The sequence below is a fragment of the Pseudophryne corroboree genome, chromosome 11 (genome assembly GCF_028390025.1).
Source record: "Pseudophryne corroboree isolate aPseCor3 chromosome 11, aPseCor3.hap2, whole genome shotgun sequence".
Classification (NCBI taxonomy): domain Eukaryota; kingdom Metazoa; phylum Chordata; class Amphibia; order Anura; family Myobatrachidae; genus Pseudophryne; species Pseudophryne corroboree.
Genome location: NC_086454.1, coordinates 343,541,950 through 343,682,459, shown reverse-complemented (window position 1 = coordinate 343,682,459; position 140,510 = coordinate 343,541,950). Strand labels below are relative to the sequence as shown.

Below are 140,510 nucleotides of genomic sequence, written 5' to 3'. Positions count from 1 at the left end.
GAGGTAGCAGAGGTGTCAGAAAGCATCGGAACCACAATAGGTTGGTTGATCTGAAACGCAGACACCACCTTAGGAAGAAATTGCTGACGAGTTCTGAGTTCAGCCCTATCTTCATGAAAAATTAAATAGGGGCTTTTGTGAGATAACGCCTCCAGCTCCGACACACACCTTGCAGAAGCCAAGGCCAACAGTGTGTCGGCCTTCCACGCAAGAAACTTTACGTCAACGTCCTATAAAGGCTCAAACCATTCCGATTGTAGGAACTGCAACACCTCGTTGAGATCCCAAGGTGCCATAGGAGGCACAAAGGGCGGTTGGATGTGCAGAAACCCCTACAAAAATGTCTGAACCTCAGGGAGAGAAGCCAATTGTTTCTGGAAGAAAATGGATAAGGCCGAAATCTGGACCTTCAAGGAGACCAAACGTAGGCCCACATCCACATCCGACTGTAGAAAAAGGAAAAAACGTCCCAGTTGAAATTCCACTGCAGGAAATTTCCTGTTTTCATACCACGAGACATTTTTTCCAAATACGGTGGTAATGTCTAGACGCTACCCCTTTTCCAGCTTGGATCAGGGTTGGAATAACCTTGTTCGGAATGCCTTTCCTGGCTAATATTTGAGCTCAACTTCCATGCTGTCAAACGTAGCCGTGGTAAGTCTTGATAGACGAACGGCCCCTGTTGTAGAAGATCCTCTCGAAGAGGTAGAGGCCACAGGTCCTCTAGGAGCATCTCCAGTAGATCCGCGTACCAGGTCCTTCTTGGTTGGCCAATCCGGAGCAATGAGTATTGCTTGAACCTTTTCCCTTTTTATTCTTTTGAGAATTCTCGGGATCAGTGGAAGAGGTGGAAACACGTAAACCATTTGGTAGACCCATGGAGTCACCAGAGAGTCCACCGCCACTGCTTGTCGGTCCCTCGACCTGGAACAATACCGATTTAGCTTCTTGTTGAGACGAGAGGCCTTCATGTCTGTCTGTGGAATTCCCCACCGACATGTTAAGGACTCGAACACCTGCGGGTGAAGGCCCCACTCTCCCGGGTGGAGGTCGTGTCTGCTGAGGAAGTCCGCTTCCCAGTTGTCTACTCCCGGAATGAAGATTGCCGACAGCGCTACCGCGTGTCTTTCTGCGCAGAGAATTCTTGTTACCTCTGACATTGCTGCTCTGCTCTTCGTTCCGCCCTGTCGGTTTATGTACGTTACTGCCGTCACATTGTCCAACTGAACCTGAATGCCATGATTTTGAAGAAGATGCGATGCAAGTAGCAGGGCGTTGTATATGGCCCTTAGTTCCAGAATGTTGATCGGAAGAATGGTTTCCTGACTTGACCATTTTCCTTGGAACTGTTCCCCCTGGGTGACTGCTCCCCAACCTCTGAGGCTTGCATCTGTGGTTAGCAGAACCCAATTTTGAATCCCGAACCTTCGACTCTCGGTCAGGTGAGAAGTCTGAAGCCACCACAGAAGAGAAATCCTGGCTTTTGGTGACAGACGTATCCTCTGGTGCATGTGAAGATGCGATCCAGACCATTTGTCCAGCAGATCCAGCTGGAAGGGCCTCGCATGAAATTTTCTGTACTGCAGAGCCTCGTAAGAGCCGACCATCTTCCCCAGAAGGCGAATGCATAGATGCACAGATATCCGGGCTGGTTTTAGGACATCCCGCACCATCGACTGGATTACCAATACCTTTTCCAACAGAAGGAATACCTTCTGTTCCTCTGTATCCAGTATCATCCCCAGAAACGGAAGCCACTGTGTTGGCTCAAGGTGGGATTTTGGTAGGTTCAGAATCCATCCGTGATCCTGAAGTAGTTGGGTTGAGAGGACAATGCTGTCCAACAACCTCTCCCTGGAAGGAACTTTTATTAGCAGGTCGTCCAGGTACAGTATTATGTTCACTCCCTGCTTGTGAAGGAGAAACATCATCTCTGCCATTACCTTGGTGAACATCCTTGGTGCCGTGGAGAGGCCAAATGGCAGGGCCTGAAACGGGTAGTGACAGTCCTGTAGTGCAAACCTTAGATAAGCCTAATGAGACGGCCAAATTGGAATATGAGGGTACACATCCCTGATGTCCAAAAACACCAGGAATTCCCCCTCCTCCAGTCCTGAGATCACCGCTCTCAGAGACTCCATCTTTGAACCTGACACCCTTAAAAACGGGTTCAGTGATTTGAGGTTTAAAATGGGCCTTACCGTACCGTCCTGTTTCGGTCCCACAAAACAGGTTGGAGTAATAACCCTTGTTTTGTAGTTGAAGTGGAACTGGGACAATAACCTGAGTCTGTATCAGTTTTTGAATTGCTGCCTGTAAAGTCATACTTGCTACCGGAGAAGCTGGTAAGCCTGTTTTGAAGACTCTGTGAGGTGGGAGTTCCTGAAACTCCAGTCTGTATCCCTGGGTGATAAGGTCTGTGACCCAGGGATCCTGGCAAGATGTTGCCCAAACGTGACTGAAATAACGTAACCGAGCTCCCACCTGCCTGTCTTCCAGGCAGTACGGACAACCGTCATGCTGAAAGCTTTGAGGAAGCAGACCCGGAAGTCTGTTCCTGAGAACCTGCAGCTGCTGGTTTTCTGGGTTTACCTCTATTACCTTTGAAGGCTGTAGAGGAGCCTTTGGATTTGCCTTTGAATTTCACTGTCCGAAAGGACTGCATAGTTGGAGCAGAGTAGGTTTTCCTAGCTGGGGGTGCTGTGGAAGGAAGGTATGTAGACTTACCCGCCGTAGCCTTGGATATCCACTTATCCAGTTCATCTACAAAAAGGGCCTCACCTGTGAATGGTAGGTTTTCCACGCCTTTCCTGGAATCCGCAGTCCACTGGCGTAGCCACAAGCCCCTGTGTGCTGACACTGCCATGGCAGTGGTGCGTGCATTGAGCAAACCAATTTCTTTTATGGCCTCCACCATAAAGTTAGCAGAGTCCTGGATATGCTGCAGGACTAAAACTATCTCCCCCCTGGGTAAGGTATCCAATCCGTCAATTAGGTTACCTGACCACTTTGCAATGGCTTTAGTGATCCACGCACAAGCAATAGTGGGCCTCTGGGCCACCCCAGCAGCAGTGTGTAATGATTTGAGAGTGTTCTCAATCTCGCGGTCAGCTGTGTCCTTTAAGGAAGCTGCCCCAGGAACAGGTAAGACTATCTTACGTGACAACCTAGATAGCGATGCATCGACAATCGTCGGGTTTTCCCATTTCTTTCTATCTTCCAGAGGAAAGGGAAAGGATGTAATTAATCTTTTCGGGATCTGAAATTTCTTGTCAGGGTTAGCCCAAGTTTCTTCAAACAGAGCATTCATTTCCTTCGATGCCGGAAAAGTAGCTGAGGATTTATTTTTTACATTAAAATAAGATTCCTCTTCTACCTCTGCCGTCTTGTCAGGAATGTGCAGGACATTTCTGATAGCCTCTATCAGGGCCTGTATTCCTTGTGACAGGACCGAATCCCCCCCACTCGCATCCACTTCACCCTCTGTGTCTGATGTATCGTCATCAGTATCATCCTGCATGAGCTGGGCCAGAGAACGCTTTTGTGGGCAAATGGCGGCGGTTTGAGACGCTGGAATGGGAACTGAATCTCTATTCATCAGGTCATCCAGAGACTGTCTTAAAATCTGCGTCTCTTTCTCATTATGGGATAATTTAGTAGAAATATTAGATATCATCCCTTTGTCAGGTCCCTGCCGCGGCCGCCGGGCTTGTCCCTCCGAGGCTGCCGGCTGCCCGGGCGGCCGTCCCCGCTGGCGGTTTCTGTCGCCCGGCGCTCCGTCCGGCGTCCATAGGGTGGACGTCGCGGGCACGTCCGACGTCTCCGGGGACGGGTGACGTCATCAGCGCCTCTCCAATCAGGGGCTGGCGGGTAGTACAAATCCAGACGCCGGGCAGAGCTCCGGCGCCTGAGTATCATCGCTACTACCGTACCTGTGATCTCCAGAGCTCCTGTGCTTCCAGCATTCCGTGCTTCCAGCATCCTGTGCTTCCAGCATCCTGTGCTTCCAGCGTCCTGTGCTTCCAACATTCCTGTGCTTCCAGCGTCCCGTGCTTCCAGCGTCCCGTGCTTCCAGCATCCCATGTCTCTGTGCCTCAGCGTCTCCGTGCCTCAGCGTCTCCGTGCCTCAGCGTCTCCGTGCCTCCAGCACCTCCGTGCCTCCAGCACCTCCGTGCCTCAGCACTCAGCACCTCCGTGCCTCCAGCACCTCCGTGCCTCCAGCACCTCCGTGCCCCAGCACCTCCGTGCCTCAGCACTCAGCACCTCCGTGCCTCAGCACTCAGCACCTCCGTGCCTCAGCACCTCCGTGCCTCCAGCACCTCCGTGTCTCAGCACCTCCGTGCCTCAGCACCTCCGTGCCTCCAGCACCATCGTGCCTCCAAGCACCTCAACGTCTCTAAGCGCCTCAGCGCCTTCAAACACCTCAGTACCTCTAGCATTTCAGTGCCTCTAGTACCTCAGTACCTCCAGCACCTCAACATCGTTTACAGTAAGCTTTTGGTACTCTCCACCAATTCACCAGCACCTTTACAAGTCTTGTTTTTCAGGAAACCTTCAAGCATCCACCCGTGCCTCCTGCCTACCGTCCTAATCCTGTATGAGGAAGACCTACATCCGGCCATCTCTACTGCGACCCAGTAGCGGTTCCTCTTCCCGGTCACCGGAAGAAACCCCAAGTCCACAACACTTCCAAACCAGGTCAGTGATAGTATACTCAGGCGACATGGACCCGGGGGATCGGAACACAGAGTCGAGTGCCATCCAAAGTTTGGCTTCCCGAGTTCAGTCTCAAGAGGCGACACAGGGTCAGGTGATGCAATATCTCCAGGAATTGTCCGGCCGATTGGATCAAATTCAAGCATCCTTAGCCTCCGCAATTCCGACTCCAGTTCCCGTAACTGCTCCAGCTGCTGTTTCCAGTAATGTCCAGCCTCCGGCTGGTGCCAGGTCACGTCTTCAGCTTCCTACTCCTTCCCGTTATAATGGGAATCCAAAGAATTGCCGTGGTTTTCTAAATCAGTGCGAGGTGCACTTCGAGCTGCTCTCTCATAACTTCCCTACGGATCGCTCTAAGGTAGCGTATATCATTTCCCTGCTTGAAGGGTCAGCGTTGGATTGGGTGTCTCCGTTATGGGAACGATCTGATCCCGTGGTTTCCAACTACACCAACTTCATCACGTCCTTTCGAAGAATCTTCGATGAGCCCGGCAGGATGACCACTGCTTCTTCCGACTTGCTCCGTGTTCGTCAGGGCTCCCGTTCCGTGGGTCAGTACGTGGTTCATTTCCAGACCATTGCCTCTGAATTGCGCTGGAATAATGACGCTCTGAGGGCTGCCTTCTGGAACGGTCTCTCCGACCGGCTGAAAGATGAGTTGGTCACAAGGGATCTGCCGGATCCATTAGAAGAGTTGATTTCCCTTTTGCGTCAAGGTGGATCTTCGGATGCAGGAGCGTGGAAGAGAACGTAGCCGTTCAGATCGTTCCAGGTTCCGGAATCCTACTCCTAGACCGGTGGCTGTGCCTAGTTTGGACGAACCCATGCAAATTAACCGATCCCGACTGTCTCCGGAAGAACGACAGCGTCGTCGTGAGGGTAAACTTTGCCTTTACTGTGGAGCCGCAGATCATTTCCTCAAGTTTTGTAAATCCCGTCCGGGAAATGGGCAGGCCTAGCTTGTTCCGGAGGAGTCAAGCTGGGGGTCACGACTAAATCTTCTCCAATTTTGGACTGTTTGCTTCCTGTAACTTTAATCACCAATTCAGTCTCCAAGTCTTGTGAAGCCCTCTTGGATTCCGGAGCTGCGGGGAACTTCGTTTCTTCCTCCTGTGTCCAAAGCATGGATTTAAAGTTACGGCCTATCGAGCGGCCTATTTCGTTGACGGCTATCAACGGTACTAGGATTTCCAAGGGTCTCATAATGTGGCGCACGGAGCCAGTTAAGCTGCAGGTCGGGGCTCTACATCAAGAAAGTCTGGAACTCTTGGTGATTCCAGAAATGCATCACGATCTGGTCCTTGGAATGCCTTGGCTTAAAATTCATAATCCCCACATTGACTGGAAGTCTTCTCAAATTCTGTCTTGGAGTTCCTTTTGTCACACTAACTGTCTCACTCCCGTTTGTCCGCTCCGTGTCTCTTCTAAGACGGATGAAGAGCATATTCCGGAGGCGTATCAAGGGTTCAAAGATGTGTTTTCGGAACAGGCAGCTGATCTGTTACCACCTCATAGGCCTTGGGACTGCCCTATTGACCTTGTCCCAGGGAAGACGCCACCTCGTGGTCGCACATATCCCCTGTCACTTCCCGAGACTCAAGCTATGTCGGACTATATTAAGTCCAATCTGCTCAAGGGATTCATTCGCTCCTCTTCCTCCCCTGCTGGAGCGGGCTTCTTTTTCGTGAAGAAGAAGGACGGGGGGTTGAGACCATGTATCGACTACCGCGGCTTAAACTATATCACCATCAAGAATAAATACCCCTTGCCACTAATCACAGAGTTATTTGATAGGGTTCGTGGCGCCCGTGTTTTCTCCAAACTCGACTTGAGGGGAGCTTATAATCTTATACGCATCCGAGAAGGGGATGAATGGAAGACCGCCTTCAATACCCGGGATGGGCATTACGAATACCTGGTGATGCCATTCGGCCTTAGTAATGCTCCTGCTGTTTTCCAGGGATTCGTCAACGAAATCTTCCGAGACATGTTATATCAGAGTGTTGTGGTATATTTGGACGACATACTAATTTTTTCCAAAAATGTTGTTGAACACAGGACTCAAGTCAAAGAAGTGCTCCACCGTTTACGAAAGAATCATCTCTATGCTAAGCTCTCCAAATGTACCTTCGAAGTAACATCAATTCCGTTCCTCGGTTATATCATCTCGGGGACGGAGCTTCGCATGGATCCGGAGAAGCTCTCTGCCATTCGTGACTGGACTCAGCCTCTCTCTTTAAAAGCAATACAAAGATTCCTGGGCTTTGCGAATTACTACAGGAAATTCGTTAGAGGTTTCTCCACCATTGTCGCACCCATTTCTGCCTTGACGAGAAAGGGCTCTAATCCGAGTTTGTGGCCTCCCGAAGCCATTGAGGCCTTTTCCCACTTGAAGTTAGCTTTCATGTCCGCTCCAGTTCTCCAACAACCAAATTTCGATGAACCTTTCTTCCTAGAGGTTGACGCATCTTCAGTTGGAGTTGGGGCCGTTCTCTCTCAGTACTCCTCTGATAAGAAATTACATCCGTGTGGCTTCCACTCTCGGAAATTCTCTCCGGCCGAACGAAATTACACTATTGGAGACCAGGAACTTTTGGCAATTAAATCCGCCTTGGAAGAGTGGAGATATCTCTTGGAGGGGGCTAAACATGTGTTTACCATTTACACGGATCACAAAAATTTGTTGTATATCATCCGCACAATGCTTGAATCCTCGCCAAGCGAGATGAGCACTTTTCTTTACTCGATTTTCTTTTGTTATCAAGTACCGGGCCGGGACTCTCAATACTAAAGCGGATGCGTTGTCCCGTTCACAGATTTCCACAGACGAGGATGAATCTTCGAGCGGAGTTTAATTCTAAATCCAATTTCTGTCTCCGCTGCTTTAACTACTCCAGCTCCTCCTCCTGGAAGAATGTCCGTACCAGCTAGATTTTGGCCAAGAATTCTACAGTGGGCCCATAACTCCAAGTTTTCCGGTCATCCTGGTGCCCAGAAGATGTACAAGTTTCTGCAAAGGTCTTACTGGTGGGACACCATGAGGAAAGATGTACAGGATTACGTTAATTCTTGTCCACAGTGTACACAACATAAATCTCCTCGCCTGCCTCCTGCTGGGTTGCTTCGTCCTCTACCTATCCCTGTGAGACCCTGGACTCACATTTTCATGGATTTCATCACTGACTTGCCCTGTTCCAAAGGTTGCAACACCGTCTGGGTGATCGTCGACCGTTTTTCGAAGATGGCACACTTCGTTCCATTGACTGGTCTACCGACAGCTCTGAAACTAGCTCTACTATTCATCCGAGAACATTTTCGGTTGCACGGGTTGCCTCAGGAAATAGTCTCTGATCGTGGGGTACAGTTTACCGCGAGGTTTTGGAAAACCCTCTGCTCGGCCTTACAGATTTAACTTAAGTTTTCATCCGCTTATCATCCCCAAACGAATGGACAAACGGAACGAGTCAATCAAGATCTAGAGACTTTCCTTCGTCTTTATCTCTCCCCTTCACAGGACAGCTGGGTGGAGTTGTTACCTTGGGCGGAGTTTGCCCATAACCATTCATTTCATTCTTCTACTGGTGAATCTCCATTCTTCGTCAACTATGGGTTCCATCCACGTGTTCCGGAATTACCAAGCCTTCCGATAGAAGAGGTTCCAGCTGTAACGTCCACTCTACTACACTTCGGACGAATTTGGCGTGGGATACATGCTAGTCTTAAAAAAGTCTCTGTCCGATACAAGTTCTACGCCGATAAGAAACGACGAGCCGCTCCTCAGTACAAGGTTGGTGATAGGGTATGGCTGTCCACACGTAATCTCCGCTTAAAGGTGCCCACTATGAAGTTTGCTCCAAGATTCATCGGTCCTTACCATGTGCTACAAGTCCTGAATCCTATGGTCTGTAAGTTGGGTTTACCTTCTCACCTGCGTATTCCAAATGCCTTCCATGTTTCTCTTCTTCGCCCTCTTGTCCTTAATCGTTTTCAATCGTTTTCTAGTCCCACCTCGGTGGAAGCTGAAACAGGAACAGACTTCAAGATCAAAACAATTCTGGACTCTCGTTACCTTCACAAGAATCTGCAATATCTGGTGGAATGGAAAGGGTACGGTCCGGAGGAGAGAAGTTGGATAAAGGCTTCTGAGGTCTCGGCTCCTCGACTAGTCCGGATTTTCCATTCTAGACATCCTACAAAACCGGGGAAGTGTCCAGGGGCCACTCCTAGAGGAGGGGGTACTGTCAGGTCCCCGCCGCGGCCGCCGGGCTTGTCCCTCCGAGGCTGCTGGCTGTCCGGGCGGCCGTCCCTGCTGGCGGTTTCTGTCGCCCAGCGCTCCGTCCGGCGTCCATAGGGTGGATGTCGCGGGCGCGTCCGACGTCTCCGGGGACGGGTGACGTTATCAGCGCCTCTCCAATCCGGGGCTGGCGGGAAGTACAAATCCAGACGCCGGGCAGAGCTCCGGCGCCTGAGTATCATCGCTACTACCGTACCTGTGATCTCCAGAGCTCCTGTGCTTCCAGCATTCCTGTGCTTCCAGCGTCCCGTGCTTCCAGCGTCCCGTGTCTCCGTGCCTCAGCGTCTCCGTGCCTCAGCGTCTCCGTGCCTCCAGCATCTCCGTGCCTCCAGCACCTCCCTGCCTCAGCACCTCCGTGCCCCAGCACCTCCGTGCCTCAGCACTCAGCACCTCCGTGCCTCAACACCTCCGTGCCTCCAGCACCTCCGTGCCTCCAGCACCTCCGTGCCCCAGCACCTCCGTGCCTCAGCACTCAGCACCTCCGTGCCTCAGCACTCAGCACCTCCGTGCCTCCAGCACCTCCGTGTCTCAGCACTCAGCACCTCCGTGCCTCAGCACCTCCGTGCCTCCAGCACCATCGTGCCTCCAAGCACCTCAACGTCTCTAAGCGCCTCAGCGCCTTCAAACACCTCAGTACCTCTAGCATTTCAGTGCCTCTAGCACCTCAGTACCTCCAGCACCTCAACATCGTTCACAGTAAGCTTTTGGTACTCTCCACCAATTCACCAGCACCTTTACAAGTCTTGTTTTTCAGGAAACCTTCAAGCATCCACCCGTGCCTCCTGCCTACCGTCCTAATCCTGTATGAGGAAGACCTACATCCGGCCATCTCTACTGCGACCCAGTAGCGGTTCCTCTTCCCGGTCCCTGGAAGAAACCCCAAGTCCACAACACTTCCAAACCAGGTCAGTGATACCCTTTTGGAATCTAACCATGGAGGTTCTGCCCCACTAGCCTGAGAATGTGCACTATCCTGGGTACAGGGTAGTGAGTCTCCGGAGGGAGGAAAGACATCTGCTGTGCAGGAAACACAGTCCCTGGACATGGTAACATGAAGGGACACACACACCCACAGACAAAAGGTGAAAACACAGTTTAACCCACACGGAGCCCTCAGGGAGACACAAAAATTGGAGCCAGCCACACACAGCGCCCCTGTAACCAAGTAAAACTTAGCTGGGTCACCACACTAAGTCCCTTAATAGGGCTTACTATACTACAACACTCCCCCCCCCCCCCCCTCCCCAATTCCCTTCTAAGACCCCCTGGTACCGCTGAGGAGATGTGGAGTCTTTTTGGAGGAGCTGCGCTTCCCTGTGATTCCTGTCAGTGTAAGCTGCAGAGGGAAAATGGCGTTGGTGAGCTGCTGGTTCCGCTCATAGTGAAGCCCCGCCCCCTTAATGGCGCTCGGCTTCCCACTTTTTTTATACTCGCCTGAGGTAATTTTTATGCCTAACAGAGGGTTAAAACCCTTGTTAGGTATGTAGCCAGTGTGGGTATGCATTGGTGGCTCAGCGCGCCCCTTACAGCGGAACACACGTCTGTGTATGTCCTCTGAGTCCCCTGGAGCGCAGCCTGCACTCAGAGCTGCGCTACTACCCCTGTGCTGCCATTCCCGCCGGCGACCCGCTAACCGGGACACCGGCGCTGTACTCACCACTCTTCTATCTTCTGGCTCTGTTAGGGGTGGCGGCGTGCTGCGGGAGGGTACGCTCGCCGTTTTGGGGCTTACGAATGACTCCCTCAGGAGCTCTGTGTCCTGTCAGCGGAGAAACGGGACCATTAACTCTTTAGAAAGTTGGCCCGTTCTCCCCTTAAGTCCCACGAAACAGGTAGGCTGGTGCCAGCCAGTCCTGCCTGAAAACAACTAACTGAAAATAAATGCATAAAACTCTTCAGGAGCTTCCCTAAGCGTGACCGGCTCCTCCGGGCACATTTCCTAGACTGAGTCTGGTGGGAGGGGCATAGAGGGAGGAGCCAGTGCACACTATTGATTTCTTAAAGTGCCTAAGGCTCCTAGTGGACCCGTCTATACCCCATGGTACTAATGTGGACCCCAGTATCCTCTAGGATGTAAGAGAAATTCCCCTTACTGCTGCTAGTCTCGTCTTCTGGGAGTCTCGACTTACTGAAATGAAGGAGCTCGTGCTGGACAGCTGAGGACTTGTATGAGAAGACCGGAGACTGGTTGATCCGAGCAGAGGCTTTTGCCTTATCAGGAATGTAAGAGGTGACTGTTCCTATAACTTACACTTCTGTACGGTCTGCCATATAATAGTGTCCCTCAGGTGTTACTCTATGGTAGGTGCCTTTGTGGGACATCACAGAGTGAGCCTGTAACATGAATATCATCTGTGGAACAGGTTACTTATCGGTCTAAGGGGGTCATTCCGAGTTGATCGCTCGCTAGCAGTTTTTAGCAGCCGTGCAAATGCTATGCTGTCGCCCACTGGGAGTGTATTTTGGCTTAGAAGTGCCAACAAAAGGATCACAGAGCAGCTACAAAAATTTTTTGGGTAGTTTCAGAGTAGCTCAAAACCTACTCAGTGCTTGCAATCACTTCAGACTGTTCAGTTCCGGATTTGACGTCACAAACACGCCCTGCGTTCGCCCAGCCACGCCTGCGTTTTTCCTGGCACGCCTGCGTTTTTTTCAACACTCCCTGAAAACGGTCAGTTGCCACCCAGAAACGCCCTCTTCATGTCAATCACTCTGCGGCAACCAGAGCGACTGAAACGCATCGCTAGACCCTGTGCAAAACTACATCGTTCGTTGTGCCCGTACGCCGCGTGTGCGCATTGCACCGCATGCGCAGAACAGCCGATTTTTAGCCTGATCGCTGCGCTACGAACAAATGCAGCTAGCGATCAACTCGGAATGACCACCTATGTACTAAGCCTTGGATGAAGATAAAGTGGACTGAAATAAAGTATCAGCCAATCAGCTCCTAACTGTCATTTTTCAAAAACACCCTGTAGCATGACAGGAGCTGGTTGGCTGGTACTTTATCTCCATCCAAGGCTTGGTAAATAGACCCCACAGTATGTCACTGGGTGATGTACTGGAGTGCGTGCCGCGCAGATACACGGTATGCTAGCAGGCTGGATACAGGGCATGATTCAGCGACGGACGCACACGCCGTCACAGCTGTGATCCTTTACGCAGCGGCTGTGCAATAATATGTAAATGTCGCAGCCACCGGGATCTGTACTGAGGCGCACGCCGGCGGCGTCTCAGATCTGCCACTTCTGTAGGAAGACGCCACCAGCGCACGCACATCATTGCGAGTGACCCCACGGCCGCCGGACGTAAGACGTCGGAACTGTTGTAACCTCATACGGGAAGATATGCTAGACTAAAAGGGACAGTTTGTCAACTTCTGTCTTGTCGACATTTCAACATGCTAAGCACGTCGACATTCTGACATTATGAATTTTATGCTGATGAATGTATACTACACCCCCTTTATACTACCCCACATTCAGACCCGATTTATTCCCCAGTTTGATTTATTCCTCTAATGATGTGATCTTCCCCCGTTTATAGCCATTTATCATTCTCATACTGCCACCTGTAGGGTTATGGGAGGTACTGCACATGGACAAACCCCGTGGAAGCCAGCCTGCGTACCCATGACACTCCTGTGATCAGTTCCAGGTGCTCGTATGGTATCTACCTGGTTACCACCAGTCCAGGACACACCCATTTCACGGAGAGAGTGACGCGTCCGCACTTTCAGTGTGCATGGGCCCTCATTCCGAGTTGTTCGCTCGCAAGCTGCTTTTAGCAGCTTTGCACACGCTAAGCCGCCGCCTACTGGGAGTGAATCTTAGCTTATCAAAATTGCGAACGAAAGATTAGCAGAATTGCGAATAGACACTTCTTAGCAGTTTCTGAGTAGCTCCAGACTTACTCTGCCAGTGCGATCAGTTCAGTGCTTGTCGTTCCTGGTTTGACGTCACAAACACACCCAGCGTTCGCCCAGACACTCCCCCGTTTCTCCAGCCACTCCCGCGTTTATCCCAGAAACGGCAGCGTTTTTTCGCACACACCCATAAAACGGCCAGTTTCCGCCCAGAAACACCCACTTCCTGTCAATCACATTACGATCACCAGAACGAAGAAAAAACCTCGTAATGCCGTGAGTAAAATTCCTAACTGCATAGCAAATTTACTTGGCGCAGTCGCACTGCGGACATTGCGCATGCGCATTAGCGACTAATCGCTCCGTTGCGAGAAAAAAATAACGAGCGAACAACTCGGAATGACCACCCTGGTGCGGTGTATGCCCGGTCTACCATTGCTTTCTGCAGCGCAGATATCCGCGGCACCCCTCTGCATTTGCACTGCAGGGTATATCTGCTTTGGGATAGTACTTTCTATTAAGACCCATTGTCCTAGTAATATGACATTTGTGCACAACAAAATGGGGGTAATTCAGACCTGATCACTAGGCAGCAATTTATGCACTGCTGCGATCAGATAGTCGCCGCCCATAGGGAAGTGTATTTTAGCTGTGCAAGTGTGCGATCGCATGTGTAGCAGAGCTGTAGAAACAGATCTTGTGCAGTCTCTGCGCAGCCCAGGACTTACTCAGCCGCTGCGATCACTTCAGCCTGTCCGGTACCGGAATTGACGTCAGACACCCGCCCTGCAAACGCCTGGACACGCCTGCATTTTTCCAACCACTCCCTGAAAACGGTCAGTTGACACCCACAAACGCCTTCTTCCTGTCAATCTCCTTGCGATCGCCCGTGCAAATGCATTCTTTGCAAAAAAGCCATCGCTAAGCGGCGATCCGCTTTGTACCAGTGCGTGCATACGCATTAAGTACCTGATTGCCCGCTGGGCGAAAACCCACAGCAGCGATCAGATCTGAATCAAACCCATAGTCATGCTGCATATTATCACGTATTTTTAAAGCGGCAATCCTTTACAAAGTAAAAACAGACACATTTTTTCAAAAAGCAGCAGTGTGGTGCTCCATTAAAGGTCCAATTACCCATCAATATAGAACATTATTAGATAGGCACTCACTATCAAAAAATGACATTTGAAAAATAGAAGCAAAAGTCTCTTTAATTACTTACAGACCATAAGAGAAAAGCGCAAAATGTGCATATTTGATAAATATGCACATTTTGCAATTTTCTCTTATGGTCTGTAAGTAAATTAAAGAGACTTTTGCTTCTATTTTTCAAATGTCATTTTTTGATAGTGAGTGCCTATCTAATAATGGTGGTCATTCCGAGTTGTTCGCTCGCTAGCAGATTTTAGCAGCCATGCAAACGCTATGCCGCCTCCCACTGGGAGTGTATTGTAGCTTAGCAGAAGTGCGATCGCTTGTATCGCAGAGCGGATACAAAGTTTTTTTGTGCAGTTTCAGAGTAGCTCAAAACCTACTCAGCGCTTGCGATCACTTCAGACTATTCAGTTCCTGTTTTGACGTCACGAACACGCCCTGCGTTCGCCCAGCCACGCCTGCATTTTTCCTAGAACGCCTGCGTTTTTTCGAACACTCCCTGAAAACGGTCAGTTGACACCCAGAAACACCCGCTTCATGTCAATGACTCTGTGGCTAGCAGTGCCACTGAAAAGCTTCACTAGACCCTGTGTGAAACTACATCGTTCGTTGTAATAGTACGACGCGCGTGCGCATTGCGCTGCATATGCAAGCGCAGATGTGCCAATTTTTAGCCTGATCGCTGCGCAGCGAACGAAAGCAGCTAGCGATCAGGAATGACCACCAATGTTCTATAAATATACTGTATACACATAGGTCACTTAGTGGTGTATGAAATTAGCGGTGAAATTATGGTAATTTACCATGATTGCCATCCGCATCTTTTTTTGCCACAAAAATACCGCATACGTGCTCCTGCGATTTGCATATTCAATTACAAAATCGCGAAAAAGGGATGCCCGTGAAAATTGTAGCCGGAAGTGAAAAAGTAAAGAAATTGTAAATTTGCCTGTACCCCCCTTCCCCCGAAAAAACAAAACTAACATCGGATAACAGCACAGAAGTTTATCATTGGTTAAAATAAAAGTATTTCTGGTACTTATATTGGGTCAAATGGGGGTTATATGCATTTTTTTTGTTTGTTTTAAATGTAGAAAAAAAATGATAGAAAGAAAATTTTTTCAGAAAAATAAGTTCTCATTAAATTTGGGGTACATAAAAATGGGTGTAAGTATATATTTGGTTCATTTTAGGGGACTTAAAAAAAAACAAATCAGTTGCGATACATCCACATTTAGACGTTGTTTATTTCCACTCCATAGTAAAGCGTTCTCCTTCTGCATAGACAGGTAAGGCATAACGGGCCGAGTCCTGGGCCACAGGCGTAACGGGCCGAGTCCTAGGCCACAGGCGTAACAAGCCGAGTCCCGGGCCACAGGCGTAACGGGCCGAGTCCCGGGCCACAGGCTTAACGGGCCGAGTCCCGAGCCGCAGGCATAACGGGCCGAGTCCTGGGCAACAGGCATAACGGGCCGAGTCCCGGGCCACAGGCATAACGGGCCGAGTCCCGGGCCACAGGCATAACGGGCCGAGTCCCGGGCCACAGGCATAACGGGCCGAGTCCCGGGCCACAGGCATAACGGGCCGAGTCCCGGGCTACAGGCATAACGGGCCGAGTCCTGGGCCACACGCGATGCAGATGGTGGCGGAATATGCCGAGTATCTGCTGCTGCCCGTGCGCAAAAATCCCTAGCAACTCGTATGGCGCTTGCGTTACACGGTGTGCACTTACAGAGGGGCGGCGACTGCGCACGGATTCAAGCATGTACTGGAAATGTGCTGCGCGTTTCTGGGCGGTGACTGGGAGGTGGACGTTCAGACGCACGGAGATGGTCAGTCTTCTGCACCCTGCCGCTGACCTGGCTGCATACACAGACACATTGGAGGCCACACTTTGACGGAGAATCAGCGCCTAGCATGGGACTGGCGCATCCGATGGTTGTACTTAAAGATGCGTAGTGTGGTTATACGGTATATTATACGGGATACATTTATGTGACCGGCACGCCACGCAGCAGGCTCGGTGGATTAATGCGCTCGCCACAGGTTCTATTCCCACTCCATGGGTGTCATGGACACCTACGAGTGGGAATAGAGCCTGTGTGTCAGCATTTCATCATGTGGCATTGTGATGCAGATGTGGGTGGAGGGAGCATCACGCAGCAGTGATGCACAGATATGGTAATGCAACAGGGGGTGTCATGCTGGGTGTAGTATGGTATGCCGGCGGTCGGGCTCCCGGCGACCAGCATACCGGCGCCGGGAGCCTGACCGCCGGCATACCGACAGTGTGGCGAGCGCAAATGAGCCCCTTACGGGCTCGCTGCGCTAGCCATGCTGCGGGCACGGTGGCGCGCTACGCGATTTTATTCTCCCTCCAGGGGGGTCATGGACCCCCACGAGGGAGAATAAGTGTCGGTATGCCGGCTGTCAGGATTCCGGCACCGGTATGCTGGTCGCCGGGAGCCCGACCGCCGGCATACTGAAGACCACCCGTCATGCTTACATAGAAGCAGCAGCGATGTACAGATATGGTAATGCAGCAGGGGGTGTCACACTAACATGGAAGCAGCAGCGATGTACAGATATGGTAATGCAGCAGGGGGCGTCACACTTACATGGAAGCAGCAGCGATGTACAGATATGGTAATGCAGCAGGGGGTGTCACACTTACATTGAAGCAGCAGTGATGCACAGATATGGTAATGCAGCAGGGGGTGTCACACTTACATGGAAGCAGCAGCGATGTACAGATATGGTAATGCAGCAGGGGGTGTCACACTTACATAGAAGCAGCAGTGATGCACAGATAAGGTAATGCAGCAGGAGGCGTCATGCTTACATAGAAGCAGCAGCGATGTACAGATATGGTAATGCAGCAGGGGGAGTCACGCTTACATGGAAGCAGCAGCGATGCTCAGATATGGTAATGCAGCAGGGGGCGTCACGCTTACATGGAAGCATCAGTAATGCTCAGATATGGTAATGCAGCAGTGGGCGTCACGCTTACATAGAAGTAGCGATGCACAGATATGGTAATGCAGCATGGGGCGTCACGCTTACATGGAAGCAGCAGCGATGCTCAGATATGGTAATGCAGCAGTGGGCGTCACGCTTACATGGAAGCAGCAGCAGCAATAGCACAGATATGGTAATGCAGCAGGGGGTGTCCCGCTTACATGAAAGCAGCAGTGATGCACAGATATGGTAATGTAGCAGGGGGTGTCACGATTACATAGAAGAAGCAGCAGCAACGATGCACAGAGATAGTAATGCAGCAGGGGGTGTCACGCTTACATAGAAGCAGCAGTGATGCACAGATATGGTAATGCAGCAGTAGGCATCACGCTTACATAGAAGCAGCAGCGATGCACAGATATGGTAATGCAGCAGGGGGTGTCACGCTTACATGAAAGCAGCAGTGATGCACAGATATGGTAATGTAGCAGGGGGTGTCACGATTACATAGAAGAAGCAGCAGCAACGATGCACAGAGATGGTAATGCAGCAGGGGGTGTCACGCTTACATAGAAGCAGCAGTGATGCACAGATATGGTAATGCAGCAGTAGGCATCACGCTTACATAGAAGCAGCAGCGATGCACAGATATGGTAATGCAGAAGGGGGTGTCACGCTTACATAAAAGCAGCAGCGATGCACAGATATGGTAATGCAGTTGGGGGTGTCACGCTTACATAGAAGCAGCAGCGATGTACAGATATGGTAATGCAGCAGGGGTGTCATGCTTACATAGAAGCAGCAGTGATAGCACTAATATGGTAATGCAGCAGTAGGCATCACGCTTACATAGAAGCAGCAGCGATGCACAGATACGGTAATGCAGTAGGGGGTGTCACGCTAACAGCAGCGATGCACAGATATGGTAATGCAGCAGGGGCCATCACACTTACGTAGAAGCACCAGCGATGCACAGATATGGTAATGCAGCAGGAGGCGTCACTCTTACATAGAAGCAGCAGCGATGCACAGATATCGTAATGCAGCAGTGGGCGTCACACTTACATAGAAGCAGCATCGATGTACAGATATAGTAATGCAACAGGGGTGTCACGCTTACATGGAAACAGCAGCAATAGCACAGATATGGTAATGCAGCAGGAGGCGTCATGCTTACTTAGAAGCAGCAGTGATAGCACTAATATGGCAATGCAGCAGGGGGCGTCACGCTTACATAGAAGCAGCAGCGACGCTCAGATATAGGGGGCGTCACACTTACATAGAATCAGCAGCAATAAACAGATATGGTAATGCAGCAGGGAGTGTCACGGTTACATAGAAGCAGCATTGATGCACAGATATGGCAATGCAGCAGGAGGCATCACGCTTACATAGAAGCAGCAGTGATGCACAGATATGGCAATGCAGCAGGGTTCTTCTGATATAAGCAGATGCCTCCTGCTGAATTAATGATCCGTGCTACATCCTGGGATGCAGCAGGGGGTGTCACACTTACATAGAAGCAGCATCGGTGTACAGATATGGTAATGCAGCAGGGGGTGTCACACTTACATAGAAGCAGCATCGATGTATAGATATGATAATGCAGCAGGGGGCGTAACACTTACATGGAAACAGCAGCAATAGCATAGATATGGTAATGCAGTAGGGGGTGTCATGCTTACATAGAAGTAGCAGCAATAGCACAGATATGGTAATGCAGTAGGGGATGTCACGCTTACATAGAAGCAGCAGTGATAGCACTAATATGGCAATGTAGCATGGGGCGTCATGCTTACATAGAAGCAGCAGCGATGCACAGATAAGGTAATGCAGTAGCGGGCGTCACGCTTACATAGAAGCAGCAGCGATGCACAGATATGGTAATGCAGTAGGTGGTGTCACACTAGCAGCAGCGATGTACAGATATGGTAATACAGCGGGGCGTCACGCTTACATAGAAGCAGCAGCGATGCACAGATATGGTAATACAGCAGGGGGCGTCACACTTACATAGAAGCAGCAGCGATGCACAGATATGGTAATGCAGCAGGGGGCGTCACACTTACATAGAAGCAGCAGCGATGCACAGATATGGTAATGCAGTAGGTGGTGTCACACTAGCAGCAGCGATGTACAGATATGGTAATACAGCGGGGCGTCACGCTTACATAGAAGCAGCAGCGATGCACAGATATGGTAATCCAGCAGTGGGCGTCACTCTTACATAGAAGCAGCAGTGATGCACAGATATGGTAATACAGCAGGGGGAGTCACACATTAAAGCAGCAGCGATGTACAGATATGGTAATGCAGCAGGGGGAGTCACACTTACATAGAAGAAGCAGTGATGTACAGATATGGTAATGCAGCAGGGGCATCACACTTACATAGAAGCGGCAGTGATGCACAGATATGGCAATGCAGCAGGGGCGTCACGCTTACATAGAAGCAGCAGTGATGCACAGATATGGCAATGCAGCAGGGGGCGTCACACTTACATAGAAGCAGCAGAGAAGCACAGATATGGTAATGCAGCAGGGGGCGTCACACTTACATAGAAGCAGCAGTGATGCACAGATATGGCAATGCAGCAGGGGGCGTCACACTTACATAGAAGCAGCAGCGATGCACAGATATGGTAATGCAGCAGGGGGCGTCACACTTACATAGAGGCAGCAGTGATGCACAGATATGGTAATGCAGCAGGGGGCGTCACGCTTACATAGAAGCAGCAGCGATGCACAGATATGGCAATGCAGCAGGGTTCTTCTGATATAAGTAGACGCCTCCTGCTGAATTAATGATCCGTGCTACATCCTGTGATGCAGCATCAGATCACCTGCAACACCATCGACCGGCTGTGTAACCCATGGGGTTATACAAGCCGGCCACTGCGGCTCCTATAAAATGGCCATATTCTCCACATTCCGCCCCTTTCCACCCCCAGATGGCATCCACTCACTGGTCATTTCCAGACTGGACTACTGTAATCTCCTCCTATGTGGAATCCCTGACAAACGCCTCTCTCCACTCTACTCTATCCTCAATGCTGCAGCCCGGATCATCTTCCTCACCAAACGTACTACGTCCACCTCTCCTCTCTTTCTAGCCCTTCACTGGCTCCCCTTCCCTTTCAGAATCCATTTGAAGCTTCTCACACTCACAAAGTCCTCACTCACTCCTCTCCCATTTACATCTCTGACCTCATCTCTCTCTACACTCCCACCCGTCCTCTTCTCCGCTAATACACACCGTCTCTCCTGCTGACTGGTTACCTCCTCCCACTCTTACCTTCAATATTTTGTACTTGTTACTCCCTACCTCTGGAATTCCCTACCTCTTCCGCTCAGACTCTCCACTTCTCTACAAAACTTCTAATGGGCTCTCAAGACCCACTTCTTCACCAAACCCAGCAAACTCTCATCCTAAGCCGTCTGTGGCCCACGTTCACTTTCTACCCCATCTGTGTCAACCCAGTCTGTTTGATGTGTGTGTGTTCACCATCGATGACAAAACTGAGTGGCCATTGATGGTCACCAACTATGCTATGTGAGACCATCAATGGTTTCACTCATCGATGGTCATCCCTGTTGTTTCAGTGACTGACCTGCGGGCCAATTACAGCCTGGGGGCGGGGCTTCGAAGGTGTCAGGGGCAGGTCTATGCTCCGAGTCCCGGGACATTGCAAAAATATTTTAAACATATTTGTTTATACTGTGCCATTGGGTATCCAGTCTCTAGGTCAACAGTAACTACGACAGGTCAAAAGGTCGACATGAGTTTTTCACATTTTTAAAAAAAAACTTTTTTATACTTAATGATCCACGCGGACTACGATTGGGAATAGTAACCTCTACCGAGCGCAGAAACCCTGTCGACCTAGAATCCTTGTCGACCTAGTTACTGTCAACCTAAGTATGGTTGATCCTCCATACCACACCCGTGCCATTGATTAAGGGAAACCATCTGGTTCTCTTCCACCGAACTGACTTTCTATGTTTTCTGTCTAAGAGGCACAGGAAGCCCTTCACAACCACCGATGGTGAGAAATACCTGGACTCTATATCAGAACCCTCAGTACTCCTACATAATACTCCAGCAAAAATTGTCACTCAACAGAGCTGTCTACATTATACTAAACGCATTCTTATTTACAGGTATGAGCGTTCAAACATATTTTAGTTACAAGCGCTCCTTTATTATGTATAATTTCTCTCCCATCGATGTCAAAAGCACGCAACATCGGCCATAAACCATCGATGATTAGGAATCATCGGTGCTCGATGAGGGCTGAGGACTGGACGGCCCATGGGCAGCACCTGGTACCTAATAATGGGAGAGCGCGGAATAACTCTCAGGTCCGGTGTGGGGGCTACAAAATGGTCACAGGTCAGTGAGGGCTCGTCGGCAAGTTGACCTTTCCTTATAAATTATTGGCGCTTACATTCTAGCTGCTAAATGGCAGAAAACTCACGGGTGCCGCAGGATACAGTATTACGCTTACCCTTGTACGGTTACATTCCCTTTAAAATACTCTAAATACTCTAAATGAAGGGCAATTCCATTACTGGTGGGTGGGGCAGATACGCATTATACACCCCATGGGCTGATCATACTTATTCATCTGACCCTAAACAAACCACAGACCCCAAATTTCATATCAAATGAGTTTTATTATAAGAAACCAGAGAAATACCGGGAATTACTTCTGGACACTAGATTTGGATCAGCACAACTGCAGCAGCAACTCTTTAGTTCCCCCTGTAGGTGGTGTAGGAAAATGGACTGAGCAGGAGAGGAACGTGGTACTTCTGTTTTGGGTCTGTGATGGTGAAAACAATCTATAATAAGACGATAAGAAAGAATAACCTGTCATTCTGTAGGGTCACATTAGCTCGCTCTTTCTACTGTATTGGGGCCACCGAAATGGGTTCCGAACAGTGTCGCCTTTATTTTGCCAGACCTCGCACACTAAGCATTTATCTCTACGGTATATAGGGGCTTATCCAGAGTCAGTCTGGCTATGGGTGTGAGACTGGGGCAGGGCGTGGGTGTGCAGTGGGTGTACATCCGCAGGAATCGGGCGTGCATGTGTGTGCAGGTGGCGTGCAGTCACAGGAAGTGGGCGTGCATATGTGTGCAGTGGGCGTGCAGTCACAGGAAGCGGGCGTGCATATGTGTGCAGCAGGCGTGCAGTCAGAGGAAGCGGGCGTGCATATGTGTGCAGCAGGCGTGCAGTCAGAGGAAGCGGGCGTGCATATGTGTGCAGTAGGCGTGCAGTCACAGGAAGCGGGCGTGCATATGTGTGCAGTAGGCGTGCAGTCACAGGAAGCGGGCGTGCATATGTGTGCAGTAGGCGTGGAGTCACAGGAAGCGGGCGTGCATATGTGTGCAGTAGGCGTGCAGTCACAGGAAGCGGGCGTGCATATGTGTGCAGTAGGCGTGCAGTCACAGGAAGCGGGCGTGCATATGTGTGCAGTAGGCGTGCAGTCACAGGAAGCGGGCGTGCATATGTGTGCAGTAGGCGTGGAGTCACAGGAAGCGGGCGTGCATATGTGTGCAGTAGGCGTGGAGTCACAGGAAGTGGACGTGCATATGTGTGCAGCAGGCGTGCAGTCACAGGAAGCGGGCGTGCATATGTGTGCAGTAGGCGTGGAGTCACAGGAAGTGGACGTGCATATGTGTGCAGTAGGCGTGCAGTCACAGGAAGCGGGCGTGCATATGTGTGCAGTAGGCGTGCAGTCACAGGAAGTGGGTGTGCCTATGTGTGCAGTAGGCGTGCAGTCACAGGAAGCGGGCGTGCATATGTGTGCAGTAGGCGTGCAGTCACAGGAAGCGGGCGTGCATATGTGTGCAGTAGGCGTGCAGTCACAGGAAGCGGGCGTGCATATGTGTGCAGTAGGCGTGGAGTCACAGGAAGCGGGCGTGCATATGTGTGCAGTAGGCGTGCAGTCACAGGAAGTGGGTGTGCCTATGTGTGCAGTAGGCGAGCAGTCACAGGAAGCAGGCGTGGATATGTGTGAAGTGAGTGTGCAGTCACAGGAAGTGGGTGTGCCTATGTGTGCAGTAGACGTGCAGTCACAGGAAGCAGGCGTGCATATGTGTGCAGTGGGTCTGTAGTCACAGGAAGCAGGCGTGCATATGTGTGCAGTGGGTCTGTAGTCACAGGAAGCAGGCGTGCATATGTGTGCAGTGGGTCTGCAGTCACAGGAAGTGGGTGTGCCTATGTGTGCTGTAGGCCTGTAGTCACAGGAAGCGGGCGTGCATATGTGTGCAGTAGGCGTGCAGTCACAGGAAGTGGGTGTGCCTATGTGTGCAGTAGGCGTGCAGTCACAGGAAGCGGGCGTGCATATGTGTGCAGTAGGCGTGCAGTCACAGGAAGCGGGCGTGCATATGTGTGCAGTAGGCGTGCAGTCACAGGAAGCGGGCGTGCATATGTGTGCAGTAGGCGTGCAGTCACAGGAAGTGGGTGTGCCTATGTGTGCAGTAGGCGAGCAGTCACAGGAAGCAGGCGTGGATATGTGTGAAGTGAGTGTGCAGTCACAGGAAGTGGGTGTGCAGTGGGCATACAGTCGCAGGAATCGGCCATGCATATGTGTGCAGTAGGCGTGCAGTCACAGGAAGTGGGTGTGCCTGTGTGTGCAGTAGGCGAGCAGTCACAGGAAGCAGGCGTGCATATGTGTGCAGTGAGTGTGCAGTCGCAGGAAGTGGGTGTGCCTGTGTGCGCAGTGGGCGTACAGTCACAGGAAACGGGCATGCATGTGTGTGCAGTCGCAGGAAGCAGGCGTGCATATGTGTGCAGTGAGTGTGCAGCCACAGGAAGCAGGCGTGCATGTGTGTGCAGTCACAGGAAGTGGGTGTGCCTATGTGTGCAGTAGGAGTGCAGTCACAGGAAGCAGGCGTGCATATGTGTGCAGTGGGTCTGTAGTCACAGGAAGTGGGTGTGCATATGTGTGCTGTAGGCCTGTAGTCACAGGAAGCAGGTGTGCATATGTGTGCAGTCACAGGAAGTGGGTGTGCCTATGTGTGCAGTAGACGTGCAGTCACAGGAAGCAGGCGTGCATATGTGTGCAGTGGGTCTGTAGTCACAGGAAGCAGGCGTGCATATGTGTGCAGTGGGTCTGCAGTCACAGGAAAATGGGTGTGCCTATGTGTGCAGTAGGCGCGCAGTCATAGCTAGCAGGCGTGCATATGTATGCAGTGGGTCTGCAGTCACAGGAAGTGGGTGTGCCTATGTGTGCTGTAGGCCTGTAGTCACAGGAAGCAGGTGTGCATATGTGTGCAGTCACAGGAAGTGGGTTTGCCTATGTCTGCAGTGGGCGTACAGTCACAGGAAACGGGCATGCATGTGTGTGCAGTCACAGGAAGCAGGCGTGCATATGTGTGCAGTGAGTGTGCAGTCACAGGAAGTGGGTGTGCCTGTGTGTGCAGTAGGCGTGCAGTCACAGGAAGCAGGCGTGCATATGTGTGCAGTGAGTGTGCAGTCACAGGAAGTGGGTGTGCCTATCTGTGCAGTGGGCGTGCAGTCACAGGAAGGGGGCATGCATGTGTGTGCAGTCACAGGAAGCGGGCGTGCATATATGTGCAGTGGGCATGCAGCTGTATCAGCGTAACGTGGATAATGATGACTGCGTGTGATCGTCGCACATGATGACCCCTGTGTCGGCGTAACGTGGATAATGATGACTGCGTCCATATAAAGTCCTCATTTATACACTAGGTAACAGGGAGACGTGTAAATGAAGCACTTAGCGTTACCGCTCTATAACAGAAGATACCTCTACATAAGGGTAAAAGCTCTCTTGTTGCATTTTCTTCCAGTAGTCCCCGGTATCAAACCGCAGCTGGAACGTACCGGCGGTAAGATGCTCTCCGCGCAGGAGCCCGGGACAGCGGCCGTCCTCATTAGTGACACTGTATAAAAGAAAGATTTGTGTGGTCATCTGTACAGGCAGGGCCGGCCCTGCATCAGGCAGCTGCCTGGGGCGCTGGAACCTGTGGGGCTGCCTTAGAGGCATCCTACCGGAAAATACATTCTACTTCATACTGGAGATGGCTGCGGAGCTTATTGCTCACCTCTGGCCGTTCAGTGTGTTCTGCTGTCAGGTACAGTCCTGCAGCCAGGCCGGGTGCCCCTCCACTCCCCTTTCACCCCCACCTTATGTACTATTCAAAACTTTACTGTATATAGACATTTTTTAGTATATAAAAACAGCACCCACCTCCTGCTCACTTGCACCCACTTTGCGTGGCAGGCGTCATGCTTGGACAAGGTCAGCGTTAAGCCCCTGGCGGGGATGCCCTGAGCTGAGTTTAGGACATGCGTGGTCAGCAAGCTCTCACTGCCCCCATGCATTTCCTGCAAGAGATAATAACATGTGATGGGTTAGGGAAGTACACACTGTAACTATCATTTCATATAAATAAGCATTGTGTAACATTAAACACACTACTCTAGTACTACACTATGCAATACACACTATAGTAGTATACTGTGTAATACGCACTGTAGTAGTATACTATGTAATACACACTGTAGTAGTATACTATGTAATACACACTCTAGTACTATACTATGCAATACTCAATATAGTAGTATACTGTGTAATACACACTGTAGTAATATACTATGTATTACACACTGTAGTAGTATATTATGTAATACACACTGTAGTACTATACTATGTAATACACACTATAGTAGTATACTATGTAATACACACTATAGTAGTATACTAATACACACTCTAGTACTATAGAAACATAGAAAATAAGAATTTACTTACCGATAATTCTATTTCTCGGAGTCCGTAGTGGATGCTGGGGTTCCTGAAAGGACCATGGGGAATAGCGGCTCCGCAGGAGACAGGGCACAAAAAGTAAAGCTTTTCCAGATCAGGTGGTGTGCACTGGCTCCTCCCCCTATGACCCTCCTCCAGACTCCAGTTAGGTACTGTGCCCGGACGAGCGTACACAATAAGGGAGGATTTTGAATCCCGGGTAAGACTCATACCAGCCACACCAATCACACCGTACAACTTGTGATCTAAACCCAGTTAACAGTATGATAACAAAGGGAGCCTCTGAAAGACGGCTTCCTACAACAATAACCCGATTTTTGTAACAATAACTATGTACAAGTATTGCAGAATAATCCGCACTTGGGATGGGCGCCCAGCATCCACTACGGACTCCGAGAAATAGAATTATCGGTAAGTAAATTCTTATTTTCTCTATCGTCCTAGTGGATGCTGGGGTTCCTGAAAGGACCATGGGGATTATACCAAAGCTCCCAAACGGGCGGGAGAGTGCGGATGACTCTGCAGCACCGAATGAGAGAACTCCAGGTCCTCTTTTGCCAGGGTATCAAATTTGTAAAATTTTACAAACGTGTTCTCCCCCGACCACGTAGCTGCTCGGCAGAGTTGTAATGCCGAGACCCCTCGGGCAGCCGCCCAAGATGAGCCCACCTTCCTTGTGGAATGGGCATTTACATATTTTTTGCTGTGGCAAGCCTGCCACAGAATGTGCAAGCTGAATTGTACTACAAATCCAACGAGCAATAGTCTGCTTAGAAGCAGGAGCACCCAGCTTGTTGGGTGCATACAGGATAAACAGCAAGTCAGATTTCCTGACTCCAGCCGACCTGGAAACTATATTTTCAGGGTCCTGACAACATCCAGCAACTTGGAGTCCTCCAAGTCCCTAGTAGCCGCAGGCACCACAATAAGCTGGTTCAGGTGAAACGCTGACACCACCTTAGGGAGAAACTGGGGACGAGTCCACAGCTTTGCTCTGTCCGAATGGACAATCAGATATGGCTTTGTGAGATAAAGCCGCCAATTCTGACACTCGCCTGGCCGAGGCCAGGACCAACAGCATGGTCACTTTCCATGTGAGATATATCAAATCCACAGATTTGAGTTGTTTAAAACAATGTGATTTTAGGAATCCCAAACTACGTTGAGATCGCCCAGTGCCACTGGAGACATCAAAAAGGGGTTGTATATGCAGTACTCCCTTAACAACTTCTGGACTTCAGGAACTGAAGCCAATTTCTTTCTGGAAGAAAATCGACCGGTCGAAATTTGAACCGTAATGGACCCCAATTTGAGACCCATATACACTCCTGCTTGCAGGAAATGTAGGAATTAACCTAGTTGAAATTCTTCCGTGGAGCCTTCCTGGCCTCACACCATGGAACATATTTTCACCTAAGCGGTGATAATGTTGTGCGGTCACCTCCTTCCTGGCTCTGACCAGGGTAGGGATGACCTCTTCCGGAATGCCTTTTTCCCTTAGGATCCGGCGTTCACCCGCCCTGGCGTCAACGCAGCTGCGGTAAGTCATGGAACAGACATGATTCTTGCTGAATCAAGATCCTTTCTAGTATCTCTTGAAGTTCCGGGTACCAAGTTCTTCTTGGCCCAAACCGGAACCCCGAGTATAGTTCTTACTCCTCTCCTTCCTATCATTCTCCATACACTGGGTATGAAAGGCCGAGGAGGGAACACATACACCGACTGGTACACCCACGGTGTTACCAGAGCGTCCCAGCTATTGCCTGAGGGTCTCTAGACCTGGCGCTTCATGTGGGACGCCATCATAACCACCTTTGGTCTTTCCCAACGGTTTACAAACATGTGGAAACTTCCAGATGAAGTTCCCACTTTTCCGGGTGGAATTCATTTATGCTGAGGAAATCTTCCTAGTTGTCCACTCCCGGAATGAACACTGCTGACAGTGTTATCACATGATCTTTCGCCCAGCGAAGAATCCTTGCTGTCATTGCCCTCCTGCTTCTTGTGCCGCCCCGTCTGTTTACGTGGGCGACTGCCATGATGATGTCCTACTGGATCAGCACCGGTTGACTTTGAAGCAGAGGTCTTCCTAGGCTCAGAGCATCGTAAATTGCCCTTAGCTCCAGTATATTCATGTGGAGAGAAATCTCCAGACTTGACCACACTTCCTTGGAAATTTCTTCCTTGTGTGACTGTTCCCCAGCCTCTCAGGCTGGCATCCGTGGTCACCAGAACACAGTCCTGAATGCTGAATGTGCTGCCCTCTAGAAGATGAGCACTCTGCAGCCCCCACAGAAGAGACACCCTTGTCCTTGGAGACAGGGTTATCCGCTGATGCATCTGAAAATGCGATCCGGACCATTCGTCCAGCAAATCCCCCTGAAAAGTTTTTGCGTGAGATCTGCCGAATGGAATCGCTTCGTAAGAAGCCACCATTTTTCCCAGGACTCCTGTGCATTGATGCACTGATACTTGGCCTGGATTTAGGAGGTTTCTGACTAGGTCGGATAACTCCCTGGCTTTCCCCTCCAGGAGAAATACCTCTTTCTGGACTATGCCCAGAATCATTCCTAGGAACAGCAGACGTATCATCGGAAAACAGCTGCGATTTTTGGAATATTTAGAATCCACTCGTGCTGTCGTAGAACTACTTTAGATAGTTCTTTTCCGACCTCCAACTGTTCTCTGGAAACTTGTCCCTTTCAGGATATCGTCCAAGTAAGGGATAATTTAGATGCCTTTCTTCTTTTAAGAATCATCTTTTCGGCCATTACCTTGGTAAAGGCCCGGGGTGCCGTGGATAATTCAACGGCAGCGTCTGAAACTGATATTGACAGTTCTGTATCACGAACCAGAGGTACCCTTGTTGAGAAGGGCAAATTTGGACATGGAGGTAATCCTTGATGTCCAGGGACACCATATAGTCCCCTTTTTTCCGGTTCTCTATCACTGCTCTGAGTGACTCCATCTTGATTTGAACCTTTTTATGTAAGTGTTCAAAGATTTCAGATTTAGACTATGTCTCACCAAGCCGTCTGGCTTCAGTACCACAATATAGTGTGGAGGACTAATACCCTTTTCCTTGTTGTAGGAGGGGTACTTTGATTATCACCTGCTGGAAATACAGCTTGTGAATTTTTTCCCAATACTGCCTCCTTGTCGGAGGGAGCCGTTGGTAAAGCAGGCTTCAGGAACCTGCGAGGAAAAAATGTCTCGACTCTCCAATCTGTACCCCTGGGATAATACTTGTATGATCTAGGGGTCAACTTGCGAGTGATCCCACTGCGCGCTGAGACTCTTGAGACTACCCCCCCACTGGTGGAGGGCTTCTTTTCCTGGGAAGGGGCTGCCTGCTGCAGTCTACTTCCCTTTCCTCTATGTCTGGGCAGATATGACTGGCCTTTTGCCCGCTTGCCCACATGGGAACGGAAGGATTGAGGCTGAAAAGACAGTGTCTTTTTCTGCTGAGATGTAACTTGGGGTAAAAAGGTTGGATTTCCCAGCTGTGGCCGTGGCCCCCAGGTCCGACGGACCGACCCCAAATAACTCCTTCCCTTTATACGGCAATACTTCCATGTGCCGTATGGGATCTGTATCACCTGACCACTGTCGTGTCCATGACATCTTCTGGGAGATATGGACAACGCACTTATCTTGATGCCAGAGTGCAAATATCCCTCTGTGCATCTCGCATACATATATATAGAATGCATCCTATTAAATGCTCTATATCAATAAAATATTTTTAGTCAGGGAATTCGACCAAGCCAACCCAGCACTGCATCTCCAGGCTGATGGCGATCGCTGGTCGCAGTATAACCACCGTCTGTGTGTATATACTTTTTAGGATATTTTTCCAGCTGCCTATCAGCTGGCTCCTTGAGGGCGGCCGTATTTGGAGACGGTAACGCCACTTGATAAGTGTGTGAGCGCCTTATCCACCCTAATGGGTGCTTCCCAACGCGCCCTAACTTCTGGCGGGAAAAGGTATAACGCCAATATTTGCTATCGGGGTAAACCCACGCATCATCACACACTTCATTTTATTTTATCTGATTCAGGAAAAACTACAGGTAGTTTTTTCACTTCCACATAATACCCTTTTCTGTGGTACTTGTAGTATCCGAAATATGTAACAGCTCCTTCATTGCCCTTAACGTGTGGCCCTAATGAGGAATACGTTTGTTTATTCACCGTCGACACTGGATTCAGTGTCCGTGTCTGTGTCTGTGTCGACCGACTGAGGTAAATGGGCGTTTTTTATAAAAAAACCCTGACGGTGTTTCCGAGACGCCTGGACCGTTACTAATTGTTTGTCGGTCGTCTCATGTCGTCAACCGACCTTGCAGCGTGTTGACATTCTCACGTAATTCCCTAAATAAGCCATCCATTCCGGTGTCGACTCCCTAGAGAGTGACATCACCATTACAGGCAATTTCTCCGCCTCCTCCAGCATCGTCCTCATACATGTCGACACACACGTACCGACACACAGCACACACACCTGGAATGCTCTGACAGAGGACAGGACCCCACTAGCCCTTTGGAGAGACAGAGGGAGAGTTTGCCAGCACACACCAAAAAACGCTATAATTACATAGGGACAACCTTATATAAGTGTTTTCTTTATATATATATTTATATCGCCAATTTGTGCCCCCCCTCTCTGTTTAAACCCTGTTTCTGTAGTGCAGTGCAGGGGAGAGCCTGGGAGCCTTCTCTCCAGCCTTTCTGTGAGAGAAAAAATGGCGCTGTGTGCTGAGGAGATAGGCCCCGCCCCTTTTACGGCGGGCTCGTCTCCCGCTCTTTAGTGAAGTTTGGCAGGGGTTAAATATCTCCATATAGCCTCTGGGGGCTATATGTGAGGTATTTTTAGCCAGTATATAGGTTTACATTTGCCTCCCAGGGCGCCCCCCCCCAGCGCCCTGCACCCTCAGTGACAGCGTGTGAAGTGTGCTGAGAGGAAAATGGCGCACAGCTGCAGTGCTGTGCGCTACCTTTAGAAGACTGTCAGAGTCTTCAGCCGCCGATTCTGGACCTCTTCTAACTTCAGCATCTGCAAGGGGGCCGGCGGCGCGGCTCCGGTGACCATCCAGGCTGTACCTGTGATCGTCCCTCTGGAGCTAATGTCCAGTAGCCAAGAAGCCAATCCATCCTGCACGCAGGTGAGTTCACTTCTTCTCCCCTCAGTCCCTCGTTGCAGTGATCCTGTTGCCAGCAGGACTCACTGTAAAATAAAAAACCTAAGCTAAACTTTCTCTAAGCAGCTCTTTAGGAGAGCCACCTAGATTGCACCCTTCTCGGCCGGGCACAAAAATCTAACTGGAGTCTGGAGGAGGGTCATAGGGGGAGGAGCCAGTGCACACCACCTGATCTGGAAAAGCTTTACTTTTTGTGCCCTGTCTCCTGCGGAGCCGCTATTCCCCATGGTCCTTTCAGGAACCCCAGCATCCACTAGGACGATAGAGAAACATAGAATTTGTCGGCAGATAAGAACCACTTGGCCCATCTAGTCTGCCCCCTTTTTTTTTTTTATATTATTTTTTATCACTAACCTTATTTGATCCTTATTTCTTTGTAAGGATATCCTTATGTCTATCCCATGCATGTTTAAATTGCTCTACTGTCTTAGCCTCTACCACCTCTGATGGGAGGCTATTCCACTTGTCCACTACCCTTTCTGTGAAATAATTTTTCCGCAAATTTCCCCTGAACCTCCCCCCCTCCAGTCTCAGTGCATGTCCTCGTGTCCTATTGCTTCTCTTCATTTGCAATACTCACTATAGTAGTATACTGTGTAATACACACTGTAGTAATATACTATGTATTACACACTGTAGTAGTATACTATGTAATACACGCTGTAGTAATGTACTATGTAATACACGCTGTAGTAGTATACTATGCAATACACACTGTAGTAGTATACTATGACATATACACTATAGTAGTTGTCAGTCGAAAAATATTGCAGTACACACATTACGTACAAACTACACACAGATGGCCTCCGTGCGCGTACTTGCTCTGCCGTGCGTGCGCATATTCGCAATTTGCGTAGGGTCGCTCCCGCGGACCTGCGTATTAGCGCGTGGTATGAGTATTTACGGTAGAGTTTGTGAACGCATGGAAAAGCCATCAAAACACATTACATATTTAATCCAAATAGTGCACATTTTACACATAGCCTCCCTGCACCACAGCAGCAAGTTACAGCAGTTTAAATGGTTTCAGAACAAAGGGATTCACCTTTACAGGATAAGAGGGGACAGACTAAGGTTATAAGGTGGTGTTTGGTATCCAGCTGTAGGGTATTTTAAGGGTAATATTCCGGTGTTGGTCTGCAGCAGATCGCATGTTCCTGCGGATAGTTATGTGCAGGAGCAGAATATAAGTATAAACTGTATTTACTGTACATTAAGTATGCAGTGGGAATCCAGAAGAGACCTCCCACAAGAGCAGTTGGAACAGACATCGCTCACCTATTCAAACCGACCTATGACCTCTCATGTACTGTAAATGACCATCCCTGTGTCCAATGGACAAAGAGATTACAGTATTCAATGTGTTGAGTTTTGGAAGAATTGTATAAAGAGAGCCTGCTGCAGGCCTGGTCTCTCACAAGACTCACAAAGTTATCTATCAGATGACTGAGGACCAGACTGGGTAGCGCGGCGAATCCACTCACGTATGTACCATTGATTGTAGCCATTATTCTGTTGTATTGAAACCCCCTTTCAGCAATAATACGCTGTGGTGTCGGAACCCAGTGGTTTAATTACAATCTGGTGTCGTGTCTTCCTTTCCCTGCTAAGGTTTAAAGTGTATTATTATCGCATTGCATTGCTGTAAAAGGTTTAAAGTGTATTCATTGGGTGTGTACGCGCTGTGTGTACTTTGTACCGTCAGCGCGGCGTTTGTACGCAAAGTCCGTACACGGTACGGGACTCTGTACGCTAATAGCGTAAAAAGTACGTAGAATGTGTATTAATTATAGCGGCCGCAGCGGCTCCATGGTAAAGTGTATTTAAAGTGTGTTTAAAGTATAGCTTTTCATTCTTGTATATAAATCAGCATTATCAATTGGGGGCTCCGTCCGGTTTTCCACATACCCACAGCCTAACAGGTCATAGCAGACTTAATCTATCAGCAAAAGGGTGGACAGAAAGTATCCTACGTAACCTTTTCTTGGACTGAAAACCCTACTTGTTTGCTGATTAGATGACGTCTGCTCTGTATGATTTGTAGGGATGCTGGTAGAACCCGTAAAATAAACAGGAAAAAAGCTATTTAAAAGTCTGTGAATTTTTTTTGCCGCCAAAAGCGTACACAACAAAAGGCACCCATACTCTTTGTATACCCTCTCACATTGTTGCCATAACACTCAGATTGCTAGATTCATTTATGTCACAACTGAGGGCCTGAGCTGACGGGAGGCAGCCTCAGTTGTAGGGGCTGAGATGTACCGGAACCTGGGAGGTTGTATCAGACCCCTGGACATGTAAGTAACATGAATAATAACTGCCCGAAGGCGTGACCACGACAACTTAGATAAAAGTCAATGATGTTTATTATGACAACTCCGCATCACAGCAGCAATAAAAGAAAACGTAAAAGTCAGCAAAGAATAAATACAGTTCCTGAGTACTACAGCATGGCAGGAGCCACAGGGCACTGGTAGTGTGAGATAGTTCTTATGATCTTCTAGATGGAAAGTCCTTACCAGGCCCGGCTGTAGCAATGGAGATAACCCAGGATTGTACCAGCTGGTGTTCCAGGAAGAGCTGGGTTGCTGAAGGTAAAACAGCTGCTGTGGATACTGGCTGGAACCAGACTGTTGTTAGCACGGAGTGGATACTGGCTGGAACCAGTTAAATAATAAATGAACTTTGGGAGCGATGAAATGTGAACTGAAATGTAGAACTTGAGAGCGGAGAAATAATAATTCCGGTGGAGAGTGGTAAAGTGTAGAAAGGACACCGGCCCTTTAAGGGAAGCTGTACTCTGCTGGAAGCTGAGGCTGGAAGCAGGTAGTGTTGTAGCTGGAAACAGATGAATCCATAATGGATTGGAGAGTCAGGCTACACCGCAGGTGGAATGCTGGTGCGGGTCTCTATGGTGGAAGTCTTGAGACAGGAGCTGGAACCTGGAAGACAATCATAGAAGAGAGACAAACAGGAACTAGGTTTGACAACCAAAGCACTGACGTCTTCCTTGCTCAGGTACAGCTTACTTATACCTGCAGCAAGGAAGGGGTTGGCTAGGCAATTATGCAAATCAACAACACAGACAGCAGATTGGTGGAAATGATCAGATGACAGAATCCAAGATGGCTGCGCCCATGCAGACACTTGGAGGGAAGTTTGGTTTGTAATCCATGTGGTCTGGGAAACAGTAATGGCGGCGCCGGCCACCGGAGACAGGAGACGCCAGGCTGATAGATGCACATTTAACCACGCGGGCACAGCGGAGGCCGCGGCTGATGAAAAGACCACTCTGCATGTGGAAACTCAGGAACAGCGGAATCCGGTCCTGGAACGCTGAGCCCGCCTTAGGAGGCATCTGAAGGGTAAGTAATGGCATCCAGATACCCGGATCGTGACAGCACCCCCCCCTTTAGGAGTGGCCCCAGGACACTTCTTAGGCTTTAAAGGAAACTTTGCGTGGAAATTTCGGACCAAGGCAGGAGCATGGACGTCAGAGGCATTGGTCCAAGAGCGTTCTTCAGGACCATAGCCCTTCCAGTCAATGAGATACTGAAGTTGACCGTAACGGTGACGTGAGTCCAGGATCTTGGCCACTTCATACTCAACGCCTCGTTGAGTTTGGACTTTCGGAGTTGGTGGAAGTGAGGAATGAAACCGATTCAAGATTAGCGGTTTCAACAGGGAAACATGGAATGTCCTGGGTATTTTTAAGAAGGGAGGTAACTGGAGTCTGTAAGCAACAGGATTGATGACTTGATCAATTTTAAAAGGACCGATGTAGCGAGGTGCAAACTTCATACTGGGAACTCTTAACCTCAAATTCTTCGTGGATAACCATACCCGATCACCCACCTTGAGAGCAGGAACTGCTCTACGCTTCTTATCCGCAAACTTCTTGTACCTGAACGATGCCTTGAGCAGAGCTGATCGTACGCTCTTCCAGATATTGGCAAACTGATGCAAGGTGATATCCACTGCGGGAACAGAAGTTGCTGGAAGCGGTTGGAACTCAGGGACTTTAGGGTGGAATCCAAAGTTGGTGAAGAATGGTGTTGAGGAAGATGAAGAATGATACTGGTTGTTATGACAGAACTCGGCCCAGGGAAGTAATTGAACCCAGTCATCTTGAGAGGAGGACACATAGATGCGGAGGAAGGCCTCCAAGTCCTGATTCACCCTCTCAGTTTGACCATTGGTCTGAGGATGGTAAGCCGTGGAAAACTTTAACTTGACTTGGAGGACTTGACATAAACTTCGCCAGAATTTGGCTGTGAATTGAACTCCTCGATCTGAGATAATTTCTTCTGGAAGACCGTGGAGTCGGAAGATCTCTTGTATGAATACTTGAGCCAACTTGGAAGCTGACGGAAGACCGGTGAGAGGAATGAAGTGTGCCATCTTGGTGAACCGGTCAACTACCACCCAGATGGTATTGAACTTGTTGCACATGGGCAAATCTGTAATAAAATCCATCGACAAATGGGTCCATGGTCGACGGGGAACAGATAGTGGAACCAGTTGCCCCGCAGGCGACTGGCGGGATACTTTATGTTGAGCACACTTTGGGCAAGATGCAATAAACTCCAAAACGTCCTTTTTCAGAGTTGGCCACCAATAGGACCTAGAGATAAACTCCAGGGTTTTTTGGATACCTGTATGTCCGGCAAAACGGGAAGCATGGGCCCAATGCATGAGCTTCTTCCTTAGTGTCGGCTTCACAAAACTTTTCCCTGATGGGGGCGTAGAGTCCATCCCTACCGTGGAGAATGCCAACGGATTTATAATAGGATGCTTGTCTGAAGACTCTGACTCATTTTCTTGCTCCCATGAGCGGGAAAGGGCATCGGCCTTGCGATTCTGAGAGCCCGGACAGAACTGGAGTTTAAAGTCGAACCTGGAAAAGAAAAGTGCCCATCTGGCCTGACGAGGGTTGAGACATTGTGCGACTTTTAGATATAGAAGGTTCTTGTGGTCTGTAAGGATGGTGATTGAATGAGAAGCTCCCTCCAACAGATATCTCCACTCCTCTAGAGCGAGCTTGATGGCTAGCAACTCCTGGTCGCCAATGGCATAGTTGCGCTCCGCTGGGGAGAACTTCCGTGAGAAGAAACTGCAAGGATGTAAATGACCATCTTTAGCCCTCTGAGATAACACCGCTCCTACTCCAACGGAGGAGGCATCCACCTCTAAAATGAAAGGAGAGTCGATGTCAGGCTGTTTCAGGACAGGTGCAGAGATGAACCTCTGTTTTAAAAGATGAAAAGCTTGCATGGCTTCTTCAGACCACTTGGACGGGTTAGCACCCTTCTTGGTGAAAGCAGTAATAGGCGCCACAATGGTGGAAAAGTCTCGTATAAACTTTCGGTAATAATTGGCGAACCCTAAGAACCTCTGGACCCCTTTGAGGGTTAAGGGTACCGGCCAATTCTGGATTGCTTGTAGTTTCTCAGGATCCATCTCTAGTCCGGAACCGGACACAATGTACCCTAGAAACGGAATGGACTTGACTTCAAAGACGCATTTCTCTAATTTGCAGTAGAGATGATTGACACGGAGACGGGACAGAACCTCCTTTACCCAGAAACGATGTTCCTCTAAATCGTTGGCAAAAATGAGGATATCATCTAGATAGACCACGACATGACGGTATAGAATGTCTCTGAAGATCTCATTGACGAAATGCTGGAAGACAGCTGGAGCATTGCTCAATCCGAAGGGCATGACGAGGTACTCATAATGTCCGTCACGGGTGTTAAATGCGGTCTTCCACTCGTCACCCTCACGGATCCGGATGAGATTGTATGCACCTCTCAGGTCCAGCTTTGTAAAGATGGTAGCTCCGCTAACTCTGTCAAAGAGCTCAGTAATCAGGGGTAAAGGATAGCGGTTCTTGATGGTAATGTCGTTCAAACCTCTGTAGTCGATGCACGGCCGCAGACCACCATCTTTCTTCTTTACAAAAAAGAAGCCTGCGCCGGCTGGAGAAGAAGAAGGTCGAATGAACCCCTTTGCTAGGTTCTCTTTAATGTATTCCTCCATAGAATGTGTCTCGGGGAGAGACAACGGATAAGTTCGGCCTCGAGGTGGAACCTTCCCTGGAACGAGATCAATCGGGCAGTCCCATTCTCTATGAGGAGGAAGGATATCAGCAGAAGCTTTACTGAACACATCCGTGAAATCTTGATATGGAGGAGGTGGAACATCAGACGACCTGGGGGAGGAAGAACAGACAGGCAACACTTTAAACAAACATGTCTTAGTACAGGAGGAACCCCATGCCAGGATTTGCGTAGTCGTCCAATCAATTGTAGGATTGTGAAGACGGAGCCATGGAAGGCCCAGGACCACAGGATGTGTGGCTCTTGGAATCACTAAAAATGAAATAAGTTCGGAATGAAGAACTCCCACTCTCAGACGAACTGGTAGAGTCCTTAGAGAAATAACTGTATCAAAAATTTTACTGCCATCCACAGCAGTTAAGGAAAAGGACGAAGGAAGTCTCTCGGTGGGTAGGGACCACCGTTTAACATAGGCTTCAGTAATAAAGTTCCCAGCTGCTCCGGAATCCAGGAGGGCAATGACGTTCTGATAACGTTGAGCAACTTGAAGCGAGACTGGGAGGTTACAATCTTGAGGAGATGGAGAGGAGATCATTACTCCTAGCCGGCCCTCTCCTTGGCGAGCTAGGATTTGGAGTTTCCCGGACGTTTGGGACAGGCATTAATGGTGTGAGACGGAGCTGCACAATACAGACAGAGAAACTCGGAGAGACGTCTTCGGCGCTCAGCAGGAGTTAAACGGGAACGGCCAATTTGCATGGGTTCATCTGTAGTTGGTGACAGTTGGCGAGGAGGAGGAGGAGTAGAAGATTTTGGAGCAGATGATCTTCCACGCTCAGTTGCTCTCTCTCTGAAACGTAAGTCAACTTTCGTACAAAGTGAGATTAGCTCATCTAACTTGGAGGGTAAGTCTCTGGTAGCTAACTCATCTTTAATACGCTCGGATAAACCATGCCAGAATGCAGCATACAGGGCCTCGTCGTTCCATGCCAGTTCGGATGCCAGGATCTGGAACTGTATAAGATATTGTCCTACAGTACGTGATTCCTGGCGTAAACGAAGAATCTCAGACGAAGCTGAAGTTACCCTGCCTGGCTCGTCGAAGATGCGCCTGAATGTTGACACAAATGCAGTGTAAGAAGATAGCAGGGTGTCGGACCTCTCCCATAACGGTGATGCCCAATCAAGGGCTGAGCCACTGAGAAGAGAAATAATGTAGGCAATTTTTGTACGGTCACTGGGAAAATTGCCAGGTTGTAGCTCAAACTGAATCTCACACTGGTTGAGAAATCCCCTGCAGAATCTTGGAGATCCGTCAAATTTTGCTGGCGTTGGAAGATGAAGACGTGGAGCAGAAATGGGTAAGGTGGGTGGGGTTATAGCTGGAGTCACTGTGGTTGACGCACCAGACGCGCCTGATCCACGGAGAGTTGTCTGAATCCCATCCAGCCGAGTAGAGAGATCCTGGAGACAGCGGATGATGTGGCCCTGTGCAGCCTCCTGATGTTCTAGTCGGGCTGCCAGTTCTTGCATCGGCCTGGCCGCTTGATCCTGGTCTCCGGCTGGATTCATTAGGTCAGTGCTTACTGTCACAACTGAGGGCCTGAGCTGACGGGAGGCAGCCTCAGTTGTAGGGGCTGAGATGTACCGGAACCTGGGAGGTTGTATCAGACCCCTGGACATGTAAGTAACATGAATAATAACTGCCCGAAGGCGTGACCACGACAACTTAGATAAAAGTCAATGATGTTTATTATGACAACACCGCATCACAGCAGCAATAAAAGAAAACGTAAAAGTCAGCAAAGAATAAATACAGTTCCTGAGTACTACAGCATGGCAGGAGCCACAGGGCACTGGTAGTGTGAGATAGTTCTTATGATCTTCTAGATGGAAAGTCCTTACCAGGCCCGGCTGTAGCAATGGAGATAACCCAGGATTGTACCAGCTGGTGTTCCAGGAAGAGCTGGGTTGCTGAAGGTAAAACAGCTGCTGTGGATACTGGCTGGAACCAGACTGTTGTTAGCACGGAGTGGATACTGGCTGGAACCAGTTAAATAATAAATGAACTTTGGGAGCGATGAAATGTGAACTGAAATGTAGAACTTGAGAGCGGAGAAATAATAATTCCGGTGGAGAGTGGTAAAGTGTAGAAAGGACACCGGCCCTTTAAGGGAAGCTGTACTCTGCTGGAAGCTGAGGCTGGAAGCAGGTAGTGTTGTAGCTGGAAACAGATGAATCCATAATGGATTGGAGAGTCAGGCTACACCGCAGGTGGAATGCTGGTGCGAGTCTCTATGGTGGAAGTCTTGAGACAGGAGCTGGAACCTGGAAGACAATCATAGAAGAGAGACAAACAGGAACTAGGTTTGACAACCAAAGCACTGACGTCTTCCTTGCTCAGGTACAGCTTACTTATACCTGCAGCAAGGAAGGGGTTGGCTAGGCAATTATGCAAATCAACAACACAGACAGCAGATTGGTGGAAATGATCAGATGACAGAATCCAAGATGGCTGCGCCCATGCAGACACTTGGAGGGAAGTTTGGTTTGTAATCCATGTGGTCTGGGAAACAGTAATGGCGGCGCCGGCCACCGGAGACAGGAGACGCCAGGCTGATAGATGCACATTTAACCACGCGGGCACAGCGGAGGCCGCGGCTGATGAAAAGACCACTCTGCATGTGGAAACTCAGGAACAGCGGAATCCGGTCCTGGAACGCTGAGCCCGCCTTAGGAGGCATCTGAAGGGTAAGTAATGGCGTCCAGATACCCGGATCGTGACAATTTAGATCTGTGTGAATCCGAATACATTTGTTGCTATATAGTTAAAACTAAAAATAAGTATTTAAGGAAGTAAGAGTAAAATCACAAAACGCAGTTCTGGCCCAGTAGAAAGAGGGTTAAAACGGAACAAGTGTGGGTTGTGTTTAGTGGGCAATAGTAGTTTTATTGCTCACATTTATAGAGTTGTATGATTTGTGCTATTGCGGATGTACGGTTTTGTACACGTGTCTCGGACAAAGTACAGGACTGCACACGCAGCGTAAGAGACACGCACGGTCGCGTGTTTATGCAAAGTGCGTAAGAGTTCAGGCGCTAAGTACAAATTACACAATAGTGTCGTTTAGTTTAAAGGTGGAACAGTAGCCACGCTACAATAGCGCAAAACTGCTCGGTTTCCAAAGATTAGTATAAAACTTTTTGTTTAAACTGTATTGCCTCTGGGGTAAAGCTGCTTATCTGAATGAATCAAAATTTTCTGTACAGAAAAACAAAGTATACCTGAGTGAGCGAACGTAGGAGTGAGTGAAATTCGAACCCCAGAATTCGGGATCCCGTCGTTTGGTACATCAAGTGAGTGGAGGCTTGGTGGCGTGAGAAGGCTGACTCACGTTAGTATAAGGTTTAATACGCAAATCGTGAGGTGATTTGCAGAGGAGCGTGATAGTGCATAGTATTGCGAAGTATTGAAGTAAAAAGGTTTTTTGTATTACGCTCCAGACTGAGGGTCCCAGTTTGTACAACGACCCGTGGTCGTACAGCAGATAAGTAACAAGTACCTATACGCTGTGTGATTGGACCGCGCATTTGTGGGTACGATACATAGCGCAACGTGATATCCTTTTACGAGCTTTTGCATAAAATCGCGGTATCAGCGCTATATAGAGCATACGCAAGCGTGATTTGTGTATAATAAAGTGCAGAGGGAGTTTTCGCTGGTCTCTCTCAGGAAAATCTCCAACGACCGATACTTTACTGGAAAGGGTAAGTTATTCCTAAAAACTTCCAGTAAATATAGGTCAGATAGGGCCCTAGGTTGGTAACATTGCCTTCGCCATCGACAGTGTATGGTAGTACTGGCCAACGTGGGCGTGAGTGGGTGAAAGCGCTCTAAGAACTTTCACAGTCTGTTCGCATTGTGCATTGGGGATTGCGTAAAAGGAAAAAGTCTGTGATGGGATCCAATTGCACAAGCGGTGGACGTTTTGTAACGAGGGTTCAGGTTGAAGAGCCGCGGCCCAAGGGGTCAGCGAGGATTGTTATGTGTGAGAAATATAGTTCACACACGGAAGACTTTTTGTCTGAATGGGTACGTATGACTGACAAAGATAGGGTACCACTCCCTAAAGTGGGCAGCTTTGAACCAGAGGTATTGCAGAACTTAAGGATAAGGATATGTCTAATAAAATCCAGAAAACAAAGGATTAGATATACAGATTGTTTAAATTTATGGCAACAAGAGGGGGATATACAAAGGGAATTAGCTCGCGCAGCAGGTTCCAAACCTAGCGGGAAAATAATGGCGGCCGCACCACCACCACCGTATATTGCGGGGGAGAAAGTGGCTACAGACAATGGCACATTGGTACAAGATAGGAGAGTAATTGATAAATGTACTAACGCTAACCCTTGCCAGTTGTATCCTGTTTTAAATTTTCCCCAGGACTGCGAGCAGGAAGATGAGCCCAGCATGATATCCGCACTCTCTCTAGCAGCCACCATACGAGACACTCAGGTGGGCACGGCCCAACCAACAAGAGCAGTAGCAAGGCCCCCTAGCGGAGGGATAAGTGAGGTCGTGTCCACAGGTAAGTACGGTACCATACATTATGCAGAGACAATAGCACCTCACATTACAGAGTCAAATCAAAATTATGTAATTGAATTAAATCCTGTCAGGGTGATTGCAGTCCCCAATAGGAGGACTGACGCTCAGGGAGTAACTCCCATCAGGAACATTGCCATGCATTGTCCTTGGTCCCGGGCAGAGTTAAGGTCAATTATGTCAGAATTACCTGATCCCAGAAAAGATCTAATCGCATGCCAAAGGTTCATTAAAGAGTTAGGTAATGCTAACAAACCCACAAACAAAGATTAGCGAACAGTGCTACGGGTATGTTTACCCTCAAATATTGACCCAGCGAAATTCATAACTGATTGTAAGTGTCAGGGCCGGGTGTTTTTGTGAATCCGTTAACCCTGGACCAACCAAAGGTGTAGGTGCTGGGGTATGATGAAAGCAGGGAGGACGAAGAAAGTTCCGTTTCATATATTTATTGTAAGCAACAATTCCAGTAAGGAGTTAAATGACAAATTAATAATCACTGTATATAAACTGACGTATTGCATAACGTGGTAGAAATGATAAGCAGAAACAATCTTAAAGATACATTGAGGAAATGTTCATAAAACTGAGTTTTAAGCAGGCTTGTGAATGAATGATGAATTGTCCAAAAGCAACAAGATTAGATGCTGAACTGTAAAGTGTGTTAACTGGATAATGCAGACATAAATAAGTAACTGTAGAGATTTGTAATGAAGTTTAGAGATTTAACTGAAAGGCTGTGAAAAATTGTCCTTGACTGTAGCAACACAGAAAATACAGTACTGAAATGGGTTACTTGCGAGTTCTGAAGATCACTGTGAAACTGCAGCAGACGATAATGGTGATGAATGGGTTAAGTTTAGATCAGAGCAAACGAACAGCTGATGTTAGTAGAATCCTCTAAAGTCTGTGTGGTTAAAGCAGGCAGACAGGGTAACCTCTTGCAAGACTCTGGGAATCCCCTTGTTTGCCACTGGGAGAGTGATTGACTGACAGCACAGCAGGGAGCTGGAGGATCTTTAGCAGTGAAGGCTGCAGACGGACCTCTGGGAGCGAAGGCGATATCTGGACCACGGGAATCACACAGGAATGCACGAAGAGAGCACAGAGCTAGGGCATAGAGTAGATACAACAAAGCACTGGCCCAGAGTAGCATAATCCCAGCCTACTTAAAGGCAGCACAAGCACGGGATTGGCTTACACTTACCCACAGGTGTTTTCACAAGTGCTCTGTATTGCTTATTTGGTCTCCAACATGGCCGCCTCCTATACTGCAGACACACAGCGGTGCCTTTGGCCATTTGGTCCCCGCACTCCCAGCTCCCAGATCCTGCATCACCTGTGCCACCGATCACGCCACGTCCCCACGCGGCCGCACAGCACCGCAAGCAACCGCACCGGCAACAGATGAACCCCAGAACCCGCAGAGGTGAGAGATCGGTTCGTGACAGTACCCCCTCCTTTAAGGGTGGTCTCCGGACACCTTTGAGCTTTATCAGGATTCTTGGAATAGAATTTCTGTACCAGTCTTGGAGCATGAACATCTTCGGCAAAAACCCAGGACCTCTCCTCTGGACCATAACCCTTCCAGTTGACCAAAAACTGCAGACGTCCATTCGGCGACGTGAGTCCACAATCTCCTTAACCTCAAATTCCTCATCCTGCAAAGAGTGAACTTTAGGAGGTTTGGACAGGGTAGTACGAAACTTATTGAGAATCAAAGGTTTCAATAACGATGTATGAAAGGCGTTAGGAATTTTCAAAGACGGTGGCAACTTGACTTTGTATGACACAGTATTGAGTACCTTTACAATGGGAAATGGGCCAATAAACTTGGGAGCAAATTTCTTAGAAGGAACTTTGAACTTAAGATTGCGAGTAGAAATCCAAACTTGGTCTCCTACCTTGTAGTTTGGTACAGCCTTACGTTTTCTATCTGCGAAAGATTTATAACGAGCAGAAGATTTGACCAACGACTTGCGCACACAACTCCAGATTCTAGATAAACGTTGAAGCTCTTGATCTGCTGCTGGAACCTCTAGGGCTGGCAACGGATGGAACTCTGGCACACGAGGATGAAAACCAAAGTTAGTATAAAATGGCGTAGATTCTGAAGACGAATGAAAGAGATTATTATGAGCAAATTCTGCCAATGGAAGGTAGTCAACCCAATCATCCTGTGAGGACGATATGTATAGCCGGAGAAAGGTTTCAAGATCTTGATTTACTCTCTCAGTTTGTCCATCTGTCTGAGGATGATATGCCGAAGAAAAATTCAACTTAATGTTTAAAGATGAACAAAGCGACCTCCAAAACTTGGCTACAAACTGTGTTCCCCGATCAGAGATGATCTCTCGAGGAAGGCCATGCAACTTGAAGATCTCAGAAATGAACAATCTGGCTAGTGAAGGGGCTGATGGTAATCCAGTTAATGGAATGAAATGCGCCATTTTCGAAAATCGATCCACTATCACCCAAATGGTATTCCGCCCTTTTGATGGAGGTAAATTGGTCACGAAATCCATTGAGATATGAGTCCACGGTTGTTTGGGTATAGATAATGGATGTAACAAACCTGGCGGAGAACCCCTTGGACTCTTATGTTGGGCACATTTAGGACATGCTGCTATAAACTCTTGAACATCGGCTTTAAGACGTGGCCACCAGTAAGACTGTTGAATAAATTTGAGAGACTTTAGAACCCCAGGATGACCCATGAAGGATGACGAGTGAGCCCAAGTAAGCAGTCGTTTTCGAAGATTTGTGGCGACAAAGGTTTTGCCAGGCGGAGGAACCGGAGAGGTTCGAGTCATTAAAAAGGACGTAGGACTCACAATGGCTTGATTTGTGGTAGCATCATTTAATTCAGAAAAAGTGAAGGACCGAGAAAGGGCATCTGCCTTTTTGTTCTGAGACCCTGGACGATAGGTGAGCTTGAAATTAAATCGTGTGAAGAAAAGCGCCCATCGAGCTTGTCGTGGATTCAAACACTGAGCTGACTGCAGATATAGAAGATTCTTATGATCGGTATATACTGTAATGCGATGTTGTGCTCCTTCTAGAAGGTATCTCCACTCCTCAAATGCCAACTTGATGGCAAGTAATTCCTGCTCCCCAATTGCATAATTACGTTCAGCCGGTAGGAACTTACGGGAGAAATATCCGCAGGGATGGACTTTTTTATCTTCAAAGACTTGTGACAACACAGCTCCTACTGCTTCCGTAGATGCGTCCACCTCCAGTAGAAAGGGACGGTTCAAATCTAGCTGTCGAAGAATGGGGGCTGACACAAAGGCTTGTTTTAAATCAGAGAAGGCTTTGATTGCTTCAGAAGACCAGTTCATAGGATTTGCTCACTTGCGAGTCAAGGCTGTGATGGGAGCGGCCAACGTAGAGTAATTCTTAATGAATCTCCTATAGAAATTAGCAAAGCCAAGGAATCGCTGAATCCACTTGAGAGTCGTAGGAGTGGACCAGTCTCGGATAGCTTGTACCTTTACAGGATCCATACATAGCTCTGATCCGGAAATGATGTAACCAAGGAACGGTATGGAGGATACTTCAAAAGTACACTTCTCCAACTTACAACATAGTCGATTTTTCCTCAGACGTGTCAGTACCTCTTTAACTTGGTGACGGTGAGACTTCAGATCCTTGGAGAATATTAAGATATCATCCAAGTACACTACTAGACACTTGTAGAGAAGATCACGAAAAAGTTCATTCACATAGCTTTGGAAAACTGCAGGCGCATTACAAAGACCAAAAGGCATTACAAGGTATTCGTAATGCCCATCCCGGGTATTAAAGGCAGTCTTCCATTCGTCCCCTGCACGGATGCGGATTAAATTGTAGGCCCCTCGAAGATCTAATTTTGTAAACACAGTAGCTCCCTTTACCCGGTCAAATAATTCTGGAATTAATGGTAATGGGTACTTGTTTTTCACAGTGATCTCGTTAAGTCCACGGTAATCTATGCATGGTCGTAACCCACCATCTTTCTTCTTAACAAAGAAGAATCCGGCTCCTGCAGGTGAAGAAGATGGTCTAATAAATCCTTTGGTTAAATTCTCTTGTATATAATCAGACATAGCTTGAGTCTCTGGGATGGATAGCGGATAAATTCGCCCCCTAGGAGGAGTTTTGCCCGGTACCAAAACGATTGGGCAGTCCCATTCGCGATGAGGGGGTAAGGAGTCTGCCGCTTGTGTACTGAAAACATCCACAAAGGATTGATAGACTGAAGGTAAGTCGGGAAGACTAACTAACCGGAGAGGTATAATTGAAACTAAACAGTCCTTGGTACAGGATTTACCCCACGAAAGAACTTCCATGGTTTGCCAATTAAATTGTGGATTATGTTTCTGTAGCCAAGGTAATCCAAGTATCACATCATGAGAGGCTTTGGGAATCACGAAGAAGGAAATATATTCGGAATGGAGCACACCTACTTTCATCTTGAGACATACGGTTCGATGAGTAATTATACCATCTGGAATTCGACTTCCATCCACTGCTGTAACAGCAACTGCCGCTCCCAGAGGCATAGTTTGAACTTTAGATCGTATGAGAAAGGCTGAGGTGATGAAGTTCTCGGCTGCACCGGAATCTAGAAGAGCTGAAACTTTAACTGTAGAACTTGGAACTTCTAAATGAATAGGCAAAGTTGGCTCTTTCCCAGAACGTGATTCCAAAGTAACTCCTAGCTTAACCTCTCTTGAATAAGCTAGGAGCGAGAGTTTCCCGGCCGGAGTTTGCAAGACTTAACAAAATGTTCGGAGGACCCGCAGTACATGCAGAGGTTACCCTGTCGACGACGAATTCGTTCCTCCTCTGTGAGGCGAGAGCGCCCGATCTGCATAGGTTCTTCTGTCGTTACAGGAGACTGAGATGAAGAATCTTGTCGAGGTCTAGGATGATAGCGCGGACTAGATCGCTCTGCCTTGGATTTCTCTAAACATCGCTCTCTGTAGCGTAGGTCAAGCTTATTACAGATAGAAATCAATTCATCCAGCTTAGTTGGCACATCCCGAATGGTTAAAATCATCCTTGATTCTCTCTGAAAGTCCATTCCAAAACGCCGCGATCAGGGCCTCCTCATTCCAGTTTAACTCTGAAGACAACGTGCGAAACTGAATAATATATAGACTGACAGGACGTAAACCTTGACGTAGACGGAGAATCTCCAAAGATGCTGAGGTGGTTCTGCCTGGTTCATCGAAGATTTTCCGGAAGGATAATACGAACTCTTTGTAATTAGAGAGAATAGGATCTCCCCTCTCCCATAGTGGCGACGCCCACTCCAAAGCCTGACCGGACAGGAGGGCAATAATATATGCGACCTTAGAACGGGCTGATGGGAAACTAGCGGACAACAGTTCGAACTGGATCTCGCATTGGTTCAGAAATCCTCTGCAAAGCTTTGGAGTCTCGTCAAACTTACTCGGAGAGGGTAACTGCAAACGGGACATAGGCAGCGTCACAGGAGAAACCGTTGTGGTAGCCGAAACAACCGGAGTTGGGACTTGGACTTGAGACGTCTTTATAGCCGTATGAAGAACCTCCAAACGATCTGCCATAGTTTGCATAAACTGAACTATTTGTGTCTGTGTAGACTCCTGATTTTCCAGACGGGAAAGGATGTCTGTCGTAGCACCGCCTCCTGCGAATTGGTCACCTGACGGATCCATGTGGCCAGTGCTTACTGTCAGGGCTGGGTGTTTTTGTGAATCCGTTAACCCTGGACCAACCAAAGGTGTAGGTGCTGGGGTATGATGAAAGCAGGGAGGACGAAGAAAGTTCCGTTTCATATATTTATTGTAAGCAACAATTCCAGTAAGGAGTTAAATGACAAATTAATAATCACCGTATATAAACTGACGTATTGCATAACGTGGTAGAAATGATAAGCAGAAACAATCTTAAAGATACATTGAGGAAATGTTTATAAAACTGAGTTTTAAGCAGGCTTGTGAATGAATGATGAATTGTCCAAAAGCAACAAGATTAGATGCTGAACTGTAAAGTGTGTTAACTGGATAATGCAGACATAAATAAGTAACTGTAGAGATTTGTAATGAAGTTTAGAGATTTAACTGAAAGGCTGTGAAAAATTGTCCTTGATTGTAGCAACACAGAAAATACAGTACTGAAATGGGTTACTTGCGAGTTCTGAAGATCACTGTGAAACTGCAGCAGACGACAATGGTGATGAATGGGTTAAGTTTAGAGCAGAGCAAACGAACAGCTGATGTTAGTAGAATCCTCCAAAGTCTGTGTGGTTGAAGCAGGCAGACAGGGTAACCTCTTGCAAGACTCTGGGAATCCACTTGTTTGCCACTGGGAGAGTGATTGACTGACAGCACAGCAGGGAGCTGGAGGATCTTTAGCAGTGAAGGCTGCAGACGGACCTCTGGGAGCGAAGGCGATATCTGGACCACGGGAATCACACAGGAATGCACGGAGAGAGCACAGAGCTAGGGCATAGAGTAGATACAACAAAGCACTGGCCCAGAGTAGCATAATCCCAGCCTACTTAAAGGCAGCACAAGCACGGGATTGGCTTACACTTACCCACAGGTGTTTTCACAAGTGCTCTGTATTGCTTATTTGGTCTCCAACATGGCTGCCTCCTATACTGCAGACACACAGCGGTGCCTTTGGCCATTTGGTCCCCGCACTCCCAGATCCTGCATCACCTGTGCCACCGATCACGCCGCACCCCCACACGGCCGCACAGCACCGCGAGCAACCGCACCGGCAACGATTGAACCCCAGAACCCGCAGAGGTGAGAGATCGGTTCGTGACAGTTAGACGCAGAAGTACCTCTCACTGATGAGTACACTGAGGAGAATGTACGGCAATCTGCAATTAGGAGTATATTTCCCTACTGTTGTCAAATAGAATAAAATCTTTTCCATAAGACAAAAGGAAGGTGAAACGGCATCCGAATATTTCCATCGAGCACTGCAGGAAATGGCTAGATACACTGGGATCGAGGACATTAAGGACAATGTACATCACAGGGAGGTAGCTGTTTCTGTATTAATGGACGGGTTGAAGGAGGCACTGAGAACAAGGGTACAGACCTCTCTACCAAACTGGAGAGGTATCTCGGTGGCTGCATTGAGAGAGTCCGCTGTCGAGCATGATAGGAACATCATTAAGCACAGGGAATTACAGGGGGAAAGGCTGATGACAGTAAGTATAGATGCACTTACAACAGAGCCACATCAGCCGAAACCCCAGACCCCTGATTGTAAGTCACGTGTAGTAACATGCTATAATTGTCAAAAGGTAGGACATTACTCGAGGGAATGTAGGAATAAAGGTACACATAATGTATACCGACCCCCTAGACCAGGATATGAACCTCACTACAATGCACATACTTGGGATCAGGGACCGCGTAGGAGGAATTACGAGCCACACGCAGGGGAAACAAGGAGGTACCCACAAAGGAGGGACTGGCAGGCCTCCGAAAACTCACAGCTACCCCCCTCACATATCATAGCTGCCAATGCGCTGCGGGAGGGTCTCACCTCACAATAGGGGTTGGGCCACACCTGTAGTCTGCAGCCAGTGAAGTTGATTGCTAGCCTTGGTAGTGAACCTGAGATCACAGTTGATGTAGCTGGTGTATCATTACCTTTTCTTGTAGATACAGGGGCGGCCAGGTCAGTGTTAAATTCGACAGTAGGTATAAAAACCAAGGGTAAAACAATTTCGGCAATGGGAGTAACAGGAACAGTGCAACAATACCCTTTGAGTAGACCTGCAGAGATTACGATAGGGCCCTTGCAGACCAAACTTTCTTTTCTGTTGGCTGCATCAGCTCCGACTAATCTACTCGGCAGAGATTTATTGTGTAAAATGCGGTGTGTTATATATTGTACTCCTGAGGGTGTCTTCTTGGATATACCTGAGAACCACGTTCAAGAAGTGCAATATATATTAGACACCCCTCAAAGGCTAATGTCGCATTCTGCTGTTACAGACAAGTGTCCATCCAAGGTAGAGGAAATGATCTCACAAATACCGAGTTCCCTTTGGACCAAAGATGGACAAGACACTGGATTGATGGTGAATGTAGCTCCTGTAGTAGTGCGAATAAATGATGGTAGGATAGCTCCAAAAATCCCTCAGTATCCTCTGAAGCCAGAGGTAGAATTAGGAGTGTACCCAATCATAGAGCTGTTGCTACAACAGGGCATCCTAGTCAAGACGTCCAGCACTGCCAATAGTCCCATCTTCCCTGTGAAAAAGAGTGGGGGGAGGGATTACAGGCTAGTGCAGGATCTAAGGGGGATAAACAAAATAGTTGAGAGCCCAATCCAGCTGTCATTCTCATGCAAATTCCCTCTACTGCAAAATTCTTCACTGTCATTGACCTCTGTTCTGCCTTCTTTTCTGTCCCTCTGCACCCTGACAGCCAATACCTCTTCGCTTTTACATACAGGGGAGTACAGTACACCTGGACTCGTCTTCCCCAAGGTTTCATTGACAGCCCGAGTATTTTCTCCCAGGCTCTGCATGACTGTTTGCAATCTTTTCAACCTGAGAGTGGATCAGTGCTAATACAGTATGTCGATGACTTATTGTTGTGTTCTGACTCACTCGAATCGTCCTTGAAAGACACGAAACAGCTTCTGTTTCATCTTTCCCAAACGGGACACAAGGTTTCAAAGGATAAGTTGCAGTTGTGCCAGACCAAGGTAAAATATATGGGACATTGCTTGACACAAGGACTGAGACACCTCACCGCTGATAGAATACAGGCGATTCGCGACATGACTCTGCCACAAACCCAGCATCAGATCCGCACTTTTCTTGGATTGTGTGGGTACTGCCGAAACTGGATCCCAGGGTTCTCCATACTGGCTTTACCTTTACAGGAAATGGTCTCCTCGAACAAACCAGATCGGATCTCTCACACAGATGAGTCCGAACTGGCATTTGAGAGACTCAAACAGTGCCTATCACAGGCACCTGCATTAGGCATGCCAGATTATGGGAAACCCTTTGAATTGTACGACACGGAAAGTGCTGGGTGTGCGGCAGGTTCTTAACACAGAGACATGGTGATGCCAGCAGACCGGTAGCATACTACAGTGCACAGTTGGACACCGTAGCGCGGTCTCTCCCCACATGCTTGCGAAGTGTTGCAGCGATAGCTTTGCTAGTAAGTAAAAGCGAGGACGTAGTGTTGGGACACAACCTGACCATCCATACACCTCATGCAGTATCAGCCTTACTAAACTCCGCCCAAACCAGACACGTCTCATCAGCACGGTTTACAAGGTGGGAATTATCACTGATGGCCCCTGTAAACATCACCATTAAGAGATGCAGCTCACTAAATCCTGCAACTTACTTGCCAAGTGTGCCTGGACAGGCACAAAGGGTGGAGGATGAGAATGATGGTGAAGGAGGATTTAGTGCAGACACTGATACGCATGATTGTATGGAATACCTGAATCAGACTTTCACAGCGAGACCTGACATCAGTGACAACCCACTGGAAGGAGTAGACTTTACCTTCTACACTGACGGTAGTTGCCACAGACAGACAGAATCGGGAGACTTGTGTACTGGATATGCAGTTGTAGACGACAGAGGTAGTTGCCACAGACAGAATCGGGAGACTTGTGTACTGGATATGCAGTTGTAGACGACAGAGGTATCATAGAAGCTGAACCCCTGGGCCCACCGCACTCAGCACAAGTTGCTGAGTTGGTCGCCCTAACCAGAGCGTGTGAATTGGCCAAGGGTAAGTCAGCTAATATATACACAGAGTCTAGGTATGCCTTTGGAGTGGTGCATGATTTCGGGGCCCTGTGGCGCCTCAGAAATTTCATTACGGCAGCTGGCACACTTGTAGCGCATGCGTCCCACATAAAAAGGAACCAGACAGAGTGGCTGTTATCAAGTGTAAAGCACATACTTACAACCAAGACCCAATTTCCCTTGGTAACAGCCGGGCAGACGAAGCTGCTAAATCAGCAGCCAGCACCCCCACACAAACGAACATCACATCACTGATGACATTCAACACAATCAATACACAAATTAATTGAAATGCAAGATTTGTGTTCTCTACAGGAAAAGGCGGTCTGGAGGTCAAAGGGGTATGGCCAGGAATCCTCAGGACTGTGGACAGGTAGACAAGGTAAGCCGGTGGCCCCAGAGCATATCTTCCAAGCTTAGCTGAGGCGGCACCCGGTCTGACTCATCTGGGCAAAGAGGGTATGTGTAAACTGGTGAGAGCCTACTGGTGTGCGCCAGGATTCTCTTCTCATGCAGGTAAGAGAGCAATGACATGTTTTACTTGCTTGAGGAAGAATATTGGTAAGTCAATACCAACAGAGCCATCCCATATCCACCCGACAGATGGACCTTTTCAGGTAATACAAATCGTTTTCATGCAGTTACCACCCTGTAGAAATTTAAAATACGTGTTAGTTTGTATTGATGTATTTTCCAATTGGGTAGAAGCGTTCCCTGCTGCCACAAATACGGCTACGTTCACGGCAAAGAAATTGTGCAGGAATTTGTGTGTAGATATGGTATCCCTAGAATAATTGAAAGTGATAGGGTTACCCATTTTACAGGTGAAGTCTTTCAGGTCATGTGCAAACTGATGGGAATTAATAGCAAGCTGCATACTCCATACTGACCACAGGCGAGTGCGAAGGTGGAAAGAATGAACAGCACTATTAAGAACAAGCTGAGCAAGGTGATGGCTGAAACTGGATTGTTGTGGCCAGAAGCTTTGCCACTAGTGTTGTACAGTATCAGAACCACTCCCAGGTCTCCCCTTAACCTATCACCCTTTGAAATTCTTTTTGGTCGACAACCTCATGTAATGATAGACCCCCAGGATGATTTGAAATGTAATAACGAAGTGACTGTGAGATATTTGGTTGGGATGAGCCAGCAGCTGAGAAATCAACAAAGAAATTTAAAGCTGGTGATTCCTGACCTACCAAACAGTAATTGTCATGACATTGAACCTGGGGATTATGTGATGATTCGAAATTTCTTATGCTCAGGTTGCCTCATAGACAGGTGGGAAGGACCATACCAAGTCTTGCTAACCAGCACGACAGCATTGAAGGTCGCCGAAAGAGAGACTTGGGTCCACTCGTCCCACTGCAAGGAGGTCGCTGACCCGGAGAGAACTCGTGACAAAGAGCAGAGTGTAGAGAACCTCGTATCACTGGAGTGTCTGTTCCGGGAAAGTTGAGAGGCAGGACTGGTGAAGGGCATCTGAGCACAGATCTAGAACGGTTGTTGTACCATTTTCTTTTTCACCTACCCCTGCATTTTCCTTTATTTTCTCCTTCTCATTTTCCTCCTTTCCCCTAACGAAATGGATCGATCACAAGAGACTGCGTTTAGGGTTCTGTTAATATTTCTGGTTTTGATCAGGACAGTTTGTTTTGGTGAGGGCCCCAGAGAGGTCGAGCAGGGATCTGGAATGGGTTCTGATGGCGAGTACGAATTTGTAGGATCTCAGGAGCAGCATATCGCTTTAGTAAAGGCTGGCATCAGTAAGCGCTCTGGTAGTCAGGGAGCTCGGAGGCACTGTGAGGGGTTATTGTCTGATGAATATTGTATTTGTAGGAATTGTGAGAATATAGTAGAGGATGGGTGCATCCAGGGATGTCAGTCCAACCTTAATATCGACATGGACCGTCATCCGTTGAGTGATTACCACTCACTAGTGGGTAAGGTCTTAAACCAGACAGAATGCTGGGTGTGCTCACAGGTACCTCAAGGTCAGAGCAAGTCAGGATTAGTACCATACCCTTTAGCAATAGATGAGGTACTCAAATTGCGGTGTGGGAGACCGGTGGACAAGAAATTCAATATTTATAGGCCCCCTAGTTTGAAGCTCCACCAGTATCATGTAGACAGGTCCTTATTGTGCTTTAATATTTCCAATTACCGAAAACCGGGAAATTGGGAAGTGATGTGGAATAACCAGACAATTACCTTTTCAAACAGAGCTGATAGGATACCCATAGACTCTGAACTTGTACGCCAAATAGCCAACAGTGGGAGGTATTTTCGGTATAGGTATACTCGTGGAAGCAAGACCATGTGGGTTGGAAAAGTATCACCAGGGTATTGTGCCCATATCATCCAGCCCGATACTTGTACCGAGCAGATGGGAGAACTAGGGATTGGTTTCTTTACTTGGAAAGTTTGTAATATGGTTATGTCATATTTTGTCCCCTATGTTCTCCCAGATGATGCCTATTTCATATGTGGGAGGAAGGCGTACAAGTGGCTTGCCCCGAGCTCAGAGGGATTGTGTTATATTGGGAGAGTACTGCCAGAGTGTCACGAACCGATCTCTCACCTCTGCGGGTTCTGTGGTCCATCTGTTGCCGGTGCAGTTGCTCGCAGTGCTGTGCGGCCATGTGGGGGCGCGGCGTGGTCAGTGGCACAGGTGATGCAGGGTCTGGGAGCTGGGAGTGCGGGGACCAAATGGCCAAAGGCACCGCAGTGTGTCTGCAGTATAGGAGGCGGCCATGTTGGAGACCAAATGAGCACCAGAGAGCACTTGTGAAACACCTGTGGGTAAGTGTTAGTCAATCCCGTGCTTGTGCTGCCTTTAAGTAGGCTGGGATTATGTTACTCTGAGCCAGTGCTTTGTTGTATCTACTCTATGCCCTAGCTCTGTGCTCTCTCCGTGCATTCCCGTGTGATTCCCGTGGTCCAGATATCGCCTCCGCTCCCAGAGGTCTGCCTGCAACCTTCACTGCTAAAGATCCACCAGCTCCCTGCTGTGCTGTCAGTCAATCGCTCTCCCAGTGGCAAACAAGTGGATTCCCAGAGTCTTGTGAGAGGTTACCCTGTCTGCCTGCTTCAATCACACAGCCTTTGGAGGATTCTACTGAATTCAGGTGTTCGTTTGTTCAGCTCTAAACTTAACCCATTCATCACCATTGTCGTCTGCTGCAGTTTCACAGTGCTGTGTTATCTTCAGAACTCACAAGTAATCCAGTTCAGTACTGTATTTTCATTGTTGCTGCAATCAAGGACAATTCTTCACAGCCTTTCAGTTTAATCTTTAAGCTTCAGTACAAGTCTCTACAGTTACTCATTTATGTCTGCAATATCCAGTTACACACTCCTTACAGTTTGGCATCAATCATTGTTTCTTTTGGACAATTCATCATTCATTCACAAGCCTGTTTAAAAACTCAGTTTTATGAACATTTCCTCAATGTATCTTTAAGACTGTTCCTACTTATCATTCTACCACACTATGCAATACGTCAGTATATATATATATGGTGATTAATAACTTGTCATTTAACTCCTTACTGGAATTGTTGCCTCTAATAAATATATGAAACTGAACTTTCTTCGTCCTCCCTGCTTTTCTCATACCCCAGCACCTTCACCTTCGGTTGGTCCAGGGTTAACGGATTCACAAAAACACTCGGCCTTGACACAGAGGTCATGACCATAACCCATGATAAGATGAAAGACGTTCACCGCAGTGCTCAGGCTCCTTATACTCATACTCACTATGAACACATCATCAAGAGACACCTCATAGATAGGGCAGAGCACGCAGCCTCTGATTTGATCCACGAATCCACCGGGATTCAGTTCCTTCTCGCATTAGACATCACCCGTACTGCCAGAGGAACTATAAATTATAGGTATATCCATGCACACAGTTAATCGACGTGTGTGGTAGAACCCACAACTCACCGAAAAAAGAAAATTCCTTTGTTTGGAGCACTCTTTTTAGATAATATGTGTGTGATAATGAAATATTTATTCAAGATTAATACGTAACTTTTATTTTTCAAATTTTGACTATAAAATATATGGGATAGTACAATTCAAATAATATATACACAATTCCCCTAGAGATATAGTGTTGGACATAAAATTTGTCCTTGTGGCAAAAATTTAATTTTATGTCCAACACTATATATCACACACATATTATCTAAAAAGAGTGCTCCAAACAAAGGAATTTTCTTTTATCGGTGAGTTGTGGGTTCTACCACACACGTCGATTAACTGTGTACTTGTTACATTATTCCTGGAGCACCTCCAACATAACGGATAGCTATCCATTGGGGTCTATTTTGTACTAGTTGGTTCTTTCTGAGTAATTTCTATATTTTAGTCTGGTGCGGGATAATCTCTAGATTATTTACTAGGTATATCCATGCGCAAGCGAACTTGATAGATAATATCACTGAGATGTATGACGACACCTTCAGGTATACGGGAAGGGAGTTACAAGCCTACAAGAAGGAACTGATCCAGCACAGGATGGTCCTTAATTATGTCACAGCCGTGACAGGTGGGTACTGTGTTACTCTGGCAACTCAATATGGCGTGAAGTGCTGTACATATATCACGAACAGCACTGACGACCCCACGGAGATCATCGATCAAAAGATGGACGATATCTTGCAGTTGAAGTGGGAGTTCAGGAGGAAGCACAACCTTACCTTAGCGACTGTGAGTAATGAACTGACCGGCTGGGTCTCATGGTTGAACCCACGCAATTGGTTCTCAGGCTTAGGAGAGTGGGCTCAAAATGTCATCATGAGTGTAGGGAAATTTCTCCTTTGTATCCTGGGAGTCGTCATAATTATTGGTTTGATATTTAGGTGTGTTCGAATTCTGACGAGGCGCAAGCACGGCACAAAATTGATGAGTCTAAGGAGCGAGGGCGCTGTTATAGCAGCAGATTTAATTTACGACCCATCCATAGAGACAGTGTTATGATAAGGATTGCAAATGAATTTCATGGCCTGTTTCTTTCACCCATTTTTTCTTTTGTCTCCCCCTCTGCCCAGATACATCCATCCGGAAAAGACATCAACCCCACCCAAAATGTTTATGTAAATGTATTTTTATATATGTGTCTTATCTTCATCTCTGCAACCTTCAGTTAATGGCACACATAGTCGACAGGTGATATCCACATATACTAGCACTCACATATGTTTCCCCCTCCATGTATCATCAACTAAATGTGCACCCCATTTGTTGGAACAAGAAGCCGAAAAAAGCTCGGTAGTGTTTGTTGGCCCACTTACAGACCCTTAATACGGGATGAGAAGGATTTAATGTATACTTCGCAGTACCTCAAAGCTTATTTAGAACATATACGGCACGATGATACATGCCCCTCAGACATGGATTCATACATACATGCTTTTTACTATCATACATACATGCTTTTTACTATCCTACTAGGTCATACATTTCCCACCTACAACTCTCCCCGATCATCCAAGCTTCTGTAGATAGTGTATAGATATTTTTCTGTTTAGTGATTAGATAGTGGCAGTTATTGGTGACTGCCAAAGGGTGGACTGTCAAAATCGAAAAATATTGCAGTACACACATTACGTACAAACTACACACAGATGGCCTCCGTGCACGTACTTGCTCTGCCATGCGTGCGCATATTCGCAATTTGCGTAGGGTCGCTCCCGCGGACCTGCGTATTAGCGCGTGGTATGAGTATTTACGGTAGAGTTTGTGGACGCATGGAAAAGCCATCAAAACACATTACATATTTAATCCAAATAGTGCACATTTTACACATAGCCTCCCTGCACCACAGCAGCAAGTTACAGCAGTTTAAATGGTTTCAGAACAAAGGGATTCACCTTTACAGGATAGGAGGGGACAGACTAAGGTTATAAGGTGGTGTTTGGTATCCAGCTGTAGGGTATTTTAAGGGTAATATTCCGGTGTTGGTCTGCAGCAGATCGCATGTTCCTGCGGATAGTTATGTGCAGGAGCAGAATATAGGTATAAACTGTATTTACTGTACATTATGTATGCGGCGGGAATCCAGAAGAAACCACCCACAAGAGCAGTTGGAACAGACATCGCCCACCTATTCAAACCGACCTATGACCTCTCCTGTACTGTAAATGACCATCCCTGTGTCCAATGGACAAAGAGATTACAGTATCCATTGTGTTGAGTTTTGGAAGAATTGTATAAAAGAGAGCCTGCTGCAGGCCTGGTCTCTCACAAGACTCACAAAGTTATCTATCAGATGACTGAGGACCAGACTGGGTAGCGCAGCGAATCCACTCACGTATGTACCATTGATTGTAGCCATTATTCTGTTGTATTGTATTGTTTGTATTGTAACCCCCTTTCAGCATTAATACCCAGTGGTTTAATTACAATCTGGTGTCGTGTCTTCCTTTCCCTGCTAAGGTTTAAAGTGTATTATTATCGCATTGCATTGCTGTAAAAGGTTTAAAGTGTATTCATTGGGTGTGTACGCGCTGTGTGTACTTTGTACCGTCAGTGCGGCGTTTGTACGCAAAGTCCGTACACGGTACGGGACTCTGCACGCTAATAGCGTAAAAAGTACGTAGAGTGTGTATTAAGTATAGCGGCCGCAGCGGCTCCATGGTAAAGTGTATTTAAAGTGTGTTTAAGGTATAGCTTTTCATTCCTGTAAATAAATCAGCATTATCATAGTATACTATGTAATACACACTGTAGTAGTATACTATGTAATACACGCTGTAGTACTATACTATGTAATACACACTATAGTAGTATACTATGTAATACACTGAAGTAATATACTATGTAATACACGCTGTAGTACTATACTATGTAATACACGCTGTAGTAGTATACTATGTAATACACACTGTAGTACTATACTATGTAATACACACTGTAGTAGTATACTATGTAATACACACTGTAGTAGTATACTATGTAATACACACTGTAGTAGTATACTATGTTATACACACTGTAGTAGTATACTATGTTATACACACTGTAGTAGTATACTATGTTATACACACTGTAGTAGTATACTATGTAATACACGCTGTAGTAGTATACTATGTAATACACACTAGTACTATACTATGTAATACACACTATAGTAGTATACTATGTAATACACACTGTAGTAGTATACTATGTTATACACACTGTAGTAGTATACTATGTAATACACACTGTAGTAGTATACTATGTAATACACACTGTAGTAGTATACTATGTAATACACACTGTAGTAGTATACTATGTAATACACACTGTAGTACTATACTATGTAATACACACTGTAGTACTGTACTATGTAATACATACTGTAGTAGTATACTATGTAATACACACTGTAGTAGTATACTATGTAATACATGCTGTAGTAGTATACTGTGTAATACACACTGTAGTAGTATACTATGTAATACACACTGTAGTAGTATACTATGTAATACACACTGTAGTAGTATACTATGTAATACACACTGTAGTACTATACTATATAATACACACTGTAGTAGTATACTATGTTATACACTCTGTAGTAGTATACTATGTAATACACGCTGTAGTAGTATACTATGTAATACACACTGTAGTAGTATACTATATAATACACACTATAGTAGTATACTATGTAATACACACTGTAGTAGAATACTATGTTATACACACTGTAGTAGTATACTATGTAATACACATTGTAGTAGTATACTATGTAATACACACTGTAGTACTATACTATGTAATACACACTGTAGTACTATACTATGTAATACATACTGTACTAGTATACTATGTTATACACACTGTAGTAGTATACTATGTAATATACACTGTAGTAGTATACTATGTAATACACACTGTAGTAGTATACTATGTAATACACACTATAGTAATATACTATGTAATACACACTGTAGTAGTACACTATGTAATACACGCTGTAGTAGTATACTATGTAATACATACTGTAGTAGTACTGTATACTATGTAATACACGCTGTAGTAGTATACTATGTAATACATGCTGTAGTAGTATACTATGTAATACATACTGTAGTAGTATACTATGTAATACACGCTGTAGTAGTATACTATGTAATACACACTGTAGTAGTATACTATGTAATACACACTGTAGTAGTACACTATGTAATACACGCTGTAGTTGTATACTATGTAATACACACTGTAGTACTATACTATGTAATACACACTGTAGTACTGTTCTATGTAATACATACTGTAGTAGTATACTATGTAATACACACTGTAGTAGTATACTATGTAATACATGCTGTAGTAGTATACTATGTAATACACACTGTAGTAGTATACTATGTAATACACACTGTAGTGGTATACTATGTAATACACACTGTAGTAGTATACTATGTAATACACACTGTAGTACTATACTATGTAATACACACTGTAGTAATATACTATGTTATACACTCTGTAGCAGGTATACTATGTAATACACGCTGTAGTAGTATACTATGTAATACACACTGTAGTAGTATACTATGTAATACACACTAGTACTATACTATGTAATACACGCTGTAGTTGTATACTATGTAATACACACTGTAGTAGTATACTATGTAATACACACTGTAGTAGTATACTATGTAATACACGCTGTAGTAGTATACTATGTAATACACACTGTAGTAGTATACTATGTAATACACACTGCAGTAGTATACTATGTAATACACACTGTAGTAGTGCACTATGTAATACACGCTGTAGTAGTATACTATGTAATACACACTGTAGTAGTATACTATGTAATACACACTGTAGTAGTATACTATGTAATACACACTGTAGTAGTATACTATGTAATACACACTGTAGTAGTATACTATGTAATACACACTGTAGTAGAATACTATGTTATACACACTGTAGTAGTATACTATGTAATACACACTGTAGTACTATACTATGTAATACACACTGTAGTACTATACTATGTAATACACACTGTAGTAGTATACTATGTTATACACTCTGTAGTAGTATACTATGTAATACACGCTGTAGTAGTATACTATGTAATACACACTGTAGTAGTATACTATGTAATACACACTATAGTAGTATACTATGTAATACACACTGTAGTAGAATACTATGTAATGCACACTGTAGTAGTATACTATGTAATACACACTGTAGTAGTATACTATGTAATACACACTGTAGTACTATACTATATAATACACACTGTAGTAGTATACTATGTTATACACTCTGTAGTAGTATACTATGTAATACACGCTGTAGTAGTATACTATGTAATACACACTGTAGTAGTATACTATGTAATACACACTATAGTAGTATACTATGTAATACACACTGTAGTAGAATACTATGTTATACACACTGTAGTAGTATACTATGTAATACACATTGTAGTAGTATACTATGTAATACACACTGTAGTACTATACTATGTAATACACACTGTAGTACTATACTATGTAATACATACTGTACTAGTATACTATGTTATACACACTGTAGTAGTATACTATGTAATATACACTGTAGTAGTATACTATGTAATACACACTGTAGTAGTATACTATGTAATACACACTATAGTAATATACTATGTAATACACACTGTAGTAGTACACTATGTAATACACGCTGTAGTAGTATACTATGTAATACATACTGTAGTAGTACTGTATACTATGTAATACACGCTGTAGTAGTATACTATGTAATACATGCTGTAGTAGTATACTATGTAATACATACTGTAGTAGTATACTATGTAATACACGCTGTAGTAGTATACTATGTAATACACACTGTAGTAGTATACTATGTAATACACACTGTAGTAGTACACTATGTAATACACGCTGTAGTTGTATACTATGTAATACACACTGTAGTAGTATACTATGTAATACACACTGTAGTAGTATACTATGTAATACACGCTGTAGTAGTATACTATGTAATACACACTGTAGTAGTATACTATGTAATACACACTGCAGTAGTATACTATGTAATACACACTGTAGTAGTGCACTATGTAATACACGCTGTAGTAGTATACTATGTAATACACACTGTAGTAGTATACTATGTAATACACACTGTAGTAGTATACTATGTAATACACACTGTAGTAGTATACTATGTAATACACACTGTAGTAGTATGCTATGTAATACACACTGTAGTAGTATGCTATGTAATACACACTGTAGTAGTATGCTATGTAATACACACTGTAGTAGTATACTATGTAATACACGCTGTAGTAATATACTATGTAATACACGCTGTAGTAGTATGCTATGTAATACACACTGTAGTAGTATGCTATGTAATACACACTGTAGTAGTATACTATGTAATACACACTGTAGTAGTATACTATGTAATACACGCTGTAGTAATATACTATGTAATACATGCTGTAGTAGTATACTATGTCATACACACTAGTACTATACTATGTAATACACACTATAGTAGTATACTATGTAATACACTGTAGTAGTATACTATGTTATACACACTGTAGTAGTATACTATGTAATACACATTGTAGTAGTATACTATGTAATACACACTGTAGTAGTATACTATGTAATACACACTGTAGTAGTATACTATGTAATACACACTGTAGTACTATACTATGTAATACACACTGTAGTACTGTTCTATGTAATACATACTGTAGTAGTATACTATGTAATACACACTGTAGTAGTATACTATGTAATACATGCTGTAGTAGTATACTATGTAATACACACTGTAGTAGTATACTATGTAATACACACTGTAGTGGTATACTATGTAATACACACTGTAGTAGTATACTATGTAATACACACTGTAGTACTATACTATGTAATACACACTGTAGTAGTATACTATGTTATACACTCTGTAGCAGGTATACTATGTAATACACGCTGTAGTAGTATACTATGTAATACACACTGTAGTAGTATACTATGTAATACACACTAGTACTATACTATGTAATACACACTGTAGTAGTATACTATGTAATACACACTATAGTAGTATACTATGTAATACACACTGTAGTAGAATACTATGTTATACACACTGTAGTAGTATACTATGTAATACACACTGTAGTACTATACTATGTAATACACACTGTAGTACTATACTATGTAATACACACTGTAGTAGTATACTATGTTATACACTCTGTAGTAGTATACTATGTAATACACGCTGTAGTAGTATACTATGTAATACACACTGTAGTAGTATACTATGTAATACACACTGTAGTACTATACTATATAATACACACTGTAGTAGTATACTATGTTATACACTCTGTAGTAGTATACTATGTAATACACGCTGTAGTAGTATACTATGTAATACACACTATAGTAGTATACTATGTAATACACACTGTAGTAGAATACTATGTTATACACACTGTAGTAGTATACTATGTAATACACATTGTAGTAGTATACTATGTAATACACACTGTAGTACTATACTATGTAATACACACTGTAGTACTATACTATGTAATACATACTGTACTAGTATACTATGTTATACACACTGTAGTAGTATACTATGTAATATACACTGTAGTAGTATACTATGTAATACACACTGTAGTAGTATACTATGTAATACACACTATAGTAATATACTATGTAATACACACTGTAGTAGTACACTATGTAATACACGCTGTAGTAGTATACTATGTAATACATACTGTAGTAGTACTGTATACTATGTAATACACGCTGTAGTAGTATACTATGTAATACATGCTGTAGTAGTATACTATGTAATACATACTGTAGTAGTATACTATGTAATACACGCTGTAGTAGTATACTATGTAATACACACTGTAGTAGTATACTATGTAATACACACTGTAGTAGTACACTATGTAATACACGCTGTAGTTGTATACTATGTAATACACACTGTAGTAGTATACTATGTAATACACACTGTAGTAGTATACTATGTAATACACGCTGTAGTAGTATACTATGTAATACACACTGTAGTAGTATACTATGTAATACACACTGCAGTAGTATACTATGTAATACACACTGTAGTAGTGCACTATGTAATACACGCTGTAGTAGTATACTATGTAATACATACTGTAGTAGTATACTATGTAATACACACTGTAGTAGTATACTATGTAATACACACTGTAGTAGTATACTATGTAATACACACTGTAGTAGTATGCTATGTAATACACACTGTAGTAGTATGCTATGTAATACACACTGTAGTAGTATGCTATGTAATACACACTGTAGTAGTATACTATGTAATACACGCTGTAGCAATATACTATGTAATACACGCTGTAGTAGTATGCTATGTAATACACACTGTAGTAGTATGCTATGTAATACACACTGTAGTAGTATACTATGTAATACACACTGTAGTAGTATACTATGTAATACACGCTGTAGTAATATACTATGTAATACATGCTGTAGTAGTATACTATGTCATACACACTAGTACTATACTATGTAATACACACTATAGTAGTATACTATGTAATACACACTGTAGTAGTATACTATGTTATACACACTGTAGTAGTATACTATGTAATACACATTGTAGTAGTATACTATGTAATACACACTGTAGTAGTATACTATGTAATACACACTGTAGTAGTATACTATGTAATACACACTGTAGTAGTATACTATGTAATACACACTGTAGTACTATACTATGTAATACACACTGTAGTACTGTTCTATGTAATACATACTGTAGTAGTATACTATGTAATACACACTGTAGTAGTATACTATGTAATACATGCTGTAGTAGTATACTATGTAATACACACTGTAGTAGTATACTATGTAATACACACTGTAGTGGTATACTATGTAATACACACTGTAGTAGTATACTATGTAATACACACTGTAGTACTATACTATGTAATACACACTGTAGTAGTATACTATGTTATACACTCTGTAGCAGGTATACTATGTAATACACGCTGTAGTAGTATACTATGTAATACACACTGTAGTAGTATACTATGTAATACACACTAGTACTATACTATGTAATACACACTGTAGTAGTATACTATGTAATACACACTATAGTAGTATACTATGTAATACACACTGTAGTAGAATACTATGTTATACACACTGTAGTAGTATACTATGTAATACACACTGTAGTACTATACTATGTAATACACACTGTAGTACTATACTATGTAATACATTCTGTACTAGTATACTATGTTATACACACTGTAGTAGTATACTATGTAATACACACTGTAGTAGTATACTATGTAATACACACTGTAGTAGTATACTATGTAATACACACTATAGTAATATACTATGTAATACACACTGTAGTAGTATACTATGTAATACACACTGTAGTAGTATACTATGTAATACACACTGTAGTAGTATACTATGTAATACACGCTGTAGTAGTATACTATGTAATACACACTGTAGTAGTACTGTATACTATGTAATAAACGCTGTAGTAGTATACTATGTAATACATGCTGTAGTAGTATACTATGTAATACATACTGTAGTAGTATACTATGTAATACACGCTGTAGTAGTATACTATGTAATACACACTGTAGTAGTACACTATGTAATACACGCTGTAGTTGTATACTATGTAATACACACTGTAGTAGTATACTATGTAATACACACTGTAGTAGTATACTATGTAATACACGCTGTAGTAGTATACTATGTAATACACACTGTAGTAGTACTGTATACTATGTAATAAACGCTGTAGTAGTATACTATGTAATACACGCTGTAGTAGTATACTATGTAATACACACTGTAGTAGTACTGTATACTATGTAATAAACGCTGTAGTAGTATACTATGTAATACATGCTGTAGTAGTATACTATGTAATACATACTGTAGTAGTATACTATGTAATACACGCTGTAGTAGTATACTATGTAATACGCGCTGTAGTAATATACTATGTAATACACGCTGTAGTAGTATGCTATGTAATACACACTGTAGTAGTATGCTATGTAATACACACTGTAGTAGTATACTATGTAATACACACTGTAGTAGTATACTATGTAATACATGCTGTAGTAATATACTATGTAATACACGCTGTAGTAGTATACTATGTAATACACGCTGTAGTAGTATACTATGTAATACACGCTGTAGTAGTATACTATGTAATATTCACTGTAGTAGTATGCTATGTAATACACACTGTAGTAGTATACTATGTAATACACACTGTAGTAGTATACTATGTAATACACACTGTAGTAATATACTATGTAATACACGCTGTAGTAGTATACCATGTAATACACGCTGTAGTAGTATACTATGTATTACACACTGTAGTAGTATACTATGTAATACACGCTATAGTAGTATACTATGTAATACACGCTGTAGTAGTATACTATGTAATACACACTGTAGTAGTATACTATGTAATACACGCTGTAGTAGTATGCTATGTAATACACACTGTAGTAGTATGCTATGTAATACACACTGTAGTAGTATACTATGTAATACACGTAGTAGTAGTATACTATGTAATACATACTGTAGTAGTACTGTATACTATGTAATACACACTGTAGTAGTATACTATGTAATACACGCTGTAGTAGTATACTATGTAATACATGCTGTAGTAGTATACTATGTAATACATACTGTAGTAGTATACTATGTAATACACACTGTAGTAGTATGCTATGTAATACACACTGTAGTAGTATACTATGTAATACACACTGTAGTAGTATACTATGTAACACACGCTGTAGTCAGGGCCGGTTCTACACCATGTGGCGCCCAGTGCGAAAGTTTCCACTGCCCCCCCCCCCAGGGGCGTGGCTTCATAGGGGAGGGGCATGGCCACAGATATGCCCCCAGACTTGCCCCAAGTAGTTGTGCCCCCCAATAGATTTGCCCCCTGTAGCTGTGCCCTCAGTAGCTATGCCCCATCGCTGTGCCCCCTGTTGCTTTGCCCCCAGTAGTTGTGCCCTCTGTTGCTGTGCCCCGTTGCTTTTCCCCCAGTAGTTATGCCCTCTGCTGCTGTGCCCCCAGTAGTTGTGCCCCCTGTCGCTGTCAAACACACACAAAAATAAAAAAACAATACTTACCACTGCCTCGCTCCTGCTTCACGACCTCTGCTGCTGCTGCTCCATCTGGCCTCCCGTGGCTCCTCTCTATGGGAGAGACGTCATGACGTCTCTCCCGTAGCAGCGCCGCACAGACACTAGAGGTCAATAATGACCTCTAGTGTCTGTCACTGGAGCCGGCTGCAGCGGACGCCCACACAGCCCACGGCGTCTGCTGCAGGCGGAAAGCGGGGTGCGCCCCGGGCGCAGGCACTGCTTGCCCACACCAAGAACCGCTCCTGGCTGTGGTAGTATACTATGTAATGCACGCTGTAGTAGTACTGTATGCTATGTAATACACACTGTATAAACCAGCTTAATGTATACAAACAAACACACACACACACACACACACACACACACACACACACACACACACACACACACAGGTGTGGCCACCTTGGCCGGGCTGGGTAGGTATGTATGGATTTCTAGTTCCACTCTGGTACTTTCAGCTGGAGGGGTGTGCATGCCCTAGCTGTTTGGGCATGCTGGAATTTGTAGTTCCACAACAGCTGGAGAGTTAGAGGCTGCTCTGTGTCTGCAGAGATCCCTGACAGAGTAACCTGCTGTCCCATAGCTATAGCCCTCCACATGTACCCTGTGTGTTACCTACCTGTGTTCCAGCAAAGCGTGCAGGCCAGGCACTTCCTGCCTCTGGATGACAGCACATCATCCTGGGAGGGAAGTAGGGAGGGGTGTGTGACAGATCTGCAGGAAAATCACAACATACTGCTGTATCATGTATGGAGCCCTTATTACCATGCAATTACCTCTATGCCTTGCAAGTGCTGCTGCATAAGCTGCAGGCGAGATCTGCTCATGGTGTGTCAGCTCCTCGGACTGGACTTTTGTACCCTGAGGGTTATGTATCCCAGGGGGTCTTAGTTAACTTTTAACTCTGCATCCCATGACCCCTTGCAAAGCGACAGATCAGTGACCACAGAGGCAGGGACATCAGTATAAATCTAATTGCACACTTCAGTGGCAAACGCAGGATTTCTAGAGGGGGGTTTCCAAATGCAGTCTATAATCTCCTACTCTGCAGAACGTTGGAGCAATTGTGTGAGTCTGGGGGAGCGGTAGAACAACCTAGTAAAGACCCTGGACATTAATGTATACAGTATGGAAGACAGTATTAATATTTAACACTATAGATGGTCTATAGTATAGGCTGTATCACACATTGAAATAATATAAATAAGTGGTCAGGAAAAGATGAAACATACTATAATAAATAAATACACAAACATAATAGAACCAGTCCTGCACTTTTTAAGCACACATTCTCCCACCTCATGGTAAGGTTCCTGTCTTTTCTTCCTGGTAGCTACACTCTTGTCCAGTGTACTGATTGAGGATTCACAGAGCAAACTTGGTAGAAGAAGATTCTACCACTGGGCATGTGCAGCAGCTCTGCTCTGTCCCTTAAACTGCATTATGTGGTGGTAGCTCTAGTTATCGTATTATATACCATTGCTATTGTTTTCAAAATTTGAGCCACTTGCCAAGAGGAGGGGGGGTTTCCGGGCAACCGGAAACCCCCCCCCAACCCCCCCCCCCGCCCCCTGCGTTTGCCTATGCACTTATCAGACATTGGCCCTCATTCCGTGTTGTTCGCTCGGTAGCTGCTTTAAGCAGCATTGCACACGCTAAACCGCCACCCTCTGGGAGTGAATCTTAGCTTTGCAGAATTGCGAACGAAAGATTAGCAGAATTGCGAATAGAATAGCGATTAGAAATTTCTTTGCAGTTTCCGAGTAGCTCGAGACTTACTCTGCCACTGCGATCAGTTCAGTCCTTTTCGTTCCTGGTTTGACGTCACAAAAACACCCAGCGTTCGCCCAGACACTCCCCCGTTTCTCCAGCCACTCCCACCGCGTTTTTCCCAGAAACGCCAGCGTTTTTTCTAGAGATGAGCGGATCGCACACACCCATAAAACGGACAGTTTCCGCCCAGAAACACCCACTTCCTGTCAATCACACTCCGATCACCAGAACGATGAAAAATCTTCGTTAAGCCGTGAGTAAAATACCAAACTTTTGTGCTAATTTACTTGGCGCAGACGCACTGCGAACATTGTGCATGCGCAGTTTGCGACTTATCGCACCGATGCGAAGAAAAAGAACGAGCGAACAACTCGGAATGAGGGCCATTGGGCCTGGTTCATGTTTGTACTGGAAGTAAAGCAAAAAACAAAGTAACTTTGGGGGTAATTCAGAGTTGATCGCAGCAGCAAGTTTGTTAGCAGTTGGTCAAAACCATGTGCAGTGCAGGTGGGGCAGATTTAACATGTGCAGAGAGAGTTAGATTTGGGTGGGTTATATTGTTTCTGTGCAGAGTAAATACTGGCTGCTTTATTTTTACACTGCAATTTAGATTTCAGTTTGAACACACCCCACCCAAATCTAACTCTCTCTGCACGTAACATCTGCCCCACCTGCACTGCACATGGTTTTGCCCAACTGCTAACAAATTTGCTGCTGCGATCAACTCTGAATTAAGGGGGTCATTCCGAGTTGATCGCACGTAGCAACTTTTTGCTGCTCGTGCGATCAACTAGACGCCGCCTATGGGGAAGGGTATTTCTGCATAGCAGGGCTGCGGTCGCTTGTGCAGCCCTGCTATGCTAAAAAAGTTTTGTGTAAAAGAAGACCAGCCCTTCAATGACTTACCCTGTGTGATGGATCCAGCGATGAAGGTCCCGGAATTGACGTCAGACATCGGCCCTCCAAACACCTCGACACGCCTGCGTTCGGATCTTCACGTCCGGAAAACAGTGAGTAGACGCCCCGATCCGCCTCCCGGCTGTCAACCTTCTTGTGATCCGCATTGCGACCGCTTTCTTCATTCTCGGCGTCGTTGCCCAGTGACTACTGTCGCTGAGCAACGACGCGCCTGCGCATTGCTTCCGCCGCACATGCGCAGAACCGACCCGTTTGCACCGCTGCGATGAACCGCAGCATGCGAACGGGTCAGAATGACCCCCTAAGCCCTTTGTGTCTGGAACAAGCCATGCTGCCATGCAAGGGGAGCAACTTTATAATATTTCTGTGCAGGGTAAATATTGGCTGCTTTTGCATGTAGCCCACACATGTTAGACAACTTTATTCTTACACTGCAATTTTGATATTGCAGCGTAAAAATATTTAAGAGCATTTAGCAGTGTATTTTATCACAAGCAGGACCTGGCGTGGGCCTTATAGCACACAGTACTCCAGTAAGGAACTAGTGATTTTACTAATAATATATACTGTATATTGTGGTCCTATTGTGATTTATGATATTTGCAAAAGAAATAATGAAACTTTCTGCACTACCAGCAAAAACCACCAAGAAAACGCCGGGACGTACTTCATTAACCACTTAACTGATGATTTTTTCCCCCTAAAACTGGTCAGTAATTGTTTTTTTTTTTTTTTTTTCATTTATTAATGAGTGAATTAGGTGAAGAACATGAATTTAACCTTATCCAAAATTATTTTAGTAAAATATTAACATATATATGATATACACATAGATATTTTAGAGATGTGCACCAGACACTTTTCGTGTTTTGGATCTGGATTGGTTTTGCCAAAACCACCCTTTCGGGTTTTGGTTTTGGATCTGGATTTTTTTGAAAAAAGCATAAAAACAGCTAAAATCACAGAATTTGGGGGGGATTCTTGTTCCTACAGTATTATTAACCTCAATAACATTCATTTCCACTCATTTTCATTCTATTCTGAACACCTCACACCTCACAATATTGTTTTTAGGACAAAAGATTGTACCGAGGTCGCTGTATGACTAAGCTAAGTGACACAAGTGGGCGGCACAAACACCTGGCCCATCTAGGAGTGGCACTGCAGTGGCAGACAGGATGGCAGATTTAAAAACTAGGCCCCAAACAGCACATCATGCAAAGAAAAAGAAGAGGTGCAAGATGGAATTGTCTTGGGCCCTCCCACACACCCTTACAGTGTTTAAACAGGACATACACAGCTTAATTAACTCATCATTTCAGCAACAGGTGGTCCCCCTGGAAAAAAACTTGCCAAATTCTCCGAATCATAGCTGTTCTAATCCTGAGCATATTGCTCATGTTTTGTTATTCTTATGATCTACCTTTGCCTCAGTTTGTGGAACTACAGGTCACAGCTAGCTCCTGCATAGTTGTCTCCCAGTGCCTCAGCTCCTGCATTCAGCAACTGACTCCACAGGTGTCTGCATTCTGTAATTACAGCTGGTTACCTGAAACCTACTATTCCGCTTGGGTAGCGTCTAGTTTCTCTTCGTGGAGAGGACATTTCCCATAACCCTCTGGGTCCATGTCACAATCTATTTGGAATAGAAAAGTGTGGTGAGCGAAGTGGAGTGGAGCGAGACACCGAGCCCGAAGCGTGGCGGGGCGAAGTGAACCCGCGAGGGTCCAATGCTGCATAGAAAAAAAAAATTCCCCCAAACGAACGGAGAACGAAGAAAACAATTTAGGAGCTGTAAGGGCGGAAGTTCTCTCCTGCCCACTCGTTTTGTCACGTCCAGGTCCTTAGCACGAAGGTAACATAGACACAACCGTTCAGCTTGTCAGCCTGCTCAGTCTGCACTGCAGCTGCATGATATATCAATTACTGGGGGCCTGTCTGGTGCTCACAGCTGATTGGTCCAGCCTGTTCTTTTAAGCCTCTCAATCCCAAGATGCCTTGCTAGTTATAGCTACTCCATACGGTGTTCTGCTCTCTGGTTCCTCTCTGGTCTCAGTTCATCTGTTCAGTGGGTTTTGCCTTGTTCCTGCATTGAATTCCAATTTCACCATCTTGCTGATGAACTTATGGTGCCCATACACTTATGAGATAATCGGTACTAGCCTTCGATTTCGTCTGGATCTGTGAGAGAAATCGGGGGATTGTATGCACATTTTAGGTATCTTTCGACGCGATGCGTGGGCACGCCGGTCAAATCTCGCGTCTCAAAATAGTCTATGCTGTACTTAATATTTCTTGAATCGCGGTGTGATCGCATGCTGTTTTTTACCACTTTTGATGTATCACACCGCGATGTGCGATATGTGAAGACAGGAGCCAACTTCCTGGACACTCCTCTTCCCCTCACTGCGCACATGACTGGAGAGGAGGCTGCAAGCGCGCTGCTGAGCTCCCAAACACCGCACAAGGTAGGCAGGCTATACCACTGGCCACCAATGATTATTCCTTTTTACCAACACTGCCCACCGTTTATGCTGATCTACCCACGTTTATATAGGCCCCATGCATAAAATGCTGCGCCACTGCAAGCCCCATGCTGCCACGCCCTAAATGCCGTTATACTGTGCCACTGACCACCAATGACTATTATTCTTTTTTTACAACCACTGCCCACCATTATGCTGCTGCACCCACCATTATACTGATCTCCCTGCCCAAAATGCTGCACTACTGCAAGCCCCATGCGGCCGCGCCCAAAACGCCATTATACTGCGCCACTGCAACCCCCATCCCACCGTTCTGCTGCCGCACCCTGCACACCAATGTATTCTCACTACATATTTCAGATAACTCACACCAGTAACTGGAAAACAAACTTTATTTAACCTGAATAGTTGAACGTTTTTCATGTTTTTTTAGTTTTCCTCTTTTTTTTTGCATTCTGCAGATGTCCTATGAGAACTGCGAGTTTCTTTCTGGCTTCATCAGCCTGTACCACGAGGAGGAGTGTCTGTGGCTGACGTCCTCACCAGACTTCAGCAACAAGCAGAAGAGGGAGACTTCTTATACCCACATGGTATACCTCGGTGGCCTGGGTCCGAAAGAAAATCGCCAATCTATGGACAGTCTTTGTCAAAGAGAATCGCAAGGTGGAGGAGTCCAAGAGGTCAGGGGCCGGTACAAGGTGTATATGCCGCAGCTGTGGTACTACAAAGATCTCAACTTCCTCCTGGAGAAAAGGTCAGCTAAGGAGTCCCTGGTGGTGATTGCAGAGTTCAAGGAGGAAAGTCTGGACGTGGAGGAGGCCAAGGGGGTAAGTTGCTTTTTAAATGGTTTTTACCTAATATATTCCTCTTGCCATGCCACAGCTCCTTCCCCGTTGAAGAAGGCATTATATTTTTCCCTGACCTCTTTTGCCCTTGGAGTGCCGCGTATAGTTGCTGCAGGTGGTCTTACTGATCAAATCGGCGCTGTCACCACAGGCTGGTTGGGATCTTCCGGTCCGGCTGGAAGCAAAGGCATTTGCCTCGTGGCCTTGCGACGGAGCATGTTGTGTAGTGTACAACATGCTGTTACTACACAGTCAATTTTGTCCAGCCTCATGTTAATGGGTTTGTGGAAGATCCTGAACTGGTTGCTGAGAATGCCAAATGCATTCTCAACAACCCTGCGGGCCCTAGAAAGACTGTAGTTAAAAATGCGCCTATCGTGGTTCAGGACTCTTTGCGGGTAAGGATTCATTATGTGTTCATGCAGTGCGAAAGCCTCATCTGCCACGAACACAAATCCCCAGGTCATTCTTTGTTTGCTCCACATGCAGCAGATGAATGGAGTTGGTGGTGAGCCTATCATAGAAGTTCGTATTTTTCAACGATCCACCATCCGAGCAACGTCCATTTTTCCCAACATCCAGGAAAATAAACTCATAGTTTAGCATTGTTCTCATGGCGGTGGTCAATGCAAAGTAGCTTTTATAATTGAAGTAGTCCGACCCGCTGTTGGTGGGTTTGGTGATGCGCACATGTTTCCCGTCTATTGCACCACCACAGTTTGGGTAATTCCAGCGCCTGTCAAAGTCCTCTACAATAGCTTGCCATTCTGCCACGCTTGTAGGGAACTGGTAAAAGAAAAAAAAAAAGTTTTACTATCCACTAAATATGTTTCTCTTTACCCTACAGACACCTGAAGAAGACCTCAGCCGTACCCCTGCCCTCATCAATACCTCCCCAGAGGAACCAACCTCTCCGCAGCGACCGACTAGCAAGAGGAAGCCACAGAAAACAAAATTTGTAAAAGACCCTCTACTAGTGGAGGCCCGTTCACAGCTGCTACATAAACCGGATGAGTTTGACAACTTTGCATCATATGTGAGCAAAACTATGCGGAAGGTTTCTGCGCAGCAGCAAGTAGAGTGCGAGCGCCTGGTGTCGCAGGTTTTGTACCAAACACTCTCAGGGCAACTGACACCAGAGTGGAACGTTCATGGGCCAGAACCTCAAGCACCTGCTCCTCATCTCCCATTGACCTTCAGTTCACCACCACCCACCTACCCTACATATACTACTCCACATTCCAGCTACCATTCTGGTTATCTGCAACCGCAGGCCCAATCCAACTACCCTTCCTCCACTTTCCATCCTCCTCAAACCCCGTCTTATCAAACCACCCACCCTTCCCCCCCACTTTCCAATCTCCTCCTCAAACCAGCTACCCTACCCAAGGCCGCCACACATCCACCATCTCCTCCGCAATTTTGACCTCCTTGATGTCACAGGGGGGGACAAGAGGAGGAGACAAGTCTCTTTCAAATGTAGGGTGATTCTCAATTACTGGTGCCAGTCTGATACTACGGTGAGTGTCAACGCTTCAGGCGGACAATGCACACATGCTGCTAGGGACAGGTTGATGGTACCGGGGACCCATCTTCCTGCCCCTAGCTGCATGTGTGCATTGTGCCCCTGACTGCGGTGCCACTCAACATCGCAGTATCAGAATGCACCACATCTGTTGGTATATGTAACATTCCTGCTGCCCTGGTATATACGGTGATGGATCTGTTGCACTATGATATACTGCGTTTTAGTGGCGCCGCTTTCAGGTGGACAATGCACACATGCAGCTTGGGTCCGGTTGATGGTGCCGGGGAGCCTGAAGCCGGTCCTACCTGCATGTGTGCATTATGCCCCTGAAAGCGCTGCCACACTCAAAAAACACTGTATATCATACTGCACTTATATATTGCAACATATGTGGTGCATTTTGATACTACGGCGTTGAGTAGCACCGCAGCCAGGGGCACAATGCACACATGGAACTTGGTGCAGGTTAATGGAACCGGGGAGCCATCTTCTTACCCCAAGTTGCATGTGTGCATTGTGCCCCTGGCTGCGGAACCACTCAACATTTCAGTATCAAAATGCACCATATTAGTTGTTATATATAGCATTTTTTTTATAATCTCATACATGTAATGATGCACATGTGGTGCATCATGAAAACTTTATACTATTTGCTGACGTTTAGCCATGTTGGCCACACATACAATTATGTCTTCAAATAAAAAGCACATCTTTTTTTTAAAGCAATTTCATGTGCTTCATCATGAAAACTTTAAGTGTACGGGAAGGTGTCTGTCCTTGCCAGTGCGATCCTCTCAACTTATACCAGAGGGGCTACCGACTCCATATCATTCATTTGTGGATGTCTTCTCCAGGAAAGAGGCAGATACTCTTCCCCCACATCGACCTTACGACTGTGCCATCAGTCTGGTATCTGAAGATAAATTACCTAAGGGTAGATTATATGCTCCTTCTTTGCCGGAAACCAAAGCTATGGAGGATTATATTCGGGAGAACCTAAGCAAAGGGTTTATTCATCCCTCAAAATCACCAGTAGGATCAGGATTCTTCTTCGCGGCAAAGAAGGATGGCTCCTTGCGTCCATTCATTGATTTATAGAGGACTCGACAAGATCACTGTTAAGAACTCTTATCCTTTGCCTTTAATTTCCGTGTTGTTCGATCAACTCCGGATGGCGGAAATCTTCTCTAAAATTGATATTCGGGGGGCATATAACCTCATACGAATTAAGGCCGGTGACGAGTGGAAGACGGCCTTCAACACTCATTCTGGGCATTATGAATACCTTGTTATGCCATTTGGATTGTCAAATGCAGTGCCGTAACTAGACATTTTAGCGCTGGGTGCAAGAAACGGCATCGGCGCCCCCCCTTATGCAAAATGGGCAGTGCGCGCCACAGGTGCGCATTTTTTATAGGGGCGTGACTTCATGGGGAAGGGGTGTGGCCACAAAATAATACCAGTTCATATTACGGTGCACAGTAGTCTCCATTACTCAAATTACGCCGCACAGTAGCGACACTACACCAGGTAGAGCCCCTTTTACACATTACGGCAGGCGGCGTCCCCCTTTTTACACATTACGGAAGACAGCATCCATACCTAGTTACGGCTCTGTCTCTGACAGTCATGAATTTAATCAATTTAATGTCTTTTACCTGTTACGATTAATGTTGCTCAAAGAAAAAGTAATTTACAATTTATGTGAAAGCAAAAGATTGCTCAGGACTGTACATAACAGGATCTGTTATTTGGCTGCTGATTCCAGTACTTGCAGTTCTGCAGATTCTCTTGCGTGTAGTAGCCTAAACAATAGTTCCCTTGTATACAAAAACCTAATCTTACCGTGGGAGGGACGGAGGGAGAGACTTCACTTGCTGTGTTATGCAGCAGCAGCCATCTCTCCTGTACCCGGAAGCCAGTGTACAGAGCAGGAGGAGGGGGGGGGGGGGGGGGGGCAGAGCAGAGCACAGCACACGGAGGGGACACTCACAGACACAGATTGCCCAGAGCTGCCTGCTGTGCCTGTGATCTATATTAGCAGCGCTGGCTCCGGCGGTGAAGGAGCCGGGCGCAGCGCTACTAATATACTGTACACTACAGCAGGCAGCGCAGCAGCTGGTGGCAGTTAATCAGTGTGGATGCGGATGGTGCGCCCACAGCGCAACTGCGCTGTGTGCAATGCCCCGTTCGCACACACCTAGTTATGGCACTAGTCAAACGTTCCTGCCATCTTCCAAGATTTTATCAATGATGTGCTCCGAGAATTCATGGGAAAATTTGTTGTGGTCTACTTGGATGACATCCTGATATATTCACGGTCACTTGAGCAGCATCGAGTCCATGTCCAGATGATATTGCAAAAGCTCCGGGAGCACCATCTATACACCAAGTTAGAAAACTGTGAATTCGAATGAAGGAAGTCGCTTTCTTAAGCTACGTCATCTCTCCTAAGGGGTTCTCCATGGATCCCAGTAAGCTTCAAGCAATTCAAGATTGGGCACAACCTACTAACCTTAAAGCTATACAATTCTTTCTTGGATTTGCTAATTATTACAGGAGATTTATTCGTTCTTTGACAAAGAAAGGTACGGATCCATCACATTGGTCACCTTCAGCTCTACAAGCTTTTCTCAAGTTAAAAAAAGACTTTATATCCGCATCTGTTCTTAGTCATCCAAATCCTGACCAGCCTTTTATTATGGAAGTGGATGCCTCTGAAGTAAGAGTGGGAGCAGTCCTATCGCAGAAAGATCCCGTGGATTCTAAACTTCACCTGTGCTCTTTTTTGTCCAGAAATTTCTCTCCTGCTGAAGCCAACTACGATGTTGGGAATCGTGAACTGTTTGCCATCAAGTGGGCTCTAGAAGAATGGAGGCATTGGTTGGAAGGGGCAAGACACGTGATTATAATCCTATCCTGTATTGAATCAGCCAAGAGACTGAATCCAAGACAGTCACGATGGGCGTTATTCTTCATTAGATCCAACTATGTGATCTCCTATCGGCCAGGATCAAAGAATCTTAAAGTAGATGCCTTGTCATGAAGCTTCCTTCCAATTCAAAATTCATCCTGTACTTCGGAACCAATTATTCCTGTTTACAATATCCATGCTGGTCTTGCTCAAGATTTAGTCTCCCAGATTCAAGTCAACCATTCTCTCGCACCCGTGGGGACTCCCTCATGACTCCTCTTTGTCCCTAAAGAGTTCAGGACAGCAGTTTTATCTGAATTTCATGTAAAAATAGTCTCTGGGCATCCAGGGATTTCTAAGACTCTGGATTTATTGTCTCGTTCAGTTTGGTGGCCTTCTATGTGCCAAGATGTTAGAGAGTTCATTCTTGCTTGTGAGATCTGTGCTCCACATAAAACTCCTCGTAAAGCTCCAATGGGACATCTTCTGCCTCTTGCGGTTCCCTCAAGACCTTGGTCCCACATTTCTATGGACTTTGTGGTTGATCTTCCTAAATCATCAGGGTACAATACCATTTGTGTTGTGGTAGACCAGTTCAGTAAGATGGCTCACTTTGTTCCTCTTCGCAAGCTCCCCAGTGCCAGAGAATTGGCAACCTTGTTTATCCAACATATCTTTAAATTACATGGATTACCACAGGACATCGGGGGTCATTCCGAGTTGCTCGCTAGCTAGTTTTAGCAGCAGCGCACACCCTATGCCGCCATCCACTGGGGAGTGTATTTTAGCTTAGCAGAAGTGCGAACGCCTGTGCAGCCGAGCTCTGCAAAAACAGTTTGTGCAGTTTCAAAGTAGCTCTGAACCTACTCGGCGCTTGCGATCACTTCAGCCTATTCGTGTCCGGATTTGATGTCATACACACGCCCAGCCGCGCCTGCGTTTTTTGACACGCCTGCGTTTTTGCAAACACTCCCTGAAAATGGTCAGTTGACACCCAGAAATGCCGCTTTCCTGTCAATCTTCTTGCGGCCGTCAGTGTGAAGAAAAACTTCGCTAGAACCTGAGCACAACCACAAAGGGCTATGTACCCGTATGTCACGCATGCGTATTGCGGGGCATGCGCATAAATGCTGTTTTTTTCACCTGATCGCTGTGCTGCAAAAATCGGCAGCGAGCGATCAACTCGGAATGACCCCTATCGTCTCTGACAGAGGAACTCAGTTTATTGCTCAATTTCGTCGAGCTTTCTGTTCAGCCTTGGATATTAATCTTAGTCTGTCCTCTGGTTATCATCCACAATCCAATGGACAGACTGAGCGAGTGAACCAGTCTCTTGAACAGTATCGCCGTTGTTCTGTTTCCAAGTACCATAACGATTGGGTGGACCATTTGGCATTTGCTGAATTTGCATATAATAATTCCAGTCACTCTTCTTCATCCATCTTTTGTCTTTCGGCTTTCCATCCTAGGTCTAACGCTTTTGACATCCTGCAGCAACAGACTTCTTCCCTTGATCCTGTAGCTCGTATGAGGAAAATTTGGAGGAGAGCACGTCTAGCACTCAACCAAGTCTCTGTTCATTCCAAGAAATTTGCTGAAAGACGACGAAGACCTTGTACTTTTAAAGTGGGTGACATGGTGTGGCTGTCCACTCAAAATATCAAGTTACACCAGCCCTCTCAAAAATGTGGGCCTAGGTTCATTGGTCCATTCCGGATTATTAGACATATTAATCCAGTAGCCTTTCGACTCCTTTTACCAAAATCACTTAAGATCAATAACACTTTCCACTGTTCCTTGTTGAAACCAGCATTTGTGTCCCAGAGATTTAGAAGATCTCCTTCCAGAAGGCCTGCCGCTGTGTTGATTCAAGGTCACCAGGAGTTTGTTGTGGAAAAGATTCTGGACTCCAAGTTCAGGAGGGGTCAAGTTCATTTCCTCGTACATTGGAATGGTTACCGTCCGGAAGAGAGAACCTGGGTACCAGAGAGGTTTCTTCTTGCACCCAGACTTAAGAGGTCTTTCTTCCATGAATTGCTGGTTAAGCTTGGTTCTAGGGGTTCTTAACCCCTCTTCAAGGGGGGGGGGGTACTGTTATAATCCCGAGCATATTACTCATGTTTTGTTAGTTATTCTTATGATTTACCTTTGCCTTAGTTTGTGGAACTACAGGTCACAGCTAGCTCCTGCATAGTTGTCTCCCAATGCCTCAGGTCCTGCATTCAGCAACTGACTCCACAGGTGTCTGCATTCTGTAATTACAGCTGGTTACCTGAAACCTACTATTCAGCTTGTCAGCCTGCTCAGTCTGCACTGCAGCTGCATGATATATCAATTACTGGGGGCCTGTCTGGTGCTCACAGCTGATTGGTCCAGCCTATTATTTTAAGCCTCTCAATCCCAAGATGCCTTGCCAGTTATAGCTACTCCATACAGTGTTCTGCTCTCTGGTTCCTCTCTGGTTTCAGTTCATCTGTCCAGTGGGTTTTGCCTTGTTCCTGCATTGAATTCCAGCTTCACCATCTTGCTGACGAACTTAGTCTGCCAACTACTGTTACCCTGTCTCTAAGTGTCTGCACCCCAGTCCGTCCGTGTACCGCTACCTCCTGTGTCTCTCCTAGAGTTCCTGCTGTTGTTCCATCTCCACGACCCCAGTGTACCATCTGGCCGTGTGCACCCTGCCACCTTCTCCAGTTTCTGTTTGTTCCTGTGTACCCCTGTGGTTTGTCATATACATCTGGACTACCATACAACACCTCTGCCATAACTCTAGTCCAGTCCAGATATCAAGTGACCCAGATAGGGGGCCGCGACCTGCACGTCGGGAGCTGCAAAGCCCATATCCCCTTGCGGGGTTCCCTGATAAAAACCTCCCGGTATGTTAGACTCCGCGCCTCTGTTCTGGGTAACATCAACCACTTGGTACCTGATCCCAAATTTCCGGATTCTGCACCAGTTTCTGACAATGGCTAGCTACAAATATACCACCTCCATATTTGATGACTTTTCACAACACACAGGCTTTCACGTCCACTCCTATATTGGTGTGGAACAGAAAGAACTTCAACAAAGCAAATATATAATTACCACATTACTGGACAAACTGAAAAACTAGGGGCCAAAGCCTCCAAATTTGTACCCCCTTCTCCATGTTCAGGGATTAAGATAATCTTGGATTCACTTCACGATTTATCTGGTCCAAGAAGAGACCTAGAGTGAGACGTACAATAATACAAAAACACACCTCAGAAGGTGGCCTTGGGGTCCCAAACTTTAAATCCTATTATTTAGCTGCCAGATTAGCGCAATGTATTAAATGGAATAGTCCCATAAATGATAGGGTTTGGGTCTCGATAGAAACTGACGCTCTTAAATTGCATTATATTTCCTCTTTACTGTGGCTTCCTAGGTCAGCTCAAGCCCGAACTGTCCAACTTCATCCAGTGGTATCCCATTCCTTAGACATTTGGGATTTGGCTAATCGCCAATATCATATAGCCCCATACCCTATCCCTCTAATTCCGTTGTTTGATAACCCCGCTTTTAAGCCAGGTTGTCAACCAACTGCCTTCACACACTGGCGAGAGGGAGGTAAAAGGTTGCTGAACGACTTTACAACAGACTCGTTGTTCCCTACTTTTCTAGATATCCAATCTAAATTCTCTATCCCTCATACATTTTTCTTCCAATATTTGCAAATCCGACACTTTCATTCACCGCTATTGTCGCAACTTAATCATAGATCCCTTACTACTTTAGAAGATCTTGCAATCCACAAGGACTCGACTAAAGGGCTGATTTCTACTATATGCGTGTCTCTTGTGCTCCCCTCACAGATGGGCAGAACTCCTCATGAAAGAGCATGGGAATCAGATTTAGGAGGAACACTAGATAACAATGGGGGTCATTCCGAGTTGTTCGCTCGCTAGCTGCTTTTAGCAGCATTGCACACGCTAAGCCGCCGCCTACTGGGAGTGTATCTTAGCATAGCAGAATTGCGAACAAAAGATTCGCTAATTTTCTCGTAACGATTACCCCGCAGTTTCTGAGTAGCTCCAGACTTACTCTGCCATTGCGACCAGCTCAGTCCTTTTCGTTCCTGGTTTGACGTCACAAACACACCAGTGTTCGCCCAGTCACTCCCCCGTTTCTCCAGCCACTCACGCGTTTTCAACTAGCACGCCTGCGTTTTTCCGCACACTCCCATAAAACGGCCAGTTTCCACCCAGAAACACCCACTTCCTGTCAATCACATTACAATCAGCAGAGCGATGGAAAAGCTTCGTTCTGCCGTGAGTAAATCTACTAAGTTTTGAGCTAAAATACTTAGCGCATGCGCACTGCGTACCATGCGCATTTTCGCATTAATCGCTCCGTTGCGAAAATCGGCAACGAGTGAACAACTCGGAATCACCCCCAATGAATGGTCTGATATGTACTCGAACCTAACGTCAAGTTCCATCTGTGTACGAGCGAAAGAGAATGCGTATAAGCTTTTTTATAGATGGTATTATGTTCCCACTCGTCTCAACAAAATGCACCCCGAGCTTTCTCCCTTATGTTGGAGATGCAAAGCATCGGAAGGTACGTTTTTACATATTTGGTTGGGTTGCCCTAAACTATCTTCTTTATGGAAAGAGATAGGGTCTTTCATCAACTTACTTTTAGGTATTCAGATCCCTTTATGCCCCAAATATTTTCTCCTTGCTGTGTCTCTACCTGAAGCTTCTCGATATCAAAATAAATTATTTACCCATATAGTCCTGGTGGCTAGATGTGTCATAGCCTCAGCCTGGAAGTCTTCGGTGGTTCCCACCATAGGGGAAATTTATAGGGAAAACCTGGCACGTTCACTCTATGGAACATATTACTAGCATTCTAAAGGGTTCCTCCACAAGCTTTCTTAAAGTCTGGGAGCCGTGGACCTCCTTTTTTAAAACCCCTCACCCTTTAATTGAGCGGCCTTTGGTTTCTTATGCATGCTAACTGTATAAGCGGCAGTACAGTGATCTCTAGCTTGTTACCCGGAGATTTGACCAGTCGAGGTGCTCTCCTCCCCTCTTATCTATTCTTTTCCTATTCTCCCATTATCTTCTACTTCCTTTAACCTCTGTCTCTATCCCTCCTTTCCTCTCTTCTCTTAGTTCACACTCTATCTCTCATTACTCTAAAAATACGATGAGACTGTTTAATAGTTAATTGGATAATATGTTTTCAGGCTTTTTCTGTGTCAGACATTGGCTTCTCAAATGCTGTATTTTCCGGAAAGGCTGTTATTATACTAAGAATCCTGTTGCGGGCTGCCGCTGAAAATTTCTGTAATGTATCTCATCTTTTCAATAAAATTTTACTTAAAATAAATAAATATCGGATTTAATGCTGGGATGCAAGTTCATATCAAATGCCCGGAGGCGGAATAGATGATGGTGCCCCCTTCCTGCCCCTCGGCCCAGTTCGCCAATGGCCACTTCTTCACCTCTCCCCTGATCACCATTCCCTCTCCCAACCTCTACAAAGCCCTCCAACACTCAGGGGTATATGAATCATATTATAGCACTTCCTGCTTCGCCTCTTCACCGAGGCGAAGAAGGAAGCAGCACCGAGCCAAAGTGGGGGAGTGAAAACTCCCCACTCTGGCGATTACTGCCAGACCACAACAGCACATCAGCCTAGTGCTGATAAGCTGTGTCTCTCCTCCCGGCTGGCTCCTCTGGGCATGCGCGAGATCTCACATGTAGAATGGGGCTGGAAGCTGACGCAGCCAGAAATGTCCCTGGCTGTGGTGTATGGGCAACGACACCTGCAGCTGTCTAAATCGATAGCTGCAGGTGTCGGAATGGTCAGTACAACTGACCATACACAGATTACCCTGTATATTGGCGTGCTATCTTGTAGATAGCAGCGCCGATATAGACAAGGGCACATACTGACCCCTATTACCATGCACACCGCCAGAGTCATACATGGTGGAGAAGCAGTATCAGCGCTCATAATGAGCACTGATACCACTTTTCCCCCATATTGCCAGGCCATACATATAACCAGAGCCGGCCCTAGGTATAGGCAAATTAGGCAAATGCCTAGGGCATATGGTATGCCTAGGGGCACAAGCAGGTCCTGCTGATTAAAATGATATGTTACAGAGTATTCCTGGAAATCACTGTCACATAGCATTCATATGCAGATACAGTCACAGTTGCACCGGAGCTGTGGGCTGTGCGACGAATGTGCGCACTGTTCCTATTTAAAATATACGGGTATTAACACCAAAATGAGGACTGCATTGGGTGAGGGGTGATGGTGCTGGGAAAGAGGTGCAGGGTCCGAGACAAAACTAGCGGTGGTGCTAGGTGGCACCAGCCAAAATGTTGCCTAGGGCATCATATTGGTTAGGGCCAGCTCTGCATATACCCCTCAGATTTTTATCCAGCCGTCTATTTTTTAAACGTGCCCTTGAAACTCTTACTTTCATTCAAGATTCCCACCCCTGAACCCTGTATCCAGGCGTTGCTTTCCCCAGCCCCACTCCCGTGTGTCCACCCAAATCCCCTGAATTATGTAATGTATTGTTCTCTACTTTAATTAGGCAACGGGTTGTACAGTATTTCTGTTACAGATATATACACACACACACACACACACACACACACACACACACACACACACACACAACCACATCATATACAAACACGAATATATACAAATACACATACAGCAGCCATATAAACACGCAGACACACACACACACACACACACACACACACACACACACACACATATATAATCAAGCTGGGTCCGGCACTCAATAAACGGTCCAATTACCCGGTGTCCTGATCCAAAAACGGTATTCACCGCTGGTATAGACTTCTGGATGGAACGGCACTCAGAGGCTTTTTTTATGCAGCAAGCGTGTATTAAAAATTCAATAATACATCAATTCAGCGTATTAACGTTTCGGTGCCGACACGCACCGTCGTCAGGATATGGTGCATAGTACAAACATATAAAGACAAACACATACAACCTGTAATGCTTAACTCACCCTCCTAAGTACCTGTGTAATCACCATTCACCTGAGCTCCGGGCGGGTGTTCGGCGTCCTGGCGTGCGGGGGCGCTCGGCGATGACGTCATCCCGTTGTCCAGACAGTGCTGTGATCAGCGGGGCGCCTGTACGCTGCGTCCACCCGTCGTCAGGGCAACCCCTGCAGGCGTGTGTGGTAACTAGGGACGCACTCGTGTCTCCTCGCCCTCACTGTCCTGCTGGCTATAATACCGAATGCCGCTCCTTCCCAGCTCTATAAGAAAAAGTAAAAAGTTAAAAAGAATACTGAAACACCCAGTGGGCGTTATGTATGATCTATATATAAAGATCACCATGCACAATAATAATAAATATATGTACATTATAACATCCTCAATCATTAGGTTATATTAGAATTCTTTCCCAAGTGTCAGATATATGATCATTGACCATCTACCAATAAGCAGACGGGGAGGCGACAGAAACAAACAATTATTAATCTTGGAAGCCAGATGGATCACGAGACTGGACGCTGTGGCCCCCAGGGGCCTAAACGAGAAGATCTGTTGGAACAGCCTTATATAGAAAATATAAAATTAATCTATGGCTATAGATAGGGCATGTCTAACATTAAGCATAATATGTGCATATTTGGGGAAAGAATTCTAATATAAATTGTTAAATGAATCTCTCAGATGGGCAGTTTAGTAAAACAACGTTTCCAATGCCGTTTTATTATTAAGGCATTTTCCTCAGGTTATGAATAATAATAAAACGGCATTGAAACGTTGTTTTACTAAACTGCCCATCTGAGAGATTCATTTAACAAGTTACCAGGAGTGCTACGTTTGTTGGCTGTGTATGGAATTCTTTACGAAGGCACCCGGTGCAGTAATTCCCTCAATGGAGAGCCGGAATACATGGACTGTATGTATGTGTATATATATATATATATATAAGCAAAGAAGAAGAAGCGGCACTCAGCGTCTTAATCAAAAATAGAAAAGTGTATTCACAACACTATAAGAAACCAAAGTTTCGGGACACGCAGGTCCCTTTGTCAAGGTGTACAGCTTGACAAAGGGACCTGCGTGTCCCGAAATGTTGGTTTCTTATGGTGTTGTGAATACACTTTTCTATTTTTGATTAAGACGCTGAGTGCCGCTTCTTCTTTGCTTGTTTATTCACTGTTGCTGAGAGGGCACCGGCGCAATTTTGAATACTGAAAACGGAGTGCCGATCCATTCCTATTCCTTGTGTATATATATATATATATAAAACGAGCAAAAAAGACTGCGGCACTCAGAGACTTAATGCAAAAATCTTAGTGTATTAAAAATAACACCTGGAATCCAACGTTTCGGGGTTGGCACACCCCTTTGTCAAGGAGAAACAGCAATTGCTGTTTCTCCTTGACAAAGGTATCAGGTAGAAAGCGTTCAGAGTCTTCTGACCGGCCAGGCAGCAACAGGCTTTTTATACACAACTTCCATACACAATACAATGGTTACTGTAATCTCATTGTCCATTGGACACAGAGATGTGTCTTTTCATTACAGGAGAGGTCATAGGTTGATTTGAATAGATGGGCGATGTCTTTCTCAACTGCTCTTGGGGGTGGTATCCTCTGGATTCCCGCCGCATACATAATATACAGTAAATACAGTTTATATCCATATTCTACTTCTGCACATAACTATACGCTGGAACATGCGATCTTTCTCTAACCAACACCGGAATGTTACCCTTGAAATACCCTACAGCTGGATACTAGACATCACCTTCTAACCTTAGTCTGTCCCTTCCTACCATGCAAAGGCAAATCCCTTAGTCCTGGAATCATTTAAACTGTTGATACTTGCTGATGTGGTGCGGGGTGACTATGTGTAAAATGTGCACTATTTGGGTTAAATATGTAATGTTCTAATAACCCTCTATGCGCACACAAACCCCGCCGTAAATACCCATACCACGCGCAGGAACGCGGGAGCGATCATACGCAAATTGCGGATATGCGCACGCACGGCGGAACAACTGCACGCGCAGCGGACATGTGCATGGGGTTAGTACATGGTGTATGCATTACAATATTTTTCGACTTTGACAATATATATATACACACACACACACACACACACATACACACACACATACATACACACACACACACATACACACAGCCACATACACCCCAGTCACATATATACATACACACATATATACTGTACATGTACACACAGCCACATATATACATATGCACACACACACTTATACATTTACACACACACACACACACACACACACACAGTCATTCTCCGGACCCACCCGGCACTCTTCCCCGTCAGTCCCTTATTCTCACCAGATACTCCCCACATTTCAGCAGCTCCTGGACAGTGGTGGGGGAGTTGGTTGGATCACCGAGAGGTAGCCAGGCAGCCACGGTGTTAGTGGGCGGGAGCTGGGGAGTCAGTGGGAGAGAGCCAGCCGCGGTGTCAGGAGGCGGGCTGTCTGCAGGAGGGAGCCGGCCAGCATGAGTGAGAGTCAGCGGGAGAGAGCCGGGCAGCCCGCGGTGTCAGGGGGCGGGAGCCGGGGTATCGGTCAGGGCGGGCACACTGCCAGCCAACCCCACCTCCCCATTCACTGAATAAACAGGGGGTTAACTTCGTGTCGTACACTGCATAAATTATTTTGCTGTGGACGGTAGCGCACGTGCTCATACATTGTAAGCGGCAGGCGCACAGTGACTGAAGTGCACCAGAGAGACAATGGAGAAGGTGCCCCCTTCACTGCAGGAGCCCGGCGGCAGCCGACTCCATTGCCTCCGGAACTTCCGCCACTGCATACCTGTGTGTCTTATATATTTTATTCATGTTTTATTTTTAAATAAAGTAGCCCCTCGTAAGCCCCCAAAGCAGCCCTGGATCAGGTAAGTTGAGTTCATGTGGGTTCGTACAGTGCTAAGCAGGACTGTGCAGTGAATATTTTGTTATTCAGCCCCTGCCCTAGTGGGTAAATTGAGCTTGGGTGGGTTTATACAGTGCTAAGCAGAACTGTGCAGTAAATATTTTGTTATTCAGCCCCTGCCCTAGTGGGTAAGTTTAGTTCAGGTGGGTTCATACAGTGCTAAGCAGAACTGTGCAGTGAATATTTTGTTATTCAGCCCCTGCCCTAGTGGGTAAGTTGAGTTCGGGTGGGTTCGTACAGTGCTAAGCAGGACTGTGCAGTGAATATTTTGTTATTCAGCCCTTGCCCTAGTGGGTAAATTGAGCTTGGGTGGGTTTATACAGTGCTAAGCAGAACTGTGCAGTGAATATTTTGTTATTCAGCCTCTGCCCTAGTGGGTAAGTTGAGTATGGATGGGTTCGTACAGTACTAGCAGGACTGGGCAGTGAATATTTTGTTATTCAGCCCCTGCCCTAGTGGGTAAGTTGAGTTTGGGTGGATTCGTACAGTACTAGCAGGACTGTGCAGTGAATATTTTGTTATTCAGCCCCTGCCCTAGTGGGTAAGTTGAGTTTGGGTGGATTCGTACAGTACTAGCAGGACTGTGCAGTGAATATTTTGTTATTCAGCCCCTGCCCTAGTGGGTAAGTTGAGTTTGGATGGGTTCGTACAGTACTAGCAGGACTGGGCAGTGAATATTTTGTTATTCAGCCCCTGCCCTAGTGGGTAAGTTGAGTTTGGGTGGGTTCGTACAGTACTAGCAGGACTGGGCAGTGAATATTTTGTTATTCAGCCCCTGCCCTAGTGGGTAAGTTGAGTTCGGGTGGGTACGTACAGTGCTAAGCAGAACTGTGCAGTGAATATTTTGTTATTCAGCCCCTGCCCTAGTGGGTAAGTTGAGTTCGGGTGGGTTCGTACAGTGCTAAGCAGGACTGTGCAGTGAATATTTTGTTATTCAGCCCCTGCCCTAGTGGGTAAGTTGAGTTCGGGTGGGTTTGTACAGTGCTAAGCAGAACTGTGCAGTGAATATTTTGTTATTCAGCCTCTGCCCTAGTGGGTAAGTTGAGTTTGGATGGGTTCGTACAGTACTAGCAGGACTGGGCAGTGAATATTTTGTTATTCAGCCCCTGCTCTAGTGGGTAAGTTGAGTTTGGGTGGATTCGTACAGTACTAGCAGGACTGTGCAGTGAATATTTTGTTATTCAGCCCCTGCCCTAGTGGGTAAGTTGAGTTTGGGTGGATTCGTACAGTACTAGCAGGACTGTGCAGTGAATATTTTGCTATTCAGCCCCTGCCCTAGTGGGTAAGTTGAGCTCGGGTGGGTTCGTACAGTACTAAGCAGGACTGTGCAGTGAATATTTTGTTATTCAGCCCCTGCCCTAGTGGGTAAGTTGAGTTTGGGTGGATTCGTACAGTACTAGCAGGACTGTGCAGTGAATATTTTGCTATTCAGCCCCTGCCCTAGTGGAGCATACCACTCTACTGTCCAAACTCATTTCATACTACAAGTAGGACTGTGGGAGAAAGCAATGCTAACCTCTGTGCTTCCAGCATGTGTCAGCCTGGCATGCCAGACAGCTTCCTGGCTGTAAGCCACCATGAGACTCCATACTGGGGCCCTTATTCAGTAACTGTTTGTGCATCACAGGAGCTCCTGGCCCATCCAGTACTGTAGAGCGGATAGCGGCAGATGGCTACACAGTACAGTACAGTAATCATACTGTAATAGTATACTCTTAGCAAGCTCTGGCAAATGGCCAGTGACAACTGTAATGTTATACACAAAGACCAATGGTAACATGGAGAGAGTCAATCAGGAACTTGAAGTGCAGCGCTACAGTAAATAAAAGGACACTGTAGAAAATATTCATTCTCTGTCGGGACCAAAACAATTAATAAATAAATAAAAATAGTGTATACAGACGCAAACTTATGTGTTAAAGCGATGGTCCATTGCTCAGTCTCATAAAGATAAGACTCTCGTAATTTGTCACACTTGTATATTTGTGTACTATGTAGCATCTACAGTTTTTTTCTAATTTTGACTGTATATCTGTGTGTATGTCTGAGACTGTATACAAAGTATGACAGGACTTGTTTTGGCAAAATTAGAAAAAAAATGTGGATGCTAATCTTTACACAGATATACAATACAAGTGTGTCCTTTGTGGGAATCGAACCCTAGCTCACAGGCACGGCACGCATCGGTGATACCACTAAACTGTGTAGAACTCTGAACTGTGCTTTGCTTTGTGTGCATTGAAATGCTGAGCCAATCTACAGATGTGTCCTTTTACATCCTTGCTGCAGTCACGCCATGCCATGGCGGGAATCAATAGTGCCGATTGTCTTTTTTTCTGTTTTTCCTGCAAAAAATGCATCTTAGTTGCAAGCAGCTTCTGCTGATTAAAATGATATGCAGCGTGCCTATATATAATCCCAGACAGTACGGGGCAGACAATATTCCTACTACAAAGTTATTAAACCAGCTCATGGAACATAATTAATGAAGATTTCACAAATATGTGCAGCTGAGTCAGTGATAATTGCTGAAATTGACACAGATCTCATCTGGATGCAATTCAATAGCATCAGTTAGTGCGGATATAATTTTTAGAGTTGATTGCTGCTATATATATATATATTCCTATGTTTAAATTCCTCTCTACTCTGCTATTTTCAGGACTCTCAATGGTGATTTGGTGAGTCCCTGTTAACTAACGGGTGTCTCACTGTCTAACACCAACAGCAGATACAGTTTTTTACTAACCTTTATCTATAATTCTCTCTTCTACTCATTCATGAACTCTCATCAAAGATTCCGGTAAAAATACGGCTTCATCTACTACCAAACCACACTTTAAATGCCCAATCTTGTCCGATCTTGGAAGCGATAAAGTGTTGGGCTCGATCAGTACCTGGATGGTGACCCCCAGAGAATATTTGGTGTAGTAGGTTATGGGAATATATAATCCAGTCTAACGTTGACAGCAGATTCATACATTTGCTTGGATTTACCATCTCTTTCTATATTCTTTATTTCTAATGCATATGCCAGTTCCGGGTAGGCTATCATTTTGAACAAGAAATTATTTTCCAGTATTGTTCATATTCATACGGTGTAGGATAATAAAATACTCACCAGAGGTTGGCTATTTTGCCTAAATTATTTCTAATTAGCAATTTTCTTTTCCAACATTGGTTTGATTACCTTGTACATTCAATGACCAATATGTGCATTAATGTATAGATAGTGCACAGGAGGGTTCAATATCATCTCTGAGTTAGAAAACCTTTTTATACAGATTCAATTAAAAGTTATGTTTTAAATCTATTTAATATATTTTTTCTTTAATGAGTGCGCCAACAAAGGCTCTTTCTTGTCTTCTGTATGTAATACCCCTTTTCCACTAGCTCTAAAAACATGGGTAAATGCGCGGAGGCGCGCATTTACCCGTGTTTTTTTCTAGTGGAAACGGCCCCCCCCTGCAAATTCCCGGATCAAGTGATCCGGGAATCCTACCCTGGTAGCTTGCCGGGTTGAACACGTGTTCAACCCGGTAAGCTGTGTAGTGTAAACGGAAGCCGTGTCGATTCAACAGGGCTCCCGTTCACACTGTATGGAAGGGCGGCGCTGGGAGATCATGTGATCTCCCAGCGCCGCCCCTGCCACGTCACTAGCAGCGTCACCAACCCAGCAATATGCCAGGTTGGTGAGCGCATTAGGAAAGGGGGCTGAGCACGGGCCGCAACCGGGTAGCACCCGTGTCAGGCTCCCGGCTGCGACCCGTGCACATAGGTGGAAAAGAGGTATTAGTATGACAGGAAAGGCTCTGTCTCACCTCATCGCAAATCAATGGACAGTCTACACGTTACATCTTCAACAGTATACCTTCAAAAAAGGCAGTACTTGTGGCTGCTGTCCTGTTAATGCACCACGAGGCAACTAGATTTAAGGGAGGGAAAAGGTATGAGGGAGGGGAAAGGGAACCAGAGCAGAGGTCCAATTAGCAAAGTTTGTGGTTAGAAATAAGCAACAAATAAATGTACCACGATAATGTAACGTGAATATCCCTATGAGGGATAGGCAATTGTCTCATGTGGAGGTGCACCCCTGAAAGTTGATAAACATTTGCGAGCAGAAGAGGAAAAGAACTCTCATTTTTTGGGGGGCACTCATTGAACAGTATAATTAAAATATAACCTTTAATTAATCTTTAAAATATAATGCCACAAAACAAACTAAACACAAACATGAACATATATTTTATCAAAACCAATTCATATCCGTATTCCACGTGAAAAGTATTATGATCACGTGTGAGAGGTGAGTACAATAGATACCAACAGGTTGGTCCAGATTCAAAGATATCAGAAATTTGTATGTAGCAACAAAAATGTATCCAGAACCAAAACCTGTGCTGTACACGGATTAGAGGGCGGTAAAACGCATAATAAAGCTGACTAGGTGTGGATACGTTTTGAACGGGCTGACTAACAGTCCGCACTACAGAGAAATATAATGGACACCCTAGATAGCAGCCGCCATCCCCTGGGGGGATGAATTGGTTTTGATAAAATATATGTTCATATTTGTGTTTAGTTTGTTTTGTGGCATTATATTTTAAAGATTAATTAAAGGTTATATTTTAATTATACTGTTCAATGAGTGCCCCCCAAAAAACGAGAGTTCTTTTCCTCTTCTGCTCGCAAATGCACCACAAGGCGTCTGTTCTAAGTAGACGCCATCTGCATACATTTGTGATCCACTGAAACAATAACTGGCATTTACGCTGAAGACATAAATTCCCTTCATAATAGAAGTAGGTGGATATTTATCAAAGCTCGGTAAGAGTTAATGTGGAGTGAGTACCAACTACTCAGCTCCTGTGATGTCTCAGGTTGTTTATCTCTCTGCAAGCGTTTAAGAGTGACTTTATCCAAGACGTTTTCTGATGTGATCTACATCTGTGGTTTTTAAAGGTTAAAAAAAAAAAAATTAAGCTTTGCCTACATCATTTTTTATAATGCAATATTTTACCTGTATCTAGTGAATTATAATACCGAAAAGTGAAAACTGTAGAATTGTCTGAACTAATCTTAGCTAATTATTACATTTTACAGATGGAGTTCAGTCTTAGGAGCCTATTCATCGGGTGTGGTTCATCAAATCGACAGTGTCTAGGTCGACAATGTTTAGGTCGACCACTATAGGTCGACAGTCACTAGGTCGACATGGATGGAAGGTCGACAGGGTTTCTAGGTCGACATGTGCTAGGTCGACAGGTCTAAAGGTCGACATGAGGATTTATTTATTTTGGTGTCGTTTTCTTCGTAGAGTGACCGGGATCCCAAATTAGTGCACCGCGTCCCCTCGCATGGCTCGCTTCGCTCGCCGTGCTTCGGGCATGGTGCCTTCGCTCCGCTACTGCTTCGCTCGGCACACTTTACCGTTCCAATCGTAGTCCACGTGGATCGTTAAGTATGAAAAAATTCAAAAAAAAAATGTGAAAAACTCATGTCTACCTTTAGACCTGTCGACCTAGCACATGTCGACCTAGAAACCCTGTCGACCTTCCATCCATGTCGACCTAGTGACTGTCGACCTATAGTGGTCGACCTAAACATTGTCGACCTAGACACTGTCGATCTTCAGACCGGATCCCCTATTCATCACCATCCACATCCAGGATGCGGATGACAGGTGATAAAATCGCCCAAACTCGCACTGCGATAATTGATCAATTATCGCGTGCAGGGACAGAGCTTGCAGTCATGCTCTGTCCCTGCGATGACACTTCACAGCATCATTGGGGTATTTTTCAGAAAAAATACCCTGATGTCCTGCTGCGCATTCACTGCCGCCGCCCGGTCAACCCCCTCCCGTTGCGACTACCCCCGCGCGCCGAGGACTTTCCCCCCAAGAAGAGCAATATTCTCCCCTGTCCAGGGAGCCGGTCTGCGCTGCTTCTGCTGGGCTGCCCGGTACCGGATCCTGTGTGCTGCCGTGACCCCCGGTGCTGTACAGTGCGCTGCCGCTTTGCAGTGTCACTTTACTGCACCAGGGTCACATTGCAGCACATGGGGGATCTGGCGCCCGGCAGCGCTCACCGGAGCAGCGGACACCGGCTCCCTGGACAGATGAGTATGTTTTTTTTTTTTACTTAAAAAAAAAAAAACTTTTTACACTGTGAGCAGCTTGTGTGTGTTATCGGACACACATAGCTGATCACTCTGCCGGGTCCCCGCTCAGCTTTCTCTGCCAAGGGCAGAGTACGCTGGCAAATGCCACATTATCGCAGTGCTGCACTGTGATCTCGCCAGCCTGAGCTGAGATTATCACAGGGCACACGGCGGTATTTTTTCACTATTTTGTTTTTAGTAAATTTGACCACATCACATTTCCCATTATAAGTATGGGGGGGGAATGCGATGTAGGTTACTAAAAAAAAGTGAAAAAAGGGTTTTACATGAAATCTGCTCCAAATGCCCTTTATTACATTCAGGTGATACTAAAATAATGTGAAAAGGGTGTGAAAACAATGTAAAAATAATGTTAATAAATAGGCCACTTAAACTTTTGAGAATTATTTTGGCAGTGATTCTAATACGAAACTGGACATTGCAAACTGTAATGGGGAGTACACGGAGCGATTTGTGCCTATTTTCAAAGCGATCTGACTAGATCGCTTAGAAATTAAGCACAAATCGCTACGTGTGTATGCCCCATAGCGATAGCGTTGCGCGTCCTCACACCTCGCTATCGCCGGCTCAGATCATTCATGCATGCAGTTTTAATCTAGTCAGATCAACTAGCATGCATAAAGAAAATACTGGTTAGCACAGATCACTCAGCACACATCACTGTGTGTATAGCGGTGTATAGCTATGTGTGCTGAGTAATCTGTGCTAACCTAGATCGCTTAGCACACATGAACAAGTCACCCCGTGTGTATGGGGCATAAGAACAACCCTTAATAGATAGGATGGATTCAAGCAACAGGAGGCGTTTTTTCAGATGTCGGAAGTAAGAGATTAAGCATAGGCAACTGCAGGAGGGGTCCCTGGTTGCCCGGAAACCCCCTTGCTCTTGGCAAGTGACTCAACTTATGACCACAATAGCAATGGTATATAATATGATTACTAGAGCTGCCGCCGCAATATGTAGTTTTAGGAACAGAACGGAGCTGCTGCACACGCCCAGTCGTAGCAGCTTCTTCTTTTTTTTTAAATCAAGTGATTTTTATTGAGTTTTGTGTCACAGAAACATAACAAAACATCAACATTGAAAATTAACTATAACAATAACAATTGCCATAAATAAACAGATATTTTCAGATCACAATCTGGTGTGCGTGTTAATTCTTATCGTATATATATCCACGACAAAGATTATCCATATTATTACAAATGTCGCTCATGTGCTTAATACCTGCCCGCCCAGCCTTGTCCAGCGATCCCACATCTCCGTAAATCGAGAGGTGGAACCCCGTATTTTATACATATGTCTCTCATGACGAATTACCTCGTTCACCAACGCCCTCCAGTGCTCCACCCTAGGTACACCAGCAGAGAACCAGACCCTAGCAATAACCACCTTAGCTAGCGTAGTGAGACACAGGACATATTTGTACAGTAAAACAGAGTGTGTTTCCTCAAGATCTAACCCAAATAAACATATTCCAGGATCTAATGTAGGGAGGGACGGTGCTGTCATGGTTACATCACACCACACTTTACGCCAGAAAAGGGAAATCTCAGGGCAATCCCACAGTAAGTACCAAAATCCGTCATCGGCTGCCCGACACCTGGGGCAGTTAGAATCTTCCCTAAGACCAGCCCTCTGCATAGTAACCGGAGTGCGATAGGCCCTGAGTAGAATGTAGAAAAAAACCTGCTTATACCTTATACATGGCGTGGTGTATTTAAGGGAACTCATAATCTGGAGCCACTGCTCATGGGACAATTGCCCCAAATCAGTCTCCCATTTAATAAGGAGATTATTTAATAGATCGGGATAGCTATTATTATTTAAAGCAGCATATATGGTGGACACCTTCCCCCTCTGACTCAGAGAAGTAAGCATCGTCCTAACAGGTGAGTCAACAATCAGTGGTGGGCCGTGAGGGAATTGAGTTTGTACAGCATGTCTAAGCCGAAAATACCGGAACATAGCAGTGTTAGGTACATCAAATTCTATCTTCAGTTGCTGAAATGACTTCAGCACTCCACCGTGGTATAGCTGACCCAGCGCCATGACACCTCTAGCAATCCATATATTATCTAGCGACATCTCATATAGCTCAGGGTATGCACTATTGAACCACAGTGGGGTACAGGTATCATGTCCCTCCCAGTCATATAAAGTGTGCGCATAGCGCCAGATAAGCAAGGCTTGACGCAACAGGGGAGGCAAGCCAGACGTTGAGAGACCAGAAAGGAGAAGCTGAAGAGGAGAGAGAGAGAAAGCAGGAGAACACTCCGTCCGCTCAGCCAGAAACACCCTCACCGTAGCACCCAGAGAATCCCCGGTCCATTCACTCAGATGGGCCAGCTGAGCCGCCACATAGTATAGTCTGAGATCCGGGAGACTTGCCCCGCCGGACATCTGAGATCTGCATAGTGTTCTGATAGAGACCCGCGCTGGCCTGCCACTCCATATAAATGAGGATAAAACTCCCTCAATAACAGTAAAGATCTTCTTGGGAAGGTAGACCGGGGAATTGTGCAGAACATAAAGGAACTTTGGCTGCATCACCATTTTAAATAAATTAACCCTACCCAGGACAGACAATGGTAATTTTTTCCAGCTATGAGCCTTCTCTTTAAATGTCGCTAATATGGGGTCGATATTTTGGGCCACATAGCTACGTGCCATAGGAGTAATCCAGATGCCTAAATACTTGAACCACAGTGTCCATTGCAAAGGATACGCCCCCCGTGTGTTTTCAGGGAGAAGGCCAGAAATAGGAAAAATGTGGGATTTGTCCCAGTTAATTAGCAGACCGGAAAAGATACCAAAATTCTCCACTACCTGTAACACTGTTTGTAGGGAGTCATCAGAGTCCTGCAGGAAAAGAAGTATGTCATCCGCGTATAGCGCCACCACATCTACATGACCCCCAATCTCAACTCCCTTGACCCCGCCATTACTGCGCAGCAGGGCGGCCAACGGCTCAACGGCGATCGCAAACAGTGCAGGAGATAGGGGGCAACCCTGTCGAGTGCCCCTCTCCAACGCAAAAAGCTCAGACGTGAAACCATTGGCCGTCACACGAGCCACAGGCAAGGAATACTGGATAAAGCTAATAAATCGAGGGCCAAAAGCAAATTTCTCCAGCACCCCCCACAGGTACCTCCATTCTACGGAGTCGAACGCTTTGGCCGCATCAAGGGACACCACCACCGCGTCCGACCCCACCATATCACTTCTCTGGAGATGACAGAATAATCTATGCAGATTTTGGGCCGTGGATTTACCCGGCATAAAGCCAATCTGGTCTGGATGAATTATTGTTGCAATTACCAAATTCAATCGAGAAGCCAAGATTTTTGCCAGTATCTTGACATCAGTATTGAGGAGGGAAATGGGTCGATAAGACTCGGGGAGCAGGGGGTCTTTCCCTGGTTTCAACAGGACAATTATATTGGCCTCGGCCATAGAACGCAGGAGAGCCCCACCCTCTAAGAGTAGTTCAAACAATTGTAAGAGATAGGGGGCAAAAAAAGTACTGTATTTTTTATAGACTTCACCCGGAAGTCCATCGGATCCCGGTGCCTTAGATGCCGGGAGAGACAGGATCGCAGCCTCCACCTCCTCCAACGTGATAGGCGCATCCAGAGCCCCCGAGTCCTCCCGGGACAGCATGGCAGGGTCAACTGAGCCAAAAACTCCCCAAGCTGATCATCAGAGTAACCGGCTCGGTGTCACGATCCGGGTATCTGGACGCCATTTCTTACCCATCAGATGCCTCCTAAGGCTGGCTCAGCGCTCCAGGACCGGATCCCATCTGTTATCCTGATGTGTACATTCCTGTATCCTCTCCTGTCACTCTGGGACGCTGTCACAGTAAACGCCATATTACACCTGGCATGGCGTCTCCCGCGGCCTCCGCCGCCGTCCCTGAACTTCTGCATGCAGAGTGTCTGAGTGGCGATTACGTCAGCCGCGGCCTCCGCTGTGTCCGCGTGGTTGGATTCATCTGTTTCCAGCTACAACATTACCTGCTTCCAGCTCAGCTTCCAGCAGAGTACAGCTTTCCTTAAAGGGCCGGTGTCCTTTCTACACTTTACCACTCTCCACCGGTATTATTATTTCTCCGCTCTCAAGTTCTACATTTCAGTTCATATTTCATCGCTCCCAAGTTCATTTATTATTTAACTGGTTCCAGCCAGTATCCACTCCGTGCTAACAACAGTCTGGTTCCAGCCAGTATCCACAGCAGCTGTTTTATCTTCAGCAACCCAGCTTTTCCTGGAACACCAGCTGGCACAATCCTGGGTTATCTCCATTGCTACAGTCGGGCCTGGTAAGGACTTTCCATCTAGAAGATCATAAGAACTATCTCACACTACCAGTGCCCTGTGGCTCCTGCCATCCTGTAGTACCCAGGAACTGTATTTATTCTTTGCTGACTTTTACGTTTTTCTTTTACTGCTGCTGTGTTGCGGAGTTGTCATAATAAACATCATTGACTTTTATCCAAGTTGTCGTGGTCACGCCTTCGGGCAGTTATTATTCATGTTACTTACATGTCCAGGGGTCTGATACAACCTCCCAGGTTCCGGTACATCTCAGCCCCTACAACAGAGGCTGCCTCCCGTCAGCTCAGGCCCTCAGTTGTGACAGTAAGCACTGACCTAATGAATCCAGCCGGAGACCAGGATCAAGCGGCCAGGCCGATGCAAGAACTGGCAGCCCGACTAGAACATCAGGAGGCTGCACAGGGCCACATCATCCGCTGTCTCCAGGATCTCTCTACTCGGCTGGATGGGATTCAGACAACTCTCCGTGGATCAGGCGCGTCTGGTGCGTCAACCACAGTGACTCCAGCTATAACCCCACCCACCTTACCCATTTCTGCTCCACGTCTTCATCTTCCAACACCAGCAAAATTTGACGGATCTCCAAGATTCTGCAGGGGATTTCTCAACCAGTGTGAGATTTAGTTTGAGCTACAACCTGGCAATTTTCCCAGTGACCGTACAAAAATTGCCTACATTATTTCTCTTCTCAGTGGCTCAGCCCTTGATTGGGCATCACCGTTATGGGAGAGGTCCGACACCCTGCTATCTTCCTACACTGCCTTCGTGTCAACATTCAGGCGCATCTTCGACGAGCCAGGCCGGGTAACCTCAGCTTCATCCGAGATTCTCCGTTTACGCCAGGGGTCACGTACTGTAGGACAATATCTGATACAGTTCCAGATCCTGGCATCCGAACTGGCATGGAACGAAGAGGCCCTGTATGCTGCATTCTGGCATGGCTTATCTGAGCGTATTAAAGATGAGTTAGCTACCAGAGACTTACCTTCTAAGTTAGATGAGCTAATCTCACTCTGCACGAAAGTTGATTTACGTTTCAGAGAGAGAGCAACTGAGCGTGGAAGATCATCTGCTCCAAAATCTTCTGCTCCTCCTCCTCGTCAACTGTCACCATCTAAAGATGAGCCCATGCAACTTGGCCGTTCCCGTTTAACTCCTGCTGAGCGCCGAAGACGTCTCTCCGAGTTTCTCTGTCTCTATTGTGCAGCTCCGTCTCACACCATTAATGCCTGTCCCAAACGTCCGGGAAACTCCAAATCCTAGCTCGCCAAGGAGAGGGCCGGCTAGGAGTAATGATCTCCTCTCCATCTCCTCAAGATTGTAATCTCCCAGTCTCGCTTCAAGTTGCTCAACGTTATCGGAACGTCATTGCCCTCCTTGATTCCGGAGCAGCTGGGAACTTTATTACCGAAGCCTTTGTTAAACGGTGGTCCCTACCCACCGAGAGACTTCCTTCGTCCATTTCTTTAACTGCTGTGGATGGCAGCAAAATTTTTGATGCAGTTATTTCTTTAAGGACTCTACCAGTTCGTCTGAGAGTGGGAGTTCTTCATTCCGAACTTATTTCTTTTTTAGTGATTCCAAGAGCCACACATCCTGTGGTCCTGGGCCTTCCATGGCTCCGTCTTCACAATCCTACAATTGATTGGACGACTACGCAAATCCTGGCATGGGGTTCCTCCTGTGCTGAGACATGTTTGTTTAAAGTATTGCCTGTCTGTTCTTCCTCCCCCAGGTCGTCTGATGTTCCACCTCCTCCATATCAAGATTTCACGGATGTGTTCAGTAAAGCTTCTGCTGATATCCTTCCTCCTCATAGAGAATGGGACTGTCCGATTGATCTCGTTCCAGGGAAGGTTCCACCTCGAGGCCGAACTTATCCGTTGTCTCTGCCTGAGACGCATTCTATGGAGGAATATATTAAAGAGAACCTAGCAAAGGGGTTCATTCGACCTTCTTCTTCTCCAGCCGGCGCAGGCTTCTTTTTTGTAAAAAAGAAAGATGGTGGTCTGCGGCCGTGCATCGACTACAGAGGTTTGAACGACATTACCATCAAGAACCGTTATCCTTTACCCCTGATTACTGAGCTCTTTGACAGAGTTAGCGGAGCTACCATCTTTACAAAGCTGGACTTGCGAGGTGCATACAATCTCATCCGGATCCGTGAGGGTGACGAGTGGAAGACCGCCTTTAACACCCGTGACGGACATTATGAGTACCTCGTCATGCCCTTCGGATTGAGCAATGCTCCAGCTGTCTTCCAGCATTTTGTCAATGAGATCTTCAGAGACATTCTGTACCGTCATGTCGTGGTCTATCTAGACGATATCCTCATTTTTGCCAACGATTTAGAGGAACATCGTTTTTGGGTTAAAGAGGTTCTGTCCCGTCTCCGTGTCAATCATCTCTATTGCAAATTAGAAAAATGCGTCTTTGAAGTCAAGTCCATTCCGTTTCTAGGGTACATTGTGTCCGGTTCCGGACTAGAGATGGATCCTGAGAAACTACAAGCAATCCAAAATTGGCCGGTACCCTTAACCCTCAAAGGGGTCCAAAGGTTCTTAGGGTTCGCCAACTATTACCGAAAGTTTATACGAGACTTTTCCACCATTGTGGCGCCTATTACTGCTTTCACTAAGAAGGGTGCTAACCCGTCCAAGTGGTCTGAAGAAGCCATGCAAGCATTTCATCTTTTAAAACAAAGGTTCATCTCTGCGCCTGTTCTGAAACAGCCTGACATCGACTCTCCTTTCATCTTAGAGGTGGATGCCTCCTCCGTTGGAGTAGGAGCGGTGTTATCTCAGAGGGCTAAAGATGGCCATTTACACCCTTGCAGTTTCTTCTCCCGGAAGTTCTCCCCAGCTGAGCGCAACTATGCCATTGGCGACCAGGAGTTGCTAGCCATCAAGCTCGCTCTAGAAGAGTGGAGGTATCTGTTGGAGGGAGCTTCTCATTCAATCACCATACTTACAGACCACAAGAACCTTTTATACCTGAAGGGCGCACAATGTCTCAACCCTCGTCAGGCCAGATGGGCACTTTTCTTTTCCAGGTTCGACTTTAAACTCCAGTTCTGTCCGGGCTCTCAGAATCGCAAGGCCGATGCCCTTTCCCGCTCATGGGAGCAAGAAAATGAGTCAGAGTCTTCAGACAAGCATCCTATTATAAATCCGTTGGCATTCTCCACGGTAGGGATGGACTCTACGCCCCCATCAGGGAAAAGTTTTGTGAAGCCGATGCTAAGGAAGAAGCTCATGCATTGGGCCCATGCTTCCCGTTTTGCCGGACATACAGGTATCCAAAAAACCCTGGAGTTTATCTCTAGGTCCTATTGGTGGCCAACTCTGAAAAAGGACGTCTTGGAGTTTATTGCATCTTGCCCAAAGTGTGCCCAACATAAAGTATCCCGCCAGTCGCCTGCGGGGCAACTGGTTCCACTATCCGTTCCCCGTCGACCATGGACCCACTTGTCGATGGATTTCATTACAGACTTACCCATGTGCAACAAGTTCAATACCATCTGGGTGGTAGTTGACCGGTTCACCAAGATGGCACACTTCATTCCTCTCACCGGTCTTCCGTCAGCTTTCAAGTTGGCTCAAGTATTCATACAAGAGATCTTCCGACTCCACGGTCTTCCTGAAGAAATTATCTCAGATCGAGGAGTTCAATTCACAGCCAAATTCTGGCGAAGTTTATGTCAAGTCCTCCAAGTCAAGCTAAAGTTTTCCACGGCTTACCATCCTCAGACCAATGGTCAAACCGAGAGGGTGAATCAGGACTTGGAGGCCTTCCTCCGCATCTATGTGTCCTCCTCTCAAGATGACTGGGTTCAATTACTTCCCTGGGCCGAGTTCTGTCATAACAACCAGTATCATTCTTCATCTGCTTCAACACCATTCTTCACTAACTTTGGATTCCACCCTAAAGTCCCTGAGTTCCAACCGCTTCCAGCAACTTCTGTTCCCGCAGTGGATATCACCTTGCATCAGTTTGCCAATATCTGGAAGAGCGTACGATCAGCTCTGCTCAAGGCATCGTTCAGGTACAAGAAGTTTGCGGATAAGAAGCGTCGAGCAGTTCCTGCTCTCAAGGTGGGTGATCGGGTATGGTTATCCACGAAGAATTTGAGGTTAAGAGTTCCCAGTATGAAGTTTGCACCTCGCTATATCGGTCCTTTCAAGATTGAACAAGTCATCAATCCTGTTGCTTACAGACTCCAGTTGCCTCCCTTCTTAAAAATACCCAGGACATTCCATGTTTCCCTGTTGAAACCGCTGATCTTGAATCGGTTTCATTCCTCACTTCCTCCAACTCCGAAAGTCCAAACTCAACGAGGCGTTGAGTATGAAGTGGCCAAGATCCTGGACTCACGTCACCGTTACGGTCAACTACAATATCTTATTGACTGGAAGGGTTATGGTCCTGAGGAACGTTCATGGACCAATGCTTCTGATGTCCATGCTCCTGCCTTGGTCCGGAGATTCCATTCCAAGTTTCCTCAAAAGCCAAAGAAGTGTCCTGGGGCCACTCCTAAAGGGGGGGGTGCTGTCACGATCCGGGTATCTGGACGCCATTTCTTACCCATCAGATGCCTCCTAAGGCTGGCTCAGCGCTCCAGGACCGGATCCCATCTGTTATCCTGATGTGTACATTCCTGTATCCTCTCCTGTCACTCTGGGACGCTGTCACAGTAAACGCCATATTACACCTGGCATGGCGTCTCCCGCGGCCTCCGCCGCCGTCCCTGAACTTCTGCATGCAGAGTGTCTGAGTGGCGATTACGTCAGCCGCGGCCTCCGCTGTGTCCGCGTGGTTGGATTCATCTGTTTCCAGCTACAACATTACCTGCTTCCAGCTCAGCTTCCAGCAGAGTACAGCTTTCCTTAAAGGGCCGGTGTCCTTTCTACACTTTACCACTCTCCACCGGTATTATTATTTCTCCGCTCTCAAGTTCTACATTTCAGTTCATATTTCATCGCTCCCAAGTTCATTTATTATTTAACTGGTTCCAGCCAGTATCCACTCCGTGCTAACAACAGTCTGGTTCCAGCCAGTATCCACAGCAGCTGTTTTATCTTCAGCAACCCAGCTTTTCCTGGAACACCAGCTGGCACAATCCTGGGTTATCTCCATTGCTACAGTCGGGCCTGGTAAGGACTTTCCATCTAGAAGATCATAAGAACTATCTCACACTACCAGTGCCCTGTGGCTCCTGCCATCCTGTAGTACCCAGGAACTGTATTTATTCTTTGCTGACTTTTACGTTTTTCTTTTACTGCTGCTGTGTTGCGGAGTTGTCATAATAAACATCATTGACTTTTATCCAAGTTGTCGTGGTCACGCCTTCGGGCAGTTATTATTCATGTTACTTACATGTCCAGGGGTCTGATACAACCTCCCAGGTTCCGGTACATCTCAGCCCATACAACTGAGGCTGCCTCCCGTCAGCTCAGGCCCTCAGTTGTGACTCTCGGGAGGCATAAAGCGAGGAATAATAACTACGGAAGGTCTCCGCCACCATTGATCCAGAATAACACAGTTGGCCAGCAGAGTTCTTCACACACTGAATTACTGTTCTAGGGGAATCAGACCGGGCCAAAAAGGCCAAGTAGCTGCCATTCATCTCCACCCGAAAATACTGCTCATGTCCCGCAAAAAGGAGTCTACGCCTGGATTTCTCAAATAAACAATCCGACCACTCACTCTGCGCGTTCTTCCACAGCAACTCATCAGACCGCACATGGGTAATAAGATATTGAGACTCCAGCTGCTGGCACAAAGATTCCAACCGCACCTCCTCCCTCTTACTGAACGCTTTAACTTCAGAGATCCGCACCCCCCCCCAAGTAGAGTCAACCAAAAGGGGTTAAGCTTCCACATTTTTGCACCCCGCTCCCAACCAATATTAACTGTGACTAAAACAGGAGAGTGATCCGATATACCCCTAGGGAGATAATCTACCGCCAGCACGTCCGGGGACAGATCAGGAGAAACTAAAACCAAATCAATACGAGAAAAAGCATGATGGGTAGCGGACTGACAGGAGAAATGAGTGGCCGCGGGATTACGACATCTCCATACATCCTCCAGCCCCAGCTCCCCCACCAATCTCGCGAACGAGGTAGGGGACGCCAGGGGAGGGGAAGACGCAACAGACTCCCTCCACCTGTCCATACCACTATCCATAACATTGTTAAAATCCCCTAGGCATATCACAGGGGTAGCAGGGGACCGGGCCAGGAAACGGGCAGCGTGACGGAGAACCTCATTATTATATGGCGGGGGGACATAAACTGCTAATACATGAAACAATCTGCAGTTAATATGGACTCGTAGGAAGACGTATCTGCCATATTGGTCAGTTTCACAGTCATCCAGGTGAAATTGTACGGACTTTCTAATCATTACAGAAACGCCTCTGGCACTGCTAGAGAAAGTGGAATGATACACGTGACTAACCCACGTTTTTTTAAGTGCCAACACCCTACCTCCATTCAAATGAGTTTCAGAGAGACAAATTATGTCCGCCTGGTATTTTTTAACCTGAGTCAGGACCAACGATCTTTTGATTTTATCATTCAATCCCCGAACGTTCCAGCTGAGCAGACGGAGCCCCTCAGAAACAGCAGACATAGAAATCATAGAGGAAAGGGGCAACAGGATAGAACAGAGAGACATACAGCAAAACCTGGCATCGCAGCATAGCAAGGCTGAGCAAACAATAAACAGGGACAGGAGCAACCAGTCCCCCTACGTCCCAGGAGGCAAAAGAGCACAGAGCAATATCATACAGAAATAACGCGTCATTGCAAAGTACGCACAGAACTAAAAAATGATGGCTTAGAAAAAAACAAACTAACCCCCCCCCCCGCACCCACCCTGTATCACCTCGCAAACTTAAGGCATACCTGGATCCCGTAACTCCCATTAAGTAACCAAACTAAGGGATAAGGGCCTAACCAAAGAACCTAAGGAAAAGCCCTTACACTATTTTCAGTAAGAGCTCTCCACAACTCGTAGAAAAAAGTAGTACCCCAACCCTGAAAAAAGAGAAAAAAAAAAAACAACATAGCCAGGCACATGTCCCAATACAAAGCAGCAAATAGCAGTAAAATAATGTGGGACTGACCGTTACCGCCATATCATAACGATGCAGAGCGAGCAATAACATAAATTTGCCCCACTCCCATACGCCCCACATTGCATATATCCTCACATTGCATTTATATTCACAGGAATATGCATTAGATAAATAGGTGCAAAAAAAAAACTGAAAGCAGCCTCAGAGCAACAACACATCATTAAGAAGGACGTGGTTGACGCTCCAGCCATGCACCAGCATCTTGAGATGTGAAAAAATGTGTGGTGTTGTTAAGCACCACTCGCAACTTGGCTGGAAACATCATAGCATATTGTATATTGCGGTCTCTGAGCTGACACTTGACTTGAATAAATTGAGATCGGCTCTTTTGCACCTCCAGGGCAAAATCAGGAAATACGGAAATATTATGTCCATCTTGTTGGATAGGGCCCTTTGTCCGGGCCAGACGGAGCACAGTGTCACGGTCCTTGAAATGCAGGAAGCGTGCAATAAATGTTCTAGCCGGGGCCCCCGGTGGCGGCGGTCTAGGCGGGAGCCTGTGCGCCCTCTCCACCGCAAATTGAAAGGTAAACGCCTCCTTGCCAAACAGATCAATAAGCCACCCTTCAAGAAATGACTCCGGGGAGTTGCCCTCCGCTCTCTCGGGCAACCCGACAAACCGGACGTTGTTGCGCCGCAATCTCCCTTCTATATCTGACATTTTAGCTTGCATAGATGTCATTTGGGTAGACAGGTCCGCCACTCTCAACTGCAAGGGTGGAGCAGCATCCTCCAAAGCCGATATCCGATGTTCAGTTTCACCCACACGCTCTCGGATCTTCTGCATATCCTGCCTTAGCAGAGAAACATCCATTTGTACTTGCCCAATCCGGTCCGTGACCCTCTGTTCGGACGCAGAGATAGCCTGCAATATTTGCTGGGTAGAATGCACCTGCTCATCAGGGTCGGAGGTGTCCACCTCGGCCGCAGGCGAGGGCGGGTCGGCTTCACCCCGCTTTGCCGACGTAGATGCCTGCTGTGATCTGGCAAATTTCTCCAGTTTCGCAGCAGCGTTAGCCGCCCTCTGTCCTCCCTTCACCATGGTGCCCCTGGACGGGAATGCAGATCCACAGGAGTATTACAGCAGGTTCAGCACACGGGTCAGGGCCGCCCGGGCCGGGCAGATATGGCACCCCAAATAAACAGAGCAAGTATGTGGGCACACTGCAGAAAGTCAGGAAGCAGGTGTACGTTGTGTAAATTGCAGCAGAAGAAAAGCTGAGTCAGGGACACCCAGGCTATCACCACAGGATAACAGGCAGCTAATGTAGGGCAGCCGGTTTCAGTGAAGTATATACAGTCCATCCAAGAGAAAATATAAAGGACACTGGCTTTACGAGGCCTCGTGGAAGTATTAAGCCCAGGAGGGAGACAGGATGGTAACCACAGTCATCGCTCCGCACAGCACCGCAGGGGGAGAAGGAGCAGCAGGGCTAAAAATGGCGGCCTTTCGCAGGCTTTTTCCGCCCGGGCTCGGTCTCCAGCGTCACCGCAGCGGGGCTTCAGGCATGCACCCTCACCGGACAGCAGACAGTAGGGCCCTCTCCCCTGCAGCCCCCAGCAGTAGGACCAGCTCACAGGCACCGCCGGGCGCGCGGACACGCGCCGCTCCCGGAGCTCCGGCGGCGGCCAGCGGGGAGGCAGGGAGCCGGGGACCACGCTGGAAGGTCCACAGCAGCACAACTGCGCCACACAATGGGTCAGCAACGGCAGCAGCAGAGGCAGCACACACTCAGGGGCCAGCTGGCAGGGAGCAGGATCCACGGGTTGGGGAAAACGGATGGGTTTACAGGATTTTTAGCGGAGAGCTAAGGCTGCACACAGCTACTCCATACCGATCCAAGCCACGCCCTCCGTAGCAGCTTCTTTTACAGAGTTTGCTGTGTGTGTGTGTGTGTGTGTGTGTGTGGACCTGAGCCCTCAATCAGTGAACTGGACCAGAGAGAAGCTATAAGGAAGAAGAGACAGGAGCAGTACCATGAGGTGGGAGGATGTGTGCTTAGAAAGAGCAGTACTGGTTCTACTGTGTTTGTGTATTTACTTATTATGGTATGTTTAACCTTTTCCTGACCACTTATTTATATTATTAAAATGTTTAATACAGCCTATACAATAGACCATCTATAGCGTTAATTATTAATAATGTATTCCATACAGTATCCAATGTATAAAAATACTAATGTTTACACTAATGCTTTTGGAAACCCCCTTCTAGAAAGCCTGTATTTGCCACTGTTAAGGGAGACTAAAGTGTCAAAATTGTATTGTTTGCCGAGTGAAGATATAGTTAAGCTGTACCAGAAAATTAAAAAAGACATATCTCCGAAATCAAAAAGAAGCCATGTGAAACCCATTGGAAAAATACAGATCCCAATGTAGTGAGAGATTTCTGGGTGGGGGAATTTAAAGCGGCCTCCTATTCAACCAAACTAAGGGGTGTACTAATTCTTTTTAGTAAACGTCTGACATATCAAATAAATGATAGTCTGGGTGACCCCGAAGGCCGGTATTTATTTATAAAAATCACTATTTTTGGAGTTCCTTATACCATAGCTACTATTTATGCACCTAATGGCCCTAACTCGCTCTTTTTTTCTAATCTTTACAATAAGTTAAAAGAATGGGCGGAGGGAGAGATTATTTTAGGCCGGGACTTCAATACTGTCCGGTCTCCTGGTTGGGATAGATCCACCTCTGCCAGATCGCATATTTCCACACCACCCCAGTCTCTATTGACTGACTCACTACGGCTCTGCGATCCCTGGAGATGCCAACACCCTGACTCCCGTGAGTTCACATTCTACTCCCACCCACATCATTCCTCCTCTCGCCTTGACTATTGGCTGATCACAGACACTCTTTTTTACAACGTGTAGCCAAAACTAAAATAGAACCCATAGTATTATCCGACCATGCCCCAGTTTGGTTTACCCTTAACTTACACTTCCCTGTCTCTCAGTCATATAATTGGAGATTTCCAGCTTATTTTATGAAATCCTCTGACTTCTGTACGCATCTAGAACACTCGTTTCGTAACTATGTAGAAGACAATATTACACATGTAGAAGATATCAATCTGTTTTGGTCAGCTTCAAAACCGGTGATTCAAGGCCATATCATGGAGTATGTTTCCAGGAGATGCAAGCTACTCGCTACCCAATTACATGACCTTGCTTGTAATCTGACCAAGACTTATGACGCACTCTTATTGCAGGATTCACTAGACAACCGGCAGGCCTATCTTGCTGCTAAACAGCTGTACGACTCATTGTACACTGAGCGGGTGAACTTTTCATATGATTTCCAATAATAGATTTTTTCGAGGGGGAAATAAATCCGGCAAATTATTGGCCAATCTGGTTCGGTCGTACTCCGCTCCTTCTCGTATCCCTCATCTAATTACTGATTCGTCTGCAGTTATTTTTGATACACCCTCAATTTCTGAGGCCTTCTTACAGTATTATAAAACTCTTTATGAAGCTCCCTTGGATCATCCGACTTTAGGAATGCAATTCCTTGAGAGAGCAAACTTGCCCGTCTTAACGGAAGAGGAAAGAAAATCCTTAACGGAACCGGCCACGGAATTGGAATTGTTGTCCTTGATTAAATCACTACAAAACGGCAAGTCTCCTGGCCCGGACGGATTTGGAGCGGAGTATTATTGAATCCTTGCCCCCCATCTACTACCCCATTTGTTATCTCTTTTTAATGCATTGTTGGAGTGTAAACCTCCTCCTATCGGATTTAGCGAAGCCAGTATTGTGTTGTTTCCGAAACCGGGAAAAGATCCCCGATATACTCAGTCTTATCGACCTATTTCATTATTGAATCAGGATTTTAAGCTTTTTACAAAACTGATTGCAACACGACTTCAGCCTGTATTGAACAGGGTCTTACATCCTGCCCAAACAGGGTTTGTCAAAGGTAGAACCTCAGTTCATAATATTCGTACGTTGATTGCAGCAATGTCTAGTGCACAACAATCTGCCTGCCCAAAAGCTCTCATTGTAAGTTGCGACGCCGATAAGGCGTTTGACCGCGTCTCCTGGTCTCATTTACTTCGTATTCTACATGTTCAGCAATTTGGTGTGGAATTCATACATCTATTTAGAATGTTGTATGCACTACCCCAGGCACATTTAAATATAAATGGACTAAACTCATCTGCCTTTACGTTAGGTAGAGGAACGTGCCAGGGCTGCCCTCTTTCCCCCCTGCTATTCAATCTGGCCCTTGATCCGTTGATACGTAATTTTATACAAGATCCCACTTGGCAAGGTATTATGGTAGGTCACAATGATGTCAAGGTTTCTGCTTTTGCTGATGACCTTTTATTATATTTTTCTGACCCCAGACAGGCATTTCCATCATTACTAACCACACTACATGAGTTTAATTTAATTTCAGGATTCCTCATTCATTTTGATAAGACAGAGGCGCTAGCATTGGGAGAAGAGGCTACTCTGGATTGGGGTACCACGCTCCCCTTTAAATGGGCTTGCCAATACTTAAAATATTTAGGCCTACGCATCCCGCCAATCCTCACTGACCTATACACTGTAAATTTCTCTCACCACATCACTCAAATGATGGATGATTTTTTGAAATGGCAACACCTTCCTATCTCTTATTTAGGCAGGTGCCATCTATACAAGATGGTCTCCTTCCCTCGACTACTTTATCCAATCCAGATGCTCCCATTTCTATTGTCCAAACGAGATGTTCATACTATTAACAAAGCCCTTACTAAATTTATTTGGGCAAACAAACGTCCCCGCATAGCACTTTTCAAATTAAAACAACCCCTGTCACTTGGTGGTGTCAATCTCCCTTGTCCTGAGGACTACTCTCTAGCCTCCAATTATAGATATGCTCTGGATTGGATAGGGAATGGTGACAACTTTGTTAATCGAGCTGTGGAACAAGCTTTCTCACCTCAGCATACTTTGGTACATATATTGCATTTCGCCAATGACCCTCCTCAACATGACCGACTCCACAATCCATTGTTATATGCTCCATGTACGGCTTGGCGTATACTTAGGAAACGCTTAGGCCTTCTCCTGAAGGATTCCTTATTTCAGCCTCTGTTGTGTAACCCACAATTTCAGGGTGGAAAGGATAATGAGATTGTTCGTGGTTGGCATCTCCAGGGCCTTTCTTTATTATATCAATTTTTGAATGTGGAATGCTCAGCAATCTTGACTTTATCTCAACTAAAAGAAAAATACCCCACTCTTCATTTTCCTCTTTTTGCCTATTTCCAAGTCCGCAGCTTTATTACTAGCAAATTATCGCGAGTCGCGACTACGCTCCCCTGATCTCACTTTTCCTCTAGATGGCCTGGTGCGGCGGTGCTGATCTCCTGACAGTGATTCGGTGGTGTAGCGTACTAAATAAATAATTAGTTTCATCTTCCTATACAGAGATGCATTTCAAAATACTACATAGAGTGTATTACACCCCCAGACTCCAGTTCCTTACTGGAGTATCTGATAATTCTCTATGTTTTAAATGCAATTCCCCTGAAGCCGATATTATTCATTGTCTCTGGGCGTGCCCAGTGGTACAAACATTCTGGACTGCAGTCCAAACATACATTAATGTGGAACTTCATATTTCTTTTAATATTACTATGGTTTGGGCTTTTTGGAACTGTATAAATGATCAAGATCCCCCATATTGCAAAGGGACAAAATTATTGTTGGCCTGTGTGGCTGCTGCCGCTAACAAAACAATCTTATCCCAATGGATACACTCGGAACCGATACCCCTTTCCCTCATGTTACCACGTTTAACCTACCTCTATCAAATGGATTGGGTAGATTGTTCCCTAGACGTAGAGTCCCATTCCCCGAAATTCTTTGCCATTTGGTTGACCTACCTGCTCACGCTGCCCACTACCACCAAGGACTATGTGCGCAAAGTAGTTAGATTAACAACATGGTATAATACGGAATCTCTCACCCTAGGCTCACCACCCTTTTAAATTGTCTGACTGATATTGCATCTTAATAGCTGAACTGTATGGTTGAAGACCCTCATAACCCTGTCTATGATATTTCAAACTTTTTGTTTTGCTCTTCTTTTGATGATTTCTGTAGATTGCAGTGGTTAATGTTCTTTTAAGCATTATGACTTACGACTTGTACTCTTACTGTGTATACCTTCTCAATAAATACATATTAAAAAAAAAAAAGAAGCCATGCAATTTCGAGGCTAACTAAATTACTGGCCACTCTTCAGTTTTTTTGCCTCTGGATCTTACTGATGAATCTGATATCAGAGTTGCCCATACAGACTCCATCTTCGAAGGTAAAACACGTTACAGTTTTACGCATACTTGCCTACTTTTGGAAAGCAGTTTCAGGGAGATTCTGGGGGTCATTCCAACCTGTTCGCACGCAGCGGTTCTTTGCTGCGGAGCAAACTGGTCGGAACTGCGCATTCGTGGCGCCCGCAATGCGCACGCACATCGTTGCCCAGCGACAGCAACCACCAGAAGAGAGAAGAAAGTGATCACTAGCGCGATCGCAAGAAGATTGACAGCGGGGTGGTGTACCGGGGCGGATAGTCAACGTTTTCTGGGCGTGGAGATCCAAACGCAGGCGTGTCCAGGCGTTTGGAGGGCAGATGTCTGATGTCAATCCCGGGACCTTTGTCGCTGGATCTGTAACACAGGGTAAGTAAGTCTGACCCTGGTCTTGTTTTACAGGGAACTTTTTTTAGCATAGCAGGGGTGCACAAGCGATCGCAGCCCTGCTATGCTAAAATACACTCCCCCATAGGCGGCGTCTAGTTGATCGCATGAGCAGCAAAAAGTTGCTACGTGCGATCAACTCGGAATGAGGGCCTCTATACGGTATGAGAGTTCGCACAGCCCGCCGCAGAGGGGGCTGTGCCTAAAGCGTGGGTCCGGCTCCACCTATAGGCGTGTCTATTGCCACTCACCCTTCCTGTGCAGCCTAACTCTCCCTCCCACGCAGCCTAAACTTAACCTTTCACACCCACAGCATAACGCTAACCTGCCCCCTGTCCGCAGCCTGTCCTTACCTCTTCCGCCCCCTCCCGCCACTTCAGTGGGTCCTTTAGAGTCCAAGGAGCAGTGGCCTCACCTGTACTGACACCCACTGCCACCACAGCAGTTCCTAGGTGTTTTAATGAGTGCGGACAGTGGCTGTTGCATGTGACAGGTAGGAATCCCTCTGATGCAGATGGAGCGGCGGGCAGGCCTTTTGTAACTCCATCTGGTTGCAAGAGGCCTCATCAGAGTGTGGGTCAGGATCATAAATAGTAAAAAAATAATATGTAAACTGGTAAAACATACAATAAATCAATACAATCATATAAAATGTCAGAATAGGGTGTTTCACTATGTGCTCCAGTAATATGTTCTAATTAGCAATGTTTCCTTTAGTAGTCCACATGCAGAACCAGTGTATTATCCAAATAAATGCTTATTTAAGGTAGGCACCTGCTTTTACGTCTCCAGACTGGTTGTAGTGTGTCTGAATCCTGGGTGTCTGCAGTTTTGTGGGCTGTAGTGAAACACTCCTCCGTACTTCACTGGGAAGAACTATGGTCAGTGCAGGGTTAACCGGGGGAGGGTGGCTGCAGGCAGCGCTGTCTGAGGCTGAGTGTCAGGCTGCTGTGCTCAGGCTGTTCCCATGCGATGTCTGCTGCACTGCTTCTCCTCCACCCATGCGTAGAACCACAGTACTCACCATGGAGGATCAGGCACTCTTTCTCCAGCTTCTCCGACGAGCTCCCAGCAGCCTCACTCTCCCTGCGACAGGTCACTTACCACCTCACTCCCCCTCCTGACTGCCAGCGGCTCTCAAAGGTGCTGGGAGTACCAGGGGAAGGATCCGTGGCTGCCGCTGCCAAAGCCCCCACAATGCACCACTAGTATGCTCTGCGCAGTGCAGCTACGCTACGCCCCTAACGCATCCGGATTGGCGCACGCGCACTCCGGATTTCACGCGGGGCTGAGAGAATCCGGGGTATTGGTTAGGCTTTCCGGGGGAGCGTGAGACTGGCCGGCGGAACGGGAGACTCCCGCAGAATGCGGGAGTGTCGGTAAGTATTGTTTTACGTAAATGAGTTATTCAGAACACGAGATGATTTCTCACAGTAACCAAATAGATAGTTTTCATTAGTCTCATAGCCTTAAGATGTATTCAGAAATGTATCCAGATAGAATGTAGCTGTGAGTAACTTTCACAATACACACAGAGAACAATAAAGAATGGTTAGGAAGTAGTTTAACAGCTGCAGTAGCTGAACACCTCCTTGAAGTTCTCACGCATATTACCAGATAAGGGGTTTTCTGTATGCTCCTTTATATTATTCTATGCCCAGAATAAATCAGAGATTGCTTTGACGCGATTTGGTGTGAACGTGTCTATTCTCTCTCAGTGCTGATACTTTATGATGCTTCTGACACACAGATAGGACTCTGGTCGCCAGTGATCCAAGAGAGTTATTTATTTCAGATCCATCATCTGGAGGTCCTACCGAGATTCTTGCATACTCTGTGCACGGACATCAAAGGCATATCGGGACAGTGGACTTCTTACACTTAATCCCGGATGAGTAGTCACTTCGCTACTCAAAGTGTTGGTCTCCGTTGTTTTGAAAATTGCCTGGTCTGTGTAGAGGTGTACTGTACAGAATACTGATATATTTGGTGTGTTTCATCCCTGTTTCAGGTTGTTTACTGATTCAAGAAAAACAAAGGGATTTTTCCCACGCACTCTGCTGGCTGTTAGTAAGAAGAACTGTATACTATATAATAATAGAAAATTTAGAGCTCTTCGTTACATATGTTTTGCAAAAGATATGATAAGCCTCCAGGCTATTTTATTAACACCCTTATTTTTGTATCACTTTCTAACACATAGCTTCTGCTTCTTTCTTATTAACACATATTAACACTATATAGTTTCTCAGTGGTGTGCTACCCTGGGGTGGTCGGGCCTGAGCCGACTTTGTGGGGTCCAAGCCCTGGACTTATGCTTAATTTTAGGTACCTCCAGTAATAGAGCAGCCATGAAGTGGCCTGGAGGCTTATCATATCTTTTGCAAAACATATGTAACGAAGAGCTCTAAATTTTCTATTATTATATAGTATACAGTTCTTCTTACTAACAGCCAGCAGAGTGCGTGGGAAAAATCCCTTTGTTTTTCTCGTCTAGAGTAACCCCCTCCCGAAGCACCTGAGGAGTGTTACCAGCTTGATTAGAGCAGTTTGCCATTATTTATTGTTTACTGATTCAGTAATGTGTGTTTTTGAAATGACATGTCTGATGTACCTTTAAAATTTGCAGACTTCAGTGCCCTTACATGCAGCCATAGATTCAAATGTTCAGAGTGCAAATGGGGTGTTGGTGTTCATCAAACGCGTAATTGATTCCCTCGGTTAATGGGAGTGCTGACCATTGATGCACCTTGTGATTTATACGTTCCCAGAGATAGAGTGAACAGGAGAAGAAGTGCCTTTTGTTTTCTTGTTGGTTGCCATATTGATGGTACTTACCTTCAGACCAGAGTAGGGGAATATTGGGATTCTGTTGCAAAGCATCTGCCTGTAAATTTATATCCTTCATGAACAGTCATAGTGTGCCCAGAGGTACTAAGTACACCCTCCTTGGTATCAGATAATATAATACAGTGTGCCTGGTTTCAAACCTTGGTAAACAGTTCTGTTGCACACTGGAATAGGGTTTTTTTTAACCCGCAGTAATATACAGGATTTGGCCAATCCAGTACAATGGGTAACATGGACAGTAAGTGTCTGTCCAAATGCCGGACCCCAATGGATATAATGAGTAATATTTTTGGTCCAGAGTTGACAAAGGGTATGTCCAAACTTTTTGTAAAGGCTGGCATTTACAGAGATGGCACACTTGAATCGGTCAAATTGCAGCAGATGTATAAGTCTTATGGCCATTACATAAGGATCAAAAACTTGAAGGTGATAAAGAGAGAAACCATTTGTCCATAGAACGCCATTTTATAATGTGTCTCATTATCATGGGGTCTATTTACTAAGCCTTGGATGGAGATAAAGTGCCAGCCAAACAACTCCTGTCATTTTTTAAAGGTGATTGGCTGACACTTTATCTCCATCCAAGGCTTCGTAAATAGACCCCATAGTCTGTTTAAATTTTTTTTATCCGTTTAAAGATGATTTAACAGTTAGTGAGTAAAACAGGGGCAGAGATTTGCACTTTACATGACCCATAGTGTAACTTAAGTTGAAAAATAAGGTTCTATTTTTGTTCTTTCTTGGTTAAAGTGAAACTGACAGTAGGCAGACAGGGAGGCTTCCAAAGGTATCTGGTTGTGGTAAGGCAGGTGTGAAACAATATCAGACAAATGTATGTCTCGTTTTTAGCAAAATTCCCCATAGTTAACCCAATAAGTTCATATATTAATTATAGAAGTTACTGGATATATGATGTACAGTATAAGATAGTTTTGTTAGCCAATAAGATAGAGCTCTGTGTCAGGAAACAACGCCATTGTATGCAGATTTGAGCATCTTTATATTGTAGTTTTTTTTCCAAATTAAAGGTTTCTGCTTCTGCTATTTCCTACTTCACACGTGGCTAGTCATTACAAAGTTCTCTTTGTATTATGGTCACTGGCTGCAGCCATGAATGAACCTGATGCTGACCGATTGAGTGTGTACCTGAGCTGAGATTGGCGAGGGTTTCCCTCTCCAGGGGTTACCTTTATCAATCTGTTCAGTTTTGAACCGAGATCCTCATAGCCTATTGAACAACGGACAGCTGGGTGGACCGTTTTTGGTTTGAGACTCATATAAATCCATGCATGGTGAGTAGAGATATTTCTCTCTAGACCAGGCATTCCCAACCACGGTCCTCAAGGCACACCAACAGAGCAGGTTTTAGTGATATCCAGGCTTCAGCACAGATGGTTAAATCAAAATAACTGAGGTACTAATTAAGTCACCTGTGTTCAAGCCTGGATATCAGTAAAACCAGAACTGTTAGTGTGCCTTGAGGACCGAGGTTGGGAAACACTGCTGTAGACTCTCACTCCTTTGAATGTCCATCTGTTCCGTTGCCGGACAGGGATTGGGGACTGTACACATCGGTGACTCAGTACTCAGGTTATTACTTCCTTTCTATCTTTCTGCATACATATGCTTATATATGTTACAAAGGCGTATAAATCAATGAATTTGGGAGGGAATGTGTTCTGTGTATTTATAGTGTGTCCACATATAATTAACGGACGGGTTTGTTAAAATGGACGTTGTTGCAGCTGCTTTCACTGGCAGTAGCAGCTCCTGGAACCTGTGAACTTGGTGTGTTTAAGAGAATGTTATAAATTCATTTTAAAGGCCATATTTTACACCGCAAAGAGGGGTGTTTGGGAAAATAGAGAAAACTCAGATGATGTTCTCATATTGATGGGATGTTATTTCATATCAAAGAGTAGTGACGTAGGCAAAGATTGGTTGCAGATCTGGGTAACATTCCTCATTGTCTTCTGTCGGAAAATTTTCTGGATCCAGAATATTGAATATTTCCCGGATTTTGAATACTTATAGGCGAACAAGTATGGGAAATAAATACAGTAACCCTTCGGATGAAGCACCTCGGAAAGCCATGGACATTATGAAATGTGTGCATGGTGAGCAATGCTTGAAGGGTATGAAAAGATTGTTTCAACGGGCAGGTTTGTCCATTGGTGGCACTCTTGACCCGGATAAGTTAATAATGATCTGGAACAGAGCCTTGATTTGTAGATTGAGACAGGTGAATTACTTCAGTATGAGAAAGAGTTAGAAGAGTTAAAACAAATTCAAGAACAAATGTCCTTAGTAAATATGGAGGATTTTGAAAATATAGACATATCAGGACAAGGAACAATTAGGAACAGAGGTCCCAAGAAAACATAGGGGTATCCTTACTGGGCATGTCAAAATTGTGGATATTGTAACCCACCCGATGATACAATATGTCCAATTTGTCTGACACTTTTGTCCTATAAATGTAAGCCCTGTGAAGGACCAAGTGCAAGAAAATCTAATAGACCCAAAGAAGGGCAACTAACATGGTGCATGGCCTACATCACAAAACATACCCAGAAAGACTAAGAAATCTCAATATACGTAGTATGGGGCAGAGAAGGGAAAGGGGGGACATGATAGACACTGTCACATATATCAAGGGTTTCAACAAAATCCAGGAGGGAAACATTCTCCAAATAAAGAGAAGCAATAGTGTGATGTTAGTGTATTAGAATGCTTAATATTTGTAGACACTCCCTTACTAACATGTGTAAGCCTGAATCTTCAGTGATGGTCCCTAGGACCAGGGGGATGCTGGGAAGTGGGTGGTCCAGTGTGCAGTGTGCCTGGAGTTGGGGATGGAATAAACAGTACAGCAGTGAACTCACATGTCTCTGTGTCCTGATGACTGGATTTACAAACATATGAACAAAACATGGTGTCAGAAGAAGTTTAACTTGGACTGCTAGTGCTCTCAGAGTGTGAAAGAATACTGCAGCAGTCTGTAAGGCTGTGATACTCAGTGTCTGCTAAATCTGCCGTGTGCTCCTCTCTTCAAACAGTGAGTAACCATGGATAAACTAGCTCCTCCAACCGGCATGCTGATGTCTGGTAACTTGTCTGAAAACTGGAAAAGATTTAAGCAAAGGTTTAATATATATCTTGCTGCATGTGTAGCTGATTCAGAGGCTGACAAAACGAAGGCATCCATTTTCCTCCATGTGATAGGAGAGGATGTGCTGGACATTTATAATAGTTTTCAGTTTGCTGAGGGGCAGAATATGGTGCTATCTTCTATAATGCAAAAGTTTGAAGATTACTTTGTGCCAAGGAAAAATGTGACATATGAAAGTTATGTTTTTCAAATGTAATCAGAAGTCTGTAGATGGATTTGATCAGTATGTTACAGAGCTGCAATCACTCAGTAAAACCTGTTAGTTTGGTGATTTAAAGGATTCACTGATTAGAGATCGTATTGTCTGTGGAATACCTGATAATGGACTCAGAGAGAGACTGCTGAGAGAGCAAGACCTAACACTAGACAAGGCAGTGACTATGTGTAGATCTGCAGAAATAACTAGATTTCAAGCCAAAACGTTACACAAGGAAGTTGATGCTAATGTCCATGTAGTGCAGAAAACAGAGCCATGCAAACCTCCATTCTCAAGAATGAAGCAGTCTAAGCCACAGTCTAATAAGGAAATGTGTAGTAGATGTGGATGTGCTCACAATCCTAAAATGTGCTCTGCTTATGGTAAAACCTGCATGAAATGTGGTAGACTTAATCACTTTGCCAAATGCTGTAAAAGTAAAAGTAAAACAACCAAAGTGCATGCTGTTAAACAAACAGATGAATTATTTGTGGATTGCATTGAACTTTGCAGTGCAGATAAGAAAGAATGGATTGTCCCTTTAACTGTGAACAAGACTGTCATTCCCTTTAAGCTTGATACTGGCGCGCAGGTGAATTTAATATCATTTCAAGACTGTAAGACTTTTAGAGTAAAACCTAAAATTCATCCAACCAAAGTGAAAGTTACAGGGTACACTGGGGAGGAAATTCCTGTGAAAGGTACATGCTTAGTGACACTGAAATATAAGGGACAACAGTTTAAAACATCTCTACTGATTGTGGATAAAAATGTGCAACCGATTCTAGGATTACGTTCCTGTGAGAGACTAAGCTTGCTAAAGAAAGTTTTTATGGTGACATCGCAAGTAGAAGATGACTGCAAATCGATGTTTACAGAATACAGAGACTTGTTTGAAGGTCTAGGTTGTTTGCCTGGAGAGCATAAAATAAATATAGACATGCAAGTTTCTTCAGTGATACACCCCTGTAGAAAAGTGCCGTTTGCGCTGAGAGAAAAACTGAAACAAGAGTTAAATCGCATGAAAGCCTTGGGTGTGATACAGAAAGTTATGAGCCTACTTAATGGGTAAGCTCCTTAGTAATTGTTGAAAAGAAAAATGGACAACTCAGAATATGTCTAGACCCCAGAGATTTAAACAAAGCTATTAAACGAGAACATTTCAAACTACCAACCAGAGATGAAATCATGTTGCAATTTGCGGGAGCAAAATGGTTCAGTAAATTGGACGCATCTTCAGGATTCTGGCAAATGAAGCTAGATGATGCCAGCTCAAAGCTTTGTACATTTAATACACCAGAAGGTAGATACATATTTCTTCGACTACCATATTGTCTGCTCCAGAAGTATATCACAAAAAGATACACATGATTTTTGAACATATTCCAGGTGTTGAAACAATGATGGATGACATTATTGTCTGGGGATCTACAAAGGAAGAACATGATTCTAGATTGAGACAAGTAATGGAACTTGTCAAGAAAGTGAATCTAAAGCTAAACAAGGACAAGGACAAATGTGAATTTGGCGTGAATACACTTACCTTTATGGACGACGTGGTCTCGGATCAAGGTGTAAAACCAGACCCAAGGAAAATATCAGCCATTGTGAACATGGAACGTCCTAACAACAAAGACGACATCAGAAGATTCCTAGGAATGATTACTTACTTAGGAAAGTTTATTTCTCAACTCTCTGAACAAACAGCCTCTCTTAGATGGTTGTTGGACAAAGAGAACGAGTGGATGTGGTCACATGAGCAAGAAGAAAGTTGGCAAAACTTGAAACAGATCATTACAGAGCAACCAGTGCTACAATTCTTTGATCCTGCCAAAAGAATAAGAATTTCAGCAGATGCTTCGCAATTTGGCCTAGGCTCAGTGCTGTTACAAGAACATGGCAACCAGTAATCTATGCATCAAGAGCACTGACAAGTGCTGAAACAAGGTATGCTCAGATAGAAAAAGAACTTCTAGCGATCACATATGCATGTGAGCGATTTCATCAGTTTGGGTATGGTCAAACATTTACAGTGGAAACTGACCTCAAGCCATTGGTAGCTATCATGACTAAATCATTACATGACTGTCCCGTGAGAATTCAACGAATGCTTATCAGACTACAGAAATATGATGTACACTTGCTGTACTGTCCCGGTAAATACATGTACATTGCTGATACACTTTCTCGTGCTGTGGACAAAAGTGAAGGTTCCAAAAGTCTGATGGATGAAGAGATAGCAGCCTATGTTAATGTAACCCCTCCTCTAGTACTAACTGGTAAGCGGGGTTACTAATTTTCCTTCTTAAGTCGTGCCTCCACCCAAGCTCAAATTAAACCAGGGCTTGCTTGGGAAAGCCGGAAACATATAATAGTTATACGTTTATATTAGCATAGTACCATTACCATTTATAATACCTTTCTCTTTTCGTTTTTCTTTCAGTAATGTTCCACTAGAAGACCTCCTCTGGATCACCGTCTTCAATCCGGGTAAGTATAAATAAACAACACTACTTCCACTTTACAATACGAGTAACTAATGGTTTTATAAATCAACATTTGATAAATTACATTAACAATATATCTGTTGGCCTATACAAATGCCTATGTATGCATCACAAAAAAGTTATATTTCTTTACCTTGGTACCAAAAATATGAGCTCAGAGTTTACCTGGCGCCTTTCATGTCCCTCTATTAGGGATAATATACCTCTGATATTAGATCCTGGTCATATCAGTACAATGGTCTCTCCTCGTAAAACATCCTCTATGTTGCTTACTCCGAAAGAGGGAGTAACTTCCTGAAAATTATATATATATATATATATATATCCTAAATAACTTGGGGTCGTGGTTAGGATCGTCTTGTCTTGGCCTGGAACTTGATGGTAGTAATCCTCCTGTGTAGTTTTAGGTAGCCGAAATTATGGATAGCAGAATCTCGATCCAGTATTAGCTCCAGCAAATATATATTATCTCTATCCCGACGATGCCCCTAATTAGTCCACGAATCTCAGTCATATTTACTCGGGATAAGAATATCTATGGTAAGTTCACCATCAGTACTGCAGGGTTAATGGCTAATATAGGGAATTCTATCCCCTTACTTAATAAACAACGGTAAGTAGTTCTGGTATATTCACCTCGGTAGGCTGTCACCATTACTCTCAGTGGATGTATGGAACGAGGGGTAATGAAATAATTATTATATGTAGAGGTTAGACCAAATTCTTTCTTCTCTCCTTATCATATTTTTCTTAGATAAGATCACTGTCCATCTAACCTTACCTTTATTAAACCTGAATTACAGTATCTTCTAGTCCCTTCAATTATGGTTATTTTATGCACTGTAGGTTCCTTTAAATGTAATATATATATCAGATTCCTGGGATGCAACTATAAAGTATCTATTATTGTGATAATATTCTCAGTCTTATACTCTAAGGACTAGCACTTACATACTCCTAGACTATGGTGACTAACTGTTTCACCTCTGTTATACAATCGTAGCTTTTGATAGGATGGACTCTCTATCGCTCCTCGGTATATAAGTTTAATTTTGTAATGTCCCTAACAGAATATAATTAAGGGACCGATCTGATGAACGATTCAGGGTACCCGTGATATGGATATATATCTGGATATCTACCTTAGGGGGTAGAACTGGTCATGGGGCGGTATCCATATATTTCCTACATGGTTCTACTTGGGTAGGAGGTATCTGACTGGGATTATATTATAGAAGCAAGTCCTTCAATTAGAGTTCAATAGGAGTGGTGTCTATATAATCCTTACAATCTTTCTGATCGCCAGGTATTAGGATCTAGGCTTTGATGCTCCTGTTCTTCATGACGACCTCTCATCAGCACAATTTATCTGTTATAACCTCATCTCATCCATTCCATTTGCAGTACCACTCCCCCTACTCACTACCACTATTACCGTCCTTTTACTGCAGGCTTCAATTAGCGGTGATCCAAATTAGTTAATTTTGACAGAGGTGTATTCTTATCACAGGTCCCCCTACAGCATCCTCCACACTGACATATCGCTAATTTCTACTCCTCCTTAGTCACCTCCTTGCTCCAGAGGGGGAGGGAATGAACCGACTCAGGGAGAACCGCCCAGGGGGGATGACGCAGCTGACGTGTAATATTTCTTACCCGGAGCCTGTTACTCGAAGTCCCGGAGCGACAAGGCTGTATTCATAGCTCCCCAGGTGATGACACTGCCGGTCTCCTCTTCACTATTCTCCTCACTGCGGAATATCATAGTAGTTAGCCATGAGTCCAATCCGCTCCGTCATCACCGCTCCGACTTCGACTCACTGCGTCTGTCTCATTCACCGTGTCAGGACAGGGTCGGACCCTAGGTAAGGCTTGGGGGATACTTTGTTGTTGTTTAGGATCGAAGGTGGCTTTTAACTTTATTGTGTATACCGGGTATGATTTCGGGGGGTTTTCCCATCAGATCACGTTCAAGCTCACTGCTCCCTCCTCGATGCTCCCGTCATATCTCTCCGTCTCCCAGCCTGCCAGTTCAACCGTCGGTTTATTTTTATTTTTTTCTTGCCTCAAGGCTTACTCTTCCTGTCCCCCCCGCGGACAGGGCACGAGGTCTACTAGAAACTTCTAGTTTTATACCCCTGGGTCAGAGTCCCCTATGTTGGGGCCAGTAATAGTTTTATTCCATGGGTTACATTAATTTGATCATAGCTTCTCTACCAGTGTCTCTTGCAAGATAAGAACAGATTAGTAAAGAAACTGAGACAGATGACACAATGAAAGTGTTGAAAGATATCATTCTGAAAGGTTGGCCAGCAGAAAAACATGCGTGCCCGCTGTCTATCCATAATTATAGGATGTACCGCAGTGACCGTATGGTTGTCGATGGTATTATTTACAAAGGCAATAGGTTTGTCATACCTGCACGACTAAGAAAAACTATGCTGTGCAAGATACATGAAGGCCACTTAGGAGAAGAAAAATGTAAGCGGAGAGCGCGTGAAGTTATGCATTGGCCAAGAATGAACCAAGACATAGCACAGACTACAGCTACATGTGAATTATGTCTTACGTATAGACCGAAACAACAAGTCGAGACCGTACCAGAAAGTTGGCGCAGATTTGTTTGATTGTAATGGGAAAACGTACATTGTTGTGACTGATTATTACTCTAACTACCCTGAGGTGAAGACACTACATACAACTACTAGTAAAGCCGTAATCAATTGCATGAAGTCAATCTTTGCAAGGCATGGTGTTCCTATGGAAGTGTTCACTGACAATGGTCCTCAGTTTTCCAGTGCTGAATTTAGACAATTTGCTGATGAGTGGGAATTTGTCCATACTACGTCAAGTCCCCACTATCCACGCTCAAATGGGTTGGTGGAAAGTTCAGTAAAAACTGTAAAGAGTCTCATGAAAAAAAGATCAAGAAGGTAAAGAAGATTTCTACAAAAGTCTTTTAATCTACCGCAGTACACCTTTACAGAATGGACTTTCTCCTGCACAAATGCTGATGGGAAGGAGGATTAGAGCAAATCTCCCGATACATGATGAACTGCTTAATACACATAACTCAGCGTTGGTCAGACTGAGTAAGGAACGTCAACAGGCGAAACAGAAACTGTTCCATGACAGGCGAACAAAACGCTTATCTGATCTAAAATCGGGTGACCAAGTCCATCTCAGAGATCACGAGAAAGGTATTTGGGTGCAGAAAGGTATTGTGCAAGCACAAGTAGCACCAAGATCTTATACCATACTTACCTACTCTCCCGGAAGCTGCGGGAGGCTCCCGTTTTTTTGGGTAGCCCCCCGCACCCCCGGAAGAGTGGGCAGGTCACCCGCATCCTGCTCGCACCCTAGTGATGCGAGCAGGATGGAGAGATTACCTCCCGTCGGGTGGAGAAGGGGTTAAAATGATGCAAATCGCGTCATTTTAGCCCCGCCCCCTTCCCGCGGACCCGCAAATCGCGGCATTTCCCGATGCTGGGGGCGGGGCTTAGTGATGTCACAGTCCGCCCCCGCCCCCAAAGACACTTGCAGCGTCTCCTCTCCGGGCTTCTCCTGGAGAGGAGAAATGAAATGTAGGTAAGTATGTCTTATACTATACGTACAGAGCATGGAACAGAAGTAAGAAGAAATCGGGTGGATTTAAGATCTCAACCTAACCATAATGAAGACAACATGACTGAAGAATACCCTTCATCTGACATGTATGATGATCCTCATAATGGTGAACAAACCACGATTCTAGAAAGGTCCAACATGGTCGATGAAACACAGACTGTGTATGAAAGACCCAAAATGGAAATACGCAGACCTGAGAGACTCATTGAAACGTGTTAGATGATGTTCTTAATATGACGTTGTTAATTGTTGCATTGAAGCGTACAGGGCTTATCTTTAAAGAAAAGAGGATGTGATGTTAGTGTATTAGAATGCTTAATATTTGTAGACACTCCCTTACTAACATGTGTAAGCCTGAATCTTCAGTGATGGTCCCTAGGACCAGGGGGATGCTGGGAAGTGGGTGGTCCAGTGTGCAGTGTGCCTGGAGATGGGGATGGAATAAACAGTACAGCAGTGAACTCACATGTCTCTGTGTCCTGATGACTGGATTTACAAACATATGAACAAAACAAATAGGACACGCACTGAGACTGGAGGGGGGGCGGGGGTTCAGGGGAAATTTGAGGAAAAATTACTTCACAGAAAGAGTAGTGGGCACGTGTAATGGCTTCCCAGCAGAGGTGGTAAAGGCTAAGACAGTAGAGCAATGTAAACATGCATGGGATAGACATAAGGATACCCTTACACAGAAATAAGGATCAAATAAGGTTTGAGATCAAAAGTATGGTAAAAAAAGGGGCAGACTAAATGGGCCAAGTGGTTCTTATCTGCCGTCACGACCAACCAAATATACCTGTATATGCAGATGTCCCAGACTAATACATTGGCAGACTAAAAACTGTACTGCATGTAATGTCAAGAGACCAGGAGTGTCTCCTAAGATAAATGTATGTATGATTTTAAGTCTGGCATCGGCACCTCCAGCGTATAATTTACCTGAGGATTTGGTCCCCCCAGCAGACTATGGGGGTCATTCTGACCCGATCGCACACTGCAGTTTATCGCAGTGGTGCGATCAGGTCAGAACTGCGCCGGCGCTGCAGTGCACTGGCGCATGCCAGACGGCCTAAGGCCGTCGCTGCGCTACAATCGCCTCTGCCTGATTGACAGGTCGCAGGGCGGGGCAGCGGAATGGCGGCGTTTGCCCGCCGTTTCGTGGGCGCGGTCCGGCCAACGCAGGCGTGGGCGGACCGTGCGGGCCACAGCGACTGCGTGACATCACACGCAGCCGCTGTGGGCCGGTGATCGACGAGTATCTCCCGGCCAGCACGCTAAAGCTGTGTTGGCCGGGAGCTACTTCTATAGTGCGAAAGCATCGCCGCTGTGCGATGCTTTTGCACTTCTGCTGGGGGGGGGGGGGGCTGGCACTGACATGCGGGGCGGGATAGCCCTGTGCTGGGCGTCCCCCCGCATGTCTATGGTCATGATCGTAGCCCTGCAAAATTTTGCAGGGCTATGATCAACTCGGAATCACCCCCTATAGCCAGTGTGCTCATAAGATATTGGCACATCTGGTGTAGCTGCTGATGGATCTAATCCAGCGCGCCCAGAGCAGCACCAAACCACTACATGGTATAAACCATGGGCAAATTCAGAACTGTTAAAAATAGTTATAGAACTCCCTGATATTAAATAACAATTTATGTGTCACCATCCTGACTGTAGTTCTCATATTTGGTGACTTACCCCCTGCCATCTGTCTTGGATCCTGTGTCTCTTTGCTCACTGGGATAAACAGCTTGTCAGTACCATTAATTTCCTGAGTGCAGAGTTAATGAGCTCCACCTGTGGTGATTAATCTTCTATGTGAATCTGAATTCAGCAATCTGAAGTTTAGGCCTAAAAGCCAGCATCCTCTGTTCGTTTGCAGAAGTTCAGGCTTCAGTGTTCTTTCGGCCTGCTAGGCCTCACTCCACATCAGAGCCTAGTCTAGAGTACTCACGTGACAGTGACTGTTCACCTGACCCAGAGCTGTCCAATCCTGTGCCAGCCTGAGACTCTCTGATTCACCTAACACTGCTCACCAAGGACCAGGAAGTATAAGTCAGGAGACTTGAGTTGGAGACTCTGACAGTTCCTTGTGTCACACACATCTCTGTGTGAGCTTAGAAGCTGAGCTCCCTAAAGGTAACACTTGTACTTCGGCTCCTGTAAAACTGCTTTTTTGCTACCCAGTCTGGATTACAATTGTGTTACTATTGATATCCAGTATTTCTACAGTCCCATCTTAAAGACACAGCTGCAGAACTATATAGTCTCATCTTAAAGCCACAGCTGCAGTATTCTTCAGTCTTATCTTAAAGCCACAGATGCAGTATTCTACAGTCTCATCTTAAAGTCACTGCCACAGTCATTGTTCTACTTTCAGTTGCGTTTCCAGTTATATCCTGTACCAGCCCGAATTACTGTTGTATTCCAGTATACCGGTACAACAGCCCAGTTAACAGTGCGCTTCTCAGTCTCACCGGTAACCAGCCCGGTTCTCAGTCTCGCCAGTAACCAGTCCGGTTCTCAATCTCGCCAGTAACAATCCCAGTTCTGCGCAACTCCAGAGAACCTATTTCATAGTAACCTTGAGTACACAAGCACCCACTCCTGTGACAGTATATCCAGTTCAATCTCACCAATACATTCACAACCCTGCTATCAACACCAAGTCCCTGGTGATCCAGTGGTCAGGATACGGCTTCCTCTGCCGAGGCCCGGGTTTGATCCCCGTCAGGGATTGCTCCTTCTTCTCACTGATTGCTACAGACCACCCTTATATACACATAGTCCTCCAGTCGCCCTCACAGACTTCACTTACACCGGGTTCACAAAAAACCACGGCCATGACATTATGGGGTTCCTTAGACATGTAAGGAGATTAAGAACAATTTAAACCTAGAATAAAGACTCCATAGAGGGTTATGATCTTTCTTTATCCCGCTTAGTGACGGACAATTGGACTCAGGCGGCCTGGAAATGCAAACATAAATCCGTCCGGTAAATCATTTATTATTTACTCCACTTTGCCTTCCCATGTGAGCTGGTCTAGTCCGTCATTGGATAAAACTTATTTGGGGTCCGAAAGTCTCAATTTGAGGCTGCTTTTGTCTCTGGAGCTGCACACATCAAACTATGTAAAGAGATTACTTCAAGAATTGTAGTCTGTCTGTTTGCACTTTTCTATCATTTTGTGCAACAGAATAGAAAAATAGTGTGCTCGGAGACCCTGGTGGCCACATGGTTAATAACCGCTGCTGCACTGAAGGGGTTAACCCTCAGCTGCCCTGCGCCATTTTGAAGGACAATGGGCGCTTTGTGCCAGTTTTAAAATGCACTGGGGCTAGGCGCCATCTTGGAAATGCATTGGGCGCTAGGTGCTGAGTATTTAAAACATATTTAAAAATGTATTATGCTGTGCCGTGGTACCGGACCTCTCCGGCACGGGACCGCCGGCTCCTGGTATGCTGTGCCGGCAGCGAGGAGGGATCTGGAGGTTGGCAGCTGGGGATCAGGAGCTCCGCTCCCGGCACCCCCCAGCATCAGCGCTGCCAGGAGTCAGAAAGCTGTGGCAGCCGGGACGGGTGTCCCGAGCTGCCGGGCTTTAGATGGGGAGTGCTGCTTGGCGCCGCAGCTGGGAGCCCGGGACCTCCGGCTCCCAGTATACGGCGCCGGAGAAGGGACCTGCTGCTAGGCTGCAGAAGGGTGCACCGCTCACGGGGACTGGGCTAGCCAGCTGCCTATGTGGCGGGGGGTGAGTAGGATGTTGGGCAATGGGGTCCCGGCCCCTCAGCGCTACAGAGGCACGGAGCCCAGTGGCTGGGACGAGCGTCCCGGGCTGTCAGGCTGCAGAAGGGGGGTGCACCACAGCCCTGGATCACCAGCAGGGGCTGTGGTGAGGCAACAGAACCGTGCACTGCCTGAGTGGAGGACCGAGCTAGCTGGCCTCCCAGTGCAGCATAACGGGTTAAGTTGCTGCTGCAGCCAGGAGGGCTTTCCTGGGCTGCAGGGCCAAGGGAGCCCAGCGCTGAGTGCTGGGCACAGCAAAAACAATTTCAATGAAATAATATATATTGTGTAGTAAGGCACTGCAGTGCTTGGGTATGTGGAGCCTGTGCAGGGCACAGGATCAGAGCATATGTACAGAAATGTGAAGTGTATTTAACTGTAATTTAAAGGTACAAATGTGATTTAAAGGGAAATATAATTACTTGGTATTTTGTGTCCCAGGAGGGGGGAATCCATTACTGTGCATGCTGTTGGATTCCCCCTGTTCTTTTCCCCCAAAACAGAATGCCTTCCCCTCTAGCCTCCCAGATGGAAGTATCATGGGGAGAGAGAGGAGCAGCTCAGCTTCCCAACAAGCTGAGTGGTTTTCTTGAGCTCCATAGGGATCACCCTCGGTGAGCAGGTAACCCTGACCGAGGATCTAGTCTGCCCATCTCTGGAGCCCAAATCCAGGCTGCAGATCGTGAGCTAGGTCCCAGGCAGATTCCTGGAAGTACGTTTAGGCAGGAAAACTTCCCCCAGCCCCCACTGAATGTCACCAGGGCATATACCAAACCTCCAGGCAGAGTCAGCCATAGGCATAGGTAAACTAGGCATTTGCCTAGGGCATTTGATATGCCCAGGGGCATCAGCAGCTTCTGTTGATTTAAATGATATGTGGCATGCCTATATTCTGTGTGGAGTATTTCGTATGCAGATACAGCCACAGTCTCACACAGTATATAGGCATTCTGCATATCAGTTTAATCAGCAGAAGCTGCTTGTGCATCCTAGCCACATAGCAATGCAAATAAGATGCATTTTCATAAAAAAGGTGCCCGACGTTAGCATTGAGGCAAGATTTATGAGGACACATCTCTATCCAAGCAGAGGCAGTGTGAGTGCTGTGTGCATGTGAGTGGGTTGGTTGTGCAGTAGTGTTCGGCATATGTGTAAGGAGCATTATGTGTGTCATGTAAAAATGCATTAATAATGTGCAACATATGTGTAAGGGGCACTATGTGTGTCATGTGTATAAGGGCATTAATAATGTGTGGCATATGTGTAACAGGGTACTACTGTATGAGTAAAGAAAATGGGTACCAGCGCTGGCTGAATAGGGTCAAGTTGATATATTATCAAATAATAAAAGTAATAATAGTAATAATAACAACAATAATTATAATGATAATGATAATAATAATGCGGATGGTTTGTTCTATGTAAAAAAATAACAATTTAATAACATCTCATATAAGACAATTCTAAAAGAGGAATTCCTCTCGCCACTAGGTGGCGATAAAAGCTTGAATATAGCTTATCTGGACAAAATTCATAAATTTCACATTCTCCAATATTGAAGTATGTCCAATCCTAAAGGCTAGGACAGCCTCCCTCTGTGCATTCACTGTACTGGGTGGATATTTACTGGTATAATCCAGCTTCCTCAGGACCATGCTCCTGAGGAAGCTGGATTATACCAGTGAAACGCGTTGAGCCCTGCCTATCTGGATTTGAATTTATCTGCTCCATCTGGACTCCGTTCTCCTAACCGGCCCGCAAAAGCCGTGTCCTCCTTGGCACTATTTGGACTTTCTCCCATCACTGGATTTCTCCATTAAACTGGCTAAACCCCTACAGCTACACTATGGATTTGCTCCAAGGCTGATGCACATCAACAAGGGGATCTGGTAAATATCCACCCAGTACAGTGAATGCACAGAGGGAGGCTGTCCTAGCCTTTAGGATTGGACATACTTCAATATTGGAGAATGTGAAATTTATGAATTTTGTCCAGATAAGCTATATTCAAGCTTTTATCGCCACCTAGTGGCGAGAGGAATTCCTCTTCTTTTAGAATTGTCTTATATGAGATGTTATTAAATTGTTATTTTTTTTACATAGAACAAACCATCCGCATTATTATTATCATTATCATTATAATTATTGTTGTTATTATTACTATTATTACTTTTATTATTTGATAATATATCAACTTGACCCTATTCAGCCAGCGCTGGTACCCATTTTCTTTTCTACTACTTAGTTTTTGAGGAACTGACCTTCCTCCTACCTGCTGCTGTTGGCCGCGCACCTGCTTATTTGTTATTTGTACTACTGTATGTGTGTCATTATGTGTATAGGGGCACTAATAATGTGCAGCAAATGTGTAGGGGGCACTATGTGTGTCATTATGTGTATAAGGCCATTAATAATGTGCGGCATATGTGTAAGGGACATTATGTGTAAAAGGGCATTAATAAAGGTTGTCATAATGTGTAAGGGGCATTACTGTGTGGAATTATGTGTATAAATGCATTACTAATGTGTGGTGTTATGTGTATAAGGTGCTCTACTATGTGGCGTTGCGTATAGAAAGCGCACTACTGTGTGGTCTAATGTGAATAAAGAGCATTATGGTGTGGTGTAATGTGAATAAGGAGCAATTCAGTGTGATGTAATGTGAATAAGAAGCTCTACTGTGAGGAGTAACGTTTATAAGATAAAGTGATACTACTGTGTGATGTAATATGAATTATGGACACTATCACATGATCAAATGTGTGGCGTAATTGGAATTGGGGGTACTATTGTGTGGCCATGCCCCTTGCCAACAAAAACACACCTCTTTTTGGGCTGTGCGCCAAATGTGCGAACTGTTCCTATTTAAAATATAGGGGATACAAATACCAAAATAAGGACTGCTATGGGTGAGGGGTGATGGTGCTGGGAAAGAGGTGCAAGGTTAGAGGCGGAACCAGCGGTGGTGCTAGGGGGCACCAGCCAAAATCTTGTCTAGGGCATCAAATTGGTTAGGGCCGGCTCTGCCTCCAGGATGGGACGGTCAAAGGAGAGTGACCACTCCCCACTGTCCATAGAGGACAATGGTAGCTGTGCATGTGGCCAAGGCATTCACAGCACATGAGTAAACAATGATTGGTTGAGAACAACATGGTGGTATTGTGTATTGGAGTAGGATAAAAGGAGGGCTGCAGCCCAATGAAAATCTTGCTGTATTGCTGAAGTTCTTTTCAGAACTATTTGGGCAAATAAAACATCTTCTCCCTCAAGACGACCGCTTCATCTTGTGACCTGCAGGGCTAGGCGAAACCTAGCTCCATTTTCCGGCTGTCCAGGGTGTACACAGCGTCTCCAAGCCCCGCCTTCCGCCTTCTACTGTGCCGTGCTTAGGCAATCGACGATTGGGGATTCGTCAACACCACATAGGGGTGGTAAGACAATGTGTTGACGCATACAGAGCAGAACCGTGGTTCCAGACCCCATGGCAGGGAGGAGTCTGGTGGTGGCAGCGTAGTACCTACCCAGTGCGCAGTGGATGGAGTCAGTAACAGGTGGTTACTGACGGTAAGCGGGAATCCCCTAATTGGCCAGGTCCCATGTGACCTAAATCTCCATTCTGTGACCGGGGGCGGGACTCGAGGCGGTGAGGGCTTTCGTGCGGAACCATCTGGTCACGAATATATAGTCGGTAAAATACATTGGTGAATATGTATTGAATCAGTGGCTCAGAATGACTTGTGGACTTCAATATAAGTGTGTGATATTCAGTAGCGGATCTTGCCACGGGCAAGCAGGACTTTTGCCCGGGGCGCCGCCTTCCGGAGGGCGCTGGCGCCATCCGGAGGGCGCCGCACCGTGGCAAGATCCGCCACTGCTGCCCGCTGTGTCCCCCGTCCGCCTCCGCTGCCCGCTGCCGTCCCCGTCCGCCTTCTGTGAAGGGAACTAGATGCTATGCGTCTAGTTTCCCTTCGTGGAGAGTAACTTTGCTGAGCGGTGCGCAATGACGTCATCGCGCACCGCACAGCAAAGGTCCTCTCCACGCAGGGAACTAGACGCTATGCGTCTAGTTTCCCTTCGTGGAGAGGACCTTTTGCTGTGCGGTGCGCGATGACGTCATCACGCACCGCTCAGCATTTAAGCGGCGCTAGCAATGTACAGGGGGCGTAACTGACCACGCCCCCTGTATTAGGCTACACCCCTTTTCCTGCCCAGGGCGCAGAGCGCCCTTGAACCGGCCCTGGTGATATTATGGAGAATGTGAGTTATTTACCATCAGAATCCAGCTGACCCCTGATTGGAATTGGGAGGGTGCTGGCTCACACTCAGTGTTTTATTTGTGTGTGTGTGTGTGTGTGTGTGTGTGTGTGTGTGTGTGTGTGTGTGTGTGTGTGTGTGTGTGTGTGTGTGTGTGTGGGATAGTATTCTCTTAATGTAAATAAAATTAGTGTCATTAGAAAAATAGACAAAATACAAAGTTTTGGATAGGATTTTTTTCAGTTTTCCTAAATTATAGGATTTTTTTATCTTACAGTAAAGAGAAATAGAGCTCTGCTGTAGCAAACCATTTATTTATTCAGACAAATGACAGTAGAAATAGCGGTGTATAAAATACAAAAAGCCAGATGGTCTGGTCATTAGCAATGTAGCGCCTTCTCGGAGAACGTTCACGCCATCGCCTGGGTAAATCAAAGAAAAAAAAAAAAGGAAATTATACACGTGATTGCTTTCAATGTAGCTGAGATATAGGAATCAAGGGGTTTGCGTGGAGCGCACAGTATGTGTATCTTGTTCAAGGGGGCTGCTGGTATCTGGAGAGTTGTCCAGACTCTAGGGCTAGTGTTATCGTACAGGTTTTTGATACCTGCGCTCACCCTCTATTTGGTGTTTGTATGTGACATAAATGCCCTTATTTGCAAATAGTAACATGCATAGTGGGGGTCATTCCGAGTTGTTCGCTCGCAAGCTGCTTTTAGCAGCTTTGCACACGCTAAGCCGCCGCCTACTGGGAGTGAATCTTAGCTTATCAAAATTGCGAACGAAAGATTCGCAATATTGCGAAAAGACTTCTCTGTGCAGTTTCTGAGTAGCTCGAGACTTACTCTGCCAGTGCGATCAGTTCAGTGCTTGACGTTCCTGGTTTGACGTCACAAACACACCCAGCGTTCGCCCAGATACTCCTCCGTTTCTCCAGCCACTCCCGCGTTTTTCCCAGAAACTGTAGCGTTTTTTCACACACTCCCATAAAACGGCCAGTTTCCGCCCAGAAACACCCACTTCCTGTCAATCACATTACGATCACCAGAACGAAGAAAAAACCTCGTAATGCCGTGAGTAAAAATCCTAACTGCATAGCAAATTTACTTGGCGCAGTCGCACTGCGGACATTGCGCATGCGCATTAGCGACTAATCGCACCGTTGCGAGAAAAAAATAACGAGAGAACAACTCGGAATGACCCCCATTGTGTGAACATCCGATGTATGATTTCCCTATACATTGGATGTTCACACAATATGCATGTTACTATTTGCAAATAAGGGCATTTATGTGTAATCACAATATCATCAATCATATATGAATTATTGTACCATCTGTTATACTAAGCATTGTGACTTATAAAGGTATTTACAGATCATAGAGATACATCATTTCTCACATACAAACACCAAATAGAGGGTGAGCGCAGGTATCAAAAACCTAGCTGAGATATAAACAGTATCCTCCTCTCACCCCAGGACCAAATGCAACAGAGTAGTAGTTATGAGTACTATGCACTAATGTGTTATAAAGCTATAAATATGGAGTGGAGAGAGAGAGAGAGAGAGAGAGAGAGAGAGAGAGAGAGGAAGAAAGGGAGGGAGGGAGGGAGAGAGAGAAGAGGGAGAGGAGAGGGGGGAATAGAGGGGAGTAAGAAAGAGAAAGTGGGGGAGACAGAGGAGAGAGAAAGGTGGAGAGAGAGCGTATGAGGGTGGGACAGAGAGTGGGGAGAGAGAGAGAGAAAGAAAGAAAGGAAAAATAAGGGAGAGAAAGAAAGAGAGAGAGAAAGAAAGAAAGAAAGAAAGAAAGAAAGAAAGAAAGAAAGAAAGAAAGAAAGAAAGAAAGAAAGAAAGAGAAAATGAGAAAAAGAGAGAAAGAAAGAGAAAATGAAAGAAAGAAAATGAGAGAAAATGAGAGAAAGAAAGAAAGAGAGAGAAAATGAGAGAAAGAAGGAAAGAGAGAGAAAATGAGTGAAATAAAGAGAAAATGAGAGAAAGAAAGAGAGAACATGAGAGAAAGAAACACATTATAGAGTTTAATAGAGGATGGTGAGAGAGGAGACAGATAGGGAGGGTAAGGGATAAGGGGTCTACTTAGCATTAATCTAGAACCCAGAATCACATTGTTATATGTGATTATATTAACGCCATGAATTACAGAGTACCCACAACGAGCTCATCCCTGCGTTGAGCTCAGTGTGCTGCCGGGGCTCCTGTATATTTGCGGACTACGCATGCGTGGTGGCCATTGCTGGGGAAGGTTCAGAGGGAACCCTCTACCAGCTAATTATGCGAAGTGCAGCCTATAGGCTACAGCAGGAAACTGCCATTTTCAGATGGCATTAGCTGTGAAGCCTAATCTCTGGAGTATGAAGCGCATCCAAAATTAGGGGGCGTGGCCTACTGGAGAGTGGGCGTGACCCTCGAGGCACGGACCGCAACCAAAATTAGGGGGAGTGGCCTACTGTAGAGGGGCGTGACCTTGCAGCAAGGGCCATGACCAAAATTAGGGGGCGTGGCCACGCGGCAAGGGCCGCAATCGCAAGCCACACCCCCATTTTCATCATTATGGGAGCATGGACAGCGCTGAGAGAGCTTTTGGCCATGCCCCTTGCCCCTCTCTGTCGGGGAACAGACGCTGTGCGCACGTGCACAGCATCTATTCACCGCTGCTCTGCTCAGAGCAGCGAGTGACAGGGGGGATCTCCCAACTGCCCCCCCCCCCCCAACCCACAGGACACTGCGACCCGCGGGTGGGACAGCGGGCCAGACCGTGAAAAACGGGACTGTCCCACCAAAATCGGGACAGTTGGGAGGTATGGTAAGGCTAGTCAGATGCTTGGCTGCATTGGGAGGAGAATCAGCAGCAGAAAGAAGTCATAATGTCACTGTATAAGTCAGAGGTTCTCAAACGCGCTCCTCAAGGCACCCCAATGGTCCAGGTTTAACCATGCTTGGCCACAGGTGACTTAGTTAGCACCTCAGTGGTGCTGAATGGAAGAAGTCTGGAGAGGTCAGTACCTGCACCATTAATTATAGCAGTTACACAGCATCATCCATAACAATATATATAACCCTTCAGCGGTTTTATCACTCGTTGTAAATGGAACAACGTGTTGTGTATGATAAATGGTGCTCCAGCCTATCAGCTTTCTGCATTTTTCAAACACATGACAGTTGGGAGTGGAGCGCGTGACACTTAATAATGCCGGTATTTACCCATTATGTGGCGGGATGTAACACATCACCAATGCGATGCATAGTACATCCCGCCCATTGACTAATACATGAATTGAGATACAATATTTACCCATGAACCGTTGTACAACTGCATGTGCTGCATTAATGGACCTCATCATAGTGGTCAATAGACGTTGCACACAGGTGTGATACCCCATCCCAGCGGTCACATGGCCGACACTGGCATCCCGACAATTAGAATGCCGACAACGGACGGGTTAATTATTTTACCCCTCCACCGCCCCCTATCCTAACCCTAATCCACCTGAGGTTAGGGCTAAAACACTTCGGGTGGTGGCTAAAATTTAGGTGGGGGGGGGTGGCTTCCATGGCTAACCTCCCACTCTAGTGGCTAACCCAACCCTCCCTCCCCCCAGGTCCTAACCCTAAGAGTGGCCCGGATACTTGCATTCGGAATGTTGGCGGTCGGTGTTCCGGCGCTTGGGTTCTGAGTGGTGTCGGGATTATGGCATCCCAACTGCTAACCACATCCCATGCACACTAATGGGACATATTCCAAATGCTACATGGACTGTGGGTGAATGGATTTATGGTGCCCTAAGTATTGTAGGCCAGCTGACAGTGCAGTCTTCCTGGTCATCTATTCATCTTTACACCCTCCTGACCCCAGGCCAACATTGCGGGGTGATCATATCATACAGCCTATTGGAGCCTCTGTAATCTGGCAGGACCATTATGCAATAGACAGCGCCTATCCTTGTGTAGCAATGTCTATTTCCCTATAGGGTGTAAGCTTGTGAGCAGGGCCCTCCTACCTCTACATCTGTTATTAAACATTTTTGTTTACCACTGTTGTTTCCAATTGTAAAGCGCAATGGAATTTGCTGCGCTATATAAGAAACTGTTAATAAATAAATACATAAATTATCTCTATTTCCAGATCCACTAACACATAGGAAGTAATTTCCAGCGCACACCCAATGTGGACAGTCCATCCGGGACACCACAAGCTACGTCCCTGCGCCCCAGTCCTGCGAGACACCTTCACACCCTAGGGGAGAGCACAGGATGGTGGGGAATGGACATTCTTAGGAGGTTTGGTCTTTCCATACCGAGCATTGTATACTGACAGTGAATCTTGGCTGGCAGAACCACAGCACACATCATATAGACAGACATAGATTTACCAAGCAGTTCAGGGGTGGAGAATGTGCGGCAATCCAGTTGTAGAACTACATGTCCCAGCATGCCGTGCCATAGGTTTAGCATACTTTACCAGTGCCAAAAGTTACCTATCCCTGCAGTATGGCATCCTGAGACTTTCGCTGTCCTGTGCTAAAGACTCTTATAATGGCCCTCATTTCGAGTTGATCACTCGCTAGCTGCTTTTAGCAGCCGTGCAAACTCTAAGCCGCCGCCCTCTGGGAATGTATCTTAGCTTAGCAGAAGTGCGAACGAAATTTCATGCCGTTTCTGAGTAGCTCCAAACCTACTCCTTCCTTGCGATCACTTCAGACTATTTAGTTCCTGTTTTGACGTCACATACACGCCCTGCGTTCGGCCAGCCACTCCCCCGTTTCCCCAGGCACGCCTGCGTTTGTATCTGACACGCCTGCGTTTTTTAGTACACTCCCTGAAAACGGCCAGTTACCTCCCAGAAACACCCACTTCCTGTCAATCACTCCCCGATCAGCAGAGCGACTGAAAAGAGTCGCTAGACCTTGTGTGAAACTGCATTGTTTTGTGTGAAAGTACGTCGCGCGTGCGTACTGCGGCCCATACGCATGCGCAGAAATGCTGCTTTTTCACCTAATCGCTGCGCTGTGACCGAAAGCAGCTAGTGATCAACTCGGAATGACTCCCAATGTTGTTACCTTGGCCTGCTGGAATCGGTATGAAATACCTCCAATCAAAATCCCGACGGTCGAAATCCCGACAAGGTCAAAATCCCGACATGGACAAAATACCAACATTTAAAATACCGACAAGGTCAAAATACCGACATGTAAAATGCCGAATGATCAAAACACCGACATGTAAAGCAGACAGGTCAAAATACCGACATGCATTTTTCATTGGTTTTTTTTTTTTGTATGTTGACATGGACACTATATAAGTGTACTGCGTCCCCTCACATGGCTTGCTGCGGTCACCATGCTTCGGGCACTATTATATTCCCCCTCCAGGTCCACTGGGATGGTAAAGTATGAATAAGTCAGTTTCAATGAAAAGAATCACGAAAAACTCATGTCGGCATTTTGACCGGTCGGTATTTTGACCTTGTCGGTATTTTAAATGTTGGTATTTTATCCATGTCGGGATTTTGACTGTCGGGATTTTGATTGGAGGTAGATTGACTGCATCCCGGCCTGGTTTCCTGTAGTCAGCGGATTCACAATACCTGTTGTTCTCTTTCATTCCACACTAGAACGGGGACAGCGTATCTGTTTCCAGAAGCGTCCCAAGCACTCAGCACAAAGCTGACAGATCCGTCATGGAGGGTGAGCTGTCTCTTCACGGTCACTTTCCCGTCAGGGAACACCCGGAACCGCGTGTCGTCAGGCGAATACAGGACCCGGCTATTACTGGAGCAAGTGATAAAACTCACTAAGACAGATGAGGGAGATAATATAGAATTATTTCTACAAACGATATCCGGTTCTTCTTTTGAAGAACATTCTGGAAGGACTTAATAAGATTAACAACATTTGAATACATTGCATAGGTTCATACACATACAGGTGCATCGGGCATGTACTGTAGCGGCAACACCCTAATTCCCCACGAGATAATCAGTTTCATTGGCCCAATGTCTGCTGCAAACAGAACTGAAAGGACCACATTAACGGTGCATTCAATTGCCGGAAACTAGAGTGGCACAAGGAATGGTAAGTAACTGGAAAATAGGCACCTACTGCAGACCACTGCGCACAGACACATTTTTGGGCTACATGACACAGATTGGCCATGGCCAGCCACAGGCCCGGATTAATGATGGGACTGTAGCCCCAGGGCCCTCATTCCGAGTTGTTTGCTCGCTAGCTGCTTTTAGCAGCATTGCACACGCTAGGCCGCCGCCCTCTGGGAGTGTATCTTAGCATAGCAGAATAGCGAACGAAAGATTAGCAGAATTGCTATGAAATAATTCCTTGCAGTTTCTGAGTAGCTCCAGACCTACTCCTAGATTGCGATCACCTCAGTCCGTTTAGTTCCTGGTTTGATGTCACAAACACGCCCTGCGTTCGGCCAGCCACTCCCCCGTTTCTCCAGACACTCCCGTGTTTTTACCTGACACGCCTGCATTTTTTAGCACACTCCCGGAAAACGCTCAGTTACCTCCCAGAAACGCCCACTTCCTGTCATTCACCGATCAACAGAGCGACTGAAAAGCGTCACTCGAACACCAGCAAATCTACTAAGTTTTTAGTTAAATAACTAAGCGCATGCGCCCTGCATACAATGCGCATGCGCATTTAGCAACAAATCGCAGCATAGCGAAAATCGGCAACGAGCGAACAACTCGGAATGAGAGCCCAGGTCCCATATAGGGACAGTGCACTTCTCTCCATTTTATCTGTGCTGCAGTGTAACTAACGCATAAGGGCCCTCATTCCGAGTTGTTTGCTCGGTAATTTTCTTCGCATCGCAGCGATTTTCCGCAAAGTGCGCATGCGCAATGTTCGCACTGCAACTGCGCCAAGTAAATTTGCAATGAAGTTTGGTAATTTACTCACGGCATTACAAGGTTTTTTCTTCGTTCTGGTGATCGTAGTGTGATTGACAGGAAGTGGGTGTTTCTGGGCAGAAACTGGCCGTTTTATGGGTGTGTGTGAAAAAACGCTGCCGTTTCTGGGAAAAACGCGGGAGTGGCTGGAGAAACGGGGGAGTGTCTGGGTGAACGCTGGGTGTGTTTGTGACGTCAAACCAGGAACGAAACTGACTGAACTGATCGCAGTGGCAGAGTAAGTCTCGAGCTACTCAGAAACTGCTAAGAAATTTCTATTCGCAATTTTGAGAATCTTTCGTTCGCAATTCTGCTAAGCTAAGATTCACTCCCAGTAGGCGGCGGCTTAGCGTGTGCAACGCTGCTAAAAGCAGCTAGCGAGCGAACAACTCGGAATGAGGGCCAAGGTCGGTTTCCATCCACTTTTACATCGGTGCAAATTGCTCTAAATCAGGGTCTAAAACACACATTTACCATACCTCCCTACATTTGAACATCCAGAAGTGGGACTCGAGCGCGCGTCTGAAAAAGAGGCGTGACCTAATTGAAAGGGGAGTGGCCTCGCGGCAGTGCCGCGATCACGAATCACGCCCCCGTTTGGCCATCACTGAAGGGGGCATGATCAGTGCTCTGTGAGCTGCTGGCACGCCCCAAGTTCCTCTGTCTTCATTGACGCAAAGGCGTCTATTCACCGCTGCTCGGCAAAGCAAAGCAGCGAATAACAGGAGTCTCCCAACTGCCCCTCCCCACCGCGGGACACTGGCCCGTGGGTGGGACAGTCCCAAAAAAACGGGATTATCCCCCGAAAATCGGGACAGTTGAGGTATGCATTTACTAACATTTAAAAATGAAAATTGTCTGTTAGTAAATGTGTGTTTTAGCTCCTGAAACACAACATTGGTTTGATCGACACCCCCACCAGCCCCCGTAATCCGGCCCTGACCAGCCAGACGTGCAAATGATTGCGGTAAAAGTTTGGTGTCACTAAACAGATTGCGCTAACGAGAGAGGAGTTACACTGATTACGCTTTTATCTTTTCCATAGTGCAGAGATGAGAGGAGGCATCGCTGGCCGCGGGAGTCAGACTGAGCGTCCCAGCACTTATTATGGGGGTCATTCCGAGTTGATCGTAGCTGTGCTAAATGTAGCACAGCTACGATCATTCACACTGACATGCGGGGGGACGCCCAGCACAGGGCTAGTCCGCCCCGCATGTCAGTGCCGCCCCCCCCCCCGCAGAAGTGCAAAGGCATCGCACAGCGGCAATGCCTTTGCACTTCAAGAGTAGCTCCCAACCAGCGCAGCTTTAGCGTGCTGGCCGGGAGCTGCTCATCGCTCCCCGGCCCGCAGCGGCTGCGTGTGATGCAGTGGGGACCCGTTCACTCTGCTGCGTTAAAACGCAGCGAGCGAATGGGTCAGAATGACCCCCTACAGCTCCTGCCGATATAAAATCTGTTTTCTCTTTTCATAGGATTTGCAGTCTGCAGAAAAGCAGGGTACGCAGAACGCGGGCCCCAGAGCTCACACATCTGTGCCGATCATCTGGTGCCCAGCTCTGGGAAAGGCTGGAATGTGTTGGCTCAGATTGTTTTGTGGTTTGTATGGAATTTCTTGCTGTGTATAAGTGTA

General features: G+C 46.0%; 1 protein-coding gene across 7 annotated transcripts; it reads right to left on the bottom strand.

Annotated features, from left to right (window-relative positions):
- Positions 1-21,647: 21,647 nt before the first annotated feature.
- On the bottom strand, positions 21,648-112,765 carry LOC134969764 (5-hydroxyisourate hydrolase-like). 7 transcript variants are annotated; one of them, XM_063945928.1, is made up of 4 exons: positions 112,596-112,765; positions 25,217-25,353; positions 24,773-24,908; positions 21,648-21,835 (listed from the first exon to the last, which is right to left on the bottom strand). In XM_063945928.1, the coding sequence occupies exons 1-4, from the start codon at positions 112,596-112,598 to the stop codon at positions 21,746-21,748; spliced, it is 366 nt and encodes a 121-aa protein (XP_063801998.1). In that variant the 5' UTR covers positions 112,599-112,765; the 3' UTR covers positions 21,648-21,745. The 7 variants fall into 7 exon arrangements, with proteins under 7 accessions (XP_063801998.1, XP_063801999.1, XP_063801997.1 ...); XM_063945929.1 differs by lacking the exon at positions 112,596-112,765 and adding an exon at positions 112,346-112,567; XM_063945927.1 differs by lacking the exon at positions 112,596-112,765 and adding an exon at positions 84,259-84,481.
- Positions 112,766-140,510: the final 27,745 nt, after the last annotated feature.

Coding starts and splice junctions, on each gene's coding strand:
- LOC134969764 (XM_063945925.1), bottom strand. CDS start 67,431: ATGATGTGCTGTCATCCAGAGGCAGGAAGTGCCTGGCCTGCACGCTTT. Junction 25,354..67,371: donor CACGCTTTGCTGGAACACAG/GTAGGTAACACA, acceptor TATCTCTTGCAG/GAAATGCATGGGGGCAGTGA. Junction 21,836..24,849: donor CGGAGAGCATCTTACCGCCG/GTACGTTCCAGC, acceptor GTCTTATTATAG/ATTGTTTTCACCATCACAGA.